This window comes from Pelodiscus sinensis, chromosome 17 (assembly GCF_052426305.1).
Source record: "Pelodiscus sinensis isolate ZL-2025 chromosome 17, ASM5242630v1, whole genome shotgun sequence".
NCBI classification, from domain to species: Eukaryota; Metazoa; Chordata; order Testudines; family Trionychidae; genus Pelodiscus; species Pelodiscus sinensis.
The window spans coordinates 10,209,887-10,318,319 of NC_143068.1; the positions used below are offsets into that span (position 1 = coordinate 10,209,887).

Genomic DNA, 108,433 nt, shown 5'->3' on the forward strand with positions numbered 1-108,433 from the left:
TTAGTAGATGTTAAGACCAGAAGGGACCCTTAGAGTATCTAATCTGACCCCTGAATATCCCAGCCCTCCTGCATATCACAGTAGATAAGTTTATCCAAGCACTCACCAGAAAGGCATCTAGTCTTCATTAGAGGACATCAAGAAATGGGGAGTCTGTCACTAGCTTTGGTGGTTTGTTCCAGTGGTGACTCATCCTCACTGTGCAATATTTGTGCCTTATTCCTAATATGAATATGTCTGTTTTCACCTTCCAACCACTAGATTTTGTTCTGCCTTTTTCTGGAACATTAAACAGCCTCTAATACCTCCAGGAAGGCACTTAGACACTTCCATGGAGTCACCTCTCAGTCTTCCTTTGGCATTGCTGTGGTGTTCAGTGGTGAAGGGGCTCCACACGACTAGGGAATGCTTCAAAGGGGCTTGAGGACTGGAGTGCTCCTGTTTTTGCCCTGCCTGGGCAAAAGAAAGAGTTCAGCCTCCAACCCCAGGATCTGGCTTCACACCCCCACTCTGCCAAACTCTCTGCATGGTCTAATCCCACCACTTCCAGGTTTGCACAGTGGGAATGAAACAGCCCCATCTCCCAGGTGATTTCAGGTGGCTCATGTGTCCTAAAGGAGGAAGGAGGGGCTCATCTGCACAGCTTTGGGGGGGGGGTGTCCCATCCCCACCTGCTGCCCATTCATGGCGTTCGCTCTCTGCCCCATGCAAGTGCTCAACAACCACAATTGCCATGTGTGGAGATTGGAATATTTCCACTCCCTGTGGTTTCCACACAGCCAGGACGTCAGCGTCATCAATCGGGACCATGCCAACAAAGCACAGCCTGGTCCAGCTGCAGTCCTTCCATCCTGCCCAGGGGTCCAGGAGGGACACATGCGCTGGCAACAGTCCAGAATCGGTTGAGATGCAGCTCCAGACCCCAACGTGGAGGAAACCACCATGCTGGAGAGCACCCGTCGTGTCACAGGGAGGGTCAGGCTCAGGGCATTTTGCTAGACTCCTCTCCCAGGGCTGGCATCACCTCTCTTTTGGCAGACTAAAGAGGGCCCTGCCTGGCTGGTGCTTGGTGGAGTCTCCCAGCGCACTGAAAGGACTGGTGCTGATGAGTTGGTGGCATGCCGAGTCACTCCCGTAGGGGGTGCTGTGCTGCCACGGGTGTCCTCCTATGGATGGGAGGTGTGACTGAATCCCATATCCAGGGTGACCAGATGTCCCATTTTTAAAGTGACAGTCCCATATTTAAGCCCTCCCGCCGGTATCCCTACATTTTTTTTAAATGGCAAATTGACCGGTATTTTCTGTCGTGTCCCTTCCACTAGTATTGGTGGGTCCTACTGCTGGCTGGATCCTTGCTCCCCTGCCACCCACCCACTAGTGGTCGGGGGGGTCCAGTGGCTGACAATGGGGGTCAGCGTGCAAGGCTGGTGGTCAGGCAAGCTGCAGCGTACAGGGCTGGCTGAGCCCCCTGCTGGTCCATCAGCCCACTCTTGGTCAGCAGGCCCCCTCTAGCCCCCACCCTGCCTCATTTCCAGCCAGCACTGGGCTGGTGGCTGCTGCAGTGGCAGGCAGGTGGTGGCTGGTTACATGTCACCTCTGCTGCCCACCCATTGGCTCTTTACATGCTTCCCTCTTACTGTCCACTCCCTCTTGTGCCCCTTTACCATCACCCTCCCAATCCCCCTGCTCCTCCATATTCCCCTCCCCACAGCGGGGCTCCTGGCTCTGTGTGGAGAACTGGCTGCTGGTCAGATCATTCAGCTTCCCAACAGCCTGGCTGTCCGGCTCCTTCCTCCCCCTCCTCCCCACTGGCACTGGAAGCTCAAGCCCTCTGGCCCAGGGCAATAGCCAGGAGGAGCCAAGCCCTGCATGCACACAGCACTGGCATGGGGAAGCTCCTTTGCCCCTTAGCTAGGTTCTGGAGTGATGGAGAGGAAGCTATTTTGGACCTGATCTTGCAGTTCCACAGGCAACAGTGCTTAGCACTCTCATCACACACTGCCCCTACCCTAGGTCCTTCCACCATGGAGTGTGGGGCTGCTCTGTCCCCTAGGCATCCTCCCCTGCTGAGCCATCTCTCTGGCTGGGTTGGCTGAAGCCACTCCAGTCAGGTTCCCTGGGCCCTGGTGTTGAAGGCATCCTTAGGGCTTAACCCCTTCCTGCCCACGCTGTAGCCAGGGGACAGGAGGCACCTGGGTTACGTCAGTGGCCAGCAGCTGCTTCGGGGAGTTAGCTGCCTTTCTACACTGTGCGGGCAGGAAGAGATAAGTTGCCTCTAACCATAGGCAAGTGGGGGATGGGAGGGAAGAGATGACCTCTGGAAAAACCTGGACCAGGCCACCCCTACCTCCATCTCTGTTCCACTGGGAGCAGCTCCTGTCCCTTCCCTCCCACACAGTGCCAAAAGGCTGCTGCTGGCCATTCTCTGGTGTGAACCCTGAGAGAAATCGCAGGAGGGGCCATGTGACCCTGGCATGTCCCCCACATGTTGCTTGAGAAGATGTGGCACCAGGTATCAGGAGAGGTGGGTCTGTCCCAGGAGCCCAGCCAGGCATGGAAGGCTGGATCAGGTCAGTTAGTCACCCCCATCCCCGGGTAAGAGAGGTGTATGGGGCTGTGTGTGTGTCACCTCTCCCGTGCAAACCTTAAAGATAAGAAGGTAAATAAAAAGACTCTGCTATGCAGTATTTTTTTAAAGGGGCTCGGTGAACTTGCTGTTCATTTGAACATTTATGCTGCCTAGTTCTGATTGATTGTCACTGAACACACCTGAGTACGAGTAATTTTACCAGGTGTCCCATGCTCAGCATAGGGAAATATTGTCACTCTCCTTCTTGTGCACTTTTGGGGACCACCAGTGGAACATGGCCAGGGGGTGATTCCCTAGCTGCAGAATGAGGTCTCTGTAGAGGTCCCATGAGGCCATATTTACTGACGTCCAGACCTCCAGCTAGTATCATGATAAGGCCACATGGGCAGGCAAGTAAATAGGGAGATAAACAGAGCTATGGCCCATCTTAGGACTGATTCCTAGTGACAGAGCAAAGCTGGTGCCCAAAAGCTTCACAACACAAAATGTTTGTGAAGCTGAGAGTGAGGACTCAGCTCCAAGTGTCCAAACCATCGGCATAGCCAAGCTGTGACCATCACAATGGGCCCGGAAGATGAGTGGCGGGTTTCCCCCACGGGGGACTGTCGCTCAAGGGATTTATGTTGTGCACAAATGGACCCCTTTCCGGAGGCAGCTGTAGAGACAAACCATAGAGATCTCCAACGTAGGGATGACAAAGGTATAATGAAACAGCCTGAGAGCCGCATCCAATAGAAATGGTGTAGACTGCACCACCAAGATCAGATGAAAACCGCTACCCAAGGGTACGTCTACACTACAACACTATTTTGAAATAACTAGCGCTATTCTGAAAGAACTTCGTCCGCATCTACACAGCAGGCAGTTATTTTGAAATAGTGTCAAAATACGGTCAGGCTGGAGGACTTCTTAGTCTGACTCCTGCAACTCTCATTGTAAGAGGAATAAGGGAAGTCAGAGGAAGAATGCTCTATTTTGAAATAAGTGCTGTGTAGACAGACTCTCCCTATTTCAAAATAAGCTATTTCAAAATAAGAAACACAACTGACGTAGCTCAATTTGCGTAGCTTATTTCACGTTAAGCCCTGAAGTGCAGACGCACCCAAAATGGCCCTCCAGTCGCAGTCATGAGTCTAAATGTTAACACTAACTGGTGGGCCAGCAAATGCTCCCTCACCAGAACAGCCGGATACTTAAACCTGCCATATTCTCAGGTAGCGCCCTGCAACTGAACAATATCACAGCTCTTCTTTATGTGACTCTGGCTAAGGCACATTTAAACATTTTAGGAAGCAAAAAGAGAAATCCATTCCATTCTAAAGATGCAAGTGAAACAATTTATATTCAGGAATATAACCCACAAGGCTTGCTTGGGTTATCATGCAATGAAGAGGAACAGAATGTTTTAAGACGTTACTAAACAAGCGCTAATCATGCATTAAAAAGCAGAGTTTCCACGCCACGTATCAGAATCTGGGGCTATGTATACACTACAGAGTTTTACCAGGATGCCAGAGGTATCCTGGAAAAACTCCATCGTGTCCAGGGAATGCATCTGCTCTCCCGACATTTTTTTCGGAATAGCAGACACGCTCTTTCGGAAGCCCTGTACATCTCGTTTCATGAGGAAGAAAGGCTCTTCTGAAAGAGGAGGTTTTTCTGAAATTTGGCCCAGTGTAGATGGGCCAAATTTTGGAAAAGCCTCTTCAGAAAAAAAGGATCAGAAAAAGGTACACAAATTGCACTGTGTGTAATGTAGACAAAGTGTAGTGTAGACATAGCCTGGTTCTTCTACTAATGCATGCTTTCTTCACAGAAGTTGGTTCTCTGTCCATGCACCTGAATTAACTTTTAAGGTCTGTCATTCTTCCAGCTGAGCATTAAATGCAGGTCCATTAAAAAATACTGGGTCAGATAACATGTAACTGTTTCTTACCAACCTTAAAAAACTAGGGTGTTTAAACTGAAAAATGTGTGCTAGGAGTTTGGCAAGCTATTCTCACAATCCATGAAATTTCCACAAGATAAAATAAAATAAATGGTATGAACTGATAAAATTTACCCTGGAGTCCTGAAAGCTTCATTGTGATTGTGTATGCTGTACTTTTCCTGCTATATATACATAGAGCAAGATACCTCTCTGTAGTTGATAGTCTATTGATTTCAATGGAAGTCAGCAGCCTAAATATCCTAGCGACCTATCACAATGAGATTTTCCAACTTGATCAAACAGGAACGTTGGTCCTTCATGATGGGCAGTGAGTATAATAGGCCAGGAAGGCTCTGAGGGTATGTCTATACTACCACCCTAGTTCGAACTAGGGTGGTAATGTAGTCAATCGAAGTTGCAAATGAAGCCCGGGATTTAAATATCCCGGGCTTCATTTGCATCTTGCCGGGCGCCGCCATTTTTAAATCCCCGGTAGTTCGGACTCCGTGCCCACGGCTACACGCAGCACAGAGTAGGTAGTTCAAATTAGGCTAATTCAAACTACCGTTACTCCTCGTGGAACAAGGTGTAATGGTAGTTTGAATTAGAAAGCCTAATTTGAACTACCTACTCCGTGCCGCGTGTAGCTGCGGGCACGGAGTCCGAACTACCGGGGATTTAAAAATGGCGGTGTCTGGCAAGATGCAAATGAAGCCCGGGATATTTAAATCCCGGGCTTCATTTGCAACTTCGATTGACTACATTAACCACCCTAGTTCAAACTAGGGTGGTAGTGTAGACATACCCTGACTCCCCTAGTGCTGTCACAGCCACTGGACCCCCAGTTGCAGGTTTTGGGGGAAAGTTTTTGCTTTATTATGCCTCATGCAGTTTCCAGTGTGGCGGAGGAGGTGTATGTGCTATTCAGCTTCCTGGGTTCACTCAGAATATCCTTGGACTCCGCCATGGAACCTGAATGGGTACTAGCAGACCAGAGCCATTTTCCCCTAGGACAGCTTGGAGTTTAGAGAGGGGACGCCCGGTGCAGCTGGCTCGGGGCTCCTCCAGGCATGTGGGGAGTGGTTTGGGGCTACAGCTGCCCTGAGACTCTTCTGACTGAGCAGGGTGCTTTGGGGTCCCCTCAACAGGGTGAGGGATCTGTCTGCAGTGGGATGTAAGGGGTCTTAGGGCTTTAGCTAGGGAGGGAAGGGTGTGCATGGAACGGGAGGAGCAGGGTCTAGACTCCACTAAGAGATACTCCGCCTGCCGCCAATGTCTGTGTGACGGGATGGGCGGCCTCCACCCCACAGAGGCAGACCCGCCCCACACTGAGTTCGCGGTCACCCTCGTGCTCCTGGTGGCGGCCCAGGAGGCGCAGGTGGCATGCCGCCCCGTATGGCTGCTGCCTCTCAGCTGAGAGGTGGAGGACGGGCCAGAGAGAAGCGCTGGCTGGAGCGCCGAGGCCAGGCGGAGTTACCTGCCGGCCGCAACGTGCACAGCGGGTGACGTCACGCCAGGAGGACGCCGGTGCGGTGTTTTAAACCCGGGTAGGATGCCCAGAGGGGAGGAGGAAGCCCGGGAGATAGAGGCAAGTGGGACTATGCCCAGGAGAGCGAGACCCAGGAGGAAGGACACCCCCCCGGGGAAGTGGGTGCGGAAACACTCGGGAAGGGAGTCATACAGCGGAAGCTGGTCCCACAGAGACAGCAGCAGAGCCAGCGAAGGACTGGGGTGGGGTAGGAAGTAGCCCAGGGTGCGGCTTGGAGCCGGTGAGCCGGTGAGTTGTGGGCAGTAGCTCCGCCGGCTGGACGGGATCTAGCGACCCTGTCCTTAGGGCCCAGGGCTGTGGCACATGTGAGAGGGCGGGCCCGATCCCCCTACCCCCCACATCCCGGCAATAGCACCCGAAACCAGCGTCAGGCACCGGGGGAGGACAAACCAAGAGTACTGAGGACCTACCCAGAGGGGGGGAACGTGAGGGGGGGCGGCTAAGCACGCATCTGACTGGGGCGGGCTGGCCCCCCACTCGTACAGTCTGTCATGTTAGTTTTAATCAGGACAGATGACCATGTCTGGCAGTCTATGAGAACTGTATTTTCTACACGATGCATGTTTACTGAACCGATTGCTTTTGCTGTCCAATCTGAGGGGGAGTCGGGAAGTAGCCCAGGCACAGCCAACCATAGTCTGGCTGTATCGGCACCTGTGACTGAGTCAGCGGGTAGCGGGTAGGATCTCTGCTGGCCCGTTGGCAGATGGAGCTGCCACCGTGAAGGCCCTGGGCTGGGATGCAGTGGAGCAGGTGGGCCTGTATCCCTCCTGCTACCCGACCCACGGGTGGGAGTCTCTCCCTCCCTCCGCTGTTCTAAGCCAACCACGTGTGCTTGTTGGCTCTCCCCCAGAGCCAGGAGACCCGGCTCTTTGTTTGCAGCCTTGCCTTGAGCCACGGCCTGGGCCTAGTGTCTGCTGCTTGGCCTGAGCATAGGCCTGTCCTCCTGAACTGTTTGTTGTTTGCTGCCCCACCCTGATATAAGGCCTGGACTGACAGACTAACAATGGCCTGAGCAGCTGGTGGCGATTGCTCCACCCTTAGATAAGGCTGGGCCTGAGAGACCATGGATTGCTGACTCAGCCAGAGCCATCCTGAGTCTTACTGCTTGTGGCCTGGCATGCTTAATTGTTGGCTTGGTCTGATCATGGGCCCGAGTCCCTGGACTATTGGGGCCGGCCCTGAGTGAGGGATCAGTGTATATCAGCCATTGGCTCGACCTGACCAAAGGCCCAACCCCCTGGAATATTTTGAGCAGCCTAGCATGAGGGCTGGGGCTTTCTCACTATGGGCATGGCCGAACTATAGGCCTGAGCCCTGGCTTAGTGGTGCAGCCAACTCCGCACGAGAGACTAAGTGGGTGTATACTGCAGCGGAGTGGCCCCCACTGACCCGGGGCAGGGGGAGGAGAAGCCCTCCCTAGAGCCCTAGAGGTCTACAATAATACAGTTCACATTAACACCACAACTTCTCAACAATAGCTGTACAACCATCAGTTTGCAGAATGTGTCTGGTCCAAATAACTCACCCAAATGACTGGCTTGAACTGGCTGCAATTCTCTAGCGCCACTTGGTTTTAAAGCAAGTCAGAAAGAAGAGCTATTCATACAAATGTCACTCAAAACCCAATGGAAAGCCTGCTCCGTTCAATAAGATATTTTCTATTGAACTCGATGGGCATTTGTCCTGGCCTCCCATTGCTGTTTCTGTGCTCCAAAGAAATATTTGGTATCATCTCAGGAACATGCCAGCCTTGTTCAATATCATAAACTAAGAGCTTCCTGATGAAATCGACTTGCTTGTTCTCTTACAGCTGAATTCTTTTCTCACCTCAGTTTTCACACCCAATAACTCAGCTGAATTCCACCAAATTCTTTCCACCTTTAGAAGCGAGAGAAGGCTAATATCTGAGAAGGACAAGCATCAAACCTTGCCTGCCCAGCTCAGTCCTATGCTTCTCCTACGAAACAGCTTTGCTGTCCCAGTGGATTGGTGCGCTCGCCTTCTCTGTCAGAGCTAATCGCATAGTCATCTGCGCCCCCCAGCTTGTCCGTTTGACCTGTTGTTCAGCATTGGGAAATTAAAAGTTGGAAACTGAAATGAGGTTATAATACGGTGAGTAGCAAGACTGGCCGGAGCAAAGTTGACATCCTCCCTCTGAAGCCCTCAGATGGCGGAGAGAAGAGGGTGCAGTCAGGCTCGCTGATGGGAGTGGTAAAAGGACCAGTTTGCCCTTAGGTCTGGTGATTCACAGAGGCCTAGGGTTTCTTACCACCACTGCTGCTGCAGCAACAGCAGCAGCCAGAGCCCTGGGTTCATTTGAATCACTGCCAGAGTGTCATGTCGGCGCTCCATGCGGCTCGGAGGGCCGGGGAGGAGCGTGCCATGGTCTAGCAGGTGCTGAGAGCTGACTGCTCTCAGCTCTGCCCCTTCTGCCGGAACCCCCACTCTTTCTGGGGGCGCAGACCCACCCGCCCACAGACACACCTGGCCCTGGGGCCCACGGTGGCCGTCGGCCCTCTTAGGTGCAGTCGTGGCTAAGGGGGACTGGCACCAGGGTGCTTTGGCCTACCCTCCAATGAACACTACACAGGGATGTGTAGAATGATAGTTGCATCCGCCCCATAGTTTATGTCAGTACAAAAACCTCTAGGAAGCCTGTTTGGTTGGGCTAGCCAGAAAGGAACATAGGAAAGACCTCTATACATTCACAGATATTAGTGAATATGTGCTAAACACTTTTCATATTAGTAAGAAGCCTCGTTATGAAAACCCTGTTCACAGCCATATCCCCAGTGTGCCAGAATGCAAGTCCAGAAGGTGGCATCAATGGGCATGCACTTCTCTGAGAATATTCCCACTATCCATACCCTATCTCCTGCCTTTCCCTTTACCTGACAGAAGAGCTTTTGCCTCTTTATGTTTCTTGCTCCCCGATGCTTTTTTATATCTGCTGTTGTTCTGGCTGAACCTACTGGTTGCTAAATACCAAATTTAGCATCAAATATTTCTCTGGCATCGTTTCATTCTCATTCTCTCAAGTTGCACGTGATCTCAGAAGATTGCTCTTTTTTCATTCTTGAGAGCCGAGGCCAGCCCCCACTTGGCTCTTTGTCCTTGGACTTCTAGTTGCCTCTTCCTCAGACACCCTGCTCTGCTTCTCTCTACAGATGGGCTTGTAGAAGAGAATCAGTGAAGATTTCCTTATATTATATTCCATAAGGAACTCAGATAAACCATGGTCAGTGCCAGAAGTGGGCAAAGTACTGTGTAAATGTAACCGCTACTGGGTGGATTTAAACCTGGGACCACTGGAGCTGAGTGTAAGAGCCTCTACAGCTTGAGCTATAAAACCAGCTGGCTTTCAGCCTCTACTGTAGAGGTCTCTTGTTCCTATCTGTTGCTGTAAGTGAGCTAAGTGCCACCACAGGGGACAGTGAACCACACTATGGGTGTGTCTAGACTACACCTCTCCGTCAACAGAGAAATGTAGATTAGGCACATCAAAAGTGCAAATTAAGCTGGGTTTTAAATATCCCTTGCCATTTGCATAATCATGGCTGCTGCTTTTTTCCGAAATGGAGCTTTTTTGAAAAAAAAAACCCCAGCAGTCACGGGGCAGAGCTGGCGGGGGGTGGGGAGGGGTCGAGGGCTGGCTGGAGGAGATGGGAGGGAGTGGCTGACAGGAAGGAGAGCTGGTCGATGTGTGGAGGGGATCGGGAGGAGCGGGGCTGACTGAGGGAGATTGGTGGGAAGGGGGGTGGCCAGCGGGAGCGGGACTGGTCGGGGTGCTCAGGAGGGGAAGGGGGGAACTGGCTGCCAGAAGCAGCACTGGCAGCAGGGGCAGGGGTTGGGTACAGCAGGGCTGGCCAGGGAAGATCGGAAGAGGAGGGGAGAACTAGCCGCCGGAAGCTGGGCTGGTGGCGGGTGCAGCGGGACTGGCCGGGAAAAATCGGGAGGAGAAGTGGGGAAGAACCAACCAACCAGCCGGCCAGGAGGGCACGGGAGGGAGGAGCGTATCAGCTGGTGGGGTGCGGGACTGACCCAGGCAGTGCAGATCCCAGGGCGCTCCTGCCCACCGCACGGTCCAGGCGAAGCGCAAGTCAGTCCAGCTGCGGCTCCACCACGCGCTTGCCCAGTGTGCAGGAGCACGGACCGGGCTGCCCCTCCTCCTCACATGCAACCAGGGCTCCCAGCGCTGATCGCGCCCCGCCTTCCAGCCACTCCCCCCACCTGGCTTCCTGGTGCCCAGTCGGAAAACCAGAAAATACCGGACATTGCACATGTCCAGTATATTCTGGATTTTTTTTACCCGACAGAGCCCCCAAAAAACCGGACTGTCCGGTAGAAAACCAGACACCTGGCAACGCTAGCAGCAGAGGGAGGAGCACCAGCCACTAGCACCAGGGAGAAAGGGGCCTGGGCCACACATACAACAGAGCAAATCAGCCCCCCCCCCCCCCCATATAATTCAGGGATGCTGCTATTGCTCTGGGGACAGGAGAAAGAAGAAGTTCACCCCCATCTATACATGCTCAGTTGAGTAGTGACCATGGGCCCCCCATATGGAGGGCCTATGCCAGGTTGTCTTACTACAGCCCTGTTTATTCATAAAAAGATTTGCAAATCCTCTTTTGTATTGTCCTATCTACTCGCGTACTTCCACTGCTCCTGGCGATTTAAAGACTTGCTTATCTCTCTCCTGGTACAACCTATTACTGCCTATTGCGCCTGTTTCCTTTTATTTAATAGCAATTTGCAAGTCTTATGCCTTGAAGCGTGCAGGTTGCCACTGGAGCTCTGCTGCCCTAAGCTTTGCACATATTCTTCGGCAGGCACATTACCAATTTTTCAGAAAACAAGCTTTATATTTGTGAGGATAAACAGCAAGAGCTTGTCCTAGGGGCACACTAAAAACAAGTCTGGTAGTCGAACGACCGTGTGTCCTAGAAATGATTTTTCCAGGCCATTTCTTCCAGAAATAAGTCTCCTTGTTGGCCGTACAATCTGGATGCATTTAAGGGGAGACATTTTTCTACACTTTAAAAACAAGGAGTTCCTTTTTACAGAGGTGTAAGAAGATTTCAGTGACTTTGAGCCTGAGCTCGTGTACACAATGTAAGTTGGGAGTAATTCCTCTAAAGCCCCCGCAGTTTGACCATGAGGAACCATGTGAGAGCAGAACCTGATGCCTTGTGTGTCATCTGGATAGTCTCTAAAATATAGACTTGATCATGCATGAAAGAGATCAAGGAGAGCCCTGTCATCGACTTGGGAACAAGCAGCCCAAGTTATGACAGAGCAAGACTGTTGTTCCTTCCCTGGACATTGTAGATACAGTTGCTCATAAACAGCAGGTGGACCAAATGGCTCCCATCTTGTGTGTGATGCTGAGCTTAACTCCCTTCACACTTGCATCCATTCGAGCTGGTCCAAAAGGAGGACGAGGCCCATTATAAGCCAGCATGGGAATTCAGTTGCCAGCATGTCACCTCAAACTCCGTGGAATGTTTTTCAGGCCCTTTCTTCAGCTTTCTCTCAATTGGACAAAACAGAGCCAGACAACTGCAGTGATAGAAGATCTCTCAGCCCTTATCCCCAACACAGCTGTCCCAGATTTGCTGCCTGGCATGTTTCCACTCCTTTCACAGCTAAAGCTTCTGTTCTTGTTCCTTCCTGGCCCCTCCCAGGTCCTCTCTCCTGTTTCTCCCACCAGCTTCTCTCTCATACAGCTGAAGGCAGAGGGGCTGGAACAGTTTCCATAGTGAGGGTGCTGAGAGCAATTGAGCCAATCTGTAAGCCCTTTCTATAATGGAAACCATTTCCAGCCAAGAGGTGCTGCCCCTCTCCCTACACACCCACACTTCTAGTGCCAGCACCTGAAGGCTGCTTCTTATAACTGCCCCAGAGGTCTTGAGTCAATTATTGGCTGCTGTGTCATCTGAGCCTCGTCACCTAGGAGGCAGCTAACTAGACACAGGTGGAACTGAGTCCCAACTTCCTTGAAGGGTTGGCCTACCAAGGGGTGAGAAACTAGCTCAACTTCTGAACACACCTGAATGTTAATGAGAGTCAGGTCTCATCCCAGGTCTGAAGCAGAATAGTGAAGGTTGCCCCTAGGGGCCAGATACCCAAGGTGGGTATGACCAAGTGCTCGCCTTATCATGGAGTAGAGGGGGTTAAAATAGTTCTGGGAGAGGGCTGGGTCTAGGAGCCAATGGGAAAGAGGCGCGAGGCAGCCAATCAGAGCTTGGCTGGACTAGATAAAAGGACTGCTAGCCTGGCGGCACAGTCAGTCTTACTCCTGCTGAGGAGAGCGAAGAACCTAGCAGCTTGATAGGAATAGGTACCTGGGACAGAGCAGTGTTGGGGGAAGGCAGGAGGAGCTGGGGAGCTCAGAGGCAGTACTAGGCTGGCATGGGGGCAGCCAGGGTAGAAAGGCAACAGGTCCAACCTACCTTTCTAATGCTGAGTGGCCAATTGAGACTGCAATTTGCCCGAGAGAAGGGGCTAGATGAAGAACAGAGACAAAATGAGCCTAGGGGTTATGGAGCTTCCTAGGAGGGGAGGAAAGGGACACTGAGGTCTGGGAGAAATATGAACGGTGGAGCAGATAGCAGCTGAGACACTAATCAGCAGAGGGTTCTCTAAGACTGAAGAGCTAATTCCCAGATTGGCCAGCAGGAGGCACCATGGCACTGAATCATGAGTTGCTACAGTGGGTTACAGCCCCTGCACATGCCACAGGTGGTATAATGAGATTGCAATGACACTAGCTGCAGATGTCTAGTAGGGTAGGGACACTCCTTGGAGCATCTGTGCTGCAGCTGAGGTCTAAGCCATGAGATCCAGAAAGCAGCAGCCAGCTCCCGTAGGCCCTTCCACCTCTCCTGTGCCTCCATAGTAGAGCAATGGCTGAAACCAGACCTCCAGAAGGTGGCACGTAGAACTGCGCTATATGTGGTGTGGGCCCATCACTTCTGCCAGATAGTGACACACAGCTCTGGCTCCAACCTGCAATGGAAACAAGTCTGAGGGCACAGGCAGTAACTCACCAGTACACTCCAGTTACTGCATTTGAACATTTTCCACGTAGTGAATCCAGGAAGCAGGAGCATTGTTTGTCCTGATTTGTTTGAGAAATTGGCTTGTGTGTAAATAACCTCACCAGCAGTTCCAAGACATTCATTTGTCTGCTGTTTTGTTGACAAAGCTGACGGGATATTTATGGAAACCAGAACTGCAAACAGCTGTTTAACTCATCAGCCTCCTGAAATCGCCCATCCCTCCAAAAATGGTGCCTCCTGCCATCATCTCCCACTTCCATGGTTAAATTTGATGCACCCACAGTGGACACCTGGGAGACCTGTATGTGTAGAGACACCAAGCAAGCAGCACTGGGACACATGCAGTGAGGACATCACATGAGAGGAAACTTTCCCTTCCTATTCTCCTGCATGTTCCATGATGCCATAGTGAATGGAGTTAGTATTGTGGGGGGAGGAGGTTGGGCTAACAAGAAAAAGCAAGCTAGAAAGCATGCTGCTGATAACAGAGGAAATGCACCTTTGTCACCAGAACAGGATTTTAAAGTCTATAGTGTGAAAATTAATTTCTCACATTCAATTTTATGGGAGCTACAAAATCCCACTGGCACTTGCAGTAGGTCTAAGGTGCATGTGTGTGCTCAAATCAGGAGCTGCAAATACAGGTGATTGTGTGCGCAAATACCTAGAGCTTGTCTATATTTCCCCAGAGATTGATGCTCCGGAGATCAATATTCCGGGGTTTGATTGAGCAGGTCTAGTAAGAACCTGCCAAATTGACTGCTGATGGTATTCCCCTTTCCCCTGCATCAACTCTGGTACTCCACAGGGTTGTGAGGAGTAAGGGAAGTCAATGGCAGAGTTTCTCCCATCGATCTCCTGCAGTGGGGCCACTGGAGAAATTTGATTAAAGGTGCATTGACTCCAGCTATGCTAGTCTCAGAGTTGGAGTTGTGTATCTTAAATCAAATTCCTCCCCCAGTGTAGACCTGGCCCTAGAAACTGGCCTGAAGCCCTTTTGACAATTTTCCCTTAAATATCAAACTGTTCTGACCACGATGAAGGCAAGAGAGAGCAGCTGCGAAATTTACTGCAGATGCGCACATCCTGAGTCTCTCTAGCTAGGAACTTTCACACCCCTTTTCACCATATTATCTTGCTGCACTCAGATAATTTCAAAGGAATGGGGAGTTGTCTGTCTGCCTGACACTAGACCACACTTCACTGAGAACCTGCTTGACCCTCCTAGTCCCAGAGAAATCCCAGACTGCAAATTCTAATTATTCACCTGGATGTCAGTATGTGGATCTGATGCAAAACCTGATCAAGAGTAGTGCACGTATCCAGTCTGAACCTCCAGTCTTGGAACAGACTAGAAGAAAAAAACATGAAATGGTTCCCTAGGGTTTCATTTCTGAAAACAGCTATCTCTTTCTTCAAGCACACCCTAGTGGCCTCTACCTCTATCCGTTCTAATGTATTCTGTATCCAGCTCACAAGCTATTTTCCCCACTTAGAGTGCATCTGCTTATTGAAAGCACCTGTCGGACAAGAAGCAATGGAGATTTAGGTTGGACATTAAGGAAAACTTCCTGTCAAGGTGGTTAAGCACTGGAATGAATTGCCTAGGGAGGTTATAAACTCTTCATTTCTGGAGATTTGGTAGAGCAGGTTAGACAAACACATGTCAGGGGTGATCTAGTAGGTGCTTGGTCCTGCCATGAGTGCAGGGGACTGGACTTGATGATCACTTAAGTTTCCTTCCAGTGTTTTGATTCTACATAAAGGCTACGTCTACACTGGCAGTTTCTTGCACAAGAACAACTGATCTTGCACAAAAACTTGCCGGGTGTCTACACTGCACGTGTGTTCTTGTGCAAGTAAATTTACACTCTAGTCTCGGAAAACAGGGCTTCTTTTGGAAGAGTTATTCATCTCCCCATGAGGAATAAGCCCTCTTGCGCAAAAGCTCTTGCGCAAGAGGGCAGTGTAGACAGGTAACATTAATTTCTTGCGCAAGAAACCCTTGTGGCTAAAATGGCCATCAGAGCTTTCTTGCGCATGAGAGCATCCACACTGCCATAGCACAAAAGCACATCTCTTGCTCAAAAGCACATCTCTTGCGCAAAAGCACATGGCAGTGTAGACGTACTCTTGTGGAAGATTTTTTGCGCAAGAACTCTTCCACCAAACAGTGCACATCTTCTTGTGCAAGAAGCTGCCAGTGTAGATGTAGATAGTGTTTTTTCATCAAAAGTCCTCAAAGTGCTTTCTTACAAAACAGATAAGCACCCATTGTACAGATGGGAAACTGAGGTGCAAAGAGGCAGCATGACTAGCCCAAGGTGACCCAGCAACAGAACCAGGGATAGGACTCATATCTCCTGAGTAGAGGGACAATCCTCTGTTCATTAAATTATATTTCCCTTCTTAGCCAAAGTTCCACAGCCAACTTGCTTAAAGCACAAAAAACCCCACAAGTTTGTTCTTGCTTTTGGTAGGGTGAAATAGCATTTGCCCGATGTTGCCAGGCCCAGAACGTACATTCATCTCCAAGTTAGTGATTGAAACTCTGGTGACTAGCATGGGAAAGAGGATTTTGGCCATACCCAGTAGCTTGTGCTAAGAATATGAGTAATTTGCAACTAGAAGTGTTTTTAAAGACATTCAAAAACAGTTTCCAGAAAATCATCCACATTGGTTTCCTGTTATTTTTTTCCATTGAAATTCAAGATCAGCATTTCAGCCTTTCAACCAATTCTACTTGCAGCGCTTCCCAGTTCTCAGCTGACCCTCCCAGAGATGGCACCTGAAGGAAGAGAGATGGAAATGAAAGGAAGCCAGAGTCTGAAATCCTGAGCCTGCAGGCACCGTGATGGAAACAAGGTTCATTCACATTCAACAACCCCAGGCTGCCAGGAGCAAGCTGCCGATTCAAAGGAACGTAGCATCTTTCTCGCTTCTTGCTTTAGCGTCTCCACGTGAATGCAAAAACAAAACAGTGATACCGCTGGCACCTAGACTCTGTGGGTGGAAAATGAGTGTCCCAGATATCACATTTCATTTGAACATAATATAGACATAAAAAGGAGGCAGCACTGGTAGTTGTCAGGATGCCTGGGTGAAAAACAGGAACACAAGCACCACAGAGCAGCTTGCTTGGTTCGTGCATTGAGAACACACACATGTCCAATACACTAACTCCGCGTTTCTCAAACTCTGGGTCCCGACCTGCTGGGGGGTTGCGAGCAACTTAGAGGGGGGTTGCAGCAACTTAAAGGAGGGTCATGGTAGCACAAAGTTTGAGAACCCCTGCACTAACTAGTACGTTTGACAATTGTCCCTCAAATAGCAAACATTTCAGGTGCTCCAGCACAACAGCGGTAATTAAAAGGGTTGCCGAGGGCTCCCAGTTGTTGCTGTAATCCAAGTTTTCATTCCATGTCAGCCAAATCTCCCATTATGTTGATGAGTTGCTAATACCATTTCTGTGCAATGTTCATACTTGAGTCTAGAGGGAGCAGATTCCAGCCTGAGCCATGTAAATGGATTGATGGGGCGGGGAGGGAGGAGAGACACATCTTTGTTTGGGTCTGAGGCTTCATTCCGAAACCCTCCTTTCACAGGTCGATGGCTGGTTAGACTCTGTGTATATAATACTGAGCTTTAATAACTGACTGTTCATTTTGGAAAACCAAAGCCCGGGTGTGCCCAGCTGGGGTCTGGTGTCGGTTATATTGCAGTCCTGTAATAAGGGATAAATACATTAATCTGAGTTCATGGCAATGCAGATGCAGCCTCTTCTTGTGGAGAGAGCAGATTAGAGTTTGAAAAGGGGAGGGAGTAATGCCCGCCCATCTCCCATGCATTATCAGTGTAGAGGCAGGGGTGGGGTTAATAATTTCAGCTGTAGCGTGGCTGCTAAGCAAATGGAGATAATCTTTCAGGGGCAAATGCAAAAAAGAAAGTGGATCAGGATTATTGTCTGTCTGCAGCTGATCCTGGAGTAAAACCAAGACTTTGATTTGATGCCCTCCAATTTTGTGAAGAAGCCAGAGCAGGTGCAAGGCATGCAGGTATTGTGCTGCTTTCCTTCTCACGTACCTGCGGCACATCCTCCGACTATGCCAGTAAGAAATGCCCAATGAGTAGGCCACCCGCAGAAGGGCTGTGTGAATTTCTGAAAGGAAAGCCATGCATTTTATTTTCATCCTCGTCTCACTCAAAAGGGCCAAAGGGAGCTGGCTAAAAATGTAAACAATAAAATGAATGACCTTTGGAGAGTGACCAAACGGCGAAAGGATCACTAGAAAAACAACAGGTTTCTGCACCATCCTGAGCGTGAGAAAACAGGGCCGAGGGGGGTTTATAATCTGAACTGTGCTGCAAATATAGAGCGCATGACATGTGAATGTAGGTTTGATGGAGCCTTAACTGTTACATGTTTTGGCAAAACAAACCCAGTAAATCAGCTCGACAGACAGTTAGTCACTCGGAAGCTGCCCCACAGAACTGCATTACCTGATGCTGCTGTGTCAAATAGCATGTTACAAATCCATGCACACCCCATTAGGTCTCTGATGGGCTGGGTTGCATGAAATGACAATACAGATAAGCATAGCAGCAAGATTTTGTTTTAACTAAGCTTTTGGGCTGGATTTCTTCTATTCCTGGAGCTCATCTGAAGGAATGGAAGGGGAGTTTAGGCCTGAGATTTCTCCTCACTGCTACGTTGCTGGACCTTGGCTGTCTGGCATCCTTGTACAGTAGATTGGTACGCCCATATGTGTGTGTAGACGGTAACACACGTGACACATACTAAATACGCGGGGGAGGCAGGTTTGCAGAAATGTTGGTAGTGCCCAATTTCAACAGCCCATACCCCGCCCCCGCTCACACTCTCTCCCCCTAGCTGCCTAAGGCTCTAAGGGTATGTCTACACTACCCCGCTAGTTCGAACTAGCGGGGTAATGTAGGCATACCGCACTTGCAAATGAAGCCCGGGATTTGAATTTCCCGGGCTTCATTTGCATAAGTGGGGAGCCGCCATTTTTAAAACCCCGCTGGTTCGAACCCCGTGCAGCGCGGCTACACGGGGCACGAACTAGGTAGTTCGAACTAGGCTTCCTAGTTCGAACTACCGTTACTCCTCGTGAAATGAGGAGTAACGGTAGTTCGAACTAGGAAGCCTAGTTCGAACTACCTAGTTCATGCCCCGTGTAGCCGCGCTGCACGGGGTTCGAACCAGCGGGGTTTTAAAAATGGCGGCTCCCCGCTTATGCAAATGAAGCCCGGGATTTGAATTTCCCGGGCTTCATTTGCAAGTGCTTTATGCCTACATTACCCTCCTAGTTCAAACTAGGAGGGTAGTGTAGACATACTCTAAGAGAGGGTTTGGGTGGGGGAGAGGGAAGGAGACAGACTCCGAGAGGGAGTTCAGGTGCTGGATGGAGCAGCACATGGAGACCCCCCTTGGGGACCACAGTGTTGTGCCAGCAGCTGCAAGGATGTGACATCAGGGCATTTTAAATCACCTGGGTACAATCAGGAGGATGCCACCATGGGAAACAACAGGAGGGGAGCACATGGAGGAAGCAGGTGGGGCCAGAGAAGGACCTAGCCCCAAACTTTGGTGGAACCTGGTTCCAGGCCAGGAATATTACTGGTGTCGGGACACCACGGACCTATATAGCTCACAGCCTCTGTGAATAAGGCTGTGTCTACACTGCCATGTTTTGGCAACACAACTTATGTCAGCACCCAAAGGTCAACAAAACAGAAGTTGCCAGAGGGTGTTCATACTTGCTCCTTCTGTTGACAGATTATGTCCACATTAGGGGCACCATCATTGACAGTGTGAGCAATGCACAGTGGGCGTGTATCTCACAGTGCTGTGTTGTGGGAAGGCAGAGCTGATCCCTGCACATCTTGGGTTTCCCCCTCACTTCTCCCATAGCCTCCTCAGCTGCTGGGAACCGCATCATGAGCCGCTCTGTGAGCTCTCTTTGCTGAGGAATTTCAAAGCAGCACCTCAGTCTCTCCTGCCCTCCTCCTGTAGCAGCAGTCTGCCTGCCACTGTGTTCCTAGTGCAGAGCAGAACAGGAGCAGTCTGATGATGTTCCCCAAATGGAGAACTTCACTCAGCTATCCTACACTTCCTTTGAAAGGGGAGGGACACATGCCTGCAGGGCAGCAGAGATCACAAAACAGTGAGCAGAGCCATCAGGGCAGGCATTGTGGGATACTGGTGGAAGTCAGTTCTCTTGACAAACCAAATGGCAGAGTCCACACTGGCTCTTGTCGACAATAAAGGGAGGGACAAAGACAAAAGTCTCTTGTAGGGGGTGGAAAGTTTTTGTTGCTGAAACTGGGCATTTTTCCTAACAAACACCCTATTCCAGTGTGTTGCCAAAAGGCAGATTTTGACAACAAAACTCTGCAGTGTAGACAAAGCCTAAGGGTTTATAAGTAGGAACCGTGATGTTAATTTTCATTGTATTGTAAGCAGGGGCTGAACTGCTGCTTGCTGTCAGTCAGCTAAAAGGAGGAGTGGGTGTGCCCACTACAGTTGTTTACCTCTGCAAGGTAATTAACTGTTAACTATTGACATGTAAATACTGCTCAGGAGAGAATCTGAGGTGTGGCTATGTACATCCCATTCATCCAGGGCTGATGGAAGGTCATTGTTGGAATGGAATGTGGAGAATTGTATATAATTTGGGACAGTTGTGGGGGTAACTAATCATGCTACTCCTAAATGTGGGAACTGTAAAACATGCCACCAGTGCTTGCAGGAGAGACACCACCATCATGGTAAGAGGTCTCGGAAGAACAAGCCTCCCCCCTTCCAGAGTTGAGTGAACAGAGCTGGGGGAAAGGGTTAAAAGGTTTGAATCAGCCTGCTCCAGACCTGCCAGGTGTGAGCTATAAGACTGGCCCAGCCTGCACCTTTCCCCCTTTGTTTTAAAGACAGACCTAAAGCAGATGCTCTGAGGAGTCTTTTCTTTTGCTAGTCCAGTGAAAGCTGGGTTCATTTGCTAGTCCAGCTGGTGGCTAAAGAGTTGAAATCACTGAGAGCTGAAATCACTGGTTTGGCTGAGTGCCAGACCTATTGCAGCCAGTGAAGTGGCGGCGACCAGCGGTGTGGCGTGGAGCGGCGAGGGGCGGCAGCAGACAAGGAGCAGCGACCAGCGGTGTGGTGTGGAGCGGCGGCAGGCGAGGAGCGGCCATCAGCAGCATGGCATGGAGCGGCAGCAGACGAGGAGTGACGACCAGCGGTGTAGCGTGAAGCGGCGGCAGGCGAGGAGCGGCGGCAGGTGCCCAGCAGAGTGTCCAGAGGTGTGGAACGAGACAGCTGGTGGAGCGTGGCGGAGTTTCGTATAAGGTGCCCCCTATCTATCCCTCCACCCCCATTTCTACCCAGGTTGGGAGGTGAAACCCTGCGGGTGAACTTTGGGACTCTGGGTGGCACGGACCAGGGACAGAGACTTTTGGGGTGTCAGACTTTTTTGGACTTCAGGCAATTCTTGGCTGGGGTGGGAGCTTGGCTCATGTTTAGGGTTATGAACTGTTTGTGGTGTAATGCCGTATGACTTCTCTCTCTGTTTCATTAAATGTTTCTTTCCTACACTCAGACTCAGTGCTTGCGAGTGGGGAAGCATTGCCTCTCAGAGGCACCCAGGAGTGCGTGAATTTCCCAGATTACTGGGTGGGGGCTCGAGCCGGTTCTATGTGAAATGGATCCCAAGATATTGAACCCAGCCCTGGTTACTGCCATGCCTACCCGGCAGAAGGGTTACAGTATGGAGGGGCCCAACAACAGTGTGAAAGAAGGCTGTGAATTCCTCAGTCAAATTCTCTCCCTCAGGGCAAATCTTGCTTCCTGCAAACAATGTGAGTTCATAGGCAGTGGAAAAAAGAATCTATGAAGATGGTACCCATGGCCTGCTCTGTGATCTTTCTCCAGAGGTTTTGGTTAGCAGATCTGAGGTTGTAAGATCTGCCGGCCGCACAACACCTTGCACCGGGCTATCTGCCCTTTCTCATACAGGGATGAGTGTCACTGTGTCTGGGGTCCCTCTGTCCCGGAAGGGTAAAACAATGGTTCTGCTTTGGAACTGAAAACGAAGCTGGCCATGGTATGTAAAGCAACTGGGTTTTTGGGATGCCTTTGCTGTTGCACTCCGACATTGAGTCCATGTCAGGAGGCCAGATGGCTGACAAATGCTGAGTGCATCCCCTGTGAAATTCAGATCCCTGGAGGGCAGTTCAAATTGGTTTCCCCACAAAAAAATGGAAGCTGCCTGGGTGTGCTTTTACAGTGGAAATTCCAACTTCCCGAGCCTATCTAGTTATTTATACAGTCATCACAGGCCTACCGATGGGGGGAAGCAGGCAAAAGGGGCAGTTGCTAAGGGCTGGGAGGGGCCAGCTGCCCTTGGCCCCACCCCTTCCACCTTCAGCCCTACCCCTTCTGGGAGTGCGGAGCCACCTCTCCTCCCCCCGCCACACACACACATATTGCTTGGGGTGATGAGTGATCATCACTGTGATATCTGAGTCCCTTCCCTGAGGATTTAAAGCCTGATGTTTAAACACTATCGATCATTCATCCTGTTTTGCTCCCAGCTGCGTGCATGGCCCCTCTGTTAGTCTGTTTTAATAGTTTCTTTTCTTCTTCTTTCCTCTCCCAATGGCTGTTCCTGTGAGAGAGCTGTAGTAAAGAGAGAGCTCTTATTACATTTCGATCTGATGGCATGAAGCTTATAAAGCCACAGCAGTTACAGGCCAACTTCCATATTACAAACAGCAGAGAACAGCTGTATATTTTCTGGCAAAAGAGGCTATGGTGATGCTGCCCTTTAAAAATCATTTTGGTTCAGGACGGAGGGTAAGTTTTAAGTTTTATAACGCTGTGTTGTCTTGGCTTGTAGTCTTGTTCTTTTCCATCTATTCCCCCTGCTTTTTTTAGAACACAATTTCATAAAAAGTGGCTTGGAAAAAAAAAGTGAATCTCTCCAAGTTTCCTTTTTTCATCACATGCTCAATCATTATACTAACAGCAATCCTCCCTCCCACTCGAAATGTCTTTGGTTTCCACTTTGATCTGTTGAAAGTTTAACATGAACGTGGATTGGTTTATTGATTTGGAAACTTAGGAACACCTAGGGTGACCAGATAATAAGGGTGAAAAATTGGGACACGAGGTGGGTTTACCAGGCACTTAGAGAAGCCCAAACATCTGGTCATTCTAGGAACTCCCAAGTTCACCAATGTAACTCAGGAAGAAAGCCTATTAATTTATGTTTGTATGTTGCCCATTCTCCATTGGGCCTGAGGGCCTACCAGAATACAGATAGTAAATAGTAGTAACAACACTGGATTCCCATACAACAAACAATTCCAGCACTATAGTTTCACAAAGACATTGCCTGTACTGCCATCTAGTGGTGTTGTGGCAGCACTACAAAATATTGTGACGAGAAATAAAACCAAAGATTTTCTGGTGCCCGTATTTTACTCTACCTGTATTGTCCATTTCATGGATAACCAACAAAATACTACCAGGCAGGTGATGGCTGGTACAGTGTGTGTGGATCGCAAGGGTCCGAGAGCACAAGAACTGCCTCCCCCATAAAGATCCTACAGAAGCAGCTCCAATCCTGGGTCTTGTATGCATTGAAGACACTAAAGAGAGCACAAATAGGTGGACCCAGGCCATGTCCTCTTACCCTTGACAGTCCCTGCTAGTGAACTGCAGACAGGACAGAAGGAATGAATACCACGCGTCCAAAAAGGAAAGATCATAAATGCTGTGACCTTCCTCCAATGCTAGCAGAGTCCTCCTACCTGCCGGTAGAATGCCCCCAATGGAATGGTGCGTGTCTGAATCTACTCCCATCATGGATGATGCTCACAGAGCCACAACAAAGCCATAAATATATGTTCAAGGTGTGGATGAGGGAGCTCAGTGGATACTGACAGATTACTGCAGATCATAAGTAACTGGTGCGTGTGGGGGAGACGGGGTGCAGGGAGAGCCACCTAGAAGAGCAGAAAAGAGGGCACATAAGGGCACCTAATTTAGTAATTAAAATTTTTAGTAAATAAAATCCTGTACAGGATCTCTCGAAAAAGGATTTATTTTTCGTAAGATCTATGTCTAAACTGCCCTTTTTTTCCCCGAAAAAGCTCCATTTTGAAAAAATTGTGGTGGCCATGTTTATGCTAATGAAGTGCGGGATATTTAAATCCCCGCTTCATTAGCACTTTCCACATGCCTAATTTACATCTCTCTGTTGACAGAGAGGTGTAGTCTAGACACAGCTCCAGTAAGGACTTAAGTCCTGAAATCTGGACTTCTCATTTATACTATGCTTGTATCTCCGTAATGCATCAAACTCAGGCCAGGTCTACACTAGACCTGGCAGTTCACCTTATGGGATGCAACTCCAGCTACGCAGAGTATGTAGCTGGAGTGGGCTTATTTTACATCCAGCGCGGCGGCGTCCCCACAGCGGGAGGCTGATGGCAGCAAACTCTGCAGTCAACTTCCTTTGCTTCTGACAAGAGCAGGAGAACCTGACGCTGGCTGCAGTGTCCTCTGAGTTTGATTTAGCAAGTCTTAACTAAACTCGCTAAATCGAACTCCAGAAAATCGACTGCAGCAGCATCAATCTTCTGCGGAGTGAAGGCTTGTCCTAAGAGCCAAACACTATGATACTGCAAAGCTGCTCTTCATTTTCCCATGAAATCTGAGTGGAGAGAAGCTGGAGAAGGGAACCTATTTTGATCTCGTAAACTACTTGACTGATACAAGAACGAAAAGGAACTGATGTGTTAAGTCTCATTTGAATCCATGACAAATACAATAATGGAATACCGTCGTTCGGGAGACTGCTGAGCCATGTATCAATGGGCCATCATTTAACCGTAGCCAAAATATAGAAACCTCCAAATATCTACCAGAAAATCAGCATCAGATCTTAAAACAATACATTGCAAACCATTCTAATTTAATATTTTATTTCCGTGCATCCATACAAAAACAACACAGGCTTTTTTATTGTACATCCATACAATGGGATTTAAAGACATTTGCAACCTGATTGCCTTTGTGTCTATTAACGTAGCTGTGCTGTACATCATGCTCCACCAATGCCACACTTTCAACAGCCAAGAACCTGGAGAGGGCAGTGGGTCCCAACAAGACTGTTATTTGTCCTTGTCATCAAGAAGAAAAAGAGGAAGAGCAAGAGCCAAAATTTGGTCTAGCAGGTCTTAATTGTTAATGAAGGGGGGAGTCTACAGTTGAATCAAAGCATGTTGACCTTTACTTAACCCCTGCCCCGAAAAGTAGTTTAAAAATTCAAAGCTTTAATTTAACAAGATTTTTAAACCTCCTAAAGGATTCTAGATAAAGACAAGTGAAATAATGCCTAGCTCTAGCTCTGATCTAGCACTTTTCCTCATTAGATCTCAAAGTACTTTACAAAGCAGATCTGAATCATTAGACTCGTGGGAAAACTGAGACATGCAGCAGTGAACTGACTTGCTCAAGGTAATTCTGCAGGCCGATAGTCACCATGGGCCATGAAACAAGGTATGTGTGTGGGGGGGGAGGGGCTCTGCACCCTATATGTATGGGGCTGAGGGCAGAAGGGACGGAGGACAAGGGCAGTTGTGCTCACATTCTCCCCCCTCTTCCTCTCCCGTGAAGATCCACAAATAGACTCTTGTTTGCTACACCTGTCCTTGACCTAAGGCTGTCCCAGCTTCTTTAATTTCCCCATGCATTTTGATTTTGGGGATCACTGTCCTTCTACCTGCTGCCTCAGCTAGTGATAAATGGTACCAAGAAACTGAGCAGTGTTGGGAGCTCAGTACTGTAAGATGAACCTTAAGAAGTTCAGAAGACCCAATTCTCATACCACCGAGAGCAGAAGAATGGCCATACTGGGTCAGACCAAAGATCTATGTAGCCCAATATCCTGTCTTTTGACAATGGCCAATGCCAGGTACCCCAGAGGGAGTGAACAGAACAGGTAACCATCAAATGATCCCTCTCCTGTCATCCATTTCCAGCCTCTGACAGAGGTGAGGGACACCATCCTTGCCCATCCTGGCTAATAGCCATTGATGGACCTAACCTCCATGAATTTATCTAGCTCTTTGAACCCTATAAAATCCTGGTCTCACAACATCCCTGGCAAGGCTGGTCTCCATAATAGCCCACTGATCTGAGCTGGCATTGTCGTGTTCTTTTCCCCCAGAGGTACTAGACAGATGGCAGCAGTCCAGTGACAGAATGGACTTTCTCTGAAACAGGGTAAAGCCAATAGCTAAGAAGAGCTATTTGATTCTGAGCCGGATCCAATGCCCAATTAAGTCCAGGGGAGGCTTTCTTTTATCTTCAATCTGTGCTGGATCACATTTCCTAATCCTACCCATTCCCTGATTTCCGTTCGTGTGACCTTCCCGCATGAGGAAGAAAAGGAGAGTAGTTATGATAACCAAAGGTGTGGTGCATCACAGCTTCAACCTCTGCAGGCCCCTGGGCCAGGTGTGTGTGTGGGTCCAGCTCTGTCCTGGAAGGGGGCGGGGCCTCAGGCAGAAGGGGCAGGGCCAGGGAAGTAAACTGTCTGTGCTGACCAGATCATGGTGCCTCACTCCAGTCCTCAGAACTGCTAAGAGCATGTGGCTCTGTGGGTGGTGAATTCAAGTCCTCTGGGCTCCGGTAGTGGCAGCAGTCAGGAGCCTTGGGCCTCTTTGAATTGCTTGGCCCCACGGCAACTGCTTCTACCCGCCCGACAACGGGCCTGACTTCAACCACCATGGCACTAAACAAGTATTGTGTCCAGAGAGTGACTTAGCACCACCATTCTCACGGGCGTCATTCTTGTTATAGCTATGGACAGGTAAATTCATTCTGCATGCCCCCAAACGACGACACACGCCAAGTACCAGTCAAATAGTGCTTATATTTCTGTAACAGCATAGAAATACATACAAGATGCAGGAATGTCCTTTCAAATATCATGTGCACATACATACATTTTTTTATATACAAATGTTGCCCTAATACAGGGGTGGGCAAAAGGGCCCCTGCGGACCAGATCCGGCCTGCCAAGAGAGTTGATCCAGCCCGCGGAGGCCCTGCTGCTCAGCCCGCCCCCAGGCCAATCAGGGCTTGGGGGCAGGTGAAGCGTGTGAAGTCTCCTCCCGGCCTTCAAGGGCCTCAGCACTTAAAGTCAACGGCCAGCTGAGAGTGGAGCTCCCTTGCAGGGTGGGGGCAGGAAGCAAGAGGCTTCCCATGCTCTCCCTCCCCAGGTCTTGATTGACCGGGGGCAACAGGGGGAGCGTGCGAAGTCTCCTCCCACCGCCAGGGTCACGGGTACCTAGAGGGAACTGCCAGCTCTTCAGAACAGCTGGTGGTTCTCTTGGGGGGGAGGAAGGCGGAAGCAGAGACTTTGAGTGCTTCCCCACCCCTACACCAATCGGGGTCTGTGGGTGGGAAAGCACGGAAATGTCCTAGCCCCTCCCCTTCTGCCTCAGGCCCCACCCCTTTAGGGCAGTCCGGGGCCACTTGAAAAATTTCTGAAGTGGTCCCAGGTCAAAAATTATGACCCATCCCTGCCCTAATAGGAACATTTTTTTTTTTTTGCTGTTGAATTAAAATCAAGGATTTTCAATCCCCCATCAACATAATAAAACACCATTCTTTTTTTGCTCTGGAAACAATACATTCAAATAAATTTCATTTTATAAACACTAGTAAAGGATCAGTGATATACAGAAAGGCTTCTAAATTCATAAATACTTTATACACAAAGTAGATTCCCAGAATAAATTTATGCAACTCCCTGTTCTAGCTGCTTGTACCCCCAGTGCGTATGATGTACCGGAGTGTCAGACTCTGGTAGACAGTGGTTGTCTTGCTCACAAGTGCCTGAGAAAACTGTTGACAGTCACGAAGATCTGCTTAGTATTTGTGGGTGGTCAGGGTTAGAGTTTTTGAGCCTAGTCATTGCCTTTAAATCACTCTGAGGGGAGCAAAATGAGTGTGTTTTCACAATACAGGGTATCGAGCAGCAGAGAGAGGGAAGCCTTGCCCAGAATACTGTTCTGCAAGGGTCTGTATGCACCAGTGATGAAAGGTTATCCCATCAGTCAGGGATGCTTCAGCAGCCTTATATCTCCCGTAAAGAGCTCGCCTTCCAGAAAGTCAGTGTTCAGCAGGAGTTACCATGCTACGATCCCAGAGATGTTGCAGTGTTTCCTGAAACTAGTTATTTTCTCCCAGGGTAGGTGCACATGGCACTTGACAACAAGACTCACAGCCCAGGATGACAGCTATAAATGCTGCTGAATAGACAGTGCTTTGAAATTGCAGCTCAGGTTGGAGCCGCTGGAACTGTGGGTGGGACAAAGGGGCAGATTTCAGGGTCCATGCTCCAGCCCAGACCACAGTTTCGTGTCTGGACTCAGACTGTGTTTAAGGGTGCTGGCTGTTCTTGGAAATGTTTAAACCTTTGAGGAAAAAAACGAAAAGCCAACTTTTCAGCCTTGACCCTTTTACAAAACCATAAATAGAAAAATATACAAAGTATCTACAAAACCTTTCTAAATATTTTCTAGCAAACATCAAATGTCGGTTAAACAGCTCGATAGTGGTTGTCCATTAATTCTTCACTACAACTTTATCCAGTGTAAGGATTTCAGGGGCCTGTATCTCCTGAGAGAGGCCTCAATCCAAGTATGGAATTTTGACTTGCCTTTTTCACCAGTGCAACTATTTGACAACCCAAATAATATGATCTGGCCACCTGCATGATTCCAGGGGCGCAGGTGAGACCAACACCCATAAATCTGGCTATCTGATGCTGAAAATCCATTGCTTGTTCTCGCCAACCACTTATGGCCAATCCCGCAGGGCATGTTTAAAGGGCATTTTTGAAAATATGGCCCAGTGCTTTTCCAAACAATGGGTCAGATCGTCACCTGGTGCAAATCAATGTTGTTCCATGAGCTATGGTTATTTGTCCCACCTGGTGAATCTTTTCATTAGCTTCCTACAATAAAGTCGATCGCTATGTTTGGTTTCTCTTGAAACTAGCAGTGTAAGAAAAATTAAATTATTTCTGATTTTTCGGTGTACTTAAAAGCAATGTCCCTAACTCGCAGACCAAACAAACCATTGCATAGATCCATATCTTACATGCTTCTGTGTCAAAACAACACAACAGCTAATGCACAAGGACAACAAATAGTCCAATTGCCTTTACAGTCCATTACAAAATGTGTCCAGCTTAACACAATGTATAAGAAAAGCAGATTGTAACTATATTGCAAACCCACAGGGGCTGATATAAAAATGCTTGGGTAGTGTGTTAAAAATAGCCAGTGGAGTTCAAGTTTCTATAGTATGTTCTATGTGATCTACCCATGAACATCCCGGGTAATCCCTGATCTCAAACACGTCTTATGATCGCAATTAAATGTTCTATAACTGAACTGCACACAGATACAACGCTGTGTGTGCTGCTGCAACACAAGTCACTGGTTTTGCTCCTTGCTTTGCATATACAGGTTGAATCTCTCTAGTCTGATTACAGTCATCAGTCCTGGCTCTCAGCATTCTGTGCTGTTGTTTAGCTCTAATTTACTCCTAAAAGTCTTCTAAGAGCCCAGCAAGCAGTGGAAGGGTCATGCTGCTAGACAATATTGACCTGCCGTGGGTTGGCAAATTCTCTGGTTCAGCACCCGTCAGGTACTGAGGGTTCAGAACTAGAGGTTCAACCTGTAGTAGTTTAAGTGCTAACTTCCTTTGCAGTGCAAATTAACATGTGGCCAGACCTCCCAACAAGAGGGGAGGTGGGGAAGGGACAGGCCTCCCAGTGCTAAGGGCGGGGGAACCACGCTCCAGTTGGCACTGGGGGCTGGCGTGGTGCACTCTGGGTGGTGCTCCAGAGGAACTGTCCCAGGCCCCGCCCCTTCTGCTCAAGGCGGAGCCTGGCCCTCTGCCACATCTTATCCAGTGGCCCACGGATGAGGCTAGGCAGTTCATCAGACCTAACACGTCTGAACACAAGTGCTTTGCTAGCGATGGCTCTAACGTATGTGTTACAGGCCAGATTCTCAGCAGAAGTTAATGGAGCCAGTTTACACCAGCTGAGAATTTGGTCTCACGCTGCTCCTCTAGCTTCTTTAGTGTGGTTCAGGTTTGTTACAAGAGTGCTACTAAGCTATGGGTAGCCCTTTTTTAGATCAAGCAAAACAAAGGGTCTGGCATCAGTGTATAGATCCTCATATGCAGAGCCCTGCAATGCCGCAGATATCCAGCTGTGCCTACAGATGCCCATGGATCATTTTTGCAGATGCAGATGTGGCTACGGATACAAATTGTGTATCTGCGCAGGTCTCTACTCATTTGGATCCAAGTACATACCCTCTCCTGTTCTTCTGCCATTCAGAAAACATTATGCCAACCCAGAACTTATTTAAAATACCCTTTTAAAAAAACAAAAGTGTAACACAATAGTAATAATAGTAACCATAAGACATCACACATCCTGCCATGGTATTTCGGAGGCTGGGAGAAAATTCCTTGCAGTATTTTCAGTGTTATGCAGCAGCCTGGGTCTGGAGTGGGGATTTGTTCTCTTGGAGGTCACATTTTCCATTTTCTAATGCAGCTGAGCTCCCGGGCTGGGATTCCGGGGGTGGAGGCTTGTAAAGTAAGCAGGCCAGCAGAAAGAAGACTGTTCCAGCCACCTGTAACCATCAAGACATACTCCATTACTTTGAATACCCAACATGACTCTAGTTTATTTAAAAACACAGGGCCAGGTCCTCTACTGATGTAAACCAGCACAGCAACCATGAAACGAGGGGCGTTGCTGGCGCCAACAGAGCTATGCTGGTGAACAGCACCCTGCTTGCTTCCTAGATCCACATCAAAAGAGCTTGAAACACGTTCTGAGGTTATTCATAAAGACAATTTGGCATGTGGATGCTCCATGCAGGAGGGTTTCGCTGGATTACAAAGACAAGGAAGAGATCAGTTGGGAAACCAGAGCAGTATGTGACGTTGGGAACAGGTCCCAGTTGGTGCTGGGCAGGTGTACATGCCTAGTTGTTCGGAATTTGCATGAAAGCTCAAGGAGCATCACACTACTCTGCACAGTTCCCTTGAATGTGCAGAAGCAAAACAAGATTGCACCCAGGTGAGGCCCTACTGCCTTTCTGGAGATGCTCTTGCTACCACATGAGCAGTGCTTAGCAGGAGGCAAATGACAAACAAAAGTTCATTACATGACACACACAGTTCACAGTCATGCTCTGTAGTCCCAGGCTGGGGATGGGAGAGGGCGGGATTCATCCACACCAGACAATGATGATCAGATCCAGCTACCAACTTCACACATGGTCCCCCCACCGTCATCTAACAGACTGGCCCCAGACCCTCCACTGAAACTGCCGCACTGTCAGGCAAGTTCAGCTTGGAATCTGAATTTGGCAGTCACGGCTTATCATCACACAGCACCAAACCCTGCATGCAGAAACCACCCTGGCTAGAACTGTGCCATTATTTTGGAAACAAACTGGCTTTCTTGCAGCTGGAATTTGCTTTTCAATGAAGTACTGTTTGGATGCGTGGGGAGGTCTGCTCTTTACCTGGTTCTTGAGAATTATGGCTGATTCCCTTCAAAAGTTTTCTACTTGTGAGACTGTGAATAAACCAGGGGGCAATTCCATGGCTTAGAAAGCCTCGTGGTCACCTGTAGGTATGTTGGGTGAGTAGCTGGGGGAAGACTGGATCGTGGACTTTACAGCCCTGCATGCCAAGCAGGGGAGCTGACTGAACTGCCAGGCCCCTGGGCAAAGGGTGTGTGGGGAGGGGAGCGGGAAGCAGCTCTTTCCATGAGCGTGACTGAGGGTGAAAGGAGCAGGCCTGAGGGCAGCCAGACCTCAGCACTGCCCGGACTGTGCCACGCCTCCCCCAACCAGCCAGCTCTTAGTGCTGCCCAGACCGCGCCACTGAAGGCTCTGGCTGCAATTTAAAGGGACCCGGGCCCTTTTGAATCACTGGACCTTGGGGCAGCTGCCCCCTCCATCCCCACCCTCCTCATGTCAGAACTCCAAGAGGCTGGAGCTAGATTCTCTGATCACCTCACTCCAGGACAGTAGTGCACTGGGGCCAGGGAGGGATGCTTCAGCCATTTAAAACACCTAAGAAAATAAGAACACAAGAACGGCCACACTGGGTCAGACCAAAGGTCCATCCAGCCCAGTATCCTGTCTGCCCACAGTGGCCAAAGCCAGGTGCCCCAGAGGGAGTGAACCGAACAGGTAATGATCAAGCGATCACTCTCCTGCCATCCATCTCCAGCCTCTGACAAACAGAGGCTAGGGACACCATTCCTTACCCATCCTGGCTAATAGCCATTAATGGACCTAACCTCCATGAACTTATCTAGCTCTTTTTTAAACCCTGTTATAGTCCTAGCCTGCACAACCTCCTCAGGCAAGGAGTTCCACAGGTTGACTGTGAGCTGTGTGGTGAAGAACTTCCTTTTATTTGTTTTAAACCTGCTGCCCATTAATTTAATTTGATGGCCCCTATTTCTTATATTATGGGAACAAGTAATAACTTTTCCTCAGTGCAGTCTACAAATATTCACCTGCTCACAACGTTTTTGAGCAGTGATCAAAGAACAGCTATTTACTCTTGTGATCTGAGACTCTTTCGTTAGAAGTCTGCATTTATATACATCGTGCCTCTTCTAGAGTGAGCGATTTTAACATGATGTAGGTGTGGTGGAGTTTTTCCCCTAAAACTTTAGAGGACAAATGTTTAGCTTGGAAAATAACATGGAGTCAAGAGAATGGTGCCACCCGGTGAGTTGCTAAAGTGTGAATCATAATAAATGGAACATTTGCACGCAGTTGCAAGCACGTTGCTGTGTTTTCACACCAACAGTTGCATGACGATAGGATTTATGTTGCAATCAGAACAACGTTACAGATGTTTCCAAAATTCCGCCTCAGTTGGTGCTGCTTATCTAACCAATCCTAAGCAAAAAGCCTGGGCCAGGAGAGGTGAATATGAAATATTATTGGGCATCACCTTGTAGACAACTCCAGCAATCAGAGTGTATCGACTCATGGCGAAGTTCTGGTAAACGTAGCAAGAACCTTGTTCTCCACATTGGTCTTGCCACACCAGACATGACAGATCAATCATTGAGCCGAATGCAATGGGACCGGGAATGCTTCCTGCACGAAGATGGAACAAAACATCAGGTTATATAATGTCTCGCTCTCCTCCTCAAGGTAGCCCAAAGCACTTTTGAAACAAGGGGGAGGGGAGTTTGCAGGTACGGTTGCTGAGTAAGCTAACACCGAGGAGTCTTGTGGCAACTTAAAGACTTAACAGATTTATTTCATCATCAGCTTTTGTGGGTAAAAGTTTCACATCTGACAAAGTGGTTTTTAACCACGAAAGCTGATGCCCTAATAAATCTGTTAGTCTTAAAGGAAACCTCATTGTTTTTGTGGATACAGATTCACATGGCTCCCCTCTGAGACTTCATCTGACACTGCAATCCTTATGGCGGGGATTTTCAAAAGAGCCTAGAGGAGTTAGGGACCCAAACCCTGCTGGATTTCAGTAGAAGTTAGGTGATTAATGCCCAAAAGCTCTTTTGAAAATCCCAGCCTATGAATTCAGCAATGACTAATGTACTTATCTAGGGCCTGGGACAGCATAACCTGTTTTTTTTCCTGGAATGAGCAATTGCCCACTGCTATTCTTTACTCCTTTGGAAACATGTTACAGGAGTTTTAGTTTTCCCTCTGACAGCCAGCATAGCATAATGAGATCTCATTTCAGTGCATGACACTTATAAGAGTTCAAATTCCTCTCACCGGTAGGCCCTAACGGAACTGTTGGTGTCCTTGAGCCTGACTTTACCAACTTCAAGCTAATGATATTGTATGAAGCTTTGCTATTCCACATTATGTTATCTCTACAGTTGGGCGAGCTATTTGCAATGAACAATATGGCTGCAAAATTGAGCTCTTTTCTCCTGCTCGCAAGTTATGTGCAGACAGGATGGAATGTTTGTGAATGGTGCAGGCAAGTGAGAGAAAACATCCTTCCCTCAAACGTCACATTTCCCTACTCTTACACGAGCTGCATTTGGCCCTTAGACACTCCTGCGAGCAAGGTTTTATAAATACAACAGGAAAGACATACACATTCATGCCATACTCTACCTAGAGTCCTTACTACAATCCACTGGATTCCGAGAGCAAATGATTTCTGTCGGTCGGAGACACACCTAGAGGACACAAAGTTAGCATTTAAAAATGCTGACATAAAGCAACAGCAGCTTCCCAGCAGCATAGATACGAGCCTCTCCACAGCCCATAATACCATCTAACAGTGGACTCTGCTGATAAAGGGATCTATTTTCAGCCAGAATGTGGCTCATTTTCCCATTTTTGTGGGCATAATGTGTACCACCAATATTTGTGTCCACAATTTTGGGCAGTAGTGCAAATCTGGGTATTTGCCTGTCTGTCTACCTCACTGAGGGCCAGGCCTGTTGACGGGAGGAGGGGCAAAGGGGACATTTGCCCCAGGGCCTGGTCATTCAAAGGGGCCCAGAGCTTCAGGCTGCTGCTGCTACTACTGCAGCTGCTGGAGCCCTGGGCACCTTTGAATTGCAGCGGGAGCACCAGAGTACTGCTCCGTACGGCTCTGAGGGCTGGGGAGGACCAAGTGCCGCAGTCCAGGAGGCGCTAAAGGAGCTCACAACTGGACATTGAGAACTGGGCCATTTTTATCAGGCCCCGGACTCAGCCCCAAATGCTCAGCTACAATGAAAACATATTTGTTCCATTACTTCTGGCTGAAACGGGGGCCTTGTATTACAACAAGAAGGTTTTGCTGCTTACCGTAGAGTTGCAGTCAGAGCAGGAATACTGCTGAGGAATGTAAAGAAAATCACAACGAACATGAAACACAGAAGGAGGTTCCTTCTGTCACAGGAGGAAGTGCATTTTCCTGCTCTTGCTTGGGCAGAACCCGCGGGACCATTCTCCAGGATACAACTACAGTTGTGGTAAACCTGGGAAACAAACACCTAGTAAATTTCCCAAAGAGGCAGCGTTTCTACAGTTGTCATTTGGGCCATGACTACAATTGCACATGGCGAATCCCAACAGAGCAGCTGGTTTTACAGATGTCGGTTTGCTCCTGGAGCAGAGTAAGGCAACTGTACTAGGGCCAAGAATTTGGCCTGATGCCTGTTTCCAGTGGCGATATTATCACATCAGGTGTCAATGAACTTCACAAGCTTGCACTGAACTCTGGCAACATTAGTTATTGTACAGTGTGAATAACCTCAGACATGCTCTCCCCTATGTGCACAAAATATTAATAGGAAGGTGAAAGCACATAATGGGACAAACTCTGCTCTGAAAATAGGATGACGACAAAGTGCGTTTTGCCCACGAAATCTTGATACTTTATATATTTGTAACAAAATACAGGACTATGTAGCACTTTAAAGACTAACAAGATGGTTTATTATATGATGAACTTTCGTGGGCCAGACCCACTTCCTCAGATCAAATAGTGGAAGAAAATTGTCACAACCATATATACCAAAGGATACAATTAAAAATATGAACATATATGAAAAGGACAAATCAAATTTCAGAACAGAAGGGGGATGGGGTCTCTAAGGTGCCACTGGATGATTCATTTTTAAAGTTACAGACTAACACGGCTACCCCGCTGAAACGTTCTAAAAACAGGAATTATGTGCACACAATGGGACAAATTCAGTTCCCATTGACACCTGTGGAAATTCAGAGTTCGGTTCAGTTATGAAAAAAATATAGGCTTGAAAGTAGATGATGTTTTCTAACCACGAGAGGAGTAAAGTTCTGGAACAGCTTTCTAAGGGGGCTAGTGAGGGCAAAAACTTTACTGGCTTCAAGACCAAGTTTGATTCATTTATGGAGGAGTTGGCATAATGAGACTGCTCCCAGTAGCAACTGCTCCAGCCCAAATATCAGGCTGGAGATGGGAAACCAGATGGTGATGTCTCTCTCAGGTGTCTGGATGATTGCTCTCACCAACATATTCAGGGTCTAATTGATTACTATATTTGGGGTCTGGAAGGAATTTTCCCCAGGACAGACTGGCAGAGATGATGGGGAAGGTTTGCCTCCTCTCCAGCACGGGGTACATACTGGTTTGAACTGAAGTATATTGTGGATTTCCTGTAACTACTGTTCTTTAAATCAGGATGAGAGGACTCCAGAAACTCAGCCAGGGTATGTCTACACTACCCCGCTAGTTCGAACTAGCGGGGTAATGTAGGCATACCGCACTTGCAAATGAAGCCCGGGATTTGAATTTCCCGGGCTTCATTTGCATAAGCGGGGAGCCGCCATTTTTAAAACCCCGCTGGTTCGAACCCCGTGCAGCGCGGCTATACGGGGCTCGAACTAGGTAGCTCGAACTAGGATTCCTATTCCGAACTACCGGTACACCTCGTACCGTGGAACGAGGTGTACCGGTAGTTCGGAATAGGAATCCTAGTTCGAGCTACCTAGTTCGAGCCCCGTATAGCCGCGCTGCACGGGGTTCGAACCAGCGGGGTTTTAAAAATGGCAGCTCCCCGCTTATGCAAATGAAGCCTGGGAAATTCAAATCCCGGGCTTCATTTGCAAGTGCGGTATGCCTACATTACCCCGCTAGTTCGAACTAGGAGCGTAGTGTAGACATACCCCCAGAGATTAGGGATCTATTACAGAAGTGGGCAGGTGAGATTTTGTGGCCTGCAACATGCTGGCTATAAAATCTATGAATCTGACTTAGGCAAGGTTTACACCAGTGCAGCTGAGGGCAGGTGCATGGAATATAGTTTCTAGATCCTTCTGGAAGAACATTTGGAATGTCGGACTCCAAAATGGAACACCAGAACTAGATCAGTGCAGAGCTGCAGACGCACTCACAGAGCACTTATATCTCAGTTGGGGGACAAATCCTATGAGTGGGGGGTCCTTCTCCTGTTCATCTCCACTTCGAAACAACACTCAAAACCCGAATAAACCGATTGGAACCTCTTTGAGGCAGATCAGAATTTATTAAGGAGTATGTGCTAAGTAATGTTCCTTGCGAACACGTGGGTGCTCCAAACCATACCTTCTTGCCACTGTCGAGGACTGAGAACTTTTTGCACCCTGCGTGGCAGGGAGAGTAATACAGGATGCCATCGCTTCCACAAACTGGACTGTAGGTCTCCCTTAGACAGCCACATTCCGTGTTGCATGCTGCTGTCAGGTTTAGGCTGCTTTTCAGTATGCTAAAGGGAACAGTGAAGTAGTGAGCAGTCTGAGTTGCCAACTTTTTGACCAATCAAAACCGAGCACCCTTGCCCTGCCCCTTCTCCGCTCACTTCATTCTCGCTCCCCCCTTGCTCTCCCTCCCCCACCCACCGTCACTCACTCGTTCATTTTCTCCAGTCCGGGGAGGGCTGTGGAGTGTCCCTTTACAATTGGGTGTTCATTTGAAAAATGGACATCTGGCAACCTGGTGGAATAAGAGGAGAGCAAAGGGGGTGTGAGAAGATGCTAAGGATGCTGGAAGGTGTTCGACTGTGTTTAGTCATACATGTGGAACATGCTAGAAGGTTGGCCTTGCAACCATGCAGCTGTGATATTATTCTTCATTGCATAAATATTAGACTCAATGTTAATTACTCAGGCTTTGTCTATAGTACCACAAGCCGCTGACCTAAGTTACACAACTTCAGCTACATGAATAACGTCGCTGAAGTCAACTTCCTTAGGTCTGCTTACCACAGTGAGGTTAATAACCAATGCTCTCCTATCAGCTCTGCTTACTCTTCTCATTCTGAAGGTGTACCAGACTCGATGGGAGAGCACTCTATACTAGACACGATAAATCAAGCCCTGCTAGATTGATTGCTGCCCATCGATCCAGCCTGTAGTGAAGACTTGCCCTCAGATTTATCCTTGTGTTTCTGTGCCACCACAACACATGACTGAGAAGAATGGATATTGTTAGCATTACCTTCGCTCGTATCCCTGCGTTACTCCCGCCATCGGCATGTTAGGGCACTGAATGAAAAATATGAAAATAGCCAGGAGACTTGTCACTGTGCAAAGTAAACACAACTTGATGATTCCTGAACAGCGAAGCTTAAATTTATTCACGATGAATCCACCCAGGAATGTTCCTACTCCCCCAGCTGGTACGACAAGATAACCTAGAAAAAAATGTGTAAGTGTCAGGAATGGAGTTTCTATTGGTCTGAGTAAATAAACGGCAGTTGGCACAATTGCAACTCCTTCTGTGCTACTGGTTTCCTAGTATGCTGGTTTCCCAAGAGGAATTTATAGGGCTTTAAGGAAAGGAAAGGAATCCTTTTTTTCCCCTCAGTAGCACCTTTGAAAGCCTAGCCCCAAATCTGAGAAAATAAGGAAATATTTTCTGCATACAGTATAGCTCCACTCTGAAAAATGACTTTCCAAGAAGAGGATTATAGGGTTCTATGATTATTGTATCCCATTCAATTCAAATCAAAATGTGCTTCATTTACCAATATAAATGTGTGTGTGTGTGTGTTTTCTAACTAACACGCCTGCAAGCTCAGCCTGGGATCTCACAGTGAAGCTGGGTGCTTTCCAGCTGCATGTTGCCAGAAATACAGGTTTTGCAGCTCAGCAGCTCTGCTCATTTGCACCTGAGTAATACTTGGACACAACTACTGACTGTTCTCTTGATAGTGCACAGAAAGGAACAAACTGCAGCGCATTCTGTGGTGGTCTGGCAGGACCAACATATGTAAAAGCTAGATAAACATTTCCCACTGAAGTTAGCAGACAGAACACTGACTGCACACAGTGCGCGGGTCTGCTGGGTTTGACGGTGCTATTTATAGCTAAGACTACAGCCACATTTTACATGATGCACAGTGTAATTACTGCATTCGGGTCACGATTGCCTTTGGCTCGGATGAAAGAGATCATTTGCTTGCTCATGAGATTTTAGCATTTTTATGCTATATACGATTGTCAAGGGGGGCACTGCCAAGAATCCGTTTTCTTACCAAACAAGGTAGCAGCTTCAGAGGCACTCAAACTAAATTGTGACTCAAGGAACTTGGGCCCAAAAGTAGACATTCCTGCAATGAGCGTGGCTTCAGTTGCTCCAGCTAAACAGAGGAAGATGAAAGTGGGGTTCTTCAGAAGGAGCAAGACTGACCTGTGGAATCCAAGAGGCATACATAAAAGACAAATGTGAAATAGCATAGGGTGGAGGCACTTTTACTTCATCGCTGTCTCTTTGAAGCTAAGGCAGGGGTGGGCAATACTTCTTGATGGGGGGAGGCTTAGGGTCAAGGGCTGCACTTTTCTACAGTGGAGGTGTGGGGACTGGGATGGAGGTTGGGTGCAGATGGGAGCTCGGGGTAGGGAACTGGGGTGCAGGAGAGGGTGTGGGGTCTAAGAGGGAGTTTGGGTGAAGGACTGGGTTGTGACCTGGGGCAGAGGACTGGGGGGCAGGATCTGGGTGCGGGTATGGGTTCAGAAGAGGATTCTGACTTGGGGGAGAGATGTAGGAAGCGGTGCAGGGTCTGGGAGGGAGTAGTGACCTGGGGAGGGGGGATGCAGAGGGTTTGGGTGGTGACCTGGGGCAGGGAGTTAGGAAGCAGGAGGGGCTGGGATGGCAGAGGCAGGCTCTGGCCAGGAGGCACTTACCTTAGGTGGCTCCCAGACAGCAGCCCAACAGGACTCTGAGGCAGGATCCCTGCCTGCTGCAGCCCCAAGATGCTCCCTCCTGCTAACTGCTCCCTCCATGTGCCTCTCTGCTCCGCACACTGGGAAGGGAGGGGGCCTTCACCTGCTGCCCCCAGCCCAGTCATTGCATCTCCCATTGGCCAGAAACTGGCCAGTGTGAGCTGCAATGATTGGGCAGAGGCAGGGGCAGCGTGCAAAGTCTTCTCCCCCCCCCCCCCAAGAGGCACGTAGTGCCTAGAGAAAGCAGTCAGCCATTTTGAGCAACCTGGGGCTGCGACAGGCAGAGAGCTGCCTTGGGGTCCTGGCAGGGTGGGCAGCAGGCCGGATCTGGCCTATGTGCTGAATCTTGCCTGCCCCTGATCTAAGGGATAGATGGGGGGGTTTAGATTCATCCTTCCGTAAGAGTGGGAATAGCTGCGCTTCTTTAGAAGAAAAAGAAAGGAAACAGTTGCGGCAGCTCTTTAAAAATCAGCCTGCTTCTCCCCTCAAGCTGATCCAGCCATGAGGTCCCTCTCTCAGCACTCCCTCTCCAACGCTGGGTGAGAAGTATTGGGTGAACACTGTCAGGCAGCATCCTCTGTAAGCAGCCGCCTCCCTTGGAAGTGGACAATCTTTACTTTGCCCACTGAGTTTGATCAACATTGTAGGGGTTTCTCAGGGTTCCTCACCTTGCCTATTCATGAAGATGATTTCCCCAGCTGAACACCTTGATTGCACCTGCTGACTTTGGTATGCATGTGTTGGGCCCACCTATCTGATGGTTGCACAAGCAAACAGGGACTAGCATATTCCATATGGGTGTTGCGTGTACAATCACTGACATCTCAAGAACAACGGAAGTTGGGTCTGGCAGACACAAATGGCGGGATCACAAATTCTGGGGGTGTAATTTAGATGGTGAGTTTTGAAAATTCAGGGCTTGTCTCTGCAAGGTGTTGGACTGTTTTCAATTCCCATTCAAGGCACTGAAATCTGAGGGTGCTCAGTGCCTTTCCGAACTGGGTCTGAATTGAAGGACAACATATCAGTAAATATCCTTTTAGGTCCTGATTCTAGCTAATGAATACAGTCAATTCTCATTACGGTTTATGGAAGTTATACCCGTAAACAGTGATTTGAATCTTAGTAACCCAAACCCGGACCAGGTGATTGGGGCTAAGAAATAAAGCAGTGTTTCATGCCAGCACTTCTCTGTTTGTGAAAGTAGTAGGAGCAGGGAAGAAACATATAACAAATACCTTGTCATCCTACTACAGAGCATCAATCAGCCCCAGCAAGACAAACTGAGGCAGAGTTTAAGTTTAACTAGTATGGTTAGCAAATACATTTTCCTTGCAACTAATTGGGATTTACCGGTGGAAAACAGACATCCCAAACCATTTGCCCTGTGCTATAGAGGTGACCCCCAATTTACGACCGCCCGACTTATGATCCCCCCATATTTATTACCATTTTTTTCATGTGAGATAGCTCCTAAACCCCCCCAATTTATGTCCGCAGCTCGCATTTATGACGGTGTACAACACAGATTCTATGCGTCATCCCAAAACAGGAAACGTACAAGGTCAGTCAGAATCGCCAGTCTGCAGCTGCTGCTTGAACTGCACACGTAATTTAGTTATTTTTGTGTATTATGTGAACTATTTAGACTAGTTTTCTTCCATTTCCGAGGTCATTTTGGTATTTTTAGGGTATAAAATGGGTTTCCAGGAATGGAACCACCATTTATTACATTGCGCCGATGGGAAATAAAGGTTCGACTTATGACGGCTTGACATACAATGGTTCTCAAGGAACCAATTAGGCCATAAGTGTGGGGGTCACCTGTATTTCTGCAGAAAGATGATCCAATAAGTGATCCTTCTCTTTGATACAGAAAAAGCCTCAGGCTTGCTGGACAGTCTCAGTTCTTCTTCCCTGTCTTGGATATTGAATTAGAAAATCTATGTTGCTTTCGGGGGATTTGTTTTTCTTTGGTAAGTGGCTTAAAATTCTGTCATCTACTCTATATCAGCGTACCCCCATGGCTCCCTTTTCAATGTATGATGGGAAATGGAAAGTCCTGCCAGTAGCAGTTTGGAACAAACTGTCTCTCTCTGGAATGATAACAAGTGATGTCCTCAGCAGAGCTCGCCAGACATTCAGCTGATGTGTGTGTGTTTCATGTAAAAAGTCACTTGACAATTGTTTACAGCTTTGGTAGCAATGTGATATGGGGACAAACCTATTGCCATGCGACTCAACATCAAAACTGTCTGTCAAAACTTTTGATGGACACCAGGCAGGCGGGCAGGCCAACATCCAGCTGCTGCCTAGTGCTTCTCAGTTCCTCGGATAGCTGGTTCCCAGGGCTGTCTGCTCCGGTTCCCTGAGCAGCAGCCATTCCATGCTACCTGACTCCTCGGAAGCTGAAAAATTCCATTTCAATTCTCCCCAAATGGAAGTTTTCATCCAATGATACATTTCAAATTGCTCCCTTTTGATCCTGCATTGAGATTTTCCCCTTCCCAAACAAACCAAAAGATTTTCAGTGGGAGGGAAATTCTGTTTCTAGCCAGGTCTAATGTGGAGTCTCTGCATCACACATTCAGGCTGTGTCTACACTGGCATGAATTTCCAGAACTGCTTAAAACGGAATACTATTCCGTTTTCAGTTTTTCCGGAAAAGGAGCGTCTACATTGGCAGGCTGCTTTTCCGGAAAAGCCCTTTTTCCGGAAAAGCGTCTGTGGCCAGTGTAGACGCGCTTTTCCGGAAAAGAGCCCCGATCACCATTTTCGCGATCGGGGCTTTTTTCCGGAAAAGACTACTGGGCTGTCTACACTGGCCCTTTTCCAGATCAGTGTTCCGGAATAAGGACTTATGCCCGAGCGGGAGCAGAATAGTTTTTCCGGAATAGCGGCTGATTTTGTACAGTAGAGCATCGTTGCTTTTCCGGAAATTCAAGGGCCAGTGTAGACAGCTCGCAGCTTATTCCGGAAAAGCGGCTGATTTTCCGGAATAAGTGGCCCAGTGTAGACACAGCCTCAGGGTGTTTAGATATTCCTAAGTTACTATCTATCTCTGTGTCGTACATGATTGCTACATACCCAAACAACCAAGGGGGAAAAAAAGAAAGAAACCCCCCCCCAAAAACCCTATAATGTAATTTCATGGGACTCTATTGCAACCATTCTAATTGTTAAAATAAGTTTTAGTACTTGAATATTCTTCCAGAGATGACCTAATCTCCCCACCCCTTTGCCAATTATTTCCCTAAACTGTAACATGAAAGAAATTAACCTGCATGACTTCATTTTATTTGAAAGCACAATACCTAATCCCTGGACTAGAAAACATGTGACTGGTTGTGTTTTCTGTGTGACTGCTCCCGTCTTCTACACTCAAGAGAAAACAAAGCAGTAGGACATCACAGGAAAGCCATTTCTGACTGCAGAGCAAAGAGTAGAGGCCAGATCCTCAACTGGTGTAAAGCAAGGTCGCTCCAGTGATGCTATTTGTGGATCTGCTTCATCTTCGATTACTTGCACATCGAGGGACTGGTCCTGACAAGAAGCATCCAGTACAAAATCTTTTGGACCCAGTGCAATTTCTGCACATCTCCTGAGAAATCCTGCACATCTCCAGCTCTTGAATTTACTGGGAGCTAAGGAAACTCACCAACTCCCAGGGATAAGCCCTGCTATATACTAAGGTTTGATCCTGCAACCCTCACCCAGATGGGTAACCCTTTCACATAGTCATGGTGGCTTAACTAAGGCCACAAGCAGCATTAATTCACCTGTGCAGAATAGGGACAGTGATAGGGATTTAAGCAACTAGTCTCTCCCCACCCTTGCTACCTCTATCAGAGAGAGGCAGCAAGTGGGAGGAGCAGGAGCTGGTGCTGGGGGGAGCCGGCTTTAAAGCTGGTTCCCCCTAGCACCATCTCTGCGGGGAGCAGGGGAGATAGAGGCATAGAGGGAAATGGCGCGAGTGGGGACTGAAGCAGTCTCTGCTCGCACCGATTCTGTTATGATTCTGCTTTCGAAATGTACAAGAGCCCTGGCGAATGTACAAGAGCCCTGCCGTGGCTCTTGTACAATTCAAAGGCTGAGGAACCCCAGGGAGCACAGGGCCTGTGGGGGTGTCCCCACTGGACCCAGGCTCCCTGCGGGGCTTCTGTTTTTGAAATATACAAGAGCCCCACTAGGGGGTATGTCTACACTAGCTCGTTAATTCGAGCTAGGTAGGCAAATCAGGCAACAGGAGTTGCAAATGAAGCCTGGGATTTAAATATCCTGGGCTTTATTTGCATGTTCCCGTCTGGCCGCCATTTTTAAATCCCTCTTAGTTCGAAAGAACTGCCCACGGCTACACGCGGCAGTTTAAAGTTAATCCGAACTAAGTCCTTAGTTCGGATTAACTGTTACTCCTCGTGGAGGCACCCTCATCAACTAATCGAATAGTCGATGTAAATCCTATTGACTATTTGACTAGTTAATTAATCTAAATTTAACATCCCTAGACAGTAAGCTGCCCCGGCATTCACTGTCTAATTACATTTTAATAGCTCAATCACATGCTCCTTGATCTCTACGCTTATGTTTGCATCATCTTGGTGCGTGGGGGACTTTGCCTCTTTTGAAAGGCTTATTGTTAAAAAGCACCAAAGGCAAAGCAATGAACTTTTAACTTCCTCCCTCTCCAAAGCTAATACAGTGTTAAAGCTGTGACACAAACTTAAGCAGGCAGGTAATTCAAAGGGAGGAGTGTAATATTGACTGCGGCCTTTTGTTTTGGAAATCAGTGCAGGCCCGATAAGCATCAGTTTTGTGAGGACTGCTTTGTATGAAATTCCCCTTCTCTGATCAGTCCCAGTAAATTATTTATCAAGTATATCTCTTGTATATTGTTTGAATCTCTTACCAGATCGACAACACTTTTTCATGTGCACAACCAATACAAATCTGCAGAGGGAAGTCGAAAGAAATGCTTCCTTTAACAGGCCTTTGTGAACCAGCAATCAAGCCAGAACTCACTGATGGATTATTTCATCCTATTGGCTTCATTCCGGGTTGTTGCTGGCTGCAAGAACAGCATCATTTTTTAAGCAGCACATGATTGCTGAGGAGCAGGAGCAGACTGCTTGGACCACATTGAGTGGTACCATACTCAACAGGCTTTTCCACTTATTTCCAGTGGAACCCTCTTTCTCTATGGAAATGGAACAGGAGGAAATGTGTCAGAGTCCAGCCTCTAATTAACATGAAACTGACACGCCTGTAACATGAAACTGTCTTTGCCCTTTTAACTGGCACATCAACCCATTCATCCAAGGCTGGCGCATTCACAGATGTGATCCTTGTCTCTAGAACAGCATCCCTTTAAGGCAGTGGTGGGCAACCTGTGGCCCATCAGGGTTCTATGTGTGGTCTTCGAGACATTTTGTTTACCGTTGCCTACAAGCAGGGTTGCCAGATTCCTCTGGTTTCTATCCAGGTGATTTTCCCCCCCTACCGGTATTAATAAAGTGACACCCACATAAAGCACGAGCATGTGAAGTAAGGTGCATGCTGATTGCATGTAACAGTGCACCCAATCAAAGTGCTGCTATGGTTCAATCGGCACACCCAGCAAATTCTAGGTACGCCAGTACAGTGAGCAAAACTACCCTGTCCCCGGAGACAATTTTGGTTATGACAATCTTGGAGCCCACTGAGATGAAGAAGGGCCACTCATGCAGTCCACTTGCTAGCCTTGATTTCCCAATACTGCTTTAAGGCATTTCCCTCAAACCAGCAAACACAGAAGCATGTAGAGTTGTTGTTGATTTTTTAATAAAAAGGGACAATTTAACTCCATTTTTAAGAGCATAAACATACATTCACGTCTAGATTGGCTCTTACTTTATATGATCTGGTTTGCCCACCTTTAATTATTTGCTATGTGTTGTCCAGGAACTAGGTACATTACCAAATGTTCAGGACCAATGAACTGCTCCTGCTGCCTTCACTCAGGCAAAACCTCCCTGAGACAAACTGGAGTTTTGTTTCAGTGAGGCATGCAGAGTGTTTTTAGCCGCAGCTTCCGCATAATTATTTAAATGCAGGTTTTGAATTTAATTTCCTTGTGGAGAGTTATGACCTCCGAAAATGGCACTCAGTCAAGAATGTCAGTTAATAACAAGGCTGAAATCGGTTCAATGCAGAATTCTTAGTATTCTTCACAAAACCTCCTTAACCCCTGGTGAACTGCTTTGGTGTCACGCTATGTGAATAGCTGCTTAGAGTCAACAAAAGTTGGCTACTGTATGAGGTAAATTCTACTGTGCATCTGTTTGAACCCTCCTTGTCACACACAGAGGAAGTTAATGATTCTAAAATTTACAAATGATCCGTAGCTTCAGTATGAGGATTCTGCAGCACCTAATACTTTTGTTTGCGGTGTGGGGGTATAACCTATTGACTAGCGGCACCTAAGAATGATTCTTGGAGAGGCTGAAGAAGTAAACACATAATGGCTGGTGGTGTACTTTTTCATAGAAGCTGAGTATATCACAACTAACAACTAACTCTTGTACATTCAGTTAACACAGAACTTCAAACATTGTGAGCAATAACATCGTCTGGTAACTCCCAAACTTTACAAATTGGTATCTTGTAGCTTTATTGCCTGACTCTTTCTGTCTCCCACGCCCTTCCAGAGAAATGTTAACAGCACAGAGAAATTCTAACACTCAGTAGTAAATGTGTGGCATGTATCTTATTTAGGTCATTTGTTTATTGACATTTCCAGGAAACTCCTCCCAGTTAAATTGAATTTTGGCCTGTGTAGGTGGCTACATTTACATCAGAAGCTAAGGATGGATTCACTTATCAAGCTAGTGTGAATATAAATAGCAGTGTAACTGCAATAATATAGGATGTGTTTAAATTACCACATTAGGTTAATTTTATGTAATTCAACTTTTGAGCATATAATTTAATAAATTCGATTCTGCATGTGCCTACTTGGTGGCTGTGGTCGATAGAGCACCTCTTCACTGCCAGGGGCTGTATAGAATCAAAGAGTGATGCACTATGGGTAGCTAAACTATACCCCCATCTCTGCATCAGATTGGAATTCTGGACAAGGGTTCCAATGCCTCGTGGGATGAAAACATAGTTGTGGGTGGCAATGGGTATGTGGCGCCCTCCTACCATGTCCATGGCTCTCAGCCAGCCTTGTCCTGCGGTATGCTTGTCTAAGTGTCTTTATTTTCACGTGGCATTACTGCGTGTCCCTGGTGCAGCCCTTAACCACCAGGCCCTGTGCAATTTTGGCATAGATATCAGTGCTTCTTTTGCTGGTTCGGAACTCTGCCTGCATAAACTCTCCCTCTCCCCCCACCTCAACAATCAGAGCCAGTGTCCCCTGTGTGCTCCCTGCTGGAGGCCTTTATGATCCTGGGCATGCTCTGTTGGGATGAGCTCTCCACGCTGCTCCAATGGGAAACGAGCATTCAAACATCCTCAGGGATTTTCCTGTTTGCCTGCCTTGAGAGCACTGGAATTCTAAGTGCTCACCTGAGCATTCACACTGGAGCACTCTGGATCGCCACATGAGGCCAGTAACTCCAAATTTATCCTTTTCAGAGAGGACATGGTTATGGAAGAAGAACGGCTGTACTGGGTCAGACCAAAGGTCCATCTAGCCCAGTATCCTGTCTTCCACCAGTGGCCAATGCCAGGAGTTCCAGCGGGAATGAACAGAACAGGGAATCATCAAGTGATCCTACTCCTGTCACCCATTCCCAGCCTCTGACAAACAGAGGCTAGGAACAACCTTCTTATCATCTTAGCTAATAGCCATTGTGAACCTATCCTCCATGAATTTATCTAGTTCCTTTTTGAACCTTGTTAAAGTTCTGGTCTTCACAACATCCTCTGGCAAGGAGTTCCACAGGTTGACTGTGTGTTGTGTGAAGAAACACTTCCTTTTGTTTGTTTTAAATCTGCTGCCTATTAATTTCATTTGGTGACCCCTAGTTCTTAGGTTATGGGAACAAGTAAACAACTTTTCCTTACTCACCTTCTCCATACCTGTCATGATTTTATAGACCTCTATCATATTCCCTCGGTCTCCTCTTTTCTAAGCTGAAAAGTCCCAGTCTTCTTAATTTCCCTTCATATGGCAACCGTTCCTAATCATTTTCGTTGCCCAATACAGTGTTTACACTAACCTTAATTTGAGGTGTGACTGTCACCTCAGGCTTTTCTCCACTTGTTCTGGAGGAGTACAGGGACTGATTTTCATAGCCCTTTAGGACAAGGGGAGGGACCCAGCAGTCTAGACACACTCACACACATTCGACCTAATGCTGAACTCATGGACCTAAGCTCGTAGTGCAGACCAGCCTGTAGACCAGGGTCTCCCAACCTATGGGTCGGGACCAAAAGGGTCGCCAAGTGTCTCCCCAGGTGGCTCTGTCCTCCCTCCTCCCCGCTGTTTTTGAATTGCGCTGGGTCACCAAGTCTTCCTGAATTGTCAAAATGGGCCCCCATCTGGAAAAGGTTGGGAACCGCTGCTGTAGAGAGTGGAAGCTGAGGAACGGCTGAGCTGTGCCCAGTACATACCCACCGGTGTCAGTTAGGTTTGTACTTGGCTCAGCTCAGCCACGCCTCCAATGTGCCAGCTATACTGTCTTGACCACACTGCTATGTATAGTCATGCGAGCATGGCAAGAGCTGGCGTGAGTGTATGTGAACCACAAGCATGGGAGTTACACTCCTCGGCTGTAGTACAGACCCAGCCTGGGTGTGCGCCTACTCAGAGACCCAGAGACTGGAATCCTGCACTCTCCCATGCCTATTTTCATAGCTGACTCGTGGTAGCACCCAGGAAATGCACCATCTCTCAGTGCCCCTACCAAATTTTAACAACTAAATGGGGTGCCCTTCATGCCCCCTCCCTGTTCCTCTGGGTCACAAACACTCCCTGCAGCCCCTCCTCCATCAGACACCAGTTGCCTACGGCTACTTTGCATCAGATGAGTATACAGGAAAACATGACAAAGAAGCTGATTGATACGACAGAAAGGAAATGGAATAAAATAAAAAGGAAACAGAGATAAACTCGGACAACAGGAAATAGATTCAAACCAGAGATATGGTGTGAGACTTGCCGTGAGAAAGAAAAGGGAACAAGGATGAAAATCAAAGGCATATGGGAGTTAAAATAAGAGGAAAATAAAAGAAAAGAGAAGTGAAAGATAGGGAAACACTGGACAATAACAAGTGTGCGTGATTATAGAAAGTGAGTGGTTTCTACAACATCACACCAATTTGTGGAGAAGAATCAAAAGATTGTGCTCCTGAATGGTGTTTAGATCAGTGTTTCCCAAATGTTTTGGTACCTGGGACCAGCTAGCTGCCTTCAGAAACTGTCAGGGAGAATTCAAGGACAAGCGCTGGTTCATGGACTGGTTGTTGAGAATCACTGGTTTAGACTACAGTGATGACTGGCATTAAGCCACCTGTCGTAAAACCCACACTGTAATATATCCCGGATGGTATGTGGTTCTCTGTAGGCACTAAACTGTGCCTATGAAAACATTCCTATGGGTAAGAGTTGCTGGAACACACGGTGATACTCCATGCACTGGACTATCAGTGAACTGGATTGTATTTCAAAGGCTGAAACGCAAACAGTTCCATGAATGTAAACCATCCCCATGTCAACAGCAGAGCTGCAGTTGGTGACTAACGTTCCTAGGTTCAGTCCTGGCTCTAGCACTGAATCTGGAAAATGAGGTGGATGGTACCTCCCTCTACAGGAACATTGTAGAATGTATGTCTGTCAGGTGTTTGGGGGGTGATTGGCTTGACCTTGTGAGGCGCGGAGTGTCATCAACTCAAGCTGATTTCAGTCGCATCCCTCAGGAGCAAGCCCCGGGTATTGCAAAGTATTTTAACTACGGCTGCCAAAAGCCAGCAGACACTTGGGCATTTCCCTAATTCTGGCAAGAGCTCTCGGAATGTCGCGCACACCCACAGCTCACCGTGGCAGATCTTTCACAGTTTTCCCAAAGTCGGGATCCGAGGCCGTTTCGTGGCTCCCGTCTTTCAGCTGATGAGCTTCGGAGACTCTCATGACGATGTAGCGCTGGGATCCTGAAAACATTGAGGTGGGAAATAGAGACTATATGAGAGAAGAGTTTATGTACTACACGAGGAGCAAATTCATGAGAGGGGGCGGAGAAATCATCATAGTACAAACCAGGTGCTAGTAGGACTCCACTCGTCAGAAAACGCTCAACAAAAATGTTCCAGTGTAAAAGAGGATTTTTTTCCCACTGGATATTTTTGTGCAAACACTTTCCCACTTCCTAACCAGCCCAACAGCGAGCAGTTAGTTGCCCAATTCTCTTTGAAATTAATATGAGTTGGGTTCTTGACTCCAATTTATGCCTCTGAAGCCCTCCCTCTCCTCTCTAATTCCTCTGTCTCATATTTATCCCCATTTTCCCCCTACTCAAGGGGTGGGGAACCTAAGGTCCCAGGGCCAGATGTGGTCCCCGGCTTGCTTGGATCTGGCCAATGAGATTCGGGGTTGCCCCTCAGCATTGGGGAGACCACTCTGGCACTCCAGCACTGCAGAGGGGCTGGAGCACATAAAATCTACTAGCCCAGGCCCTCCTAGGCTCTGGTATGCGAGAGGAACATGTGGAGTATCTTTCTCCTTCTCAGTCAGGGACCACATCAGTGAGGGTTGGGGGGAGGGGGTTGCCTCTCACTTATGTGTGGCCCCCAACTGATTTTTCTGTGGGTCAGCGGTTCCTGACCCAAAAAAGACCCCTGCTCTACTTATTCATAAGAAGCATAAAGGGGCCCAATAGAGAAAGACAACAGACCACTGGGAAGACAGGTGGCTGTGAAATAGAAGGTGTGAAATCAATGTCTATATTACACTTTAAAAAACAAGAACTTTTCCCCAGCCTGGTGTTTCCTCATTCATTGGCATGCATCCAAAAAGGGCACTACGTAGTCAGGCATATCTCAAACTAGGGGGAGACAGTGCGTAGGAGTGAGTGACAATCAAAGTATTATGCACATCTGCAGGACAGACAGAAAATGTCACATTAGCTCAAGTGTTCGGCAAATGAGAACAAAAGACAGAGACGAATGAATGGGAAAGGGAGGGGAGAGAAGCAAACAAAAGACTTAAATACATGGGTGAAATTGTATCCTGTTCCTTCCGCATGTGTATGCAGATATGTGGAGCATACAAGCAGAGTCTAAATCCCTGATTGCAAATGTTAGTGGCATGAAGGGACAGCCTAAATAGCAGGCTAATAGTAACAAACCAACGAAACAGGCTTCTGCCCCGCTGGAGTAATTAACAACTAATGATCAAAGGGTTTTTTTTTTTTTGTGCCAGCATAAAGCAGACAATTTGCATCGCCTCCTCCAACAGCCTTAATGAATCCGTGACACTGAACTGAGACACTAGGTTTGGATCACAGCAGTAGCGTGGCTCAGGCAGTCGCTCGGCTGACATAAGGAGTAATGAGTCACGGCAGCTGCCCTCCATTAAGAAGATCCCAACGTGCTCTGCCTGACATTACTTAGGATTTCATTCTTCACGTACCTGGCAGCCGGTGAGGATAACCCAGAATGGGGATGGCAGTGAGGAGGGCGGCGGCGCCAGCACCCAAGAACCCTATCCACCAGGCCCCAACCCAGAGCGAATGATCTGGGGTTAGATCAATTCTGCAAAAGAACAAGGGAGAAAGACAGTTACCTCACTGGAAAAGAAGGGCACAAGCTTGACTCTAACCCTGGCCTGGATCAGGAGTAGCAGGTGACATCAGGAGAGACACACCAAAGTAAAACAGGCACAAGGCAGAGGGCGATGTGCCCCCAAGTCTACGTGGTGCAAATGGCAAAATGAAAACGTGCTCTCCCGGACACTAGTATAATACTGGAGCAACGCCCTGGATGGCAAGGGAGAGTGCAGATGTAAACTGGTGCACCTGAGAGCAGATTTCAGGCCTTGAATTTTATTTCTTACTGAAAAATAAAACCACTGTGCAAGGGGGCTCTGTGCTATAAGGAGCTAGAGGAAAGTGAGCGTTATAATTGCAACATTGCTGTGAGCTACATGTTAACTTGATAGCCTCCCTTGAGTGAAAGGCCGGGGTGGAGCTGTGCTGTCCAGGGGAGGACAGAGAAAATGTATGGAGAGTCAGAGTGTGACTGTTCTGCTTTCATAGGGGAAGGGGAACAGTATTTCCCTGCTTTTCATAGAACAGCTTTCTCTCCTTTGGATAGTTCCTCTGGCTGACAAGTAGAGAGAACAGACTGAAAGCTCCTCCCCTCTCGGTGCCCCCTCGCCATGCACAGCTAGAGGTCAAATATCAGCCTGGCCCAGGCTCAGCAGGGAAATCACAGGGCATTACTCCCCCAGATTCCCCTGTACAACTGAATACGGTCTGCGACAATCCTACAAAACCAGAATGACGTGGCTGAGGGTTCCCAGCCTGGAGTCCGCACTCAATGCCAGGGTGAAACATACTGTCAGCCCTTGACATTCGCCTGTAAATCAGTCCCAACAAAGCGCAGTACAAAAAGCTAAACACGCCTTTGTATTCACCACCCTCCTCAGACCCTAGAATGGAAGCAAAGGGACCACTTTGCCAAAGAGCTCCCGATTCACAAATAAACTGCACAAAGAATGCTTCTGAACTCAAAGCAAATTCAAAGTCTGGGAACAGTGAATTCCGTCCGCAGCACAAGCTGCTTCAAAGCTTCTCCGAGCTCAGATGTTCCAAACAGTGTGTCTTATCACAGGAGGGGGTAAATTTAGTGCTGGTCTTTCATTGCTGGAATCAAAGGGGAAGTAAAGTCCCCCACCTTTTCCGTCTCTTTTTTGGTATGTCACCAAAGAGCAGAAGTCTGGTCCGTGCATTTGGAAGCAGCAGGGAACCGAGCTGAGAAAATAACATCAGACGAACTCCAAAGCGCTCAGCATTTGAGGCCAGATTTGCAAGAGAGCTCAGCTCTTGTCTAGACAGCTGAGCAGAACAGGCTGAATTCCACGCTTGACCAGCACTCCACAGGTCCCATTGAGACCAACGGAGAGCCCCGCAAATCCACGGATATCCGCTTTATATCTGCATCCGCAGATGGGGCTGCAGATAGCCGCTGCTCATTTATGCAGATACGGAGATGGACACACATTTTATATCTAGAATCCTGCACATTTGTGGATGTCCGCTTTATGGCCATGGGTAGCCGCACCCGCAGCTGATGGACGCAGATATCCACAGCTCTTTCTTGCAGATGCGGATGCAGATTCCACTTTTGTATCCACTCAGGGCTCTACCTATGGAGAGCCCACCACTTTGGCAACAATGTGAACGGCTGGGAACACTTCTGAAAATCTGTCTAGGACATGTAGGCACCGACAGAGGTGCGGAGGTCTGTTGGAAATCTAGCTGCTTCTTCTGGGGGCAGACTGGGGAGATGAAAGGTGTTGAAACTATTGCAACCAGGTCTCTAAAGTCTGGTGCCCCTCTAAGTAGCGCACACAAGCAAGTTTCTGGATGAACAAACAAGATATTTTTACCTGGCTACCTGAGCTTATGCTCCAATGTGAACTGGAGACTACAGACTGCCCCGCCATCTTGGCCAACACAATTTGTGTCTTATATGATCCCTGCTACTGTAGTGTCTCAGCTAGGGTGACAAATAGCAAATGTGAAGAATCAGAAAACTTTTTTTGGAGGGCGGGGGTGGGGGCGCAATAGTTTCCTATGTAAAACAAAGCTCCTGATGCTTGGACAATCCCAATAATATCATCCTAATCTTGGGACATTCTAATCTTTAATGCCTTTATCCTGTCAGATAAAGGAATACTGTCATCTTTATTCTCCGGAGGGAAACTGAGGCACAAAGAGATTTGCCCAAGGTCAAACAGGAAGGCCAAGGCAGAGCAGGCAACTGACCTTAGGTTTGTCAAAGCCTAGCCCAGCACCCTAACCACTAGACTATCCTGCCTTTCAGATCCATAGCACTGTCAACGACTCATTCATGACAATGAGCCTGAAAACATGAATTGTTTAAAACTGTATTTTTCTCTAAGCATTCATCAGTTCCAGGTTCCATTTTCATTTCTATTTGGGTCACTCTGCCTGTGTTCAAGAGCAGGTCAATCTTTTGCTACAAGACTTGTTGCCAAAAGCAGCAGCAGCAGCAATGACAATAAAATGATCCAATCCATTCCTTGGCCAAACATCACAGCAAAATAACAGGTCAGGCTCAGGGGTCGCTGTAAGCTGTGTGCTTGGGTGGCCACCTGAGAGAGATTCAAATGCCACCCAGCAGATGAGCAGAGTGCCCATAGCCAGCAGCGTGTGTTTTTAGTGGTGGTGCACATCCGCACACATGCCTTGGTGCACATAACAAAATTTATTCTGCAGAGGGATGGAAAAAATTAGAGGGACTATTGGCCAGGCTTGCTCAGAAAATGCTTTTGCAGGGACCATTCATCTGTTGCATGAAGAAAAAAAAAGGGCGGGGGAGAGGACCCAGTAAGCCAGAGTGACAGAGTGGCAATAGAGCATGGGTGTCTTCCTGGAGGGTCGCAGCGCTGGGCCAGCTGCCAGGGGAGCAGACCGGCGCTTGAAATTAAAGGAGCCGCAACAAAATGTCCCAGACAGTTTTTGCTTTTTTTTTTTTTTTTTTTTTTTGCTCAACCAAAGAAATCCCTGGGGGTTGTGAATTAAAAAAGGTTGAGCACCACTGCACTAGAGGACTATAGTGAGGAATAGTGGCAAAGGTAGCCATGCTCCATACACAATGGGACTCGTTCAAGAAATCCTCTTGCTCATCACAGCTCAGCTACCACACGTGCCAAACCACATGGACAATGTGCTTTGGCCTGTAAGGAATTCTTTTCTATTAATAAAAACCCACCCCCACACTCCTGCCCAGCCCACTTCCAAATTCACTGCTGGACAAAATTTCTCTGAAGACAATGGTTTCCCCCAACCCCCATTTCAGGTGCTCAAGGTTTTTGTCTGTCATATGTTTCAAAGCAACTGTGCAGCGGAAAGGAAAAAGAACAAATTTATTTTTACCAACTTACTGTCTGCCAATTTCAGTATAAATATTTAGAAACATTCCTCCTACCAGATAACCTGCTGCGGGCCCCAGTATGGCAGCAGTGTAGAAAATAGCTGAAAGAGAAAATAATCAGGGTTACAAGATCCTTCACATTTTACCAAAAGCCCTGTCCCTGCTCTTGCTTTTAGCCAAATGCAACACCTCGTAGAGTGGCAATAGGCATGGCACCGAGCAAGGGAGTGCTAGGAAAGTACCACGAGCTCAAGTGCAGCCCTGGAAGGAAGTGTGACTCACAAGGCTGTACCCAGGGTGCGGTGAGTGTGACATTTGACCCAGGCACAATACCATAGGGGCAGAAAAAGGGAGCAGAGAAATGCTGGGAAAAAAGGGGGCAGAGAATATGCTTGCTCATGCTGGGTGTTAAAAATGCATAGTTACAACTTGGGACTCACACACACACAGCTCTGGGTCTCAGCTCCCTCCTTCTGGGAGAGGATGTGGGCTGCAGACACTGGAAATCCGCCTTCATTTTGCAAGGCCGGATTCTGGACTGCAGGGGGCAGAACCGCCTGGCCAGCTGGAATTTCCAGCAGGCTGTCATGCTGAGCTAGGTAACGCTCAGATGAAAATATATTGGCTGTTAATTACAAGCTCTCTGGGTGGTAAAAAAAAAAAAAAAATCAATGGGATTCAACCCCCGCATCTCCTCACTCAGGGAACACAGTAATTTGCTGCGTGTCTTTACCAGCGGTGTATGTTCCCTACCCTGTCTCAGACCCATTGATGGGGAGCGAGGGGAAACAAAGGGGGAAGTTGCCCCGGGGCCTGGCGATACAAAGAGGTCTGGGCTCCCAGTGGCTGCCACAGTAGCAGTAGCTACTTTAAATTGCTGCCGGAGCACCACATGGGGCATTCCACGAGGCGCTAATGGCTGGGACGGGTGCTTTGCAGTCCAGGCAGCACTGAGGGCTGGTTATCCCCAGCCACACCCCTTCCATCAAGACCCCACCCTTTTCAAGGGCATGGAGCTGCCCCCTTTTCCCCACACCTTGCCCTGGGGCCCACGGTGGCTGTCTCTCCTCAGGTGCTCCAGCAAGGGAAGTAGCAGGCCTGCAGACCTGAGTTCCTAATGGCCTGGCATGGGCGTATAGTCCAAGTCACAGCTTTTCCATGTATTCATCCCATGGCTGTGACATAGGGAGATGGACAATGACATATCTGGGACTAATCCAAGTACCCTTTAGAGGCAATGCCTGTGTTTGGAAAACAGGAGCCTAAATTGGTTTCATTAGAAAAAGTGCTATGTAATTGGAGATCAACTTATTATTATTTACCAGTCAAAGACTCGATCCTGTGAGTACAGACTACCAGGCGCAATGCTCACTACTGTGAATAGTCCCAGTGTCTCACTGACCGTGGCAAACAACATGCACGGTAGTGCCTGCACGACTGGAGGTATGTTTTCCTCTACCCCTCAGTGCCATCAGAAGAGTGGCATGGGGCACTGACCTGAACAGATCCTTGACGACTCTCATGATTTCTTCCTCTCTATCCCCACAGCCCTCAGGTGTGCCAGCTCAGGCCCTTAGGTCTGCTCCTAAGACAACTGAACTCAACTGGAGTCTTTCAACTGAATCCAGATTAGGCCTTGGTGAACACGTTCCCTATCTCGCCAACATATATTAAAGGCCTTTTACAGTGGCTATATGATTAGACATGCCTAGAAGAGGATCTTTTTTATTTTTATATAAATATGTTAGTCTCTATATAGTACCATGAGATTTCACGGGCAAAACCCACTTCCTCAGATGAGAGTAGAGAAAAAAAGGAGGATCCTCCCAATTTATAACAGAAAAAGAAGGGAGAGGTGGAGAAATAAATACCTGTCCATTGTAGTGCCGGTGCTACAGAGGCCAAAAGAGTGGGCTGTAAGTGTCCCATATTTAGCTTTTTTATGTCGTTTGGGTGTTAAATATAATGGCTCATTCATTTCATGTCTTTATTCAGGCCCTGAGAGATAGTGTAAAATTTGCATATGAAGGCGAATTCCGCAGTCTCTCTCTCTAGTTGGCTTCTGAAATCCCTTTGTAGAAGAATGGCTTTTAAATCCATTGATGAGTGCTCAGGAAAGTTGTGTTCCTACAAGTTTTTGTGTATTACCATTTCTATTATCCGACTTTAACCTTTGTCATGGAGACTGTCCAGTTTGGCCAATAATATACATGGCAAAGAGGCATTGTTGGCACTTGATGGTATATATCACATTAGAGGATATGCAGTTGTATGAGCCCCTGATGTTCTGGCTTATGTATTCAACTAGCCTCATTAGCACCGGCACTACAATGGACTGGTATTTTTTTCTCCCCCTCTCCCTTCTTTTTCTGTTATAAATTGGGAAGATCCCCCCTTTTTTCTCCACTTTCATCTGAGGAAGTGGGTTTTGCCCACAAAAGCTCATGATACTATATATATGGTGCTACAGGACTACTCATTTTTCTAAAGATTTAAAGTAATGCATCTAGTTGTTGGAATGTTCAGGCAACTTAACAATATTCTTCTAGACAGTAAACAACTGGAGGGAAAACTCAAAAGCTTCCAACCTGTAGCTTCTCTCCTCCTATTTTTATCTCTTCTGATATTTGGAACAAATGACTGGGATTACCCTGGTGAGCTACTCCGGTACTTTACATTCAGTGCCAACACAGATGCATTTGATTTCCCTTTAGCTAGCGTGACTGATCCAAACAAAAGGCTCTTCCTTGGCAGGCTACTTGACTTACCGATATACACTGGAGAGTAGTTGGACTTGACATTTTCATCTAAGTAGGTCACACCAAGCGTGTAGAGTGGAGTGGCTCCAATACCATGCAGGAACTGCCCAAGCATGAAGACAAATCGGTAGTTGGAGAGGGTTGAGACACTTTCTGCACATTGCATGCTCTGGTTAGACGAGCACATGCCGATATCTTCGGTGAAGTGTACTTCATACTGGCTAGTGACAAAGTGGGGTAATGTGAAGACAATAGAGCCGAGTCCCATAATGAGCACTCCCCAGCCCAGCCACTGGGGTTTATGCCCATTGCCCCCAAAGTAACTGACAAAAGTCAAGCAGACACACGCTGCTATGTCGTAAGAGCTTGCAATCAGGCCGCTCTGGTAGCTCCGCAGGTCAAAGCGCCGTTCTATTGAGGTGATGACTGTATTAATGAAGCCGTTCACTGTCATCCCTTGCAAAAAAGAAGCCACGCAGAGGAAACACAAGATCCCCTTAGGAGTGTTGAAGAACTGTAAACAACTGGGTGTGAAAGCCCCCCACCCACACTCAAGTACCTCTCCCGCGGAGGAGACATATTTAACTCCGTTGATGCACTGGCTTTTCGTTTCAGATGCGGCATTGCAGAGAGGTTTCACACTAGAGTCTGAAGGGCTGTTTGTGTTGGAATATAAAGTGTCACTGCTCTGGGGTGTGTTACAAGGCTCCTTTGTAAACTGTTTGAATCCATTTTCTTTTGTCAGATTCTGAGTCATTTCTATCAATGGGCAATCAAAGGCTTGTGTGGCGGTTTCTGGCTGTTTAACAGCGTAGTGACAACTTGGCTACCAGCATGTTGCACTTTGTGGCCAGTTGGAAGCAGGCAGAGGGGGTATGTCAGGTTCTAGACCACTTCATTCTGTGACAAGAATATGAGAAGAAGTTAGCAAACATGACTGGCCAAGCAGCTCACCGTTCTCTCTGATTTCTGTACCAAACCTTCTTTCGGAACCAATTCTTTCCAAGGTGAGCAAAACACTCAAGCTGCATTGAGGATTTCACATTTCCCCAGGCCTAAGCCTGCCAATGGATTGAAATTGGCAGAGTCATCTTGAAAAAGGAAGGAGAAAACTGTGTACACTAAAGCATAGTCATGGGCAACCTAACATTCATACAAAAGAGGATGTGCCGTCAATTCAGCAGAAATGCTGTCCTGTTCCCTTATTACTACAATAATTTATGCTGAAAGAATATCTCAGTGTGTCTCATGGGAACAGGGAAAAATTCTCTGCTCTGATACACATGTGCAGCTTCCATGGAATCCGAGGGCAGAATGCAGCTGCTTGTCATTCTGAAAACGTTCAGCACAAATGCTGAGAAGTACAGAACCAAACTGAGACCATGCCCAGCCTATTTGTCTGCTTTATCCACTTGTTTTGTCCTGTCTGCCGCCTAGGTGGCAAGCTCCGTGGATCAGAGACTGTCCTCGTGTTATTCATCTGTATAGGACTGACCCTATCGGGGCCTGGATCCAATTTTAGAGTCCCTAAGCACTATGATAATAGAGATAATACATCATACCCCTTGGCTATGTCTAGATTGGCATGATTTTCTGGAAATGCTTTTAACGGAAAACTTTTCCGTTAAAAGCATTTTCAGAAAAGAGCGTCTAGATTGGCACGGACGCTTTTCCGCAAAAGCACTTTTTGCGGAAAAGCGTCCGTGGCCAATCTAGACATGCTTTTGCGGAAAAAAGCCCTGATTGTCATTTTCGCGATCGGGGCTTTTTTGCACAAAACAAATTTCAGCTGTCTATACTGGCCCTTTTGCGCAAAAGTTTTGCGCAAAAGGGACTTTTGCCCGAATGGGAGCAGCATAGTATTTCCGCAAAAAGCACTGATTTCTTACAGTAGGAAGTCAGTGCTTTTGCGGAAATTCAAGCGGCCAGTGTAGACAGCTGGCAAGTTTTTCCGGAAAAGCGGCTGATTTTCTGGAAAAACTGGCCAGTCTAGACACAGCCCTTATGATTAGGGGGCTACCAAATTCACAGCCATGCAGAACGGACCAGGGACTGTAAAATCTGGCTTTTTGTGTGCTTTTACCATATACTGCACAGCTTTCACAGAGGAGAACCAGCATTTCTCAAACTGGGGGTCCTGACCCAAAAGGGTATGGCATGGGGATCCCAAAGTTATTTTAGGAGGGTCACAGTATTGGAAAGTGGTGGGCCACTTGTAATGTTGGCCAGGTACCCAGCTCTGAAGGCAGCACTGTGGCAGCAGGAGTACAGAAGTAAAGGTGGCAATACCATGTCCATGTCGCTCTTACTTCTGGACTGCTGCTTTCAGAGCTGGGTGGCTAGAGAGGAGCAGCTGCTGACTAAGGGGCCAGCTCTACAGGTAGCAGCCAAAAAGTAAGGGTAGCCACACCATACCAGGCCATCCTTACTCCTGCACTGCTGCTGCTGGCAGCGGCTCTGCCTTCAGAGCAGGATTCCTGGCCAGCAGCCACTGCTCTCCAGCTGCACCGCTCTGAAGACAGTGCTGCTGCCAGCAGCCATGCAGAAGGGTAACAATACCTCAACTCCCTACAATAACCGTGTGACCTCCCTCACAATTCCTTTTTGGGTCAGGATTCCTTCATTTACATTGATGTGGGGAACCTTTTTTGAGTCGGGGGCCGCTGACCCACAGAAAAATCAGTCGGGGGCTACACACAAGGGAGAAGCCAAAAAACAAACAAACCCCAAACCCCGAAAACCTCACTGACATGGCCTCTGATTGAGGAGAAAGACACTCCCCATATTCCCCTCACACACCACATCCTAGTGGGGCCCAGACTGGTAGATTATGTGCGCTCCAGTCCCGCTATAGGCACAAGCACCCCAATGCTAGGGAGAGCACTAAACCTCGGGGGGTTGGATCCAGGCAAGCTAGGGGGCGCATCTGGCCCCTGGGCCTGAGGTTCCCGACCCCTGATTTGCACCATGAAATTTCAGATTTAAATATCTGATTTCATGTCATTTACGATTTTTTAAAAACCTTCAACCATGAAATTGACCAAAATGGACTGTGAATTTGGTAGGGCCCTACTTATGAAGCAAGACCTGACAGGTGGACCAGCCGTAACAATCCAACTCCATTTACCAAGGTGCAAGTGTTACAGCTGCTCAGTGTTGTGCTATGCCAGACCTGTAAGGCAGTGTGCCAGGTGTTAAAGGTGCTTCAGTTTCTAGGCCATATAAATACTAACCCAGATATCCCTGGGAGGAACTGGTTGAGAATTTGAAAGTGGAAGGCAGCTTGAGTGAAAGTGATCATGAAATCAGAGTTCACAATTCTAAGGAAGGGTAGAAAGAACAGCAAAATAGAGACAATGGATTTCAGGAAGGCGGATTTTAGTAAGCTCAGAGAGCTGATAGGTAAGGTCCCATGGAAATTAAGACTGAGGGGAAAAACAACTGACGAGAGTTGGCAGTTTTTCAAATGGACATTATTAAGGGCCCAAAAACAAGCTATTCCGCTGCACTGTAAAGCTATAAAATATGGCAAAAGACCGCCTTGGCTTAACCACGATATCTTGCATGATCTAAAAATAAAAAAGGAGTCATATAAAAATGGAAAGTAGGACAAATTAAGGCAAACAACACAGGAATGCAGGGACAAGATTAGAAAGGCAAAGGCACAAAATGAGCTCAAACTAGCCACGGGAATAAAAGGAAACAAGAAGACTTTTTATAAATACATTAGAAGCAAGAGGAAGACCAAGGAGAGGGTAGGCCCATTGGTCTGTGAGGAGGGTGAAACAGTAACAGGAAACTTGGAAATGGCAGAGATGCTTAATGACTTCTTTGTTTCGGTCTTCACCAAGAAGTCTGAAGGAATGCCTAACACAGTGAATGCTAGTGAGACGGGGGTAGGTTTAGAAGATAAAATTTAAAAAGAACAAGTTTAAAAAATCACCTAGAAAAGTTAGATGCCTGCAGTTCACCAGGGCCTAATGAAATGCATCCTAGAATACTCAAGGAGCTGATAGAGGAGGTATCTGAGCCTCTAGCTATCATCTTTGGGAAATCATGGGAGACAGGAGAGATTCCAGAGGACTGGAAAAGGGCAAATATAAAAAGGGGAATAACCCAGGAAACTACAGACCAGTTAATTTAACTTCTGTGCCAGGGAAGATAATGGAGCAAGTCATTAAGGAAATCATCTGTAAACACTTGGAAGGTGGCAAGGTGATAGGGAACAGCCAGCATGGATTTGTAAAGAACAAATCATGTCAAACCACTCTGATAGCTTTCTTGGATAGGATAACGAGTTTTGTGGATAAGGGATGGATGTGATATACCTAGACTTTAGTAAGGTGTTTGATATGGTCTCACATGATATTCTTATCAATAAACTAGGCAAATACCACTTAGATGGAGCTTCTATAAGGTGGGTGGATAACTGGCTGGATAACCGTACTCAGAGAGTAGTTATTAATGGTTCACAATCCTGCTGGAAAAGTATAACAAGTGGGGTTCCACAAGGGTCTGTTTTGGGACCGGCTCTGTTCAATATCTTCATCAACAATTTAGATATTGGCATAGAAAGTACGCTTATTAAGTTTGCAGATGATACCAAGCTGGGAGGGGTTGCGACTGCTCTGGAGGATAGGGTGATAATTCAAAATGATCTGGACAAATTGGAGAAATGGTCTGAGGTAAACAGGATGAAGTTTAATAAAGACAAATGCAAAGTGCTCCACTTAGGAAGGAACAATCAGTTGCACACATACAGAATGGGAAGTGATTGTTTAGGAAGGACTACGGCAGAAAGGGATCTAGGGGTTATAGTGGACCACAAGCCAAATATAAGTCAGCAGTATGATGCTGTTGCAAAAAAAGCAAATATGATTCTGAGATTCATTAACAGGTGTGTTGTGAGCAAGACACAAAAAAGTCATTCTTCTGCTCTACTCTGCGCTGGTTAGGCCTCAGTTGGAGTATTGTGTTCAGTTCTGGGCACTGCATTGCAAGAAAGATGTGGAGAAATTGGAGAGGGTTCGGAGAAGAGCAACAAGAATGATTAAAAGTCTAGAGAACGTGACCAATGAAGGAAGGCTGAAAGAACTGGGTTTGTTTAGTTTAGAAAAGAGAAGACTGAGGGGGGACATGATAGCAGTTTTCAGGTATCTAAAATGGTGTCATAAGGAAGAGGGAGAAAACTTGTTCATCTTGGCCTCTGGGGATAGAACAAGAAGCAATGGGCTTAAACTGCAGCAAGGGAGGTTTAAGTTGGACATTAGGAAAAAGTTCCAAACTGTCAGGGTAGTCAAACACTGGAATCAATTGCCCAGGGAGGTTGTGGAATCTCCATCTCTGGAGATATTTAAGAGTAGGTTAGGGATGGTCTAGACAGTATTTGGTCCTGCCATGAGGGCAGGGACTGGACTCGATGACCTCTCGAGGTCCCTTCCAGTCCTAGTATTCTATGATCCCACTAATGACTAAGGGTGCGTCTACACAGCAGGGCTTAACTTGAAATAAGCTACACAAATTGAACTACATCAGTGCATAGCTTATTTCAAAATAGCTTATTTGGAAATTGGGAGCGTCTACACAGCACTTATTTTGAAATAGAGCACTCTTCCTCCGACTTCCCTTACTCCTCATACAATGAGGGTTACAGGAATCGAGTAAGAAGTCCTCCAGCCTGACAGTATTTTGGCGCTATTTCAAAATAATGACCTGCAGTGTAGACGCAGACTAAGTTATTTTGGAATAGCGCTTGTTATTGCGAAATAGTGTTGCAATGTAGACGTAGACTAAGAGAAATGGCTAAAGTGAACAGCTGGCAGCAAGGGGATGAATGCAGATATCCTCAGTACAGCAGCTTAAGCAGATGCAGCCAGGTGCTCTAGCTATCACCAAACTAGGCAGCTGCTTAGGGCAGCAGATATAATTTGCACTGTGACCCCGTGCCCTATGTTTGGCTTTTAGCTCAAAGTGTAGAGGTTCACGCACTTCGAACCTGAGACCTCTGGACCGTTTCTGCCTGTCAGTGTTACAAGAGTTCATTCAGAATTACATGGCCTTACTTCGGTTTAGTTTACGCAGAGGTTTAATGCAGCTTAACCAATCTACTTTAAAGCCATCTGTTTAGTTAATTCAGATTAATTTTCCTCAGTGTTTTTGTGTAGACAACCCCTACGTTTACAGCTGGGTTAAGCAAAATCAGCACCTGGCCCACTTTGCTTGCTCTTGATAGACAACGCACAGGAAAAGAGCAGGGATGCAGCCGGGAAGGTGACAGACAGTACACATCCAATCATTTCCACCATTTGTACGTGTTTAAATGTGAACAGACGGTCACTCATTAATTTTCTCTGGGGAGAGGCACAGGGGTGTGGCAGCAGAGGAAAGAACTCATAGGAGAAGTAAATCTGAAACTGCAGAGGGAAAATCATCCGAACAGCTGTGAACCGCAGATGGCTGTAGCAGCAGGAAAAGTGCAGAGAAACAGCTCATCCTAGTCGTCCACGCAGATGTGACCTCAGCAAAATCTTGGTCTGTATTAAAAAGCTTGTAACAATTACTACAGGGACACCACATTGCAAAAAGGCCCCAGGCGCTCACTTTGGGATATTGTTTCATAACAGCTTGTGGCTATCACACAAAGTTTCCACGCTTGGATCAATTCTATTTCAGGCCCTGAGATTTATTTATAATGATTCCATGAAGTCCCCTCTATCGCTAATTGGACTGTCCGTGCCATTTTAAAGCCAGCTGGAGGGCAGAGACAGCTGATTGCAAACTGACTGCTGACGTGGATTGCATACGCGCAACGAGGCGCTGTACTCCTGGGAGTGCCAGATTCCCCGTACATGGTTGGGAAATACTCTCGTTAAACTATGCTAAGGTGACCAGAATTTGACAATGTGCAAGGAGGACACTGAGTTGACAAAAAAAACCATACTTGTATATTAGGGTTGCCAGATGGTCTCCCAAAAAATACCAGACAGCCGGTATTTTTTGGTCGAGCAAAAACATTTTTACAAAGGAACGTGGGACAAGAAGGACAATTTTTTTCAAAGGAGGACATAATTATTGGGAAGGACAAGCCCTTCAAAAGGAGGACTGTCCTCCTCAAAGGAGGATGTCTGGTCACCTTAACTATGCTATAAGGAGACAATGAGGGCCCCACTGAATACAGGTCTTAAATAAATTAGAAAATAAGACAGTTGAATTGTTCCGTGCAAGATACTTTCAAAGCATCCTCATTTCACATTGAATCCCTGCATGTCAGACTGCTGATAAACCTGTGATGCGCTACCAACAACTTGCACAAGCAGCGTCTATGAAAACATTCCCCTTTAGAATGCAATGAAGCTGATGTGCCAATGATGCCATGTGCTCGCAGAGAGCAGGGATGAGGGAAAAGAGAAATCTGAATGATTGCTTTCCCATTAAAACAAAAACACTTTCAGATCATTACAACTCAAGGGGAAAGCAGCAGCCCGCAGCCAAACCATTAATATTTAGCAGCATTATACTGGAAATACTCATAGATTGTTTCATATATATTATATATAGACGAGGGTTTTACGGATTCACCAGCTTGCTATAGATTCACAGCTCTGTACGCCTGTGTGTGAGTGTTAGAATTTGACACCCAGAAAACTACTGGAAGCAACTTGTGTGCGAAGTAGGTGTTTGTGGCTGCAGAGTACAGGCACAAGTATTGTGTGCGCAAGTTTACACTGCCAAAACAAATGCTGGCCTGGGGAAATTCAGGCTTGTGATGCTACGAGAGATATGGACTCTTTTGTCCATTCCCCTCTATTTTGTTTCAATTACCCCAGCAGGCGGCAGGGGAAAGCCCCAGGCCAGAGCTGGCCCAGGAGAACAGGTAAGCCAGATCACAAAAGGAAGAAGTTGCCACCCGAGAGAGGAAGAGAGTGACTACACTACACATAGCCACCCAAAGCTGTCTTGTGGTGAATGGACAACCTTCACCCCATCTGAATGCAGATGGCATAGTGGGACCACTACAAGGTATGAGAGGAAGTGGCCCAGGAAGGGCAGCCTTAAGCAGCCCTAGCTGTCAGATCACACATAGACCTCAAAATGTCTTGAGTCAGAGCCCAGTGGAGTGGGAAAGTCTGGGCTCCCCTACAAACAACCCCCTGCAAGTCACAGGCCTAAGCCCTGACCACTAGGCAATGCTACTCTACCAACCAACCCCTGAGAGAGAGGACCATCACTAGATATCTTATTTCATTACTTCCCCACACAGAGAAACTGCATTCTTCAAACTGTCAGTACCTTCTGCCTTTTGCAGTCATATGCAGTCACTGACTCAATTTGCAGCTAATTGCCACATGAAGGAAAACCATACTTCTAGAATATAATCTCCCACAAACCAAGTTTTACCTAGAGAAGTAATTGAAAAATAGGGACATATTAAATAGGAGCAATTTGCTTCCATTAGTAAGTGTACTCCCCTTCAGAGGACAGAAATACAGCCTTTAGAAAAGGCTAATCGTCACTGTTTAAAGACCCCACACAAGTATCGCTTTTCACTGAGCTCAATTTTGTAATGACTCAGTTATCATTTCCAGATTATTTTTAATACTTCCAGATTACTTTGCATACTGATTACACTAGCCATAAACTATATATTTACCCATCTTTGGGCAAGATTACAGCCAAACTATCCTTGTAAATTTTCTTTCTAGTAAACTTTCTTTTCCTGTAAACTTTCTGCACAGCCAGGCCTGAACTGTCAATTTAGCAAAAGCAGCAAAGCCAGAAAACTATTTGGTTTACATTTGATTCTGAGATTAGTAAATATTCTCCACCTCCCAGAAAATTGGAATTAAATCAATAATGAAAATGACAAAGGTTTCCACTGGATTATCATTAAGTATAGCATACTATGTCACAAAACCAATTAAAAACATGCTGGAATTCAGTCGCGGGCCTCAATTAGATGAATGTTCTGAGTTAGCTGATAGCTGGCATCTGAAATAATCCTATTTGCTGAAGCATGCCCAACAATATTTAATCTTGCTTTTAACTCTGTGATGGGTGAACATTACAGGGTCTTAGCACAGCAAGTGACATCCTTTCAGAACTTATGCTTTCCCGTTGCTTACAGCGACTTATACTATGTAAGCAGACAAAGTATTTTATAATACCATAATGTCGTAAAGAATATTTGCTTAACAATTGGATAGTAACCAAGCCCCTTTTTCATGAGTGAGGAAGGCTTACTGATTCTGACTTGTCTGTCCATGACTCCCTGGTCCTATGGCTTCCTAGCAGCACTCATGATGAGTCTAAATCATATTCCTTCAGTCTAGATTGGGGAAAACAGCTCGGTAGTTGAGATGCTTGGTGGATCAGAGCAAACCTTATAGCAACTACAAAGCCTATCCCTGGGGAAAGAATAGCTTGTGACTCAACCAAGCTGCAAAGCCACATACTGCCCAGGCCTTGCTGCCAATTCACCTTCATGCCAGCACGCAAGAGTTAATTTCCATAGCAACCCCTCGGCTACGTCTACACTGTCAGCTTCTTGCGGAAGAACAGTTGTTCTTCTGCAAAAACTTGCCAGCTGTCTACATTGCACGAGTGTTCTTCCAGAAGTAAATGTACAGTATAGCGTTGTAAAACAGGGCTTCTTCGGGAAGAATTATTCCTCTTCCCACAAGGAATAAGCCCTCTTGCCCAAGAGCTCTTCCAGAAGAGGGCAGTGTAGACAGGCACCATGAATTTCTTGTGCAAGAAGTACCTATAGTTAAAATGGCCATCAGAGCTTTCTTGAGGAAGAGAGCGTCTACACTGCCATGGATGCTCTTGTAGAAAAGCACATCTCTTGTGCAAAAGCACATGGCAGTGTAGACGCTCTCTTGTGCAAGAGTTTTTGCACAAGCACCCTTCCGCAAAAGAGTTCATGTGCAAGAAGCTGCCAGTGTAGATGTAGCCCTCCTGTATGGGTTCAGCACATCCTTAACCTCGCGGGTTCCCCCTCAGGTAGTAAAACTGCACTTGCATTTGCTCCTGTGTGTGACAGAAATCTCCATTATTGCAGGCTCCAAATATCTTAGTCAACATATGTCTGAGCAGGAAATACAATTCAAGAGTATAGAGCAAACATTCAATGAGTATGCATAGCCCATCAGAGCAATTATTGTATTGGTTTCAGGACTTCTCTTACTATGTATAAGTGATAGTCATTGTGCACTCTTCTCTTGTGCAAGGTGTCTTGAAAAGTTAACCAACTAGTGACAAAATATGGAGCCCAAACTAAATCCAAACACCTCTGAGTTTGGAAAAGTTCAGATCTTGATCCAAATTTTGCATCTCAGGCCCCTCCCTCATCAAGAGCAGTACAAATTTTTCTGGCCCCACATGGTTAAATTATCTTAGCAACACGTATTGAATTGTTCATGGATTACTTGGGTTATGAGGATTATCCATATTATTTCTGACACGGATGATAACCTCCATATGGAGAAAGTGTAATCCACTCATTGGTTTATGTATGGCAAGGCCTCCCGAGGAGTGCCACAAATGATGCTTCTGCAAATTGGCTTTTACACTGAGAGTGCTGATTTCACTAAAAGGTGGGGAAAGACCGGGTGCAACATACTGACTATAATGGGATCATTCCCTGATACATGTGACTCTGTAAATAATTTCACTATCCTAACGTGGCTGAGGGCCTGAGATCTTTTACTTTAAATCAGACTGGGAAACTCCTCATATAAACAGCAAGCTAGAGTTGGCCTTAAGAAAATATTGTGCACTTAATTACGAGCTAATAGCAAGTCCGTCGACAGGGAAAGGGGGAGGAAAGGGGACAGTTGCTCTGAGTCCCGGAGATTCAAAGGGGCCTGTGGGCTCCCAGCTGCTCCCATTGTTACTGCTACAGAAGACAGAGCCTTGGGTCTTTTAAAAATCACTGAGAGCGCTATATGCTCCATGCAGCTGCACAGCACAGGGTGCTGACTACCCTGGCACCGCCCTTTCTCCCCCAGGCCCCGCCCCTTCCAGGAGTGCAGAACCAGGCTCCCCTCACCTTGCCCAGGAGGCCGTGGAGACTGTTGACTCCCCTGGCTAATAGTGTATTTCAGATGAACTCTCCCCCACCTGCAATTTGACAAAGACTCCCTGTTGTTCATTAGGGCTGTGCAAGTGTAATGAAGGGCAAAATGTGGCCCACTGAAATTATTCTGTTCCAAAGCCAGACGGGCCATTGTGATTATCTAGTCTGATCTTGTATAATAGCCCATAAGGTGAAGGGCTTACCAAAATGGTTTCAGACGGAAACAAATGCAAAGGCCATCCAGCTATCTAGGACCATGTCTTCACTCTATGGAAGATCAACGCAGCCATGATCAATTTTCCAGAGTTTGATTTAGCGGGTCAAGTAAAGACCCGCTAAATCAAACTCAGAGGGAGGCGCCATTGAGGAGTAAGGAAAGCTGATGGGAGCATTTGCTCCCATTGGCCATCCACTATGAGGACAGCAAGGAAACTCAAATCAAAGCATGTCAACTCAAGCTTATATGACTCCAGCTATGTTAATTATGTAGCTAGAGTCGACAGTCCTCTTTTATGCAGGCCTGACCTAAGTGACAATGCATCTGACAAAGTGGATTTTTCCTCACAAAAGCTTATGACAAAATAAATCTGTTCGTCTTTACGATGCCACAGGACTCCTCATTGTCTGTGTCCAGACTCAGGGTTTTTTTCGAAAAAAGTAGCCTTTTTTTGAAAAAACTTCACCTGCGTCTAGACTGCAGCCGCGTTCTTTCGAAATTAAATCGAAAGAACGCGGCTTTTCTTTCGATGGCGGTGAACCTCATTTTACGAGGAAGAACGCCTTTTTTCGAAAGTGCTCTTTCGAAAAAAGGCGTTCTTGAATGCAAACAGGGGTTTTTCGAAAGAGAGCATCCAGACTGCCTGGGTGCTCTCTTTCGAAAAAGCGGCTTGCAGTCTAGACGCTCTTTTTCGAAAGAGGCTTTTTCGAAAGTATCTTTCAAAAAAGCCTCTTCCGAAAGAGGCTTGCAGTCTAGACATAGCCTAAGTGACCACATTTTGGTGTCTACTGACTGGGTTTCTATAGAAGTCTTGTAATATTTTGCACTCTGCTGTTACAAACATGATAATAAACTCCCTAAGAGCAATATTCTGCTGCATATTGTGAGGTCCCTCATTCTATCCTAGTTTCACTGGAGTCCCTAGCACTACCTGAGGAGCAGAGACTATGCAATGCATGTCAGGGTAGCAGGATATGACCTCAAATGATTACTTTAGCAAGGGTCTGGAATAAAATAATATTACTAAATACAGCTTAGCACTAGGAGAGCACTTTGCACTTTTTCAATGCACTTTGCAATCAATCATTAATAAATGTATTTAATAATATTATTTCCTCACATAATGTGGTTTTAATGGGCATCAGTTAGTTGCATGAAAACACACCGAAGATGAATCAACCTGAATTTTTAGAGTATGTTTAAGTTTATCCATGAAACTATAAACCTGTCTACATATAGCTCTAGATGTCTTACACAATCTCTAAAAAAGGAAGTGATTTAACATAACTTTAATTCTGCCAAAGGAGCCAACACAGGGGAAAAAAATGTTTGGTCTTCAGGAATTTAATACCCAAGTCTCTCCTATTAATATCATTCTTCTTTTAATGCCTTACTCCTCCCAAGTTTGAACAAACATATGGAAAAGGGTGTCCTCAATTGTTGTAGTGGAGTTTATAATCTTGCACAGAAATGGTGCCCAATCCAATGTGGATTATGTTTACATTTGTAGATGATCTGCAAAGACTACAAATACCAGTTTAATCCTGACAGCTACTGTAGCAACTATTAATTAAGAACTTCAGCTTTCTTTAAATTCTTTCTGAATAGGATTCTTTTTTTTAACCACTAGTAACAATTGATTACTTCTGTAGGGCCCCATCCTGGAGTAAGATCAGTCTAGCCTGGCTCATTAAAATTGCTTATGCAAAAGTAATTATTATTTTGTTCACACATTAAGCTTATCAGTTAGATGTATATGGACTCATCTGATGAAAGCAGAAGAATACTGGGCTAAAGTCTATTTTTATTTTTGCTGGACACTTAATACGTGTTTTTAACAAGATTCAGATAAAAGCAAACTAATAGAGTCATTTCCAATAGGTTACATATTTTTAAATCTTCAACTTCTGTGACTTTGGTCTGAGGGAGCAAAGTTTCAAACTGATAAGAAAATATTAAATTCCATCATCTAACTATGAATCCAGTTTCCCCTTTCTACGAAAGAAAAATAAGTATATGGGAGGGAAGAAAAGCTCAGAAAGATGTTCACCATGGAAGGATCCAGCAAATTCATTCTCTTTATTCATTGTTCAAAAATGCATTGCCAGACTTTTCTATAACTTCTACTGGTTTTATTCTCTCTTGTCACCGTTGCATTGACTTCAAGTGAAGTGACTGCTCATTTGCACCAGTGTCACTGATAAGAGAATCAAGTCCAATGGGCTCTATTGATTACAATTATTGCTAGCTCAGAAGAAAACTAATTGTGAGATGGTCAGAGATTTTTTTTAATACATGTCTTTTAAATATAGAACCTAATCAAAAGTTCAATTTTCAGCTGGGGTCAGCAACTTTAAATCCACCGTTATAAAATTAATTAAAGCTATGCATCAAAAGAGAAGGCTGAAGGTGGCAGGGATCCAGGTCCTTCTTGAATTGAAGATTAGCCAGGAACAGCTCCTTAATGATCTTTAGAAAAGTTGGTACTTTCCTTATGCGTAAACTGGACACCAATTAGCATTAAATGCAAAACTGGGCATTGTGTCAAGGTCTGCCAGTATTTTTCTATAGTTGGTTCTTGTATACAACCCAAAACAATGTCCTGCTGACATCCACTTTTACATTCAGGAACCTACTTGTTCTCATATGCCAACCGAATAGGACTGATGGAGATATGAATAAGGAGGAAGCAGGGGGAAGGAAAAGATATGAAATAAAACTTCATGCACTAGATTCATCTCTCAGTATATTAAGTGGAGTTTCATCTGCAGATGGATTTAGCATCAATAAACTGACTTATTGCAGCTAACAAATTAATATTGCATACATTTGACAACATTTATAGGGCAACATCTATCCCTGGAGTGACCCCAATGATGATCCTAAAAAGCTTTTACTAAGAATGAATCTGGCATTTTTGCTATCGAGGTGCTGAAAAGCAGAGTTAAATGAGATGCTGTTTTGATTACCATCCTTCTCTCCCCCCCCCCCCCGCCTTGAATGATCAGTAGATATATGGCATCAGCCTGCAATCCTTGGGCAGAGTATTAGGAATCCATTTGACTTGGCTGAGTAATTGCTGACACAAAGCCATTGCCGTGCTCGAAGTTAAAATTATTTATACGCTGGCTGACACTAACCATTCCTTTTCCATTGCTGTCCACTTCAAATAAACAAAAGTACAAAGCAATTAAATTAAAACATTTCCTCACTCCTTTTTCTTAAAGACACTCCATTGCTCTGTCTGGCTAATGCAATACCACTGAAAACGAGTCTCAGAGAACCCACAGGCCATCTCTTGAACTGGAGCTATCCACTTGCTCTCTTCAAACTCTCGTCCAGCAAGAAAAATTCAGCCCAGTAGGGCTGCCCCCCTAATCTCCAGACTCTGTTCACTACAGGGAGAGGTCACCTTGAAAATTGGAGCATTGTCCCTTCTCTTCTGTGTCTACACTGGGCAGAAAGGGGTTTACTACAGGGACTAAGCTCTCCCCCATGTGGGTTGGGAGTCACCAGTCACTCCACTCCCTGTTTCCTCTCCTCAGGGGAGCAGACAGCCTGGGTGGATCCCTTGGTGGCGGGGCGGGAGGAAGGGGGGAGCTGCTCCGCACTCCCAGAAAGGGCCGGACCCCTGGCAGAAGGGGTAGAGCCAGAGCCATCAGCGGCCCCTGGAGTGCGCCAGACCAGCTTCCTCCCCAGCCCCCAGGGGTCTGGCCATCACTGCTGCTGCAGTAGCAGTGGTGACAGCTAGGAATCTTGGGCTTCTTTGAATCGTCAGATCCCGGGGCACCTGCCCCTTTGCCTCCCCTATCAGCGTGCCCGATGGGGAGTAATGAGGAGACCAAGACAGGCTGCCTCCCACTGGCTCTCCTCTTCATAGGGGTGAAGGTATTTCCCTGGTGCAGTGCCAGAGACACTGTAGTTAGGGTTGCCAGGTGTCCGGTTTTCGCCGGGACAGTCCAGTATTTGTGGCCCCTGTCCAGTAAAAAACAAAAACAAAACAGAACATACTGGACATGTGAAATGTCCAGTATTTTCTGGGGTTTTTTTTACAGAAGGCCGATGGTGACATTCTTCCCCTGCTGCATCTGGCAGGGGTGGCGGTAATGGGGAGATTTAAAGGCGCAGTGACTTTTTTTTTTGCTTAACCAATGTTCCCCTCCCCATGTTCGGGATTTTTTGTGAAAGTAACTGTAGGAAGTCACGTTGCGGGAAGCCTCATTCTTTTTTCTCTGTCAATGGGAGACAGGCTTTGTGTCCCTCCCTACAGAACAATATATTGGAGGAAGAATGCTAATGCATGTCAGGAGATCTATATGTATCACAGAGAAAGAAACTCACGGCTATTTTTAGCACACCAGCTCAACAAGAGTTAGCATGTGCCTGGCTACTGGTGCAGGGATGTGCGCTCCCCGCTGCAGTGTAGACATACCACAACACAGTCCTCAATGCAACAGACTTACCACATTATAGCTAGGATTAGCACAGGTTCTGGCTCAAGCTGGCCACCCAAGCACATACCCTCAGTGAACAACCCCGAGCTGCTGCCTGTGCTACCCCTGCCTAGACTGTTTTTAGCCAGCTAGTGGGTTGGGATGCACACTCCCAGCTGCAGTGCAGATATACCTTAGACTTGCAAACTATAGGAGTGATGGGGGGTGGAGGGGATAAGGGAGGGAGGAGCATGAGGTTTTCTGGTCCTGCCAGCTAGCTAGAAGGCGCTGTAATGGAGCATGCAACAGTCAGTCTAGAAAGATCTATCCGGCTACGTCTAGACAGTGGGGCTATTTCGGGATAGTGGAAGTATCCCAAAATAGCAATTCCACTTCTTTGAAATAACGGGTGTGCTATTCCTGCATCCCTTTAACCAGAATAGGGTTTTATTTCAAAATAACCTTGAAAGAAGCTACGTAATTTCAGGAAGGGTGCTTTGTAGACGCCCCTCCCAGACCACCTGGGCCTTGCGGCCCCATGCTTTAGGAGCAACCTCTTTTAATCTCTCTCTGTTTTTGATTACCGAGTGTTACCATTCTGGATGGGATATACAACAATCTTCCAAAAAGAGTATTTAATCGTTGTATCTGACTTTTCTTGTGTGGGCCATGAATACAACATGGAATAGTTGAGGCAACAAATGTCTTGTTTGTGTGATTCTCTCTCTTTCCTAGCGGCCGGACACATGGAGTTGAGTATCTGAGGAGAGCTGGCACAGGGGAGATGGCAATGGGGGAGTATATGAAGGAGAGCAATGCATGGCAAATAAAGGAAGGGTTCCGATGAGAGAATGTTTGCGTACACCCTCGGGCTTCTTCCAGAGCTGCTACTACCAGTTTCTCCAAACGCCCCCCAGAGCACAAGCTTATTAGTGCACACAGCAAAACCACGTACCTAGTATGTTGTTTAACATGCAGTGGCACTCTCAAATCTCCCTTCCTATCTGTTTTGGGGTCCCCACCAAATGCAGGAACCGCACAGCTCCACAGACAGCACTTAAAATACGTTCTCTGGTGAAATTAGCCACTTTGTGAAATACTGAAGAATTCCTGCTGTTTACTTTTGTATCAGTCTCCAAACTTTCACCCTCTGTGTGTTGATCTTTAGTGCATTCTGATGGCAAGGTTAGTCAGTAGTCTGATTTCTGGGTCTCAGCCTAATTCCTAGCGGACACACAACCACATCATTAAAAAAGCGCCTTCCAAATCAGGTCATTCTCCATAACAAACAGGTACCAAAAGGGACCAGCGAGACTAAATGACCTTCTCTCACCCTTAAGAATGAGCCTTCTCGGGGCTGTCCTTAGGATCTATGGTATTATTAAATGGGTGCCTCTATGCCTATGGCTGCCAGAGAGGGGAACCATGATTTTTTAGAGATGTGATTTTATAATCTTCAACACCACGCTAATGGCATATTTTTAAGCAACTTTTAAACTAAGTTACTGTAGACTAACCCAGTAAATTCAGAAACTGACAGGATATACCTGAGGCTGGCAAATGCCTGTTTCATGGCTTCATTACTACTTTGTGTGTTCAATGTTCTGCTAATAGCTCTGGCAGGCTTTTTCATTTTTAAGTTAACTACATCCTCTCTGGAGGAAGCAGAGCCACAGGGCCAGGAAGAGGCAGGTTGGTGGACATTAAGACACAGGGGTGCTCCAGATTTTTGGGTTCCCTGCACAGCTGCATATTCTGCGTAAGGATAAGGACGGGTTCTGTGCCTTCTATATCTGAGCTCTGGTATGCTGACAAAGCTGCAGAGGCCTCTCTGACTGCACACTTGCCCATCCTAAAAGGAAAGCAATAAAGGTCTGCAATTGCCAGTGCTGTCAGGGACAACATTTTTGCATGAGCTCGACTTCCACTGAACAACAGCTGGTTAACAGAGAGAAAAAGGGAGAGAAATTTTACAACAGCTGCTATCAGCAAATCTGATAGATCTGATCAGAGACACAAAGTAGTATTTTAAAAGTCATAGTGGGCCTGATCCAACTCCCACTGGCGTCAGTGTTACCTCGAAACCTCAAGGGTGTGTTAAGTAGGTTTTAGGCCATAGCAGACTGCAGGGTTCTTTAGGTCTATTTCCCCTTCAAAGAGCACAGCAGGGATGATCTTACATGCCACCACGGCTGCCGTGGAGCAGAGTAGGCAAGGGGTGGCAGGCTTCAGTCTTCACTTTGCTTAAAGCAATTCCTCAGTATTATTCTAAGATTGGTTTTGCCTAACAGGGTGCAGAAAGGGAACAGATCCCTATGTCATCATGCTCTTCTTGACTGCTCCTAAAGACCAGCTAAATAAAAGCTTTATGATGTTTCTTACAAGAATAACTATGTTTGCTTTTGACTAATTGGAACACTGTGTTCTTGCAGCACAACACTACCTTATTTCATTAGTCAGAATTGTGCATCCTGAAAAAAACCCTACCTATTGCATAAGTGTCTTATTCTATAGGCTTGTAAGAGAGCGCTGACTTCAGCTGTAGTTTGGCCTCTGACACCAAATGCAAATATCAAATTCCCATATTGCATTCACAGCTGCAGCAATTGCCCAAGCACATGAGGAACTCCAACCCGCAGCACTCGGGAGAAGAGCTGTTAAAGAGTAGCACTGAGTCAGCGAGAGAGGGCGGTGAGCATGACACTTGGATGCTCCCAAATACAACAGGGTGAAGTAGAGGAAAAAGAGGAGCAGCATGCCAAGCGCAGTATGGCCATACTGACACACTGAGCAGCAGGTCTGGAACAATATGGCTTTCTGAGAAGCACTGGGCACTTTATGGTCAGTGGTTGGCCTTGGGATTGTCAATGTTTTCTACTTCCAATCAAGAGCCACTGTACAGGGCTACAGCTGAGACAGTGCCAAGTGTGGTCTCTATGCATCCCTCAGGTTACACACAGGCACCCGGACTTGGCTGCACTCTGTCTTCGTCTCTCTGCATGCCCACTTCCCCCTCTGCTAGCCGCTCTTTCTTAACAGACAGTTGTCTGAGTCTACATTAATAAAATTCATCCATTTTGTAGCCCAAGTCCCCTTTGATATCAAGGGGGAGAGGAGAGCTGGACTGCCAACATACCCATTTGAAAGGAAAGCAATAAAGGACTTCAGTTGCCAATGCTGTCAGAGACAACGTCTTGCATGAGCTCAACTTTCACTGAGCAACAACATCTGGTTAACCAAAAAATAAACAACGGCTATCAGCAGTGTTGTTAAACCTTCCCAAGAAATTAAAATTCACATAAACCAATGACTTTATGCAGGCACAGATCCATGATTATAAAAAAATCCAACCAAACAACAAACTTTATTCCAAGGGCAAGACCACTTACTCAATAGGTGACTTGTGATCGCACTTGGGTGATAGGCCTCCTTCAAAAGTTAATTGCTAAAATGAGGTGCCCCCACATACCCCTCTGGATGGCCCTCTCTGCACGCCATCCCCACCTCCCACAGGCACCCGACTGGCTCAAAAGACACAAATCATGACAGCTTGTAAACCTCCCCTCTTCTCATAGGGCGCTTCCAAGCCACAGAGAGCCATTGAAACTGCTGCCAAATGGCATTTCTTCCAGAGATAGGAGAAGAAACGAGTGTATAATGTTCTCATTGTCAAACTGAAACATCTGCTGGCATTCGGAATCGTTTTTGTTGTCTGTGTGCGGCAGTGAGAAAGAGCAGAGACTATGAACTACAGGCTCTCTCACACGTGGGAAATTACAGTGTTACCCAGCAGCTGTTGGAGGATAGGTTTACTTGGAAATCCGAAATCTGCCTTTAAAGGATTCTTGCATTCCATGAAACAATTGTGTGATTTTCATTTAGGATTTGAGAACGTTGTATTGTTTTCCACAAAGGGCTGGTCTATAGCTTGCCAGCCCGTTTACCCTCTAGGACTGTGGTGTCCAACACACTAGCCACATGTGGCTATCTGGCCACTGGAGTGTGACTAATTGACTCACAAAATTATTTACATTTTCAGAATAATGTGTCTAATTCGCTTCAGAAACAGTTGGACACCACGGCTCTGGGGCGTAAAGCGGGGGTGGGGAACATTTTATTGGATCGGGGCCACTGACCCATAGAAAAAAAAAATCAGTCGGGGGCCGCACCCCAAGCCCTCACTGACATGGCCCCTGACTGAGACACGCCCCACATTCCTCTTGCACACCAAAGCCTAGTAGGGCCCAAGCTAGTAGATTTTGTGCCCCAGTCCTGCAGTAGGGCACAGACTCCCCAGTGCTGGCAGGGGGGGGGGGGGAGAGAGCCCACATCCAGGCAAGCCGGGGCCCGCATCTGGCCCCCAGGCCTGAGGTTCCCTACCCCTGTGTAAAGGAGATGGATACAATGGAAGAAATTCTGTCCTCAGTTATAAACATGGCTGAGTGTAAAAAAAGGCAAAATGTGGTCTATTCTTCTCCCTAACTTAGGCTATGTCTACACTACGGGGGTTTTCCGGGATACCTCTGGTCCAGGGAACACATCTGCTCTTCCGAAATTTATTTCAAATGGGCAGACGTGCTCTTTCGGAAGCCCTATTTTCCTCATTTTATGAGGAATAAGGGCTCTTCCGAAATAGGAGGTTTTTCCGACATTTGGCCCCGTGTAGACGGGCCAAATGTTGGAAAAGCCTCTTCTGAAAAAAGAATCAGAAAAAGGTACGCAGATTGCGCAAAAAGCATACCTTTTTCCAAAAAAAAACCCTCCAGCAGTGTAGACATAGTCAAACTTTGAGTCTGATGCTCACTTTGAGTAGGATTTATGCATACAAAAAGGCCAGTCAAGGTCAATGCAACTTCTCACAGTAAGTAAGTACAGTAAAACTGCAACAGTCCGGCATCCAATAGTCCGGCACTCCTGATAGTCCGGCATCACAATGGCAAGAGCCTAGTGAGTGAGCTTCAGCAAAAAATGAGTCACAAGGCAACAGCGACAGCAGCTGAACTGAGCAAAAAGGGTAAAAAAGGCTTAAAACAACTAAAATATTACAGTATACTGTATACAGTATGTATAATAAAAAAGGTTAAGAACACTTTATATACAGTATATAATGTATACAGTATATAGTACCTCCTGATAGTCCGGCATATTTGATAATCCGGCACCACCGAGGTCCCATAGGTTCTGGATTATCGGAAGTACTGTAATACTAAAGAAAGAAAAAAATCAGGGCTATTATGTGATGGAGTATGAGAAAAGCTTGCACTTTAAAAAAAAACACATTGTGAAACAAAATTTAAGGCTGAGGTATTCAAAGCTAGCTAGTGAACATGGGCACCTAGACCACATTCGTTATCATGCAAAATGTGTAGGCAGCTTTGAAAGCCTCCTCCTAAAATACTTATTTCAATGTTTTTCCTCAGGTTTTCGCAAAAAGTCCAACCAAATCGGTCACACTTTGCTGCCGATTACCCTGATGTCAAAGGAGTGGTTCTGGATGTACACTGGTGTAACTGGAATCAGAATCTGGCTTCAAGGAGCCAGAGTCCCATTTCAGAGTAAATCTACTCCAGCAGTGCAAAGTTGCCTACAGAAGTCTGCTAGAGACTCTATTGTTAGACAGGAATCCCCTGTCAGCATAAAGGGCCATGTCCCGTTCATCTAAGAAGTGTAATGGGGCCCTAGGCTTTGGAAGAGTGCACTCTGCTCTAGCAATTCTGGGCCAGCAGGAGCCCTATAGGGCCCTGCACCTGCTCCAACTTACACCAGGAATCAGGGTTGAGTCCAGGGTCTCCATGTGGCCCCCAAAGTGGAAGACATTTTGAAACACTCGGTAGAAATTAGGAGCCTAGATATCTCTGAGACTAAGATTCTGGTGCTGTCAATCTGGCATCTTCCATGGGTTCTAGATTCACTAAGGCCAGAGGGGAGCTATGACAATTTGTCACCTGAGCATTTGGCTCTAAATTGCAGTAACAGCAACAACCAATGAAAACGAGAAAGGGGTTCAGTGTATTAGAAGAGCACACAAGGGGCCTGGTCCCACTGTTACTCTGAAATAAAAATCAAAACTCCAATTGACTTCAAAGGCTGTCATCCTGAGATGCCTGTTCAGTGGAAATTTTAACTAGCATGGAGGGTGATTTTTCAGCTCCACCTTAAGGTAACAGCACTGGAAGCATGTGATCTTATACCATAAAGGCTACAGGAGCATCAGGCTCTGATGGGAGAGACAGAATTAAAAGAGGAACCTTTCTTTCATTTTTATATCTTACTCTATGTAGCAAAGCACCAAGCTTGCAACAAACTAAATAAAAGCATTTCAGTTCTTCCTATTACAAATAGTGGCTCTTGGCTAAATATTTGCATAGTAGGCTCTCACATAGCATGGCTGTGTTATATTAGTCAGAAATCTGCAAGATAGAAAAAAGCTCTCATTACATAATCATCTTACTCCACAGCTGACTGGCAGGCAGATGGCCTGGTGGTAAAAACCAAATTGGCAAAGTCGACATTCTGTTAATGCTACTTGTGTGTTCTATTCATGGTACGGATACAGAATTGAAGAACAGTGCCCAAATACAGTTTGTATTCCCACAGTAATTGTGCCTGCACATTAGGGACTCTGTTCTGCAGGGGTCTGACAGAGATCTTGTGAGACAGTGAGAGGCTGCTGATGCTTTACTGCTCATAATAAAAGAGAAGTAAACCACGGAGAGCGATCACTGCCGTGTGATGGGTTGACAGGAGTATGATCAACTGAAAACTTCCCAAAGCGGTACACCATCCCTTCCACCCTCATTCATCTAGAGGACATATTGGGTGGATCAGATGTGGGGAAAGTGCACTATGCTCTAGCAATCATTGTGATTTATTTATTATGCTGTGGCAGCACCTAGCAATCCCAGACACAGGCGCATGCAAACACACTTAAAAAAAAAAGCAACAGAGCTTGCTTTGGTGCTTTTGCAATGGAAGATCAAGCAGCACTGGGTAGCTGGATGCAAATTCCTTCGCACCCTTGGGTCTTTTTCTATCAGGATTGACCCCCACCCTGTTTCTGCTGCACGATTCTGCTAAATGCAGCTCTTAAGTAGTAGTGACTACTCCTGGATAGCAGTAGGAGAAACTGAAAATCCTAAAGTATAGCTGCTATGCATGTAAATTGAACCCACGAGATTGCACTAACACTCTTTGCCATGGTCACCATATGGGTCAGATTCTCTTCTGGTGTATGTCACTGTACTCTTGAGACGTCAATGACTCTTCTTTATGTTCCACCAGCTGTCTAGCAGCATGACCAACACTTCCACAGCCTGCTGGGCTCTCAAAAGACATTTAGAGGTCCATTAGAGCTAAATAACAGCACAGAGCACTGAAAGCCAGGACTGGTGGCTGTAAACAAACTTTATAAGACCATAGGAAACTTGGCCACACCCATGGTAAGTGGACATCCAGCTAAGCAAAATCATGCCAAACCACAGATGTTGCTGGATCAGAGAGTGCCAGACTAGAGAGGTTCAACCTGTAGTAAAATAATTATGATTAATAATATCCCAACAAACACACCAAAGTATAGGTAGAAAAAATGGTTAATAGCTGCTGCACTGTTATCACACTGAAGTAGCATTTCCCCACACCTATTATCTCTCTTATACAGAGATTGGAAGTTCTGTGAAGTGGAATTTTTTTTGGGGGTGTTTGTACAGAACCTATCCCAATGACTTACTGATTCCTGATTGGGACCCTTAAGCAAAACGACTACGACCATACACATCATAATTAGAGCGGGTCAAAAATACCCAATGACAAGGTTTCAGTGAAAACACAGCCCTATTTTGAAAAATGGAGTGGATTTTTAATGAAAATTATCGACATTGTTCTTGTTAAAACCGTCAAGCTTTTTTAGATTCACATTTTTTTTAAATAAAAATATGTGACTGGAATGCATTTTGTTTTGTTTTCAATAAATTACAAAAACTGGTCAACATGTCAAGAATGTTTTCAAAGAAAATGGAGGAGGGGATTTCGATTTGTGAACATTTTTTAAAACATTGGAAAACAGATGAACACAAAAGCACCATCAAAATTTTGATTTTCCTTTGTGAGAATATGTTTTTCTTGCATGACCAACCCTAATAACAACAACAGATGTCGTCCCTTTCCATTGGGAAGATTACAAAGGCTGAGACATGGAGCTCCGGGGGATTCAGCTCAGGGAGTTTGCAGCCAATTATATACCTGAAGAAAAGGGTATTGGGTGAAGTGGATGGATTCTGATGTTCCAGGACAGAGGAAGGCAGAGCAGAGTGTCATGGTTTGTCAGCATGAAAGGCTGGCCTCAATTTTCTCCTGGCAGTGTGTTTTCTGTGGCAATTCACAACTATGGGGGGGTCAGGGAGGAATTAAAGCCACAAACAGTGTGCTGTGGCGGTCAAAAAGGCAAACAGAATGTTAGGAATTATTAAGAAAGGGATAGAAAATAAGACACAGAATATCTTACTGCCCCTGTATAAAACTATCGTATGCCCACATCTTGAATACTGCGTATATATGTGGTCTCCTCACCTCAAAAAAGATATTTTGGCCTTGGAAAGGGTTCAGAAAAGGGCAACTAAAATGATTTGGGGTTTGGAACAGGTCCCATATGAAGAGAGGCTAAAGCGACTGGGACTTTTCAGTTTAGAAAAGAGGAGACTGAGGGGGGATATGATAGAGGTCTATAAAATCATGAGTGGTGTGGAGAGGGTGAATACAGAAAAGTTATTCATTAGTTCCCATACTGTAAGGTCTAGAGGACACCAAATGAAATTAATGGGTAGCAGGTTTAAAACTAATAAAAGAAAGTTCTTCTTCACACAGCGCATAGTCAACCTGTGGAACTCCTTGCCAGAGGAGGCTGTGAAGTCTAGAACTATAACAGAGTTTAAAGAGAAGCTAGATAAATTCAGGGAGGTTAGGTCCATAAAAGGCTATTAGCCAGGGGGTAGGAATTGTGTCCCTGGCCTCAAGTTTGTCAGAGGCTGGAGACAGATGGCACGAGACAAATCCCTTGATCATTGTCTTCGGTCGACCCACTCCGGGGTACTTGGCACTGGCCACTGTCGGCAGACAGGCTACTGGGCTAGATGGACCTTTGGTCTGACCCAGTACGGCCATTCTTATGTTCTTTTATTAGTTTTCAATTAGGTATCTACTCAGATCTCTGTGGGATCAGCCAGGGATGCCAAAACTGGTCTGCTATTCTACACCTTCCTTCCTTCAGCAGCTCTAAAATCCCATCAAGTCACATCTCTGCATACCTCTTCAAAAATCTACAAGGTCCCAAGAAGGGATGGTGCAGTAAACTTTTCGTACAAAGACAGACATAGGATTGGCATCGTCTGTCAGTGGAGGAATATCCATCTCATGATCAGTACAAAAACGGCTCTGTGCTCCGGCTGACAAACCACAACCAGGAAAAGAAAAAAAGAGAACAACAATAATAATGGTTTTTATTATTTATAGAACTACACTTCTTGTTTACTTAACATTTGGAACATTTCAATGTTACTTTGTAAAATGTACCTTATGTTAATTCAACAGTCAATACTAGTTTTTCTCTTTCGTTCAGTTCCTTATTAAAAATGACATTTCTGATTAGTGAAAACAATGTCAGGATGATTCCGAAAGCAATTTTTGAGAAAGTTGTTGTTTGCTGATAAAAATATTGCTTAAAATTCACAGAAAATGTCCTGGAAATAAAAACAATTCAAGATGTATGACAAACTCTTTTTGCCAGAAATTTTTTTTGGGAAACAATCGTTTTTCAAGTTAAAACAAGTTGTGCAAAAAGTCAATTTAAGAGTAATTTATTTATTATTAGCAGATTTAACTGGCATCACTCAAGCTCTTAACTCAGTTAAGGGTTTGGTTTTGTTTTTAATAAAAGCAAATGTACATGTTTTACTTAAATTATTGTATTTTTAAAAAATACTGTAGAATGTTATTTTTATGAAGGTATTTTTATTTCAGATTTTTTTAAAAGGGGATTGTTAAAATTTTCCCATTTAATTTTTTAGTAATTTTGAAATGGGAATTCCATCAAGTGTATTTTTTTCTTTGTCCCTTCGACCCAGGGTTGTGAATTCAATCCTTGTGGAGACTATTTAGGGATTTGGGGCAAAAATTTGTCAGGGATGGTACTTGGTCCTGCTGTGAAGGCAGGGGACTGGACTTGAGGACCTTCCAGTTCTAGGAGATTGGCAATCTCTATTATTATTATACCATTCGATCGATATCAAGTTCAAAGCATGACGACATCTCAGCGTGACATGCATTGGGCTTATTGGCCTGCGACTGCATCAGCCCATATATGATGTAGTGAAATGTTCAATGCTGCTCATAATGGTGTGACCTCTAGTCACATAGTACATGGCAATCAGCAATAATGCTAAAGGAAATAGAGAATCGAGTGTGTGACATTTGAATGTGGTTTGGATATTGTAGACTGTGAGTTTCCAAGCCAGGCAGTGATCTTTCAATGATTCATGTTCTACATTTTTTGCTTATGCCACAAGACTAAATGTAAAGCCTGATGCTGCTTTCATTTACACCAGTGTTAATCTGGAGCTAAACAGAGGCCTAGTCTACATTTAAAGATTAGCTGGACCTAGCTATCTTGCTCAGGCCTATGACAAATTTCATTCTCTTGTACAACACAGTTAGATTGACCTCATCTCCCACTGTAGCTGCACCTGTTCATAATGGAATTTTTCTATTGACCTAGCTACCACCTCTCAGAGAAGTAGATTAACTACATCCAGAGCTGTCCCATCCATAGGACAGTGCAGGGTGGCCACCCAGACCCCAGACTCCCAGCCAGGTTGCTATGCTTCCTGACACCACAGAGAGCACGGGGCTAGCCCAATCCCTGCTGCCAGCCCCTGGGTTCTGTCACTCGAGGGAGGAGGTGTGGGAGAAGGGATGCAATGCGGTGGGAGAGGCAGGGAAGGGCTGCAATGGAGGTGGGACAGGAAGAACAGGGGTGGGAAGAAGCGGGGTGGGAGCAGAACAGGGGCTTGGTACAGGTGGAGCGGGAAGGGGGGGGGGATGCTGTCCCAGCCCCTACATCTCTCTAGGGATGGTGTTAACTGCATCTATGAAAAAAACCCTTCCATCAGCGTGGGATACATCTACACTGCAGCGGCTCAGCCACCGTGCCGTGGCTGTGCCACTGAGGTGCAGACCGGTGATTTTTGAACTATGGGTTGGGTTGCGGAATGCCAGGCAGTGGGTGACCTTGCTATGGGGTGACCAGGTGACAAGCGGGGCTGCTAAGGCCAGCTCCCTGCCTGTCCTGGCACCGTGGACCACGCTGCGCCCTACAGGTCCAGCTCCTAGGTGGGGGAAGGATGATGGATCTCCACTTACTGCTCCCACCCTGATCACCAGCTCTGCACTCCCATTGGCTGGGAACTGGCCAATGGGGACTGGAGGCAGCAGTGCCTGTAGGCAAAAGCAGCATGCAGAGCTGCTTGGGTGCCTCCATGCAGGAGCCAGATCTGCTGCTGGCTGTTTCTGAGGTACAGGGCAATCTGTGGTGGCAGGAGAGGCAGGAAGCCTGCCTCAGCCCCCCTGAATGGCAGAGCTACCCTGACCAGTTCTGGTGGCCTACCCAGCCTGAGCCCCTGTACACAGCCCCTTCCTGCAAGGCTGGTCCCTCCACTGGGGGGGGGGGGGAGGGAGCAGAAGTCTCACCCCGCCATACTCACCAGTGGCAGTGGAGCAGCCTGGCCCCAGAGCACTCAGCTCCCCTGGCTCCCAGCCACATAGCTTGGGGGAGGGGTCCTGAAGAGGGGAGAACAAAGCAGGGGTGGGAAGAGGGGAGAACAAAGCAGGGGTGGGACAGAACAGGGAACCTGCACCCCCTAAGGATGGCCCTGCTGGGTGAAGCCGAAGGAAGGGAGGGAGGGGCTGGCCACCAGCACCACTGAATACACTGCCCCCAACTACCTAGAGCACCCCGAAATCTGGGGCACTGTGGTGCCCCAAATGGTATAGTGCTCTACAGCAGCTGCATCTTTTGCATATGGGTAGGGCTGGCCCTGCTGACTGGGAGCTGCCAGAAATAAGCCCAGGCCCCCAATCCCCTGCCCCCCAAACCTGGAGTCCCCTCCTGCCCTCAAAGCCTTCCTCCCTGGCCCCACGCTGGAGACCAAAGAGGCCCTATGGTGGGCGCCCGCCACCCACCGTTTTTCAACTGGGTCACGAGAAAAGAAAGTGTGAAACCCACCGGTGCCGACACCCCTGGATTTCCTGGGCGTGTGAGTAAAATCAGGACCCCCCCCCCCCGCCCCCGACGGGCACCTTTTTAATGCGGCTCCTGACTCCGGAGGGACTGCGGCGCACGCCACAGCGGCGTGTCGCCCTTCGGGGAAGCTTTGACTCACAGGGCGGCGGCAGGGGGCTGCAGGGCGCGCAGAGAAGCGGCTCATTTCCTGTCTGGGGCTGGTGGCAACAGCAGGTGCATGGCCGGGAGTAACCCCGCTCAGACCCGGCTCGCGGAGCGCCGGGGCGCAGCCGCCTCCCTCCCCAGCCCCTTCTCCCGCCGGGAAAATTGCTCCATAGGCCCGGCGGCCCCCCTCCCCCCCACACACACCCACCCACACACCCAGCCCGGCTGCTCCTGCCCTTCCCGCGCACGTGGGCTGCAGGGGAAGCCATGCGGCGCGCGGCGGGAGCAAGTGATGTTCCGCCCCGGGGGCTGCAGCGAGTCTCCGCGGCAGCTTCTCCCGGTTTGGGAGGGGAGGCGAATTACAAACCAGGAGGTCACCGCGCTTCACAGTCATCACCGTCCCGACCCCCCCCCCCATATGCAACCCCCCCTCCCCCAGCCAGTGGCCCAACACATGCTCCGCCGCCCCTTCCCCCTGATCCCCTCTCCCCGCAAATCCCCACCGCCAGCCATCAGGGATTACAATAAACTACAGCAACGGGTGGGTTCCCCCTTTCCTTCCCCTCCCTGCTGTCTCTTTCCTAACAGGTTCCCCCTCCCCCTCCTCTTCCCCCCTCCCCCCCCCCCCAGATCTCAGCCTGCTTCATTGTGCTCCCTCCAGAGACGTGGGAAATGGAGCTAGTTAGTGACCCACACAAAGATCAGGCCAGACAAGCCAGGATTTGTGCCCAAATTACGTGACCCGGTCGAGCTGCTATAAAAACAGCAGGGAGGGAGGGGACGTGGCAGCAGGTGCTCATTCATTTTTTTTTTTACTACGACTGTGTCAGTCACGCAGTTCCTTAGCCACGGCCACATGCTATCAAATGCTCCATCGTTCACAGTGGCTGCCTAGGCAGTGCTGCAGGCTGTCTGTCTGTCTGCCTCCAAGCAGCTAAACACACCAGGCTATGCCCACGTTACCCTGGGTAGAGCCACTGCTGCGCACCGCCTGACAATGAAAACACATAGGCTAGAGCCCCCATTCATTCGTCAGCCATTGGAAGGAGAATACCTATAAACTCACCCATGCCATTGCCTCTCCCCAGCCTGTATTTCCCACCAGCCCTCCGCTGCCACCCCAAGCTGCCCACCCCGCCCCAGGGAACTGGGCACAACATACCCCTCACCAGGGAAGAGCTCTGAGTTTTGCAATGCTCCTCAGCACAAAAGGGACCCGCATGAAAGCAGGTGACTGTAACCAGGATCCCCATCACCATTATTAGATAGTCACTGTATAGATAATGTATCACCTTACCAGCTCTTACTCTGCCTCTCTGCATCATCCTATGCACGCGGTACTGGACACCCCATTCCCCCACCCTGCCCTCCACAGGTACCTCCTCCTGGCCTCTGGCAGCTGCTCTCTCCCTCCGCGCATCAGTTTCTATTTATCCCTCTCTCCTTCCCCATTCAACAGTCCCGGCTACTAGAAATGATTGATGACGAGCCAAACCAATCCTGGCGGGTTTGAGGTGGTGGCCTTATCCCAGATGGACCAATAGCAGCCACTCCCAAGGCAGGGAGGCTTAAAAGCGAAAGTTACAAAGCGCCGGGAGGCTGAAAACAAGCGTGACAAGTAGCCAGGGATCGAGGGGTGTCTCGCGGGGGCAGGGTGACTGGGAGTGAGGCGGGCAGAGCTGGGGAGGGGGTCGTCTTTGGGGAGAGGAGACTGGGAAAGCGAAGAAGAAAGGGAGGAGGTATAGAAATAAGGAAAAGGGGAGAGAAAGTTGGTGAAGGGAGAGGATGGGGTTAAGGGAAGGGGGGATGCACTAGTTCAAAGGTGCAGGTCAGTTTTATTCCTGACCTGAGACACTGAAAGAGACTCTGTGTTTGTGTGAGATGGGGGGGAGGTGTCCTTTTGGGCATCCTCCTTTGAGTATGAGTCCCTCCTTTTGTGTCTGTGTCCCAGTCCCTCCATCTCTTCTTGTGGGCATCTTCATGTGTGTATGTGTCCATCTGTCCATCCTTTTGGGCATCGTCCTTTGTGTGTGGCATCAATGCCACTTACAGAAAGAAAAACATCTCTACTCTACAGCCTTAGCTAATCACTCATGCAATAGAGAGTCCTACACCAAGGTCCAGGGGTCACAGATTTGATTCTGCCTGCAGACCAGGGTCTGTTGGGTGTGTGCATGTCCCCTATGAATGCACATCTACCTTTATGTGTGTCCCTGCTGTTATTATTGGGGGTGTCCCCTCCCAAATTTTGTACCAGGGGCTATTCACCCTAGCCCCAGACAGAGCTCTTAACTGCAACACCTCCTGAGTGTGATATGTGATGAATTTGGAAGCTAGGAGCTGCACAGCCTCTGAGGCAAGGACTTTGTTTATAAACAGAGGCAAGGTGATTAAGATAACCAAAGGGTTGTCATTAAAATAAACTAAGGACCATTAGATGATCTGGAAAGCATTGTCAGGCACTCCAGTTAAAAGACCAGAAACAAAAAATAACTAGTAAGAATGGAGAGAAGTAAATTGTGGTGTCCCCCAGGGATCTATACTGAGACCAGTTCTTTTCAACATATTCATAAATTGACTGGAAAAAAAGGGTCAACAGTGAGTTGAAATTTTCAGATGATACAAAATTTGTTCAAGATAGTTAAGTCCCAAGCAGACTGAGTTATAAAGAGTTACAAAGGGATTTCACAAAACTAGCTGACTGGGCAACACAATGACAGATGAAATTAAGTGTTGATAAATGCGAAGTAATGCACATGGCAAAATATAATCCCAAATATATTATAATGACGAGATCCAAATTAGCTGAATCCATCAATGAAGAGGACTGAGAATCATTGTGGATAGTTGTCTGAAAATACCCACTCTATGTCTAGTGACAATTAAAAAATAAAACCTAACAGAACTGGGACTCATTAGAAAAGGGATAGATAATAAGACAGAAAATATCATATTACCTCTACCTCTATGGTATTACCTCTACCTCTATAGAATAATGTGTGCAGAATTCGCCATCCCGTCTCAAAAAAATATATACTGGAAAAGACACAGAGAAGGGCAACAGAAATGATTAGGAGTATGAATGCTTTTCATATGAGGAAAAATTAAAAAGACTGGAACTTTTCAATGTGGAAAAGAGATGATTAAGAGGGAGATATGAAAGAGGCCTATAAAATCATGAATGGTGTGGAAAAATTAAATGAAGAAGTGCAATTTAGTCCTTCAAATAACAGAACTAGGCGTCAGTCAATGAAATTCATAGTCAGCAGATATAAAACAAAAGAAAGTGTTTCTTCATAGTCAACCTGTGGGACTCTTTGCCAGAGGATGCTGTGAAGACCAAAACTAACAGGGTCCAAAAAGAATTAGATAAGTTCATGAAGAGTTGGTCCCTCAATGGCTATTAGCCAGTATGGGCAGGGATCCAACACCATGTTCTGCATGTCACTCACCTCTGTTTTCCAGAAACTGGGAGTGGGTGAAGGCATGAATCACTCAATGATTGTCTTTTCTGTTCATTCCCTCTAAAGCACTGCCATTGGTCATGGTCAGAATATAGGATACTGGGTTAGATGGACCTTTGGTCTGACCCAATATGCCCAGTCTGATGTTCTTACACAGAACCCAAAAGTATTTTACCCTGCTGTGATCTGCTCAAACCCACTCTCCACCTACAGCTGAGAGAGAACCCAGAGATAGTAACAAAGAATATAGATTAAAACTCGAAACCTAACAGTGTCCCATAAGTGACTTGCCGCAAGATGTCAGAAGCATGAACATGCTATTATTAGAGCTGAGTCATACAGGAATTAGTTACAGGGCGCCTGTTATCTAACTGCTAAGTTATCTTCCAGAAAATTAGAGTTTTCAAGTACCTAAGTAGCTCCTGGAAGTATGGTTAAAGTTAAACCCCACCACCAAAATCTGAAATGACATCCTTCCCTATATCCCTTTGTCTGTCTGTGTGTGTCCCTGCGTGTCTACATCTTTGGTTGTGCCCCCATTTGAGTATGTCTGTGCGGCTGCATCATTCAGCTTCCCTATCTGGGTGTACATGTCTGGTTGTGTGTGTACATGTGTCTGTATCTTAGGATGTATTTGTGTGTGCACATGCAGGTTTGAGTTGGTGAACGTCTGTTTTGTATGAAGAGGGTGAGGTAAAATGCATAATTTCCTGTCCTGGTCAAGGAAAAATGTGCCATGGGGCATCTGCATTTATGAAGAGGTTTTTCTTTTCATGTTATTCCAGACCAGGCTCTCAAGGCCAGGACAATGAGTCAAGGCTATTGCCTGGCAAAAGCCAAGGTGGGGGCAGGCTGCAGCTATTGTTCTCTAGTGTGTCTGGGTGACATACTCCAGCGCAGGAAGGGTAGCGCCAGCTGGCATGTAACCGTTATGCACAGTTGGAGAGTTCAGAGCTACACCACACAGCATACGAAATGTACGGTGTTGGCCTTGCTGAAAAGCAATAAAGCTATAACCAGCAATGACAGATTTTTAGTCTTTATCGCCTTGTATTACAACAGGACTCAACATACACTTTGAAAATATTTGCTTTCTTTACATTTGTTTTCTTTTTCCATGCAGCCTGATTATTGCGACATTTATCCTTCTGGATATAGCGGTGGTGGAAATACATAGACCAATAGCTCCTGCAGAGCTAAGATTCCAGCTAAAATACCACCTTAGAGTTAAAATGTCTAAGGAAGAACTCTGTGTCTCTCAAAAGCTTCTCTGTCTCACCAACAGCAGTTGGTCCAATAAAAGATTTTGCCTCACTCATCTGGTCTCTGCATAAGCATAGGAAGAAACAAGAATATTAGCCAAAAGGAATACATCAAAGGCCCTGTAAGCAGAATGGGCCCAGTTTTCAAAATGTACTCAACTCCCAGTTGTTTGTGCAAATAATTTGCATATGCAATTTTTTTTTTCCTGCATTGTCACTTGCATTCTCAAGTGATGGACTTTATACACACAGGGCTGTGGTCTAAATGCGAGTCCCTTGAACCAGGAGTGATGTCTGTGCACTCCACCCTATTCAAGCTATTCATGCTGTTGGCAGAAGTAATCTATGCAGAGGGGTTGCATGTATGGGAGACTGCTACCACCCAAATCAAGAGCACATATCTTCATTGGCAGTCTGCATGGGCCTCCATTTAAAGGGCCATTTCACGATGTCTAAGAATTTGGGCCTGGGCTTGCATTTTAAAAGCTAAATTGTTCCACAATTGCATATGTGCCTGTTTAAAATAGAAGTATAAAAAGTCAGCCCCAGCTGTCCATCCACCTGCAGGAATGGCAGGGACAGCAGCCATGCTGCAGCAGTGCATTTCCCTTTGCAGTTTGACTGCAGTGATATTAAACAATGGCTTGTTGATGTCCAGCCTGCATGGAAAACTGCTGCATTTCTGCTCTGGTCCATGCACTGTGCCTAAGAGTGATGAGCCTCTGTCAAGTTTTCCCCACACTTAAGAAACTAAATCAGAAGCTCCTGATTAAGCTTCTTAGGTGGGAGTTAGATTTGAGAGACCTGCCCTCTGTGATATGCTGTTGGCAGCAGCAAAGGGAAGGATTCATTCAGAGAACCTTCAAGGCTTTGGGCTTCACTTTTTGGCAAATGTTGGCTTCTGTTGTTATTTATAAATAGGTCCTGGAGGTCACTTTGGAGATTGAGGCCCTCATGTGTCAGGTGCTGTACATACCCAAGTTGAGAGACAGTTCCCAAGCCAAGAAGCTGCAACAGGCTACGTCGAGACTGCAGGCTTCTTTCGGAAGAAGCTTTTCTGGAAGAGATCTTCCGAAAAAACTTCTTCCGAAAGAGAGCATCTACACAGCAAAAACACATTGAAAAAGCGATCTGCTTTTTTGAAAGATAGCGTCCACACTGAATGGACGCTCGCTCACATTTAAGCTGTGATAACTGGGGGCGGAGTGGTCACCACGGCACCTGTGCTTTTTCCTCTTTCCTCTTCTTTCAAAAGAATTCCCTCTTCCCCATCCACACATGCCTTTTTTGGAAAGAGCTCTTTTGGGAAAAGGCTTCTTCCTCGTAAAAAGTGGTTTACCAATATCGGAAAAAACCCCTCCGTTGTTTCGATTTTTTTCTGAAAGAACGCAATTGCAATGTGGATGTAAGTGAAGTTTTTTTGGAAAAACAGCTGTTTTTCTGAAAAAACTCTGCAGTGTAGACATACCCTCAGTGTGTGAAGCTGCTGCTTGGGGAGGTAAGCTCCCCGGACGGTGGCCCCACAGACCACACCCCCACTCTGCTCAGGCCCTACTCCCTCCCTACTGTCTCTATCTTCTCTGTCCTTTCTCTCTCTGTTCACTCTTCCTGCAGTGTTGGATTTATGCACAAATTAAGTACACTGCAATTTAGGGCCTCAGATTATAAAAAAATATGTATACATACAAAATTTAAAAAACATACTAGTTTTTAATTGCCTTCTTGCCTATATACTGGCATACATGCAAATATAATCTTTATTATTTCTATTTTTATTGTCCTTTCTGTTAGAACAATACACATTTTTGGTAATGTCACAGGGCCTCTTAACCTTGACATAATTTAGGGCCTCAGCATGTCTTAATCCGGCCCTGCTTCCCAGCCAAATCTTTGAACTCGAATGTAGCACATAACATTTGAAAAAATAATACTTTTCTAAAATTTCTTTCTAAAGAAAATGCAGCAGGTTTTCACTGCATACTAGAATGTGAAAACTGGACATGCAGAAGGTACTTCATTAAAAGCACTACATTTTGGAAATAAGTAACATGTTTGTAGCAGGTTTTTTTATATACTCTTAAGCTGGTCAGAGATTTATTTTCAAAAACTTTGTAGTAGGGGCAAATCAGTTGTCCTGCTGAATAAAACATTAAATAATATGGAATACACAATGTAGCTCTTCTCTTTTTTACATTTTTTTAAATCAGTATTTCTAAATAGATTTAATGTTTTAAATGTACTATGAAGCCTTCATAAAGTAATCATTCCCTATTACAACATATTTAACCCACTGAAACAGAGACATTATTTTGAATTAATCAGTCAGAGCGATTTACTGTGTTCATAACAAAATTAATTGCTTTTAGAAAAAGGAGACTAATTAATTTTGTGTGATCTCCACAACAATAGATGTGTTTATGAAATTTCACCACATGTTTATGTTAAAAATGTTTCCAAGATTTTAGACATTCCAAAGGACTTTACTTCTGGCTCTTTGATGAAATAGTTTTAAAAGAGCCCTCCTTAAAATCAGTACTTACGTCAGATATAAAGAAAGGGAAACTCAATTGTCCAGCTATCTGGAAGAAAAGGAATGTTGTCCCAACTGAAGGCCTATTTTCTACAGAGGAGGAAAGAACAGAAAGTGCAGGAAGAATTTGGAAGCAAGTATTTATACTGTAGTAATTAAAATATAAATTGTATTTTAGATAAGAGTGGTCTTTGGGATAATTTAGTTAAAAAATATGTCTGAAGAGCCAAACATTTAAGGCTAAAGTTGAATACTCAGATTGTGCATCTAAAAAAAACTATGCAAGGTTTTTTTTAGAGATGTGATTCTATAATCTTCAGCAACAAACTAATGAAATGTTTAAAGCACATTTTAAATCAAGGTTCTGCAGACATACTACACTAAGGCAGACTTGTGTTTGTCAGTAAATTCAGAAACCGACAGCATATACATAAGCTTCAGAGAGGTACCGAGTTAGTCTGCAACAGGAAAACTTAAAAAACAACAAATAGTCTGGTAGCACCTTAAAAACTAACAAAACGTGTAGATGGTCTCATGAGCTTTGGTGTGTACAACCCACTTCTTCAGATACGTATTTAGGTTGGTACATACCTGTAAAATGGCTCCATTACCACTTCCTGGCTCTTTCACAGGTTCAATGTTATGCTAATAGTTCTGGGAAGCTGAAAAGCTTTTCACTTTTAAGATAATAGATCCACTGGAGGAGTGGGGAGAGTCTCAGTAAACTGCACCAGCTTGCTGTGGGAGCCTGGTGGGTCAGAATAGGGATAGGAAGAGGGAAGATTGAAACCCAGGGGAGGAAATGCCCCCCTTGCCTCATACCCACCATCCATGCAGCCGCCCCTGCTTATATTCTAATAAAAAAGCACAAAGGAAAGGAAGCAGAAACAGAGAGGGCTAAAATGACCAGCCCAAGGTCACACAGCAGAATAGAACCAAGGTCTCTTTTTATACTGATTAATCTAGTTCCAGATCAAATTGCTTTTGTCTAACTGGCCCTGAGTCTCACCATGACAGATAATCGTGGCACCATTGTCCTTTCAAGGCTGTCAAACCTGCAAGGGTCAGGGGCGCCGTATCAGACTTTGGGGCAGGGTGGAGGTGATCTGTGAATGCCCCGATGGGGGGGGGGAGGGGGAGTGAAAGCATGAGGGGCACAAACTGACAGCAGAGGCTTCAGCAGGGTTACTGTTCATGCTCAGTAGAAAGAAAGTTCCAACTAGAATGAAGGAACCAACCCAATCAGCCCTTCTCCTCCACACATCATCTCCATCCAGGGACTACAAGGCACTTGAAAACTCTACTTTTTTTTGGCAGCCAACTTAACAGTTAGCTGACGGGAGCACTATCTAAACAAAAGAAAATTAAATAAATATTAGCCCCCCTCAGCTCTGACACTAACATATTCTGATCTCCTGTGGCAAGTCACTTAAGGGACACTGATTAGCCTTAAAATTATAATGTATATTCTTACTTTGTTAGTAACTCTTGGATAAAGAGGGGCCCTGTCAGGATTCCTGGGCTCTGTCTCAACTCTGCAGGTGAATGGGGTCAAGTGGGTTATAGCAAGGGGGCAGATACATTTCAGCTTTATATAAGAACATCAGAATGACCAAAGGTCCTTCTAGCCAGTATCCTGTCTTCAACAGTAGCCAATACCAGGAGCTTCAGAAGGAATCAGAAGAGGCAATCATCATGATCCATCCCCTGTCATCCATACCCAGCTTCAGGCAAATGGAAGCTAGGGACACTATCACTACCCATTCTGGCTAGTAACAGTTGATGGACTTATCCTCCTTGAACTTATTTTATTCTTATCGGAACCCAGTTGCAGTTTAGGCCTTTCCACCATCTCCTAGAAAAGAGTTCCCCAGGTTGACTGAAGAAATAATTTGTTTTATATCTGCTGCCTACATATTTAATTGGGTCAGCTTCTTGTGTTATGTTAGTGAAGGAATAAATAACATTTCCTTATTCTATTTTTCCATACTGTTCCTGATTTTCTAGACATCTAACGTATCCCCCTCACCCTTTTGTCATTTCTTTTCCAAGATGACAAGTCCCAGTCTTGTTAAACTTGTCTCATATGGAAGCTGTTCCTTATCCCTGATCATTTCTGTTACCCTTTCTGTAACTTTTCCAAATCCAATATATATTTTTGTAGATGGAGTGACCAGATCAGCATATGGTATTCAAGATGTGGGCGTACAATCATGTTATTAGAGGCAATATAATATTTTGTCTAATCATATATTCCTTTCCTAATGATTCCCAATATTGTGTTACCTTTTTCATTTTTAGACTTCCACTGCTCATTGAACAGATGTTTTCAGGGAACGGTTCACAATGATTCCACCATCTCTTCTTGAGAGGTAACACCTATTTTTTGTATCTATAATTAGGATTATATTTTTCCATGTGCATTACTTTGTACTTATCAACACAGAATTCCATCTGCCTTCGTGTTGCCCAATCAGCCAGTTTTGTGAGATTCCTTTGTAGCTCTTTGCAGTCAGCTTTGGATTAGTCCCTGTTCACCTCTTTTTCAAGAACATTTGTAAGTTTAACACAGTGCTCCAAATGCAAATCCCTGCAGGGTGACACTCATTCCTACTCTTTTTTTTTCCAGATCTTTTAAGTGGAGTATCGGACACTGTTGGGGAGGAACGCAAACACTCCAGAACACAGGGCCGCAGAGACATGCTGCACACAGAGGCAGAGTAGGTAGGAAGTTGCTCTAGCCCCACTGCACTGCCTTTGCCTTGAACCCTTTTAAATCAATCAGGGGCTGCAGACGGTGCCAGGGGAGGCACATGAGTGGTGGCAGGCAGGGCCGAGGGACAGAACTGGCCCTGAACTTTGCTGGAGGAGGGCCTCTCTGCGAGGAATATCCCTGGAGCCCAGGCACCGCAGGCCCATCTAACTCACCGCCCCTGCTTACAGCAAAGTGACAAGTACAGAAAAAAGAGACCAGCAGGTCAGCAAGAGACCTTCCCTCCTTCCCTTTCAATTGTGCAAAAAGAGGGAAGCAGGGGCAAAACAGGGAGGTGGGGCTGAGAACTAGACCATTATTTCTCGGAAATCAGACACCTTACGGCTCAGCCGGTTGAAAGAAGAAAACAATTCGGAGGCCAGTGCTGCATATCTCTGGACGCCCACCCCGGCTAGTTGTGTCAGACAACTCCTCGGCCTTCCACCAAGCAAAGTCTAAAGTTCAAGCTGCTTGGACGTGTGAATGTGCTTACAGCAGTGTCAAGCAGAGGCTGAAATGGAACAGCCGGCCAGCCAGAGGCAGGCTCTCCTTCCCTTTCAGCTATGGAAGGGCAACCGGCCCACTGCAAAACACGTCCTGCCAAAGGGAGCCATGGCATGCATGGTATGCTGCATATGGGATGCTCGAGTCCAGGGGCGTCATTTCAGATTTTGGGGGAGGAGCCGACCCGTGCATGCCATGATGGGGGAGAAAAGAGAGTGAGAGGATGGGGAGGCAGACTGACAACAGAGGCTTCAACAGAGTTACTGAGCATGCTCAGTACAAATCAAGCGCCAAATGGCGAAGGAGGAACCAACCCCATCCGCCTCCCACCACACATCTCTATTCAGGGTCTACTAAGACACTGGAAAACTCTATTTTTTTGGCAGACAACTTAGCAGTTAGCTGAGAAGAGCACTGTATCTAATTCATATATTAAAGAAAGAAAAATAAATAAATATTAGACCCACTCATTTCTGACAGTAACATATTCTAACATCTTGTGGCAAGTCACTTAAGGGACACTGGCTAGCCTTAGAATAGTAATGTATATTCTTACTTTGTTACTAACTCTTGGGCTGTGTCTAGACTGCAGGGTTTTTTCGAAAAAACTTCACCTGCATCTAGACTACAGCCGCGTTCTTTTGAAATTAAATTGAAAGAATGCGGCTTTTCTTTCGATGGCGGTACTCCTCATTTCACGAGTAAGAACGCCTTTTTTCGAAAGCTCTCTTTTGAAAAAAGGCGTTCTTGAATGCAAATGGGGCTTTTTCAAAAGAGAGCATCTAGACTGCCTGGGTGCTCTCTTTCGAAAAAGCGGCTCACTTTTTCAAAAGACGAGGTTGCAGTCTAGACGCTCTCTTTCGAAAGAGGCTTGTAGTCTAGACGTACCCTTGGAGAGAGAGAGGCCCCGTCAGGACTCCTGGGCTCTGTCTCAACTCTGGAAGGTGAGTGGGGTCTAGTGGGCTACAGAAAGGAGGCATATACATTTCAGCTCTATATGAGCACATCAGAATGGCCATACTGGATCAGACCAAAGGTCCTTTTAGTCCAGTATTCTGTCTTCCAACAGTAGCCAATGCCAGGTGCTTCAGAAGGTATGAACAGAAGAGGCAATCATCATGATCCATCCCCTGTCATCCATGCCCAGCTTCTGGCAGACAGAAGCTAGGGACACCATCCCTGCCTCCTTGAACTTATTTAGTTCTTTTTGGAACCTTGTTACAGTTTGGGCTTTTCCACCATCTCCTGGGAAAGAGTTCCACAAGTTGATTGTGAAAAAAATAATGTATTTTGTTTGTTTAAATCTGCTGTCCATACATTTAATTGGGTCAGATTCTTGTGTTATGTTAGTGAAGGAATAAAAAGCATTTCCTTATTCTGTTTTTCCAAACTGTTCATGATTTTCTAGACATCTGACATATCCCCCCCACCCTTTTGTCATTTCTTCTCCACGCTGACAAGTCCCAGTCTTGTTAATCTCGCCTCATATGGAAGGGATTAGTACCCCGAATCATTTCTGTTACCCTTTCTGTAACTTTTCCAAATCCAATACATATTTTTGTAGATGGAGTGATCAGATCAGCATCTGATTTTCAAGATGCAGGCATACAATGATGTTATTAGAGGCAATATAATATTTTGTCTAATTATATATTCCTTTCCCAATGATTCCCAATATTGTGTTACCTTTTTCGTTTTTAGACTTTCACTCCACATTGAACAGATGTTTTCAGGGAACTGTCCACAATGATTCCACGATATCTTTCTTGAGTGATAACAGCTATTTTAGACGTTTTTGTATCTATAGTTAGGATATTTTCCCATGTGCATTACTTTGCAGTTATCAACACAGAATTCCATCTGCCTTTGTGTTGCCCAGTCAGCCAGATTTGTGAAATCCCTTTGTAGCTCTTTGCAGTCAGCTTTGGAGTAGTCCCTGTTCACCTCCTTTTCAAGAACATTTGTAAGTTTAACACAGTGATCCCAATGCAAATCCCTGCAGCACGACACTCATTCCTATTTTTTTTTGCCCCGCTGTTTTAAGTGGTGTACCCGACAATGTTTTCATGATGATCTAGTGATCCTTCAATTACTGGAATGCCCAGTCCTTTTGTTATTCTTAATCACCCTGCCTCCCTCTTTTTAGAACAAACTCCCTGCCCCAAAGGCAAAGCTGCAAGCAGCTCAAACTGCGTTGTATTTAAGAACTGCCTCTGGAGTCAGGGCATGCAGCTTTAAACAGACCTTAAGTATGAAATCCATGGGATTCCAACTTGGGAAGGGGGGCTTATTGCCCCCACTAGTCTCGCATAAATGGTGCCTTTGGCAATGATGCTTTGGTACGGAGTTTATGTCCTGGGAAGTCCCCTTCAGTGCATACCTCCCTTAAGTAAGATGTTCAATACAGGTTTCTTTTAACGTTATTTATTTTGCAAGGGCAACCAGCATTGGGTTTGTGCAACCTAGTCTGGAAGCCATGTATTCTGCCTCAAGAAGCTCTGCAAACCACTCTTCAACGTGGCACAAAGAAAATATGAACAAAATAAAAAGCATGTATAGTACAAAATAAATGTAATTACTCATTCCGTTTTAACACTCTGAGTTGTTATAATAAAACAGTTCACAAAACAGTGAGCCCTTTGAGGCAAGGCCTGCCTTTTTATTATATGTTTGCACAGGGCCTAACACAGTGGGGCATGGGCCTTGATTTGAATTCATGGGCAGTCCAGTCATGCAAGCAGCAAATCCTAACAATAATAACGATTTATGATGGTTTAAAGGACCTTATTACGGTGTTCATAGGATCTTGGATGGATTTTGATCAGGCTGGATTGCTTAAAGTTGCTTGGGAGGCAGAAAGACTAGTAAGTGGAACAGGTAGTTCCTCTTGAAAAGTGAGTTGTGAAGCTTCCCCATCAATCGAGCAGGCTACAATGACTTCAACCACACTGATGGGAGAGGGAATAGCTGTACTGAAATAGCTCAAGGCAGAGGATCGTATGTTAGAAGACGTGGAGTGACTAGTGGAGGATCCTTGTGAGCACAAGTATGGGCTGAGCTTCAGGAAAGAAGAGCAGATATGTCCTGTTTGGATGGACCATTAATGGACTTATTCTCTATGAACCGATCTCTTTCTTTTAAAGCAAAAACACCTTGTTATCGTCATGGCCTTAATGACATTTTCTGACGAGTTCCACTGGTTAATTTTCTGCTTTGTGTTTCGTTCTTTTTATTTTAAACCTGTGGCTTAGTGATCTTATTAGAACCTCCTTCTTCTAGTTTTATATGCCTACGCCTAGGCCGGGCTTGCTATTCTGAAGTCCCTGTAAACCTCATTCCTCAAGGGTTAAGGGATGTTTCAGAATAGCACTTTATTTCAAAATTTGTCTCTGTGTAGACTGTATCAGTTTTTTAAATAAGGTAATTGCATAGCTTATTTCAAGGTAAGGGTGCAGTGAAAACACACCCTTAAACATGGACCTAAATTCTGGTATAGCATCCTACATAGACCATGTCTCTCCTGCCCTGGGGCTGCCCGGCTTTTTGCCATCCCATCTCTATTCAACCGGAGGTGGGCCTTAAACCCACAATCCTGTCCTCCCCAGGCGAGCGCCCTAGCCCCTAGGTGTACACAACTCCAGCTGAATAAAATACCACACAGTGGGAGACCGATGGGAACAACTGCAAAGAGTACAGACGCTGGCAAAAGCTGCCCTGAGCATTCAATTTACAGGTCTATACTTGACCCACTTAATTGAACACTAGAAGATTGACCTACAGAGCATCAATCCACCAATAAATATAGATGCCTACTATATTCCCCTTCTTGTCATCTTTTTTCGAAGTCAAATGATTCTAATCTTGTTAATCTTTTCTTATGTAAAGTTGTTCCAGATCCCTAATTATTTTTTTTCTGCACCTCTTTTCCTAATTATGGTGGTTACATCTTAAGTAAATGTTTTCACAATCATGCCAGAATCTCTTTTTAAATGGTAACAGCTTATGTAGCTTGCTTAGTCACCTCATATGGTGGGATCCCTTTGCAACTCTTGGAAATCTGTTTTGGACTTGGCAGTCTTGGAAAGTTTTGTATCATACACAGAATTAGGCAACTTTACTGTTTGCTTTTATATTTATATAGATCATTTAACAGTACTGCCTGTTCCCAGTACAAACTCCTGGAAACTCCACTGTTTACGTCTTTCTATTTTGAAAAGTATTTATATACTAGTTATATTTGCTTTTTGCCTTTTATCATTTAACCAGTTCTTCATCCATAAAGGACTTTCTCTCTTATCCTATAACAGCTCACCTGACCTAAAATCTTTCCATCAAAGACTTTCTGAAAAAGTCACTTTGTATTCACTAAATCACTTTGCCTATATTCTCGTTAACTCTCTCAAAGAATTCTAGTGAACTGGTCCTTTAATGAAAATTTCTGAAATTCTTCTGTATTGGCTTTATTCTTCTTGGATGTTCCAAGGTGCTAGACAAAAACCAAACCAAACCAAACCAAACCAACCAAACAAACAAAAACCCCAACAAACTCATAGGCTACGTCTAGACTGGCATGATTTTCCGGAAATGCTTTTAACGGAAAAGTTTTCCGTTAAAAGCATTTTCGGAACAGAGCGTCTAGATTGGCACAGACGCTTTTCCGCAAAAGCACTTTTTGCGGAAAAGCGTCTGTACCAATCTAGATGTGCTTTTCTGCAAAAAAGCCCTGATCGCCATTTTTGCGATCGGGGCTTTTTTGCGGAAAACAAATCTGAGATGTCTACACTGGCCCTTTTGCGCAAAACTTTTGCGCAAAAGGACTTTTGCCCGAACGGGAGCAGCATAGTATTTCCACAAGAACACTGACAATCTTACATGAGATCGTCAGTGCTTTTGCAGAAATTCAAGCGGCCAGTGTAGACAGCTGGCAAGTTTTTCAGAAAAGCGGCTGAGTTTCTGGAAAAACTAGCCAGTCTAGACACAGCCTCTATCACACAGTAGCCTCACTGGCTGTGTAGCTGGCTTCCTACTTTTAACATACTTTTAATATAGAGGAACCCCAACATCCAAAAACATCCCTCATGTTTAATTCTCTAAAGAGGGGAAATGTTTTAATAGGGCTTTTGAAGAACTTAAATTCCAGTATTGGGCTAGATAATGTGTAGGTTTTATCAAAGTCCTAACCAAAGTACACTACTCTGGGAACAATGGCCAGCCTCTGTAATAGTGCTGTTCAGTAGCCATAAAAAGGTTGTTTTGCTTTTCTGACAGGTTACATCTACGCTGCAGGCTTCTTGCACAAAAAGCCTTTTGCGCAAGAGTTTTTTAACAGAAACTTATTGCGCAAGAGTACATCTACACCTCAAAGCACATCACTTTTGCACACGAAAACGCCCACACTGTATGGATGCTCTTGTGTAAGAAAGCTCTGTTGGCTATTGACAGAACGGCCATCAAAGCACCTGTGCTTTTTCCCAGAGGGGTTTCTTGTGCAAGAAATCCTTCTGGAGCATCCACACTTGCCTTTTTGCATAATAGCTGTAGCACAAAAGGGAGTTATGCAAAAGCGCACTTGAGGTGTGGACGCTCCACAGGTTTTTGCGCAAAACCGGCCATTTTAGCGCAAAAACCTTGCAGTGTAGACGTAGCCACAATGTGTACTCTAACAGCATTTATTTCACTAGGATTTAAAAAAAAATGGCTAGCACAAAGAAAGCCAAGTGAAAGAAAAAATTCTATCCAGGCAACTTAGTTTCCAGTGCAAAAATTCCAACAACTCAATACACGAATATCAAGTTGCTAAGCCTGGTAAAGAAGGTGATCATACAATTAGAAAATTGTAGAAGATTAGAGTTGGAAGAGACCTCAAGAAGTCATCTAGTCGAATCCCCTGCTGAAAATAAACTAAATCACACCAGCCAGGACTTTGTCAAGCTGAGCCTTGGAAAATCTCTAAGAATGAAGATTTCACCACTTTCTTTAGCTACCCATTCTAGTGCTTCATACCCTCCCCGCCCCACATCCCAACAGCAGTTTTTTCTTAATATCCAACCTAGACATCCCACACTGCAACTTGAAACCATTGCTCCTTGTAACATCAGCCACCTCTGAAAACAACCTAGTTCCACTGTCTTTGGAATTTCCTAGTCAGATAATTAAAAGCTGTTATCAAATCCTCCCCTCAGACTTCTCTGCAGAGGAGAGCGAGCACGGACAGCTTCTGTGGGCATCTGGGCAAGGCGTGTGTGGGAGGCCTGACTTCATGCCCTGGAAGGGGCGGGGCCTCATGTGCAAGGGGCAGGGTGGAGTCAACCAGACCTCAGCATCACCTGGATAACAGCACGCTGCCCTTGACCCTCAGTGCTGTGGGGAGCATATGGCGTGGCACTCCAGAGACAATTTAAAGAGCCTGTGGTAGCAGCTGTGGCAGCTAGAGCCCGGGGCCCCTTAGAAATGCATTCTTTCTAAAGGCTTGTATTCCTTTTATGGCACAGCAATTCAATGGATGAAGGGATTAAAATCCAAGATATTAGCAACAAAGGTGGCAAGACACTTTTAAAAAATATACTTTAGTAGTTAAAAGGACATGCATCGGGAGCCAATGTAGCCCAAGCAACTGATACCGAAGTTGGGAAACTGTAGAAACCACATCCACCACATACAGAAACCCCTCAAACACACTAACAGCATTTGAAAAAGTACCCTAAAATAGATAACCCAGCGGTCTTGGTTCTATAAATGAAGGATTAACTGTAAAATTGTATATTGTCAATGAAATATAAAGATATAAATATAAAGATATAGTGGAGCTATAATTAATGCCCAGAAAACACTTGTTTACTGGGGCATGACAATGAATCTATATTTAAAGTGCCCAGACAAAAGTACCCTGACATAAATATGCTTTAAGATGCTATACTTCATATGGAGACAATGGTAACATGCAGGAGGATAATTATGGGTTAATGTATCCAAATTAGCACAAGAACATCATAATGTAACCAACCGTTCCCTTGAATGTACAAAAAGGTTAATTCCAGATTGAAATCACAGTATATATGCACAGCAAAGCTAAATTTAAAATTTCTGTCTGTTAATCATTCACTTCTTAGTGATTAAGATATCTATCACAGAATCTCTGGGCTAATCCTCTGAATCGTCTTTTTGAAAAAGCCAGTCAAAACCCTGGTGAGGCATGCCTGCCCTTGCACGATTGCCATATGGCTTTGACCTTCCTGTGTCTGACTTCGGTTTCCCCTGGAACCACACCTAGCTGGACTCATATCAGGGAAACCAAATGCACCGAAGGCCCCTGCTTCCTTAGTGTCAAAGGCAGCTATCACTTACTCATCATTGAGGGTTTATTGGTTAGCAACGTGGAACAGATTTGTTGGCATGGGAATCAGTTAATTTTAGCCAAGTCCATCTTGGACTTCCCACCTCTTTGATTCACCCAACCACAGACTGTCTAGTCTCCAGTAACCTGGCCTCTAACACACCCATTGCTGCTCCTCATGGTCTTTGGCTCACTTCCTGGGTAAAACGTCACCTGGTTGCATCTTCCCCCTTTTGTTCCCCCCACCCCCGTCTGTTTACATGCAGACAACTGGAGTAGCCAAACACTCAGGGATCTGAGACTTCATCTATACTAAACAGTTTAACGCACGAGTGCTAGGAGAGATCTCTCCAGCACTCTGTGTAAACCATCTCTGTGAGCTGAGTAGCTAACAGCAACAGTGCTGTAGCCTGGTTCACAATGGTGTTTTACAACACTGTATCTTGCTACACATGGCGGGGGGGGGGGGGGGGGGGGGAGGAGGGGGAAAGAATTCATATCCCTGTGCCAGAAAGTTATAGCATTGTAAAGTGCCAGTGGAGCCTGGCCTTAGTAAGTTACACACCCTTGTTCTTTGCACCTGAGCACTGACCCATACACAGTAGTTATGCAAATTAATCAAAGCTCACTTACAACAAAACACTTAATACAACCAGCACATACTGGGAAACAAAGAAGCCAGAAAATGAGATACCCTGCAACAGGGCCGGCTCTAGGTTTTTTGCTGCCCCAAGCAAAAAATTTTTTGGCCATCTCCCCCCTTCTTTTGTTGGCTTTTACACATGTTTGCACTTTGCAATGGTTTTGGTTTGTTTGTTTGTCTTTGTCCCGGCATTTTAGCCCTATAAATAGCAAATATAATTTTAATTATTTTTTTTTCCATTAAGGCAAAGGCGCTTCAAGTAAAAACTCTCCCTCCTCTTTCACTCGCTGCTGGGTCCCAACAGCCTTTTCCCTACCCTGTCCAGCCCCTCCCTATGGACAAGCACCCCTCACTCTCGCCCCACAGGGAGACAGGGGACAGGGACAGCGCAGAGCCTGAGGGGCATGGGGAACAGGGGGAGCAGGGTTCACCGTGCGGAATGGGAGGCTCAGTGCAAGAGGCACGAGAACCAGGGAGACTGGAGTGCTGGGGTGTGCAGAGCCAGAGAGGTGCGGGGAACAGTGTGGCGGGTACAGGGGTGGTGCACTGCCAGAGGGACGCAGGGATTGGGGGAGCAGGGTGCGAGGTGCAGGGGAGGCACAGGGAATGGGACGCGGGGAACAGGAGGGGCAGAGAGATCGGGGTCCAGGGGCAGTATGGGGAATGGGGGGCAGAGATCCAGAGGGGCACAGGGAAGAGGGGCTGCAGGGTACAGAGGGGGCGCAGAGCCAGAGGGGCGCGGGGACTGAGGTGTAGGGGTGGCATAGGGAACAGGCGGTGCAGAGCCAGAGAGTCGCAGGGAACAGGGAGAACAGAAGGACTGGGGTGCAGGAGAGCAGGGTGTAGGGAGCAGGGGCAGCATGGAGAACAGGAGGCGCGGAGCCAGAGGGACGTGGGGCAGAGTGGGCACAGCGAGCTGGGCGGCTGGCAGGGAGCAGTCTCTCACCGGCAAAGGGGGCTGGGGCCGCGGCAGGACTGGAGCCAGCGGGACGGGGTGGGGGCTGGCCGCGCCTCGCCCCACAGCCAGCTCCTGGGAACACACAGCCAGAGCCTAGCTCCTGCGGCCCTTTAAAATCGGCAGGGCAGGGCCAGGCATTGCTGGGGGCGGCTGCTTACCTGGAAATGCCATCCTTGGAACTGTGCTGCCCCAAGCACGTACTTGATTTGCTGGTGCCTATAGCTGGCTCTGCTCTACAATAAAATAAAATAATACAGACTGGGACATGAAACTACAAACTAATCAAGTGGGGAGAGAGAGAGCTAGGGATAGGAATAGGTAACCCCTCAACTGTATAACACACCACTCATGACCCAAATAAAATTGTCAATTAGACTAACAATACCTGCAAAAAGTATGCTTGCTCAAAATATAACGTAGTGGGTGAAAAAATACAATCTCAAATGTGGGCTTGGTGTAATGTGGTAGGGCTGCCAGAGGCAGCGTGGAATAAAGTTAAATAGACAATATCGTTTTAAATTTTGAAACCTGCTGTTTTATTCTTTGTATGCTTCTGGCTTAAATGTCAAATGTGTAAGCAACATTAAAAAAATCCCTAGCTTTATGGAAAGCAAATAGAATTAAAAACTGGATTAGGCTATTAAGAACCATAAAACAATGCTTTAAATTTTACAAAAAAAAAATGGAGACACATGATCTAATGATGAACACATAAATTGTGGGAACGATTAGCGCAATATTACAAATAAATAATTGAACATTGAAGGAGAGACTGTTGGAATGGTGCCAAATTGGTGTGACCATACTGAATAAATAATGTGAGCATAACTTGACATGACTTAAACATGGCAGAATGAGAGAGGATTCTGGGAGCAGCTTCTTTCTAAGCAGAAGTGAAGTGAAGTAAACCTGATCAACAAAGGGAGTAGACAATCAATACTGGACCTATTGGCCAGTCAATATGGATCCATGCAAGAGTAAATATCACATAAGTAGAGTTCTCACATGAAACGCAAACTGACAGGTCAGAGTGACTTTATGGCAAGGATGTCTCACATAAACCAGAGTGAATGATGGATGAATGAGTGAGTAAGGGTATGTCTAGACTGCATCCCTCTGTCGGCGGGAGGCATAAGGGATCTGTCGAAAAAGTCTTTCTTTCTCCACAGATCCCCCTTTAGACAGTTGCTTTTTGCCGACAATGTGCTGAGTTGGCAAAACATGGCGGCCATTTTTATGCAAATTAGGTGTGGGATATTTAAATCCCTGCCTCATTTGCAATGTCAACCTGCCTAATCTCTATCCCTCTGCCGACAGATGGATGCAGTCTAGACATACCCTAAAAGGGCAGTGATTTTGGGTAGCAATTTTCCTAGCCCTTTCTAAAATACTAATTAGGTAAAAATGAGCAATTACACACCCACTAGACAGGCTGTTAAGACATGTGACACCTTTGGGGAAAAAGAGAGGATAATTTTAAGAATAAATTACTTATTTTAAGAGGAATAAGGGATCTTTTGGAAAAGGCTTTATTTTCCGAAAGATCCCCGTCTAGACTGGCGCTTTTTTCCGGAAAAGCTCCGAGCCAGAAAAAAGCAGCAGCCATGTTTATGCAAATGAAGTGGGGGGAATTTAAATCCCCGCTTCATTTGCAATTGCGATGTGTCTAATTTGCATCCCTTTTATGGAGAAGGGATGCGTTCTAGACACAGCCTCCATGTTTACCAGGCAGGCACAGTGCAAGACCAGCGCAGGAACTGTCTGTGTATGTTTGTGAAAGGGAGGCTCGCGTAAGGGAGTGTTGTTTCTCATGTATTGCTAGTCTAACATAGGGGCTATGTGCTTGAGGTAACCCTTTTACCACTGGTGTAATTCTTTATCAATTAACTTGCCATGTTGGCATCAGTTCAATTATTATTTTTTCATTGACAGAAACAGTAATCAGCTTCACCCGGAGCCGTTAAAGAGCCAAGTAGGAGAAGGGACTAGGTGAGCCCTCAAGTGTCTAATACCACCCATGACTCACGCCTTCTCCATGGCCCCACCTGCACTCACTTTATCCCCCTCCCTCTATCAGTTGCTCTCCCCACCCTCACTCCCTCAATCATTTTCACCAGGCTAGCTCAGGGGACTCGGATGTGGGAGGGGGTGAAGGCTCTTGCTACGGGTGCAGGCTCTGGGGTAGGGCCAAGAATGAGGAATTTGGGCTGCAGGAGGTATCTGGGCTGGGGGTCAAGCTGGGGGGGTTGGCGTATTGGAGGGGGCTTCAGGCTGAGGCAGGAAATTGGGGGGTAGAGGAGGTATGAGTTCTGGGTTAGTGGTGTAGGTTCTGGAGTGGGGCCAGAAATGAGGGATTCAGGGTATGGAAGGGGGCTCCAGGATAAGGCAGGAGATTGGAGGTTTGTGGGCTCTGGCTGGGGTTGTGAGCTCTCATGTGGGGCTGCGGATGTGGGATTTGGGGTGCAAGAGGCGGGGTCTGGGCTGGGGGTGAGTGGTTGTGTTATGGGAAGGGTGCTGGGCCGGGGCAGGAGGTTGCAGTGCAGCGAGATGAGGCCACTCACGTGGGGCTAGGGATGTAGGATTTGGGGTTTAGGAAGAAGCTCTGGTCTGGGGCTGAGGATGTGGAGTTCAGGAGGGGATCAGGACTGAGGCTGGGGCAGGAGAGTTGGGGCGTGGGAGGGGGTTAGGTTTCAGGCTCTGGGCAGAGCTTACCTCAAGCAGCTCTCAGAAGCAGTGGCTCCTTTGTAGAGGCCTGGCCAGGCGGCTCTGCACACTGCTCTGTCCTCCGGTGCTGCCCCCACCGCTCCATTGGCTGCATTTCCCAACCAAGGGGAGCTGCTGGGGCAGCATTTGGTGTGGGGGCACCAGGACATCCTGGCTGTCCCTACACATAGGAGCAAGAAAAAGGACACTTTGCCTTCTTCCCAGGACCCTCATATTCCAGAGGCTAGCAGGGAGCTTACCTTAACCCTGCTGTGTGGTGCTGCCAACCAGATAGTCAACAGCCTAACCAGCAGTGCTGACTGGAGCCACTAGGATCCCTTTTGTTATTGGATATTCTGGTTTAAAACTGGTCACCTGGAAACCCTTATGCATAGACACACCCTCAACTTTATTGTTTGGAACTATTTCCTGAGTCCTGCCCAAACACACACATACAATAAACACTCGAAAGCCACTGTTGTGGCTGGAGATGCAACAATCCCTTAGCTTAAAATACTATTATTTAACCAGGAAGTGAGCTGTATTTCTCAAAGATGTAGCAGTCAAAACAACAAACATAATGCTGGGAATCATTAAGAAAAGGATAGATAGTAAAATAGAAAATATCATATTGCTTCTATCTAAACCCCTGATACACCCACATCAGGAATACTGTGTGCAGATGTGGTCACCCTTCTCCAAAAAGGCATATTTGACTGATGTGGAGAAAGTCAATAAGAGAATGTTATTTACTCCTTCCCATAATACAAGAACTAAGGGGGCACCAAATGAAATTAATAGGCAGTGGGTTTAAAACAAACAAAAGAAAGTATTTTTTCACACAATGTACAGTCAACCCGTGGAACTCCTTGCCAGAGAATGTTGTGAAGGCCAAGACTATAATGGGGTTAAAAAAAAAGCTCAATAAATTAGCCAGGATGAGCAGCAACGGTGTCACTACTCTGTTTTCCAAAGCTGGGAATGGGTGACATGGGAGTGATCACTTGATGATTACCTGTTCTGTTCATTCCTTCCAGGGGGACCTGGCAATGGCTAAGGTGGGAAGGCCACATACTGGAATAGACGGACCTTTGGTCTCACTCAGTATGGCCGTTCTTATGTTCATCTGTTGTCTCTTGGCTGATCTTTAAGACAGGGACCGTAGTTTGGTTCTGAGTGTGTACAACAACTCGCACAGTGGGTTCCTGCTCTATAATTTGGCTCCTGCATGCCATGGTAAAATAAATAATACTTAATTATACATAGTTTACCAAATTCTCTGTGAGCTTTAGCATGTCAATTGATC

The 108,433-nt window shown here is 46.3% G+C and overlaps 1 protein-coding gene across 6 annotated transcripts; it reads right to left on the bottom strand.

The window, feature by feature from the left end:
- Window positions 1–28,148: 28,148 nt before the first annotated feature.
- Window positions 28,149–93,033, bottom strand: SLCO4A1 (solute carrier organic anion transporter family member 4A1). Of its 6 annotated transcripts, none has more exons than XM_075901080.2 (14): window positions 92,826–93,033; window positions 77,673–77,751; window positions 56,828–57,718; window positions 54,070–54,160; window positions 50,569–50,690; window positions 48,980–49,091; window positions 38,273–38,427; window positions 37,234–37,429; window positions 36,646–36,729; window positions 36,343–36,502; window positions 34,080–34,252; window positions 33,396–33,460; window positions 32,245–32,393; window positions 28,149–29,888 (listed from the first exon to the last, which is right to left on the bottom strand). In XM_075901080.2, the coding sequence occupies exons 3-14, from the start codon at window positions 57,573–57,575 to the stop codon at window positions 29,739–29,741; spliced, it is 2,205 nt and encodes a 734-aa protein (XP_075757195.2). In that variant the 5' UTR covers window positions 57,576–57,718; window positions 77,673–77,751; window positions 92,826–93,033; the 3' UTR covers window positions 28,149–29,738. The 6 variants fall into 6 exon arrangements, with proteins under 6 accessions (XP_075757195.2, XP_075757196.2, XP_075757194.2 ...); XM_075901081.2 differs by lacking the exon at window positions 92,826–93,033 and adding an exon at window positions 86,276–86,363; XM_075901079.2 differs by lacking the exon at window positions 77,673–77,751.
- Between the last annotated feature and the right edge of the window lie 15,400 nt (window positions 93,034–108,433).

What these genes read in the sequence shown, in the direction of transcription:
- SLCO4A1 (XM_075901079.2), bottom strand. Translation starts at nt 57,575, where the DNA reads ATGACTCAGAATCTGACAAAAGAAAATGGATTCAAACAGTTTACAAAG. An exon ending in CTACTCTCCAGTGTATATCG is followed by an intron (nt 54,161 to 56,827) that starts GTAAGTCAAGTA and finishes TTTCTCTTTCAG; the next exon opens with CTATTTTCTACACTGCTGCC. An exon ending in ACTGTGAAAGATCTGCCACG is followed by an intron (nt 38,428 to 48,979) that starts GTGAGCTGTGGG and finishes TGGATTCCACAG; the next exon opens with GTCAGTCTTGCTCCTTCTGA.